The sequence below is a fragment of the Callospermophilus lateralis genome, chromosome 1 (assembly GCF_048772815.1).
Source record: "Callospermophilus lateralis isolate mCalLat2 chromosome 1, mCalLat2.hap1, whole genome shotgun sequence".
NCBI classification, from domain to species: Eukaryota; Metazoa; Chordata; class Mammalia; order Rodentia; family Sciuridae; genus Callospermophilus; species Callospermophilus lateralis.
In genome coordinates this window covers 127,096,786-127,237,887 of record NC_135305.1, presented here as the reverse complement: position 1 = coordinate 127,237,887, position 141,102 = coordinate 127,096,786, and the positions used below count along the sequence as shown (strand labels likewise).

General features: G+C 53.6%; 1 protein-coding gene across 4 annotated transcripts; it reads left to right on the top strand.

Moving 5' to 3' along the window:
- The first annotated feature begins 74,919 nt into the window (after positions 1–74,919).
- Sfswap (splicing factor SWAP) lies at positions 74,920–139,530 on the top strand. 4 transcript variants are annotated; one of them, XM_076838820.1, is made up of 19 exons: positions 74,920–75,261; positions 77,422–77,591; positions 78,170–78,301; positions 81,931–82,016; positions 87,731–87,956; positions 88,985–89,097; positions 90,280–90,412; positions 109,291–109,528; positions 110,462–110,593; positions 111,142–111,235; positions 111,901–112,069; positions 117,346–117,579; positions 118,591–118,781; positions 125,118–125,445; positions 129,723–129,810; positions 130,679–130,834; positions 137,640–137,813; positions 138,709–138,781; positions 139,167–139,530. In XM_076838820.1, the coding sequence occupies exons 1-19, from the start codon at positions 75,044–75,046 to the stop codon at positions 139,230–139,232; spliced, it is 3,021 nt and encodes a 1,006-aa protein (XP_076694935.1). In that variant the 5' UTR covers positions 74,920–75,043; the 3' UTR covers positions 139,233–139,530. The 4 variants fall into 4 exon arrangements, with proteins under 4 accessions (XP_076694935.1, XP_076694909.1, XP_076694919.1 ...); XM_076838794.1 differs by lacking the exon at positions 129,723–129,810 and having other exon boundaries at positions 125,118–125,383; positions 130,709–130,834; XM_076838804.1 differs by lacking the exons at positions 117,346–117,579; positions 129,723–129,810 and having other exon boundaries at positions 125,118–125,383; positions 130,709–130,834.
- Positions 139,531–141,102: the final 1,572 nt, after the last annotated feature.

Here is a 141,102-nt window from a genome sequence, read left to right as displayed (position 1 = left end):
ACGACGGGGTGGGCTTGGAGCAGGAAATGAATCTGAGGTGGAACGCGACGTCCTCGTGAGGCTCTACAAAGCCACCTGCTCCTGGGAACTTGGAACTGAGGGGCTCAGTGCAGGTGCTCAGGGAAGCCCCAAGGCTCCCCTCTGGCTGGCCTCGAGTCTGCAAGCATGGAGGGGCACAAAGGCCCGGTCTTAGCTGTCTGCCCATCACACAGCCCCTCAGCAAAGTCTGCAGAATTATGGTTTCAGGACACTTGAAGAAACCTCCATCCAGTCACTTACTGACCACCAACCTGACCAAGCAGAACTCAGGGTCTTTATTCAAAAAAAGAAAATGGACTGTCTAGAGTTAGTCCAGGAAAACAACAAAGCAAGGAAACAATGAGAACAAACAGCCCAAGCAGCAAACACTGAAGGGCAGAAACTACTTCAGACATAGTTCTTGGTCATTTAAATAAATTATATATGATTTAAAACGCCAGTTTTAAAGGAAAAAATAAGACATCCAAAGAGCCAGGGACAGTGGCCCATTTACTCATGCACACTCAGAGAGCAATCAGGGGACCTGTCCCTGCAAGAGCTCCGAGGAAGTTTCTGGACCATTTTAGTCAGCAATTATAGACATGTTCCAAGAACACAAAGAAGCCATGTCTACAGCATTCAACGAAGATGTCAAAGCACCGTCTCACCAAATATAAAATATTACAATTAGGGGAAATTTTTAAAGATCAAAACAAATTCTGAAGTTGAAAAGGACTGAATAAAACATTCGCTAGACAAGCTCAATAACAAACATGAGCAGGAAGAAGAAACGTTCTGTGGATGTGAAGGGAGTCCGAGTGCCATTGTGGAGTCCAGGGAACAGAGACCAAAGAGTGGGTGGAAGTGAGCCCAGCCCAGAGCCCCAGAGACGACGTGGAGACCAACACACACGCACTGGCAACCCCCGTCAAAGAGAGACGGGGCAAAACAAATGCTGGAAGAAACACTAAACATGGCCCCAATTTGATGAGAAGCACTAATCCATCCATCCACAAAGCTGCAAGTGTGCACAGCATCGTCATTGTCCAGGTGCCAAGAAGCAAAGAGAGAATCTCCCAGCAGCAGGGTGACTCGTCACACACAAGGGATGCCCAGTGACACTAATACTCGCTTTGTCACAGGAAACCAGAGGGGCCAGAGGCCGTGGGATAGCACAAAATGCCAAAGACACAGCAGTCACGTTCAGTAAAATATTCTTTATAAAACCAAGAGGAAGTGAAAACTGAGAGCGAGTTGCTAACAGGCAGTGTGATGCATAGCTCTCCTTCCTTCTCTTAGCTCATTTCAAAAGCAATTATGGGACTCAATAGATATGTAATTGCATTGTTGGGGCTATAATGTATCTAAATGTAACATCACAAAAGAAGCAGATGGGAACAAAGCAGCACTGGATTAAGAAAATGACAGCAGATGGCAATCTACTACACAGCAATAAAGTGCGCCAGGAAGAGGAGGCGGAAAGGTCCGTTTGACAGACCTGCAGACACACTTGCTCTTCTTCTTATCTTGACTTATTTAAAAACATAAAATTATATGAACTAAAAGCTGTACAAAGTGTCCCGAGGAATGCAGCCTGTCCAGGTGTGATATGTAAAACACCCACAGCACCAGGTGGGAGGAAGGGAAGACAGCCACAAAAGGGACATCTCAGCATCATCCTAAAGCTACACTGGTACCAGCTCCAGTAAATCCCAGGGAGTCAGCACAAGATAGATATCCCTGTCGAGGAAAATAGAAACTTCTCCACGATTGGCCATGATTCAATCAGTTTGAAAGTATTGAAATCAAACAGTGTGCTCCCCAATAAAAGTGGAATTAAATTAGACATTAACAGCAGAAGGAAACTTCCAAAACACAGAAATTCATAAATACAGTTCTAAATAACCAACAAAGCAATAAAAATTCACGAGGAAATTAGGAAGTACTTTGAACAGCAATGAAAGCACAACACAACAAAGCCTGGTGGCTCAGCAAACACACCGCCCGCAGAGCACAGAGGAAGCGCCTGGGTGGGAAAGGATCAACAGCCCCTCAGGACACCAGGAAACAGCAAGCTGAAGCCACACAGGCAGACTGAGGCGAACAGAGAAGTCAGACACAAACAAGCGGATCAGAGACTGAGAACACAGCGGGAAAGCCCATGGCACCAAAGTTGGTTCCTTGAAAAGACCAAAAACTATCACATTTAGCGAGCCTGAGAAAGGAAAAAGAGAAGGCTCCAGTTACCAAAGTCAGGAACAAAAGACCACTGCTGTCCTGCAAAAAATAACAGCAGAATTATAAGGCAATACAGTGAATGATTGTATGCTAATTAGACAACGTAGATAAAGTGGACAGATTCCTAGAAATACAACCTACTGGAACTGGCTCAAGAAGTAGAGGATATGAACAGACCTACAACAAATAAAGAGATTGGATCAGTAACTTAAAACTTCCCATGGGGGAAAAAAAAAACAGCCCAGCATCCTTTGCTAGGGAATGCTACCAAATATTTAAAGAAGAATTAACACAAATCCTTCACAAATGCTTTCAATAAACAGAAGAGAAAGGAACAGTCCCAACTCATTGCCTGAAGCCATGGTTACCTGATTATTAAAACCAAACAAAAAATCACAAGAAAACTACAAATTGATACCCTTTGTGAATGCAGATGCAAAACTCCTTCACACCAGCAAACCATCCAGCAACACAGAAAAGGGCCTCACACCCCTGACAAAGAGGGGCTTGTTCAGGAAGGAGGTCGGTTTAGCCTCTGAAAACCAATCAGCTCATTATGCTACATCCACGGAGTAAAGGACAAAAGAACAGTTCAATCCCAAAGATGCAGAGAAAACCTTTAACAAAAATCCACCACCTTTTGAGGAGTGGGGTGCGAGATGTAGGAAGATGGGGGCTGGTTCCAAAGGGAAGGAAATCGAATGTTGATACCTTCAGGACACTTCCCCTCCTCCAGCCTGTGGCCAGGGTTTCCTGCCTCCCGAGGATGGTTCCTGCTGTCCCCTGGGCGGCTTCTTTCCAGACACTGGATCTCTCCACTTTTTGGGTCAAGATGAGAGGAGGCAGGGGCATAAGAACAAAGGAAATCTAAAATGTATAAAAGGGGCAGGACATGCCCACTTCCTCAGGTGTCAGCCCGGACCCCTCCTCTGCAGCCCGGACCTCCCTCTCTTTCTCTCTCTCTCTCTCTCTCTCTCTCTCTCTCTGTGTGTGTGTGTGTGTGTGTGTGTGTGTTCTATCCTTTAAATAAAACTTTTTGTTCTTGCATCAGTACTTCTCAAGGGTTCAATCTTCAACACAGGGGAACAGGACTCAACCCTAATCCTCAACACTGGTATCACTCTTGACACAGTTTGGACAGAAAAGAATGTCCCCAGTGGATAAAGGGCATCTGTGCACAACTCAAAACTGGTGACACACTTGGTGGGGAAGACAGGAGCTCCCTCCGAGAGTCAGGGGGAAGCATTACCTGCTCTCACTGTCAGATCAGGCAAGAGGGGCAGCGACCAAAGGAGGCAGATTTAAAAGGGCTGCCAAACGAGGCTTTATTGAGATATCACTCCTGGGTGGAACTCGATCAGACCCCCAGAGTGGACAGAAGAAGGGTCTGAGGAGAAACCACGTGGAAGCTCGGCCAGACTGGACTTTTATGGGGCTTACAGCAGGAAGGGAAGGGATTGGGACAGGAAAAGGTGTTTTTAGGGTTCCCTTGTCCCTTTGGGGTTGGTCAGGGGAGTTGGCTGAACTCCAGGATTGGCCAGGGGGTCCTGCTGATTGACAGGCGTTAGTCAGGAGATCTCGCTGATTGACAGGTGTTTCCATCGGCACCTGATTGATGTTCCTTTCCCACGCGGGCTGATTTGTTTTAAGTCGCCACCAAGTCGCCACCACCCATCTAACACTCACCTCTGCCTTTGACACGGTACCAGGCCCAGCCAGGGACACAAGGCTCAGGAGAAAACTAAAACTCACCTGGACTACAAGGTAATAAGTAAATCCGCTTCTGTCTGCAGATGGATGATCTTGAATGTAGAAAATCCTAAGAAATACACTAAAAAACTATTATGATTGACAAATGAGAACATCAAGATTATAAGATACAGGCTCAACTTTTTAAAAAAATATTTTTTTAAATTTTAATGACAAATTAAGAACTGTAGTTATTTATCACGTACAGTATGATGCTTTGAAATGTGTGTTATATAATAGCTAATGAGAATTATATTTCTATACACTAGCAGTGAACAACCTCAAAATGAAATTAAGACAGCAATTAACTCCATTATGTAGCACTGACTACAGTAAAATGATTAGTAATGGACACTGAGGATGACTATTAAAGATGTTGAAAGAAATGAACGGACAGGTCAGTGCGATGGGGCAGTTCACAGGTTGGAAGACAGGGTACCTTCACAGTGGCCACGCTCTCTGAACTGATCTAGGGTTCAACTCAATCCCCATTAAGTTTCCACTTCCTTTTGTTTGGGTGGCTGTTCTTGGTTGTGCTTTTTGTTCTTGTTTGGCTGGTTGTTTTGCACAAATTAACAAGCTGATCCCCAGATGGAAGCAAAACATCGTTTCTTTGGGAAGAATGACTGACTATGGGGCTTAAAAGTGTCCCCAGGGCTCCCCTGTTAGAAACTTACTCCTAGAGGCAACAGTGTTGGGAGGGGGGCCTAGGGACGTGGCCCCTTCGTTGGCTGACCGACTGACCTTAATAGGGAGTGGTTCACAGTCACAGGGCAGCTTTGTACTAAAAGCCAGTCCAGCCCTGTCTTGCCCTTCTCAATCTGTGCCAGGCAGGACAGCAGGGCCCTCACCAGGGTGAAGACCCCTCAACCTTGGGCTCTAGCTGCCAGAACGGTAGGAAGCATACCTCCTTCCCTTGTAACCCCCGAGTCTGCAGCAGCCTGTTACGCAGCCCGACACGGCTAAGGCAGCCACGAAACTGACGATCTGTTTGTCTAGACTAAGAAGAAAGGGGAGAGAAAGCCCTCTTTCTAAAAAGTCTGAAACACAGGGGGAGTTGAAGAGGTTCCCACTGTCCTCCATGGAAGCCACCAAACCACTGCAGTGGTCAGGAGCCCGCTGCACAGGCACAGACACACAGACCTGGCGGAAACTGGGTCCCAAACAAGCCCCGGTGCGTGGTCAGCTGATTGTCAAGGGACGGTTATGTGCAGGAAGACTCGCCTGCTCAAAAGGTGGCACTGAGACAACTAGACACCCAAGTGGAAAGAAGGGACCCGAACGTGCCTCTGTGGCACCCAAAGTCCCTCGCCCTGCATGCAGCGGCCAAAACCACAGAATGGTGAAAAGGAGGCACAGGGGTCCTCCAAAGGCAGCTGTTTCATGTCCTGATTTTGGTCCCAGGAATCGACATGTGACGGAGACTGCGCAGCAACACACTGAGAAATCAGCGCAGGGGACGCCCAGGGTCTGGCGGCGGACCCACTCTGTGGGCATGGACGTCGCTCTGGCCACACTCCAGCATTTAAGATATTTCCCTGGGAGAAACCAGGGGTGTGGAAGGAGGAGTCTGCAGTGTTCCCAAGAACTGCGTGTGAACGTTCAATTGCCCGAAAAGACCTTCAGCCCAAGGCACAATATGACATCCCAGCAAGAGAACACGGCTCCTACGACCTTGCTTCAGCCTCACCACCGCTCCCGCTTCAATGCTCTCCCCTCATCCACCCAGTGCTCCACCTCTCCCCTGGACACACCAGAGCAGGGTATGCCTGGACCTATACCTCGCCAACCCCCAGGCAGGGCCGCAGAAGCCCCTAGGGAAGGCGACAGTCCACCTTCCGCACCCACTGGCTCTGTGCGGTTCTGCTCTGAGTGATTGAGGTGAATGAAGTCATTTAGTCCTGGCACCCTGTGAGATGTCTCTGCTGCCACATCATGGGCACAGGGACCCACCCCAAGCAACGCAACAGGCAAGTGGGAGATTGGCCTCCCCAGACTTCCTGGCCCTGGGGCCCACCAGGACCCCCATGTTCACACCAGAGGTGAGCTGGACTGCCCTTGCCTCCCCCCCACCTGCAGACTAGAGCTTCTTGGACAGGCCATAGGCTGTCAGCCAACATGCCATCCAGACCGTGACTTCAGAGCCACCCCTGGTCCTGCCAGCTCCAGGAGCCACAGGACAGGTGGGCTCCCAGGCTGGAAAACTCAGCTCCCAGATCACAGAAGTCATGGGGACCCCCCCCTCCCAATTGCAGGCAGAGCCATGTGTTTCAGGAGCAGACAGAGCAGCAGAAGAGAAGCCCCCACCCCCCCCCTCCCCAGGCGCTGGACCCACAGGAACAGAAGTGTCTGCAGAGAGCAGCTCCAGCCTCAGGCCGAGGTCAGCAGGGGAGCAAGGCCCTGGTGCCCCCAGGAGCTCTGCTTTTCAGTTGGCTGCTGGGCTACACCTGGCCCAGTCCTATCCGGGTCAGGGCCATGTCCCCCCTTGTTTTTCTTGTTAAATCCAAGTCTCCGGGACACACCCCATTTATGTTTATTTTCTTCCCCTGCCAAAAATGAACTCTGAGTGATTCACATTTACAGACAACACAAAGAGAGTAAGGCAGGAAAGAAGCCCTTGCCAACGGGAGAGTCTTACACAGAGAAGACAAGAAAGGCCCCTGCAGCTCTCGCCCGAGGCCAGCTTTAAGTGTCAGGTTTCAGACAGATGAAGACCCGCTCTCTCAGTCTCTAGAGCGGCAAGTGCTTGAGAAAGTCCTTAAGTAACTTGACCTAAAAATGGCAGGGTCAGACACCTCCTCGGCCACCAGGTGACCCGGCCCTCGCTCAGAGAGTCCCAGGACCCCAATGTCCTGGGGGCCGAGCCCCTCCCACCCGAGCCCCTCCCACCCCAAACCCTCCCCACACCCCTGTGAGGCAGGAGAAGCCAAACTCCCCTCATCTAATGCATCTTCGGAAGCCCTGCCTGACGTCAGGACACACAGACCCTCCACAGGCCCTGCTGCTCCGGCTTCCCCTGGGGTGTGTGGCCTCAGCTCCTAGCAAACAGCTCTCCTGGGGCAGAGCAGACTGCAGCGCATCCTGCGTCTCTGGGCCCCACTGGTACCGCCAGCCTCTCCCCTCCCTGGCTCAGTCTCTATGGGATTCTGCCACCTGCCCAGGCATGAGGGTGGCTGATCTGGTGGCTTTGGGAATGTGGTCACGGTATTTAGGGCCTGGTGGACCTCCCCAAACCTCCCCTAGTTGGATGGTGTGCACAGGGACCTGAAGCAGGATGGAGGCCAGTTTGGGTCTCCACCAGGAGGGCAGCCGCTGCTCAGAGGCTGGACTGAGGGACCCAGGAAATTCAGCAGGATTTCCCCTCCCTCTCCCTCCCTGGGGGTCCTGGGGTGTGGGCCTGTGCACATCCTCCTCCTGTATAGCTGATAAAAGGACTCCATTGCTCAGACTTGCAACCTGCCAGCTACACTTCCCAACCTCCCTTGCAGAGGCCATGGTCACCTGACAGAACTCTGGCCAGTGGAAAGGAGTGGCCAGGCAGGACCAGGGTCCTCGGTGCGGGGGCTTAGACCTCTCTTCTGTCTTCCAGGAATGCAGAGGGCAGGGAGGTGGCACAGCCTCTAACCACAGGTAGCTCACATGTGTGTGCAAGTTGCACGCTCACACACTGACACACCCACGTGTACACACACACTGACACGCCCACATGTGCGCACACATGATCACATAGCAGACACGGTCATATGCTTGTGCAGGTATGCACACACCCTCACACCAACAGTCACGTGTGCTCTTGCTCCTACACATTTATACACTCACCTATCATACACAACACACATGTATGCACACTGTCACACACGAAGACGTCCACACCAGCTCACACAAGCTAACACACTCAGTGCACACTATAGGAAGACAGCCCTTGCTCCTCTCATGATGGACAGGCCAGCCCTGGACCACAGTTGGACGGGTGGTCAAATTGGACAAGGAGGCCCAGGACTCTCCCTGCTGTGAGCAGCCATCCCTGCAAGACAGACATGGGACCATGGGACAGAATCCCTGGCAGGGGTGGGAACCTAGGTTGTGGCAGACTCTCCAGGTGATCCTGGGGCAGTCCAAGTCTGAGAAGCCGCTGAATACCAGCTGTGCACTGGGGTCACAGTCTGGGGCTGCGGTCTGGGACTCATCCCTCCGGGAAGTGGAGGGGTGATGCCAGCAGCTCAGGAAATGAGATGCTCCTCCGCCATAACTCAGAGGGATAGCACCTGAGGACCCAGCCTTGACAGCCAGGGAGTGTGGGCACAGCCTGCTGCCCAGCCATTGCACTGGGGACACCCAGGGGACAGGTGTGGCCCCAGTGTCTCTGCTGGCTGTTTTAGGTACACCACAAGTTCCTCTGCCCTAATTGTCCACGTTCCATCAGGCAAGGAGAGGCTTACACAAGCAGCTAGTGCTCCTCCTGCTCCCACTCTCTATTAAAGACCATGTGTGGCTTTTAACTTATTGGCCAGGTTTAGAAGTCCAAGTCAGGAACCACAAATCAGGCAAATATGGAAGCACCAAGGGCCCTTGTATGGCCTCCTTAACTGCCCTCCGTCCACCTATCCATCCATCTGCAGGCACACAACACCAGCCTGCCCACCAGCATTCCACCTGTCCATCTGTTCCTTCCTCACTGTCCATCCATCCTTCACCCACCCATTCCTTCCTTCATCCATCCACCTCTTCTTCCAGCCACACAGGAAAGGCACTGAGCAGTGCCAGGTCCCAGGCAGTGCTCTAGACACTGTCGTGCCCCAAGGATCAAAACAGCAATGTCCTGCCTGCTGATGCTTTCCTTATGGAAATGAGACTTTGAAAAGGACTGGGGCATGTTCAGGCTCAGCAGTGTTCACGCCTGTGACCTTGAACTTAAAGCTCAGCCTCTCAGAACCCACCTCTTGGGACTGTATCAAAAATCAAAAGTGCTGAATGGAACCTGGATCTGACCTCGGCTGACTGTGAGTGAGTGACTCCACCACATCCTGACCCTGCCACATGGCACCCTCCCCCGTCCTCCAAGCCAAGCTGAGCTTCCCCAGCTGAAGGAAAGCCATGCAGGCCATTGCCACACCTCTGCTCTTGTCCCTGGACTCCATTTTGGTCTCTTTCTGGTTAACTGGATTCTGTGGGACATGCCACCAGGTAAGGTGGCAGAGGGACAATAAGTGATAGTTTGTTACGGATTTTAAAATGGTCATGTCAAAAGTTCTCGAAGGTCAGGCTGGACTTGGAGACGTCCTTCTTTACCACCCTTCAGGTCACAACCCCAGCCCAGGCCACTGAAGGAGGGGCTTCTCAAGGCAGCTGCATCACAGAGAGGCTGGGGGCTTCCTGACAACAGTGCTGCTGTCCCGACCCCGGCTGAGGACAAGGGAGGAGACGGGATTCGTCAGACGGAGGGTCTGAGCTTGTTCACACAGGCGACTCCCAGGGGGACAGTCCAGGCCGTACCATGACGGCTCCATGAGAGGAGGTACTCCCTAAAGCCACCCCACCAGGAGAGGGCTTTTGGACCCCAGCCCACTCCATCCTCCCTCTGGGTGGATGCACCAGCCAGCACAGAGCCTCTGAGAAAGAGAATGAGGCTTCCTGTGAGCTCAGCCCAAGGGTCCAGTGGAGGAAGGACAGTCAGAAAGGACCCACGGCAGGGGCAGGCCAGGCAGCAAAGTTTCCAGGGGTGTACAGCCCACGTTCCAAGGGGAGGGCCACCAAGGCACCAGCATTGCTGACAGGGAGGCTGGTCTGACCTTCTCCACGTTCCAAGGTGTGGCTCAGGCTCCAGAGGGGAAGGGAGGAGCAGCCAGAAGCACCTGGCTTCTAAAACAGCCCCTCCACCTTTCCACACGGGTCTCCACCTCGCGCTGGCTCCTGAATTATTCAGAACGTCCGATTCTGGCAGGTCTGCTCCTTTTGGCCCCCTCCAAAAGGGGGGAGGGATGCGGAGGGGTGCAGGAACCACGCTGATCCTCCTAATTGGCTCCAGCTTCCAGGGCGCTTCTCAGGAGGCCCAGCTTTTCAACGCCAGGAAAACCTCTCCAGTTGATGAGACAGTTTTACAGGCTGTAACCTAAGTCTGATCCGTAGGAAGGAGATCCAGATTCGTGCGAATGAATTGTGGATCCCCTTTTCCCTATCCATCTTCCCTCTCTCTCTCTCAAATGGCTTTCAAACAGGAAAAATATTGTTTCAATAACACAAACTGCCCAGCAGCCTCCCTGACACGTCCGTCCATCTGTCTGGTGGGGAGCTGCAGTAATCAGGCTCCCAGCTAGAGGCCTAGCCCTAGGGCACTTCTGCTCCTCCCAGGGACTGGGGGTATACCCCCGCTCCCCATTCCTGTAACATTTCCCTTCCTGCCAGGAGCCAGTCAAGGAGCCAGTCAAGTTTAAAATGCAGCGAGGTGTTAGCTCCCACGCTGGTTCCCAGCTGTTGGGGTCACAGCCCGACTGGGGCCCTCAAGCTTCTAACTCATCTTACATGAAAGACAGTTGGTTCCTCTCAGGGTTCAGAGTAGGATTTCAGGAGCTATGCTCTGTCCTAGAGCCGCCTGGGGCCAGCCGGACCCAGAGTCAGGGCTCCTGGTGTGTCACGCCCTATTTGATACCTTGAGTCTCTCATTCCTGAGACTCAGTGCCTCTCCAGGGTGGTGAGAATGAGAACAGAGGCAACAGAGATGCTCTGTGACCCAGGCTGCCTGTACCTCCCTGCAGGTGCCCCTGGGTCACAGAGCCCAACCAAGGAGAAGACACCTCTGAGGCCCAAGACCTCGTCCATCACACAGAACAGCTGTTCTGCCGTCAGTCAGTACAAGGCCCGGTTTTGTCAGACCCAGCACCATGCAAATGGATGTGGGGACTCTGAAGACCATCTGTGGGCTGCACACATGTCAATGGTCTACCTGTGAGTTGTGCTTCGATGTAACATTTAGCAAAATGTTCTCTTGAGGGGAGCAAAGCATATATTGGGCATCTCCGTTTTCTGCCCCACAGTAGCATGGAACCCATAGCTTTGAGATGAGATTTTTTAAATGGGCCCTCTTCCCTGAATGATTCTGAAATGCACTAATTTCAGCTGCCAAGCTTTAATTACTTAGCAACAGTCCCCAGCAACACTGTTCAAGTTTAACGTTCTAGTCTCTTAATGTGATTGGGTGCACAAAGCACAAATGTCACTGCCAGGTTCGTCCAGATCCCTCCTTGAACAGACATGTAACAGGGTGGGGATGAAAGCTGTGCTTCCTTGAAGTGGGTCACTGTGAGCCACGAACCCTGGGCTTGACACCCTCACACAGGCAAGGGTGTGCTCCGGTTCACAAACCTCTTCACAAAAAAGTAGGAAAATAAGTGTTTTGATCAGCATTTGCTTTGCTGTGACAAATACCTGACAAGAACTACTTAGAGGAGGAAAAGCTCATTTGGGGCCCATAGTGTCAGGTGTCTCAGTCCACAGACGTCCCTCTCCAGTTCTCTGGTCCCAGGTGAGACTGAACATCTGGAGGGAAGCTGCTCAGCTCATGTTAGGGTCAGAAAGCAGAGAGAGGAAGGGGCTGCAGGGAGATGACCCCTCCAGCTGCACCCCATCCAGCCAGCATTCAAGCTGGATGGCCTGATGAGGATGCAGCTCTCACAGCACAATCATCTCCCCTCTGAATATTCCTTCACTAACAGGAGCTTTGGGGGACACCTCATCCAAACCATAACATTCTATCCCTGGCCCCCAAAAGCTCATGTCCACCTCACAATGCAAAATGCATTTAGTTCATCTCCAAGAGTCTCATGGTCTCAACAGTTCCCACACTGCCCCAAAGTCCAAGTCCAAAATCCCCCTGGAGACTTGAGGCAGACTGTTGGCCATGAGCACAGCGAGCTACATACATCCATGTGCAGTAGCACAGGTGAACCCCAATTCCATAAAGGAGGGAAAGGGGAGTAGAAAGGAGGGCAGGAGACACGGCAAAACTGAAGTCAGCCAGGCAAGCAGAACTCCACACACAGCTTCTAGGACACATGACCCAGCATGCTCTTTCCAAAGGGCTTGGGCAGTCCTGTCCCTTTGGCCTTGTCAGTGGCCACAGGGGCTCTCTTCTAACCTGGCTTCTCTCTATGCCAGCAGGTTTTTCTCAGCAGATGGTCTGTGTCACTGGCACCTCTTACTTCCTGAGGTCCTCCTTCCAGATTTAGCTTCACCTGCACAGGTTCCTACAGGTGTGGCCCTCTCAGGGTCAGCTTGGGGGATTCTGACCCTGCACGATTTGCCCGGCCTCCCAGGTCTTCCTTTGAAATCTCAGTGGAAACCTTTGTGGCCCCCTAACTTTAGCCTCCTGTGTTCCTGCAGAAGCAGCACCAGGAACAAGGAGACCTTCCACCAGCTGGCTCAGTACCTGGGCCCTGGGACCGTGACCACAGCAGTCTCTGGGTGCCTGCACAGTTCAGCATGATAAGACAACTTCCTAGGGGCCCCTGTGTGAGAAGGAACCCCCATAATCTCTTCTCAAAGGATTTTGCCCTTGTAGACCAGAACCTGCAATGGATATGGTCTTGAGAATTCCCAGGATGCCCTCAAAGCATCTTTCCTCCAGTCCCTGTGCAAAGTGCTTAGCTTCTCTTTAGGGATTATAATCTCTTCAACAAGGGCACTGTCCTTGGTCCCAGCTTTACATGCTTTTTTCTGACCAAACTGCAATTTTTTTAAATCCTTTCTCTCCGCTTTCTGCTCATGTCTCTCACAGTGAACCTGCTAAACTGCCAGCGACATCCATGCTTCTAAGCACCGTGTTGTCTTGAAACCCCTCTACCAGATTAACTAGTCCCTCACTTTTAAACTCAGCCTCACAGAAAGTCTCAGGACGTGGGAACATGTAGACAAGCTCTTTGCCAGCATATGACCCTAGTGGCCTCTGGTCCAATTTCCAGTGGAGTCTTCGTCTTCCTCTCATGCCTCATGAGCACAGTCCATGTCCATATCACCATTCCAGTCCTCTGAGCACCCCCCCAGGGTAGCCAGGAAGCTCCACTCAGTAGCTCTACAGTTTCCCAGCTTGCACCTCTAAACTCTCCAAAATGCCTCCCACAAGCCAGCTCCAAAGGCTTCTGAACCACAGGGTCAGGTTAGTGACAACAGCCCGGCTCCTCAGTACAAAATTCTGATGACAACAACGTGGAGGAGCAAAAGTTTATTTGGGACTCATGGTTTCTGAGGTCTCAGTCCATAGATGGGCAACTCCATCGCTCTGGGCCAAGGTAAGGCTGAACATCTTGGGGCAGGTCCCAGCAGAGGGAAACTGCTCAGCTCATGGTGGGGTCAGGCAGCAGAGAGACAGACGGGTACGAAGCCACAGGGAAGATGACCCCTCCAGGGCAGCCCCCCGTGATCCACCTCCTCCAGCCCCAGCCCACAGTCACTGCCCAGTCAGTCCATTCAAACCAGGATGTAAGGCGGCAGCTCTCGCAGTACAATCATCTCCCCTCAGAGCATTTCTGCACTAACAGGGACCCCTTATTCCAAATCATAACACAAACCCAAAGCAAAAAGAAGGAAGGAAATAAAAAGTAAGCACCAATGAAATAGTAAACAGAAAAAAAAAAAAATAGAAAAAAAGAATCAATGAACAGCTTTATTCAGATATTAGTAATAAATGAAAATTGTGTACATTTAATGTACAACAGGATTTCTTGTTTGTGAAAAGAGCCGTTGTTTCTTTGAAAAGATCAGTGAATTAGATAAATTTTAGCAAGATTGAAGAAACAGAGAAGAAACAATCTGCCACTATTAGGAATAAAACAGGATGCATATTACAGACACTGCAAGTGCCAAAAGAACAAAGAACACTTCTGAGCAGCTGGTGCAGATTTCACAGCTCACACACAACAGACCAATTTCCTGAAAAGCACAGATTACCTCAACTCACCCAATACGATCCAGGTAATGTGATTATCTCTGCAACTATTCAAAATTGAATTCATAATTAAATATAGCTGGAAAAGAAATTTGCAGGGAAGGCCACTGGAGGATTCAACTGAAGGTTTAAACAAGAATTAGTGTCAACTGCAACAAGGTTTCCAGGAAACGAAGGTAGGGAAGCAGCCCAGATCACCCCCAGACTCCAGAGCCACGGAGAAAGACAGACACACAAAACCAGAGGAGAGAGCAAAGCCACCCTGTGTGACCACAGAGGACGGATGAGCAACTCCACCCCAGGTCCGTTCAAGGGAAGCAGGACTCCAGGCACAAGAATCCACAGGGGACCCCGTCATGCGTCAGGCCTAAGAGGGAGAGTGTGACATGGCAGCTGACTCAGGTGGCACAAACCAGGCCTGGTGGACTGGACGGTGTGTGTCCCTGGGTGAAAGGAAAGTGACCACAACACTCGGAGCAACCAAAAGATCTTTATTGCAGCAGTGCAACAAAGAGAAAGGAAAGAAGGAAAGAGAGAGAGAGAGAGAGAAAGGAGAGAAGAGATGAACAGGTAGAGAGCAAGAGCAAGAGAGAGACAGAGAGCATACACAAGAAAGATAAAGAGCAAGAGAGAGAGAGAGAGCAAGAGAGAAAGCAAGAGAGAGGGGGGCCTGGCAGGAGGGAGTTTTTATAGCCCAAATCTAATGGGGCCTCTGGGTCTGCAAGCTGCCTTGTTGGCCCAAGGGGGGTTGAGTGCTCAGCCTTGAGCGGGACTTGACACAAACAGGTGATAAAGGACCAGATAGAGGGGGGTTTGAGTGCGTGGGCTATCTTGCAGAAAACATCTGTTCAGCTGCCCTGCAGACAACACAGTTCAGCCTGCTCTGCATCCAACACTGGGGTCCAGCGCTGAAACCCCACCTCATGGCGGCAGTGGGGGCAGTGGGGCCTAGGGAAGTGGTTAGGCTGTGAGGGAGGATCCCTCGTGAGTGGGAGCAGCAGCCCTGCCAGAGACCCCTAGGAGTCCCTCACCCTTCCACCCCATGAGGACACAGGGAGGACATTGGTCCTTGCCAGACTCCAGATCTATCCAGCCTGGATCTGGGACTTCCCCGCCTTAGGACTATGGGACGTAAATGTGGGGGCAGCCCAGTGGACCAAGGGAATTGCATTGGGCACAGCCGTGTGGGAGCTCTACTTAGCGTACCAGGCACTGCTCCCGGCAGGAGCCAACTCTCAGGAAGGAGAGTAGACTGTCCACCCACATTACCAGTGACTTGGCCATGGTCACCCATTGAAGAAAGAGCTAGAGTTCAAATGCATCAGGGAACCTTTCTGGTTCCCTCTGTGCTCACGGGCTCTCCGGACACAAGGAACTACCTGCCTGGCCATCAGTGATTGTCCCCTCCCCAGAATGCACACCCTCCATCCCTCAAGGGTGGAGACCCATTCCCAGATGCAGCATGCAGGACACCAGAGATCCTTCTGGTCTCAAACCCCCCTGCAACGCGTCCTCTGAGATGCTCCTCCTTGGCACTGGGGGGCTTCTCTACCCAGGACCAAGAGATAGGGGCTTCCTGGGGGAGAAACACGGGTTCAGACCACCCCTCTCCATCATCAAAGATGATTCACAAGATCACACAGAAAACTGGCTTGAGCAGAGAGCCACCCACCTGCGTGAGGCGCGTGCAGAAAAAGGAGACAAGACACATTCCAGGCAGGCGTTGGCAGAGTGGGATCCTCCAGGAATGGAGGGGGGGCCGGCAGGCGTGGGGGGGCCGGCAGGCGTGGGCGGTCTGCAATTCACTGTCTCAGCAATCTCCAGAAATAAAAGGGAAAGTCTCTCAAAGTGACAGAAGGTCACTCAGCTGGAAGCTGGGCTTGGATCTGATATTGCAGTTGAAATCATTGAGACTGATCCTTTTGGGGTAAAATTTTCAATTCCCTATTGAATACTAGTCCTGATTAAGCCTCAATTCTGGCATCTATAAGAAAGAAAGCTGAAACAAAATCCTCAGACATAAACAACAGGCCAACTAGTTGAGGCCAGTAGCTGTCAGATAACAAACAGAAAGACTCAGACAGCAGTTCCACTGCTGGGCTGGGTGTCCTTGGGCAGGTCACCTGCCCTGCCTGGGCTCTTTCTTGCTTGATTATGAAGCAGTGTGATACATGACCTGGGCCGAGCTCCGCCATCGGACATCCCTGGCCTGAGGCTGGATGCACCCTCCTCTCCCTCCACATGGCCATCTTTCCCCACAGCCCTGCCCTGCAGAGGTACAGAGTGGGATGAGCAGAAGCACTGGGAAGCAGAGGGGCACATGTGTCAGGGTGGGTGCCTTCTGACCCCTTGCCCAACCCCACCTGCACACTGTGCCTGCAGGATGCCAAGGTCGGCCCCTCCCTCCCAGAAGCAGAGGCCGTGACCTCAGGCTCAGTGCAGGACTGTCACTGTTTCAGAAAAGCCAGGCAGTCACTGCGCAAAAGAGCAAGTATCCACTGAGTGCCAGACATGCCCCCCCAACTCGGCCCCTCACTGCCGCTGGACAGCACACAACCCTCCCGAGTACACCAAGGAAGTGTGCTCTAGGTGCTCCTCACAAGCCAGACAGGGCCCTCACAGGGTCAGGTGAGGCAGTGTGTTGACACCCACGCCTCAGGAGGGTGGGACCACACAGGCGTCACCCCGCCCACTGGGGCTTCCCTGGAGACTTGGACATGGCTCAGCACTTTCCCCTGGGGATCCTCCTGGGCCTCCGTCCCCCAGACCTCCTGGAGCCCACCCTGGGCGCAGGAGGGCAGAGCAGGCTTGTCGGGCCCAAGACCCCAAGGCCTGGCCATGTGCACGGCCCTGCCCAGGTTCAGAGCCCGAATCTTCTTCCACCTCACCACCCGTACCTGCACCACCCAGCTCTGCAGACCCACTTCTTCTGAGTGGAACCCCAAGGACTCTCGAGGCCTTTGACCTGCCACTGTCACTCAGAGGGAAGCTAGCGGGACCCCCCTCCACGTCAGGACCTGTGGGACATGCGCTGCACAGAAGGGGAGGGAAAGTCCTCCAGTGCTTACCCATGTGGCCGCACCGGTCTACGCCCTTCACGCCCTGACACCCCTTGGGTCATGGTAATGTCCTCCTGAGGGTTGGGACCCCAAGGCTGGCTCCAGATGGTGCCGTGCGTGCTCCCAGGACTCAGACCTCTCAGCAGAGAAATTCCCTGCACCCTCGTCCTCGTCCAGAGGTCAACGGCAACCTACGTGGTATTGTGCGCAGAGCTTTCCGGAGGCTGCCCCACGAGGAGGCAACTGGTGCTTGTGTCCCCAAGGCCAGAGATGACCTGGAGCCCAGGGCTTGCTGCACAGGTAGGAGAACCAGTGGCTACTCTTCTTGAGGCCATGGGACGGCAAACCATCAGGGAGACAGATGGCTTGAGGCCATCTGTGAGGCAAGAGGCAACAGGCCCATGGTGTTTTCCTCTGCTGGGCGCTCCGCTGGGCCTCTCCTGTGCTGGTGAGCCTCTTTCCTCCGTGGAGGCAGGAAGGCAGACTGAGAGGCTGCCGTGGACACCCTTTAGTGCTGCATGGTGTCTGATCCCTCTTCCGAGACCAGCATCCCTGGGCCTTCTCTGGGGTCCCCTCTCCCCTCCCCTCTGCGGATGACCCTGGACCACGGACAGGCCAGGAGTGATCTTGACTGAGGCCAAGCCCGTGAATTCCACTCCCTGCCCAGCCTCCTGTTGTTCCTTAGGCAAGGTCAGAGTGGAAAGTAGAGGCTTTATTAAAGGACAGCAGAAAAGACTTCTCCCGAAGGAAGAAGGGGACCCAAGAGGTGGAATCTGTGGAAGGGTGGTTGTCTCCCCTTTTTATAGCTAAGGTCTTCTTTTAGCTTTCCTGCATTCCTGTCACATTCCTGTTCTTTGTTCTGTTAAGGATGGGGCACAGGTGGGCCAAAGGAGTAATCTGGGCAGGAAGGACTTTTGGGTGAGCATCTCAGGGTTTGCTGGGAGCTGTTTCATTAACATTTCTTTGGAATGGGCTCTAGGCCTTGGGGACATTAACATTCTAAGGCCTGCAGTGCACCCTCCCCTTGTATTTTCACAGACCCTGTGGGGTGGATAGTGAAGCCAGATTTAAAGTTAGGCAGTCAGTGTAGTTAGGTAAATCGGGTCTAATATCGAGTAAGATCCAAAATGGAGGCCATGTTGAGAATGAATTCCGGGAAAAGCAGAACAACTCTTGGAATGTTAATGAAGTCCGGGAAAAGCCGGACAACTCATGGAATGTTAATGTTCCCAAGGCCCAGAGCCCATCCCAAAGAAGTGTTAATGAAACAGCTCCCAGCAAACTTGAAGATGCTGACTCAAAAGTTCCTCCTGCCCAGATTACTCCTTTGGCCCACCTGTGCCCCACCCTTAACAGAACAAAGGACAGGAATGTGACAGGAATGCGGGAAAGACCTTAGCTATAAAAAGGGTCCCCTTCTTCCTCTGGGACAAGTCATTTCTGCTGTTCTTTAATAAACTTCTCTGGTGTTATACTTCAACATTGGGGAAGCAAGGACTTGTCACTGGTCAACAGCGGTAACAACAGCTGCCCTTATTGGTAGGGGACAGAAGCCTAGAGAAGTGACAGGTGACTTCCCAGGTCCTGCTGCGCGTCCTGCAGGAAGAAGATGTGAACCCAGGTCCACCTGCCTGCAGTCTCCTGCTCAGAGCAGGAAAAGACAGGCTTGGGCTCCCCAAGGCCCCTTAGCCTCGGCAATGGGATGCGCAAGGCAAATTGTTGTTGGTCAAATGCTTTGAATAACCTGGAATATTTGCGACCCAAAGCCATCTAGGGTCATGACCTTGAAACCTCACAGTCAATAGGAGAGTGTCCACCTAAGTCTGACTCTGGTAAGTTCCCAGGCCCTCCTCTTGGAGACAGGGGCTCATCAGGACCCTGTCACAGGGCAGCCCTGCGCTGCCCAGAGGCTGGGAGAGGAGGAAGCTGGGAGAAGAAAGTGGGAAAAGGCCCTGGAGCAGACACCAGACCTGCCCTGGGCCTTCCACACTCGCCAGCTGCAGCTGTAAGTTCATCCTGACCTACCCTGCCCCCAATCCCTTCAGGTCCTGGATAACGACCTGCTCTGTGACGCCTGGGCCTGCTCGGGCCTGCTCGGGCCTGCTCGGGCCTGCTCGGGCCTGCTCGGGCCCACTCGGGCCCACCACAAGGTCAACTTAGGCTCCCTGTCGGTGGAAGGAACCCTCTCCCTCAGGTTAGAGGTGCTCAAGTTCCCATGGACATGGACACCAGCCCTTCACAGATGTCCACAGGACCAAGATGTAAGTCCACGGACACCAGGGAGAGAGCAGAGGTCACCTATCTGAAGGACATGGGAATGAGCCCACAGACATCTGTGCTCTGAATTTTAAAAGCTCCCTTCCTGAAGAGGTAGCCCCTGTACCTTGGCAGGTCCCAGCACAGATGGTGATCCAGGCCTGACTGTGCTCTGCCCTTGGGGCACAGCAGAGAAAGAGCCCCTGACCCACAGCCACAGCCCCTCAGGCAGCTCAGAGTCCTGGCTATTTTAACAGAGGCAGAAGCTCAGACCAACCAGCCAAGGGAATGCTTGTGTTCTGGCCCAGGCTACATGGGCAACGACCAAACAGACTCCATCTTACCCTGAGATCTCCCGTGGGAAGCCCGCCTCTGTGCCTTAGCTCAGCAGGTTTGGCAACACAAAGTGGCAATTCTTATACAATGTAAAAGTGTTCTGTCGTTGGTTCCCGTTTTTCCTGGACAATGTACCCTGTCAGAGATTGATCGTCCAGACATTAGTAACCATTCTATAACTTGTCCTCAACTAGGACGTTTTGACCCACTCCCTTTTCTGCTTGTGATTTTAGATCTCATGACGTTTGTTTATGGTTTTGAATCATAGCAACAGCCACTTATGATTAATGTGGGTTTGGACTATAATTGGTGTACTGAAATCCCAGGAGAGGATTGAAGGGTGCAGACTTGCAGCCTGCTCCTTGGCCCACCAGCCGGTGGATCCAGACCACTGGCTGGTGGGTAAAGGTTCTGTCTCCTGCTCTAAGATTGGCTCCATGATTTACTGCATTCTCACCTTAACCCTTGGGACATTGGAGGACTCAGGGCACATGCCAGTCAGACAGAAATCTGAACATCTGTCCCCAGCGCCCCCAGCCAGCCTCAGAACACAGAACCGGCCTCAACACCTCCCAGGACCTCCAGGGTTTTCTGATGTTTCTCAACATCAGTCCCCAACCTAGTTACTGCTTGTCCTTATTCCTGCCCAAAGACTCCAGGGGATACTACATTACAGCCTTTTCAGAGGTCCACAGGGCCTGACATTTTTGTTTTATTACAAAATTCAGCGGTGGAAGTTACACATGGAGAACCCAATTATTAGGTATGCTCTGTAAAGATGGTTAAAACAAGCAAATAAAGCCCGACAGGCTCCAGTCCCAGCCTCCCTGCCTCCCAGCCTCCCAGCCTCCCAAAACAGGCACGGCTGCCTCCTAGGCTGCAGCAGGAGTCGGCTCTAGTTAGAGCCTCTGAGACCCCAGGCTTTCACTCGCTTCCGCTGCACTTGACTTGGGTTCCCATTATCAGTCCAATGCACAAATGAGACAGAAATAGAAACTCACCGCAGCACCCGTTAATGCCATGTGGCTGCTTTAAGCAACCTGGGAACAAGCCCTTTAAAATCCATTTATTATTGTTCAGAATTAAACAAACGCTCTGCACTCAGGGTTGCCGCCGTCTGACTTCATGCTGTTCTGAAGCTGCCTACCTCTCACAGGACGCGGCTGCCCCTGTTGTGCCCTTTGCAACCTGGTCTTGGGCGCTGCCTGGTACACCCACGGCTCCCTGCTGCTGGCTGAGGCAACCGCCTGTCCCACCTGCAGGCCCTTAGAATGGAGCAGGGTGCCCAGTCCCATCTCCCACGGCAGCTCTGGCCCAGACACCCTACCAACTCCTGGAATGACCCCCACAGTGGTGCCCACAGGGGCTCAGAGGCTTGGTGGAGCCCCACTTCCAGAAGGCAGCACGGTGGCCCCCATGGAAACTGGAGGGAAATTAAACATTAAAGAAGAAAAACACAAAGTCAAGTGTCTGCAAATGATCCTCAGGTCAAACACACAGTAAGTGACTATCAGTTCCAGAAAACCAGTGCACATGGGTGACAAAGGCAAGAGTCTGCAGAACCTGAATCCGTGGATGGAGCCTGGAGCACTGCCTCATCCAGCACACGCAGTGGGGCGAGGCCTCCTGGGCAGCGCCAGGGGTTCCTGGGTCCTCCCCACCCCTGCTTCCACTCACAGGGAGGGGGCTTCACACCAGGAGGGGCCACGAGGAGGCTGGGCTGGGCCCCTCCTGGGTGATGTGCGCACCTGCTGACAGCCATCACCCTCCTGGATCCGCCCAGTTTTAGGCCGCTGACCTGGGCTGCACCCCACCCCTCCTCCGCCCTGCCCTCGACACTGCGAAAAGGCTCTGGCCAGGCACCTGCCGGCAGTGGTCTCTGCTCAGGAAGCCCCTAGGCCTGCCATCTGCAGAGGGCGCTGAAGAGCACAGAGGCCCAAGCGTCTCCAGGCCTCTTGCCATCAGCCAGGAAGGAGCCTGACCTGCGCCCAGCACGTGGGGTCTGACTCTTCTCCCCTGAGCCCACCCTCCCCTGACTGCCAGGCTGCTTCATCTTTGTGTGTCCCACCAGCTGGCCACATGAAAGCAGCGAGCCAAGAGGGGCAGCTGCTCTCACTGGACAGGAACAAGTGCAGGTCCGCTGGGCCCCCTGTGTCTGCTAGCCCTCTGGGTCAGAGTCAGCTCTGCCCCAGAACACACACACACCCACCTGGACGCACGTGCACACGCTCAGTGCTGTGGACACACCCACTGTGCCCTCCGTTTACTCCAGCTTGGAAGGACCTTCCCTGGCGTTTTCTCTCCTGTACCTTCTGCAAACCTGGAGAAGCCGGCCCCGGTCACAGGCTCCGGCTCCTCCACAGGAAGCTGCTGTCACCGCTGTGGGGCTCGCCTTTGGGACCCTGGCTGCAGAGGAGGATGCATTGAGTGGGCCAGGGTCTGGGAGGTTGAGCCCCTCCACGGAGCCCCTGAGGTCCCAGCAGAGCCAGCGGCAGCTTCCTGGCTGGAGAGACTGGAGGGAAGGGCAGCTGCTCCCAGTCTCACTTTGGAAATGTGCCAGTCAGAATCCCTTGGTGGCAAGTGATGGAAAGGGGTACACCTGAGAGGCCATGGGAGAAGCAGTGTCAACCTGGACCCAGGCTTAGCCCCATCATCAGCAGGAAGCAGCCCAGCTTCCGGAGCTCACTCAGCACAAACTCAAGGTGTTCGATCCTGTCCCAGCCACTGACAGGCTGTGTGACTTGGACATTCTGCTGAGCCTCTCTGGACCCCGATTTCCCCATCTGTAAGACGGGAAGTTGATTAGATGCTGGGAGGATTCCACAAAGTGGTACAGGCCAGTGCACACACACCGCACTTTGTGGTCACCAGGCCCACTGCCAGCATGGCCCTGGCCTGGCCCTGGGCCATCCCCTGCCCTTGTTGCTGCTCCTCTTTCTGCCAGAGTGTAGCCAGATCCCCTCCCATGCAGGGAAAGGAAGCACAGCCCTGCCCTGCAGCTTCTCCTTCCTCTGAAAGGAGGGTCAGCTGCTGTCCCTGTGGCTGGTGTGAGATGACAGGTTGACAAAGAGCAACACACATCCTTCCGTCTCAGAGCTCATTTTTTCTTCCAATTTTAAAGAAGTTGAAACATTTCCAAGCCCCCAGTATTAGAGGGCTTTGCTCAGCACCCACGTCCTCAGGGGAAGTCACCTGAAAACCATGCTGGACTCCAGAAGGCCTCTCCTGGCTGGGCACCCCCAGCAGGGTCTCAGAACTCTCCAGAACTGATCCTGGCTGGAACAGCCTAGGGGGACGTGACGGCCAGAGCCCACCCCAGGTGCAGCCCGCCCCCCAGATCCGGGGCCCACCCCAGGTGCAGCCTGGCCCCCCAGAGCCAGGTCCCACCCCAGGCGTGGCCTGCTCCCCAGAGCTGGGGCTCTGATGCCTTCCTGGGTCCGGAGGACCAAGCCTGGACATGGTTGGGACAGACAGGTGAGCACCAGCAGGGACACATGGCATCCCATAGGGACCGTGTGGCGGGCATATCACAGTGATATCCACGGCCCAGAGAACTCCCAGGGTGATGGAACTGGCTGTCTGGGGAGGGGCAGCTGGTAGGAGGACGCCTACAATGCATGGGTGGGGCCAGAGCTGACCACTATGACCCAGCCCTGGCCAGGCTCCAGGGGCTCTGTCCTCAGGGCAGGTGGATACAAGGGCATGTCCTGGGCCAGTGGTGCAGGCACATGGTGGCTCTAGGCCAGACCCTCCTCCCCTGGTCAGTCCAGGATAGCCTGGCCTTTCTGCACCTGGACACTGCTTGTCAGCCCCTCCTGGGCAAGAGAGGCCAGGTCAGGGCTCCACCAGACAGAGCCCCAGGAGGCCCCTCCCTTCCATTGCCAGGCAGTGCCCCTCATGGGAATACGCACACTTACCCACCCACTGTTACCTAAGGACTCGCCAGTCTGGCCTTGTGAACAGAGCTGTGTGCACCAGGGACAGGTGAACAACATGTGTCTGTGTCCTGAGAAGGGGCCTCTACAACACCAGAGATGTGCTGGACCTTTCCCAAGGACCCAACATGTGGCCCTTCCAGATCAATGTAAGAAAGTCCCAGCCTGCTGTCCAGCTGACAGTCACAGCTCAGACACGCACAGGGAGCCATATGGACATACTGCACACACACTTCCTGAGCTCACACTCACGGCTGTGGGCCACGGCTATGCACAGGTCCCAAATGTGTGCACACAGCTGGCGTCACCCCATCCCTGGCCAAGGACCACCCAGCTACCTGGGGGCAGAATCTAGACTCTGCTTAGCCCGTCCTGTGCTGGCAGCCCAGGGGTTTCTGCATGGGGGAGAAGCAGTGGGTGGCAGGGGGGACTGGCAGGCAGCTGAGCTTCCTGCAGTGCTACCCGCCATGGCCCCTGCTCCCCAACCGCCTGGCCCAAGGTGAAGGGACCAGGGTCAGTGGTGAGCAGGGGGCTGCAGCTGGGCCATCCTGGGGGAGGGTGGGGCGACTATGAAAGGCCCTCAGAGATCCACACAAGGCAGCCTTGTGTGGGAACCAGCCTCCCTGGGGTAGGCGATCCTCCCACACACAGAGGAAGGGGTGGCCAGGCTGCAGTCAGATGGCTGCATTGTGTGGCTGGGTCACTGAACATCTATTTCTAGCTCTGGCCTCTGGCCTCACAGGCAGCTGGGGCCACTGAATGAAGCTGTTGGCAGCATGGTATGTCCACCCCCTGCAGCGGTGACCTCACTGAGGGCAAGATCACCCTTCTCAGGGTGGGAGGAAACTCAGCTGTGGGGGCACATGGTTGAGGCTTCAGTGCTAGCCAAGGGGCTCCCTGAGGGGCCCTGGGAATATAATGACCTTCCTTCACAACCTTCCATGGCTCCCCACTGCTGTACAGGCGTGACCACACCCCTCCTCACCCAGGACTCACCAGTCCCACCATCTTCCTCCTTTCCAGCCTTCAGCCTCCTGGAAGACCAGCAGCCCCCAGGGCAGAGTAGGATGCTGCCCTCTGAATGCTGGTGCCTGGAACACACGGGGCAGGGTTCACCCACAGCAGACAGACACGGCGAGTGCTCAGGGTGAGGATGACCAGGATACCTGCCTCAGCTTGCTGTGAGCAGCTGGCAGGAGGACGCCTACAATGCATGGGTGGGGCATTGTAGTGCTGCTCCAGGTTCCTGGAACCTGGGGACAAAGGGAACACCAGCTGGCCTGAGGGCAGCACAGCCAGGCAGGCAGCAGATTTGGCCCCAGTGGCCCAAGTGACATCTCCCTCCAAGTGCAGCCTCTCTGGCTTTGGTTTCCTCACCTGCCACATCTCTCTTCAGTGTGTCCAGTTAGCCATCAACGCCATAGTGACAACATTCCCACTGTCCCCGTTTAAAAGTACAGCAGGGAATTCACAGGACCCTCTCTCCCCCTGACCTCCCCAGCCTTCCCTTCTCCAAGACCACCCAGGTGCTGGAATCATGCGAGTGACCCTAACAGTTCACATCCTGCCTCAGGAAACCTCCCTCTGTCTCCTTCCATCTCTCTACACGTGTATGATTGAAATTCTAGCAACAAGGTAATTCTTGTGTCTAAAAAGCTCCTAATGTTAAAATATTCTTCTGAATTGAGTTATTGTTGCATTACTGGCAGCAGATACTTCATCAAGACAACATAAATATCCTAACTATAGGTGCCTGTGATTATGCAGGTCCTTTGATTGTGAATTATATGCTCTGCATTTCCTGTGATATGCGCTGGGGAACTCGAGCCCTGCAATCCTATATTCAGTATTACAGAGGACGAGTGTGTCCCTAAGGACATGGCCTGGGCACTTTCCCACCAGGAGCAGCTCCTGTCACCCAGGGACTTCTCACCCCCAACCCAGGACCACACACCTGGGGACTCAGCAGGCAGGAGCTCCTCTCCTGCCTAGGGCTGACCTGCAGGGCTGCTGGCCTTCCTCCATCCTCAGCTCTCCCTGGTGGGGCAGCTCCTGTCCTGTCCTGCTGCCCCTGCCCTGAGCAGGTGCTCGGCCTCCCCCTCTGCGTTACGCAGAAGAGCAGCCCCTCAGCTCACCTGCTCTGGTCACCTGAGTCTTCAGCATCAGGACCCCTTGGTGGGGGAGGGGACAGCAGGCAGCTTGAATCCCTTCCCTACTCATGCTGTTGGGAGCGACTGAGGGCCAGGCCATGCAGCACCAGAGCCTGGGCCCAGTGTGGTAAGAGAGACCCGGAAGGCTGGAGGGCAAGACTCCAGTCCTCAGGCCTCCCTTCTGTCCAGGAGGCTCTGTCCAGGTCCCTCAGGTCCTGACTTGTTCCTGCAGCCTGGTTCCTGCTAGTCGCTATTCTGGGGACTCTCACTCCCCACCCCGAAGGAACAGATGTTGTTGCCCCTACATCTTGCAGATGCGGGCACAAGGCCTGGGAGGCCATGGGTCTCTATGAACAAGGCAGGAGGCAGGAGGGCAGCCCAGAGCTCCAGCCCAGTGCCCTGCTCTGCCCACTGCCCCAGGGCAGAAGCGGCTGCCCACAGCCTGGGGGCCTCAGGCAGCAGGTAAGGGGAGAGGAGGGGCTGCAGAGGGCCTTCCTGGCCCACTGCTCTCACTGCTGTTAAAGGGAAGGAAGGGGAAGCCTGAGCTACAAGCATGAGCTGCTGCTCCAGGAAGGACAGTAAAACCATCTAGAAGCGGGTGGTTCTGGCACCTGTGCCCTGTGGAGCTGGGCTGCAGGCCTCAGGTGAGCTGAGCACAGCCCCGGCCTGCACAGCACTGGCCCCGGTCTAGGGAAGAGGAATGGCAGGGGCTTGCAGGGAAATGGGTTTCCTGGGACTAAAACTGGCCCCTACCTGCTGACCTGCCATTGCCTCCCTCACAGTGTCAGTGCCCCTGCCCACGCCATCCACCTCTGTCCAGCCCTCTGCCCACACTGGACCTGCTTACTCCTCCACAGGACCTGCACTTCGACACGGCTCCTGTAGCCACCCCGGGGACCACAACCCTCACAGGCTCCACTGAACCCAAAGCTTCCCTGGGCATCCCACAGGAGTGGCAGGAGTCCACTCTCAGCCCCAGAGCTCAGAGATGAAGAATGTCACTGTGAGGTCATTCTGCTGGGACAGACAGAGCAGGCGCCACCAGTACACAGGACACTGGCTGGAGAGCAGGTCCCTCTGCATGACCCTCGGCCCTGCTCCCCTCCCCAGCTTCCCAGGCCTCCTGTAGGGGGGGATACCCAGTCCCTCACCCACAGGCAGCTGCTCACCTGTCCACACCTTGCTCTCAGAAGACAGGGCATGTAGGCCAGCATCCCTTCTCATCACAGAGGGCTTACCCTAGCCTTCGCCCTGTCTATGGGGCTGGATATTCCAGTGTCACTCACCCTCCCTACTGGACCATACTTCACAGGTCTCAGATCCTTGGGGACACAGGTGGTGCCTCTGTGTGCCCCTGGAGCCCACTTGGTGGACAGCAAGCATGTTGTAGCCTCCTTCTGTAATACACCCTCTCAGGTGAGCTGCAGTGCTGTGGGCCTGGAGGAACCCAGAGACCCCTGCAGTACCGTCCCACCAGGTGCTGGCCCTGTGCTCACCTCCCTGGGCTGCGGGGAGTGTGGGCTGAACAGAGCCTCTGACCCTGATGGGGCAGCTGGGCTGCTCTGTGCAAGGGTCTGTGTGCCGCGCATCTCCTGCAGGGGGCAGCACTGGGGGGGCAGGTCCTTGCCACCCTGGACATGGCTGCACTGCTGAGGACTGCAAAGTTCCTGCTGTGAAGCCACAAGCGCCCTGCCGTCCCCCTGTCCCTACCATCCCCCTGTCCCTGCTGTCCCCCTGTCCCTACTGTTCCCCTGTCCCATCCTGTTTCCCCCTGCCCCTGCTCTTTCCCTTCTTTTACAAAGCTCTACCACTGCACTGACCTCTCTCGTTGAGCCCTTAGTGGCCATTTCCCTCATACTCAGGACCTAGGCATTTCCATGCTGCTTCACGTCTCTCACCTCCACTCTGAGAAGATGTGAAAGGCCTTCCCCAGTTGTTACAAATTGACTTCTTTACTTTGTTATTGAGCATTACGGTTGCTTATTTGTTCAGGCTACAAGCCCACCGGTGGTTGTCAGAGGCATGAATTGCAAACAGTTGCTTCCAGTCCATGGCTCGTCTTATCAATTTCTGAAGAGAGGCTTTTGCAGAGCAAGAGATTTTAATTTTGATGAAATGCATCAATTTTCTCTTTTGCAGATCTTGCTTTCAACATTTCCTACCCCAAGATCCCACAACCTTCTCTCATTTTCTTCTAAATCTTGTGATTTTACATTTTTCATAACGTCCTTAATGCATTTTGAGGCAGTTTTTGTACAAGTTCTGAGGTACAAATGGAGGGCACTTTGTATGTGGATGTCCAGTTGCTAAAAGGCTGTTTTGTGGAGACTCTTCTCTCTGAAGTGCTCCAGAGGCAAGTGTATTTTCAGTGTTAGCAGATACACAGACGGCCCTCCAGTGGGCACCAGGGGTTGAAGGCATGAAGCAACGGAGGCAGGCTGGGAAGGGGCTGGGCTGAGTGGCCACTCACAGCCAGGGACCACCCTGGCTGATATGGATGTCCACACCTGTGTGTCCAGAAGGTGGCCAGGAAAGGAAGGCCCAGGAAGGTGGTCCTCACCCTGCTGCACCTCGCTGTCACCTGACACCTGGCACAGTCCCCGAGGCCCTGCTCCTCAGGGCTGGCATTCAGCACAGCATTGTCCATACTCCTGGGGCTCCAGAGAGCTCTGGATGGAGAGCCATGGCCCCTCAGGCCACTTGCTCACCCAGGTCCTGGCCAGGCTGCTGGCTGGTCCAGGTGGGGTCTGGGGCCTCTGAGTTTGAGGAGCATCCCCTCCTTCCCCAGGCAGTGAGGCCCCATGGCTGTGCCCAGCTCTTTCTGCTCTGGAGCCCAAGCTCCAGCTGGTGGCCTGAGTCTCCCTAGGGCTCCCTGGGGAGCAGTAATTGGGTCCCACACAGGGAATTGATGAGAATGGCCTTTCACTGACTAATGAGCTGCTGCCTTCTCTGCAGAGCCACTTAGTTCATTTAAGATGCAAATGTGAAATCAATAGAAAGTGGCAGAGCAGGTCTGAGAGTTAGGAGAGTCAGGGGCTCCCGCCTGGGGCAGAGGCCTACTCAGACCTGCCCCAGGAGGGCCAGGCTCAGCAGCTCCCTCTGCAAGTGAAGGGCTACAGAGCCTGGAGCCAGTGCTCAGGCTGAGCCCTCTGGGCAGTTTCACCCAACTGTCCATGTGACCTTCTTGTCTCCTCCCCTCTTGGCCTGTGCAGCATGGAGGTCACCACCCGTGTGCCAGCTGCCTAGGGTACTCCTCCACTGGCCACCTGGCTGACTGGCATTGATTCCCAGCCCTGGGGCAGATCCACCTGAGCTCTGGAAAGCTATGAAGGACAAACCAATCCAGCAGACATCCAGGAAGGGCAGGGGGAGAGTGGACCAGGAAGACAGGGGGGCAAGAGGGGAGGCGAAAGGACAGGACACCATGTGGGTCGGCGGGCGGCAGGCAGGACAGTCGGGTAGAGGAGATGTGGAGGAGCTCCCCGGGGCTTCCTGACCCCCAAACTTTGAACTTGCAGGTGGACCTGTAGTGGAGCCCGAGGTGGCATGGACTGTGAAACTTTAGATGGGGGAATGAGAAAAGACCCCAGGAGTGTACAGAGGGAAGCTGTGCCCTCAAGAAAGAGACAGAGGACAGCATGAGACTCCCTTCAGCCACCCTGGAAACCAGAGGCAGGGACCACACCTTCAGACTCCGAAGAGAAATGAATTTACAACACTCCACACACCACTCAGCTACATGGAGAGACAGGTCAGCACTTCTGCTCTTGACCACGGCTGTTCCTGGCCAGGAACGTGACCAGGCAACATAGAGCCCAGGAAATTAGGATCCCACGTCAGGGAGCACAGTAGGGGTTCCTGTACTGGGGAGCAGGCTGGAGAGCAAGAGGGACCCGGGCTCCAGGGGAGGAGGATGGATGGCGTGGCCAAGGGAGCACCCCCTTCATGCACTATTGGGCTCAAATGTCTTCTCAGGAGGTTCTGAGAAAACTACAGAGGACAAAGCAGAAAACCCAGGAAAACAGCAACAAAAATAGCCAACACAACAAACAAGAAGGCAACTGTCCACCAGGAAAACACCAGGTCACACAGGAAGGGGACACACCACGGCCACAGCAGGGTTCAGTGGGGAGGGTAGTTCTAGCTGGTGGCCCTGCTGTCCCCTGTCCCTTCCCTGCATTCCCTCCTCCTGGGTGATGTTTGTCCTCTGTCTCTGAGGGTCTTTTTTTTTTTTTTTTGTACCAGAGATTGAACCCAGGGCTGCTTAACCACTGAGCCACATCTCCAGCCTTATTTTAATTTTTTGAGACTTGATCTTGCTGAGTTGCTCTCTAAGTTGCTAAGGAGGACCTCAAACTTGCAATGCTCCTGCCTCAGCCTCCCAAGCTGCTGGGACTATAGGTGGGCCATTGCACCTGGCTCTTTGAGGGTCTTGACCCTCACACGCCTGCTTGTGCCTGGCTGTGCAGAGGGAAGCTCCATGCACACACGGGGGCTCATGGCTGGGACTCACTGATGGGGACCCAGCGGGTAAGATGCGGTTCATAGGGCTGCCACATGCAGTGGTCAGGGTCTCACATGGGGGCTACTCAGTTTTGTCAAGTTCATGTCAAATGTCCTTCCAGGGACAGCGAGTGCCATGTGTCCCATCTGTTCCATGTGTCGCACTAGGAATGGAGCAACCACATGCGGGTCCTCCACCCTGCAGCCTTCACCACACTTTCCCGGACACCACTGCACAGAAGACATCAGTCAGGCCGCCCGTGTCTCCAGGGCTTGCCTCCTTTCCTTTGCCTGGACGCTTATGGCCATGTTGTTGACCTCCTGGTGCAGGGCAGGCTGGCATTTCCGAGACACTGACAGCTAAAAAAATAAAGATGCTCTCATCGTGCAGGTGAATAGTTCTGGAGATCTGCCCTGCAGCCCAGCACTGCAGCCTCAGACCTCACGCACACCCGGAAACGCACTGAGAGGCCACATCTCAGGGCCACTGTTCCTACTGTGAGAGAGGAGAGAGGGAAGCAGGAGGCGAGGGACCTGCCTGTACCTGGACGGGACGATGGCTTCACAGGTGTGTGCAATGTCCACATTCATCAGGTTACACGCGTTAAATGTGCAGTTCCTGTAAACAGATTTCCCCTCAATAAAGCTGCTCTAAAAAGCACCAACAATATAAAACATCCTCAGCATGATGGTTTCAGAACCTTTGTGAGACTATGCAGAGGAAAAATTAGATGAATTAAATTTGTGATGTTGAAGATTTTAAAGGTGATGAAATGTGAAATTATTTGCACAGCAGATATGACGAAACCCGACATTAAATCATGCATTTTGAAAGCCAAGTTCAGCCCACATTTAACAAATGTTGAAAATATGGGAAACAAATTCCACCCCAAAAGGGTTATTGAACATTCAGTAATTATACACTTCTTTACAGGATGTATGATAGGAGTGATGGATGGATGGGTGGATGGATAGATAGATCATCCAATGGGTGGATGGAAAAGTGGATAGATGGATGGGGGATGCATGGATGGATGAATGGATGGATAGATAGACAGCCCAATCACTCATCTGTCCAAATATACCTAATTCAGCAAACCCAGTCTTCTAACCACCTGCCATAGAGCTCCTCAGCTTCCATTCATTCAATACTGGTCCCTGTGATGGGGAATGAGACTTCTGGTGAGAGGGGTCCTGCTACATAGAGTATCCTGCAGGGAGCTGGCAGGACCCTGGTGCTGTCTGTTCTAGGAGGAGGTACGATATGATGTGAATCCCAGGGCAGTCAATCCTGAAGGAGGAGGTGGTTTGAACGGGAACCATGAATCTAAAGTGGGCAGAGGGATCTCCCTCTTGCAAAGTGGAGGAGGGATTTCAGGTCAGATGCACTGCATGTCTTTCAAGATACAGGTAGGCAATGTGGGAAGTGAGGGGGAGGGGTCAGGCAGGGAGGACCAGGAGGTCCTGAGGAGAGGTCAAGGTGGGTTGGGAGTGTGAGGAACAGATGAAGATGGCCCAGGACATGTCACAGAGCATGATGTACAGAGACTGTCCTCTGTGCTGTGTACCAGCCCACAGACCCAGGAAGGAGGCAGGTATTTGTCGGGTTCAGCCCAAGCATCACCCCTCCAGGAATACACCTGGATAAACACGGTGTGCTAAGAAACAGTCCACAACATGCGCTCTGGCCCTACAAGGGACAGGCTGACCAGCAGGTTGGGTGCATGATGCTCACCTCTGCCCCAGAAAGGGCCTGTGTTAAAACAGACCAGGGCTAAGGGGGCTGCGGCATCTGATGCTGAAGGAGCCGGGGTCTAGACCATCTGGGAGCTGGCCTGGGCCTGCGGGTGTCTAGCCCACAAGCCCTGCCCAGGCCATGTGCCCATTATTGCTGCTGCTGCATCGATCCCTGCCATTTGGGAAGGGTACAGACAGAACATACTTCTAAGTGAAAAACACTAAGTCCTGGGCTGGCTTGCCTTGAGGGGAGAGGGGAAGGGTCTCTCTGGGCTCAGGTGGCCCCACAGAGGAGTGCACAGTGGAAGCTCCGATGGAGGACACCACATATGTGCAGGCCTGGCCCTCCCTCCCTGCACGCCAACATCAGAGAGACCAGTCCTAAGCAGCAACCTGGCCTCACTGAACCAGAGCATGGGCCATTTGGGGGGTGGGGGATTCATCCCCAGGTCACACTACTCATGGGAGGCCAAGCATCTGTCATGTGGAGTATGTTGGTAGAGGGAAGCCTCACATTTGAGAGAAATGGGGACTTGTTCCCCCCTTCATGTTCCCCATCCTCTCCTTGTGGACCCTCCCCCTGGAGACCAGAGAGGGGTTAAGGATGCAGAGCCTTCTCCTGTATCTCCCCTCAGGAAGGAGCTGCAGAGAGAGGGGTGGGAAGATTCCAGCTCTTCCATGCCTCGTGACATATTCCAGTTGGAATAACTCTCAGCAGGACACTGAACCAGCTAATAGAACAGGGCATGGACCAATCGGGATGCAGCATGGGACATTAGGTTGGAGAGTGTGCCATTCAGGATGGAGAATGGGACAATCCAGATGGAGCATGGGCCAATCAGGATGGTGCGTGAGGCAATCAGGATGGACACCTGCCAAAGACCCAGTGTTGGTGGGCAGCACATTCAGCCCAGGCTCTGTGCTGGTGCCATACTCCCAAAGTCACCTTCTTGTCCCAGCATCTCTAAGCAAGGGGTCTTAAAATCTGGAGGTACCTGGAGGAGCCAACACTAAGCCTCATTTCTGCCTGCAGGAGGGACACCCACCCCAGGAGAGGCTGCTGTGTTGGGCAGAGGGGAAGGGGCTCTGGGCCACCCTCTGTCTGTCTGTCTGTCAGTGCCAGAACCCAGAGCCCTCAGGAAGCCTCAGGCAGCCACAGGCATCAATCCCATCCTCCAGGGATCTGGGGTGGACTCTTCCAACAGCTGTTTCTTACAGACACAGAGATGATTTAGACATGTCCCCAGGAGCTAACACTGTTACTTAGGGTGAATTAATTTTTAATAGTCAGTTGACACTTATTGTAAAAGATGAGTCCTCCCTGCTGGTCCTGATCTATCTCATCCTTGAGATGGACAGGAGGACAACACTTTAATTCAAGGCAATGTGTGTTTCCTGGAGGCTTTATGGCTCTGTTTTCCCGTTTATCATCTGGGGACACATTTACAGTGCTGTCCTCATCCACATGTCAGGCTCTGGTAAGAAGGGGAAGGCCCATGGGCAGCATCCTTCATGCTCCAGGAGTTTCCTAAGCCGACCTGAAGCTCAGGGAAGGATGGGGGGGTGGTGGTGCAGACAGGAACATTCCAGCTGGTGGTCAGATCATAGACCTAACAGGTGGGTCCAAATCCCAGTGCTGCCTCTGACAGTCGTGTAGCCCTGGGAGGTATCTTGGCTGCTCAGCTCTGTCCTTCCTCTGAATAGCAGGAGAACTGGCCATTTGGAAGGGCATCACTCAACAGCCCTTCATGCCAGTGCCCAGTAGCAGCCCCTGAGAATCCTCAGGGCTTGGGGACTCAGTCCAGGAGGTTTGGAGACCCACCCTAGGCCAGGGAAGGTCACATGACCATGCCACAGCCAATTAGCACACTTTCCCCTCCCCTGACACATGATTGGCTCAGACACAGGGGTAGGATTCCACCAGGGCCAATTAGATGCAGGGAGACCTTAGGAGAGACTCTAGCCTCACCTACTGGGTGTGACCTGAGAGGGCGTGGACACAGGACCACCACCTGGGATGGAGGAGGCCGGCCTGAGCCTGGAGTCCAGAGGAAGCCAGGGTACAGGGCACAACCAATGCCCTGGGGGTGAGTCCCAGCCCAAATGCACGGACCTGAAGTCCCTATCTGTGAGAGGAGCCTGTCCTTCCCCTATGGGGTCTAAGCCAGGGCAGGCTGGGCTTCTGTCACTAACACTCTGGGGATAAATGGTGCACATTTCAGAGGATGATGTGGGAGTGATGGGACAGGCCCACTGAGCACAAGAGGATGCTCAGCGCAGCTCTCGGTGACTGTTATGTGAAGGTTGCTGCTGGGGTCACGGTGCCACCTGCTTCTGTGGAGCAGGTAGACCCAGGGGCTTTGAGACGTGCAGCACTCATTAAAGGATATGTCCCTTTGTGATAGTGTCCTTGTCATGAGTGCTGCTGTGTCACTGCACTGCTGTTGTGACCGTACTGCTGTCATTCTCACTGCAGTGCTGTTACTGTCATCACATGGCTGTCACTGCATAGCTATCATCCCTGTGCCACTGTCATCACATGACTGTTACTGTCATCACATGACTGTCATTGTCACTGACTGCATGGCTGTCACTGCATAGCTATCATCACTGTGCCACTGTCATTGTCAAGATGCCACTGTCATCACAAAATGCCACTGTCATCACATGTCACTGCCTCACTCTCATTGTCAAGGGGTCAGTGTCACTGAAATGCATCACCATCACTGTCACTAACCATATCATTGTTACTGCATCACTGTCACTGTCACCTGATCATTGTCACTACACTGCACCACTGTCACTCACCGCATTGCTGTCATTGTCACTTCACCACTGTCACCACCTTGTTGTCACAGACACTGCATCACTGACACCATATCATGTGGTCACCGTGGCTTTGCCCCACACCGCAGCCTTGCCCTGGTCCCCAGCAAGGACACCCCTTCTCTGTTCGCTGCCCCACTTCTTCCCTATAGGTGGGGACCAGGCTCGTCCCTGGGCCACTTCTCCCATGGCTATCACTCCCTCAGGATCAGTTTCTCATCCAAGCACCTTCTAGACATCGCTGACCACATCCCAACACTCCAGCCAAACATCCCGTCACAGCATTGCCACCATTGCCTCTCTATTCCCTCATCACCATCTGCCAGTTCCACCTGGCTGTTTGGCTGCTCCATGCTGCAGCACAGGAAGCTCATGGAGGGAACTTCATCCTGTGCTCAGCAGTGCCTCTCCTGGAACGGCCACATGGAGGGCGCTGCCTATGACCTGCAGGGCTCATGTTCTCCCTCCGACGACTTTCTGAATCCTCCCCTCACCTGGCAGCCCTGGTCACCTGAAGCCCCACAGCTCAGGAGGACCCCAGGGCCTGCGCTGGTCAGGGAGGGCTTCCTGTTGGAGGGGAGAGCGTGGGTGGGACAGCCTGCACATCAGGGTGTGGAGGTTACTGTGCGTCCCTGGAAGGCGGGTGGGTCTCACAGCCTTGCTTCATTGGACCTGATACAGAGCTGGCAGTCCGTTTTCCCAGAGTCCTTTAATGAGAGCTGGGAATTAGGCTCTGGGCCCTGTGGGAGCCAGGCCAGGCGCAAACGACCATCAGACCCCACAGTGCTGCTCATCTGCATATCATTTGCATGGCCCTCCTGTGCTCCAGCCTCCCCAGCCCGCTTTCCCTGGGCCCCTGAAAGAGGGTCTGGTCCTCACATCATTCCCTGCCATGTGGCACAGGCATCATCACAAACACAAGTGGGTCCCCAAAAAGTGTGGCATCTGGGAGGGGCTGGTCACCCCCCTAGGGCCTGAGTCCACCCTCAGAATAACCACTGATGGGCTCAGGGGTCTGTGAGCTCCTCTGGGGTCCACCAGCAAGCCCTGTGTGGCCAGGGACCTGGCCCTGCTGGGCTTGATGGCTGAGTTTATTATTGGTATTGTCCTTGCTCTGTACAGATTGGACACTTTGGCATCCTCTGCGTGAGCTGAGGGACGCAGGAGATTCTCACCCCACCAGGAAGCCTGGGGACACCTGGGAGTACTGTGGACCCTCTGGAGCTTGGGACGCAGGAGAGTCTCGCCCCATCAGGAAGCCTGGGGACACCTGGGAGTGCTGTGGACCCTCCAGAGCTCAGGCTACACCCTGACAACTTGCAGCAGAGCCTCAGGGGCAGGCCCGGCTCCCTGAGCTCTGATGGCCCAGGGCGTCCACTGTGCAGCTGACCCTCACTGTGCTGTCTGGCCAGGGTCCAGAGCTTCACGGCATGTTGGGGCCAGATCTCACCCAGACTGCTGGACCAGCAGGATCTCAGGTCCCTGTGGACTCTGGGGGGGCTGTCCAGGAGGCGGCAGTGCCCCCACCTCCCTTTGACTCTTAGGGAGCTGCCAGCCCTCTCTAAAGTGCCCTCAGTCCTGGACAGGCTCCCTTCTCACCCACGGGGCAGGGCAAGGACCAGCCATGCCTGCCAGGCCCTTCCTCCTGGGGTTTGAGTCTGGGAGAAAGAGCCAGGGCAGAGGGAGAGGATACCAAGTCTTCCCATTGAACCCTCTGCCTGCCCCATCACTGGGCCCCCTCTTTCCTGTTTCTCACTGTGGTCATCGTGGCTCCTGCTCCAGGAAGCCTCTGCTCAGGAACCATCTATTAAGTGGAATTGACCAAGTCACATCCCACTGGCTGATGCTCGGATCAGGCTGTGCCCAGCTGTCAGACTCAGGTCCACAACCTGCAGTGGCCTCTGCCTTCACTCTAGCCACCAGCCCCCAGGCCTCCCAGATGCTGCCCGCTCTCCTCCCTCATCTCAGTGGCCACCATCCTCAGAGCCTGGGAGGAAGGGCTTTGGTCGTACCACTGCCTGGGCATCAATACCTCCCACCAGCCAGGAAAAAGGAAGCCCTGTGGACATGTTCTCTCCCTGGGCCTCTGATTGGGGACCCAGGGCCACCGTGGGCCTTGGCATGAGGCAAAGGCCTGAGTCAGCTGACTGCCAACAGCTAGAGGCATGGGCCCTGCTCAGCACCTTCCACTAAGCTGGGAGAAAGAAATGGGCTGCTGACCCTATCCCACAGGAGCTAGGAGACCACAGCGGGGCTCTGATACTATAGAACACATTGGGCACAGAGGACCTGCCCCAGCTTCGGGAGGGAGCATGGGAGCCCTGGGGCCTCGCCTGTCCCTGAGGCTCACAGCCCATTAGCCAGACAGGCCACCAGGCACCCTGCAAGGAATGCTGGGGACAGGGAGCCAGAGCGATACTGGGTCCATGACCTCTTCCTTGTGCCCAGGAGGGAAGAGCAGGGCCACCCGTCTTGACAAGGCCTGGGCTGAGGATGGAGCTGAGCCAGGACTCTGCTGGGCCTGTCCCCAGGGGAACCCCAGTCCCTCCCAGCCCTGGACTCAGGGCCATGACAGTGTATAAGTGAATGACAAGAAGTGATTTCTCCCTGGGTGCGGTTCAGAGGTCACTAGGGGGGACACATGGCCTCCATGGCATTGGACATGTGGCTGTTCTTGTGGAAGAAAGTGTCAACTTGAGCTTCAACCTCACAGCAACCCCCATACCCTCCCAGGGATTCAAGAGCTAAACACACGCAAAGCTGGAAACCCATTGGATGGACAGAAAAGAAGGTCCAGCCTGAGACACGCAGACCTGTGGACTAGGGGAAAGGCCCGGAAGGCAAAACACACCAGAGGCTCAGCTCAACAGTGTGCATGTGTAAATTTCTATAGGACCAAGGGTACCACGCATTCGTCAGAAGCTGGAGATACCCATGCACAATGTGCAGCTGGGGGTCCCTCACTGAGTGTGTGGCTCCAGCATCATCACGCAAGGGGTGACCGCTCCATGATGTTCGAGCAGCAGGGCAAACAAGCAGCTCACAGGACAGGGCTTGCAAACCCTGGCCAGCTCAAGAGCAGAGGTCAGCACAGAGGGACGGGGAGCACATGGAAAGGAGGGCACCTGGCCTGTGACACAGATGAGGAGGTGACAGCTTCGAGTGTTTGCAGAGTGCTGGGGGAACTCTGCCCCTGTGAGATGGGGGCTGCCCATGCTGCTGGAGAGTGATGGGTCAGACCTGTCAGAACAAACCAAACCCACCTCAGCTCCCGGGCTCCAGCTCTGGAGGCCCCAGGAGGAAAGCTCACTGGGCAACAGGAACCAGGGTTAGGATGCCCAGGGCAGCGTGGAATGCAGCGTCGACACTTGGCAGGATAAATGAAATAGATGTGGGCCAAGGAGCCTGGGTAACACCAGGAGGAGGCTAGGCAGAGACGGTCACCAGCGGGGCCCTGCTGACCCTTTGCCTGAGCTGGGGTGGGGGTCGCCAGGGCAGGTCAGGAGGGGGTTGCCCATGCTCCCCGTGCTGCCGTGGGCTCAGGAAGGCCATCCTGCTGCACAGTGCTGCCTGTAGTGTGGACAGGCCAGCCCAGGAGAGACTCCCTCCCCTCCTTGTTGCCATTCGAGGGTACAATGGGCAGAGACCTGCACCTCAGAGTGGGCAGAGCTCTCAGGGACCAGTGCAGTCAGGCTGTGGGCTCTTGCCCTTGGCACAGGACCTCGAGTCCACTCCACAAGGGCTGTGGCCCAGGTGTCCAGGGGTTGGGCCCCATCACCTCTCAGTGAAGACCTGTTCTGCCCTGCCCAGACGCCCCATGGGTCCACTGCCCTCATCTTGGACTTGGTGTCCTCCCGTGTCCTTCCTGGGACTCAGATTCCGCCCACAGGAAGTGGAGGCAGGGGACATGGGAGGCCAAGCTGCTCCGCTCCCCTGCCCTCACCTGTGGTTCTGATGAGCAGCTCTGTGGAGCTCCAGGGCTGCTTGGTGTCCGCAGGAACCGGCCTTCTCCCTGAGTCAGCGCAGCACTCGTCACACGCACCTCAGCAATGTGGGGACAGCGCACACAGGCGTGGGGTGGCCTGGCCATGTGCTCTGGGGCCCAGCCACCACAGGAAATGTTGCAGTGATCAGAAAGCACAGAGGCCTGTCCTCGGCGCTCAGCCATGGGGCTCTGCAGACAGGGACGCTGAGCCTTGGCGAGTAACGGGAACAAATGTGGACCTCCCGGCCATGGGGTGGCACCTCTCTCAGTGGGAGGAGCAGGGTCTTGGGGTCTGAAGCTTTGCTACTCACATGGGTCTGACCAGCAGTGCCAGGAGTCAGTCCTCCACCCCAGTTCCCCTGTGAGGAGGGCCTTGAGTGGGGTCAGACACACCGCTGCCCAGAGCAAGACTGCACTGGCCAACCCCCCTCATGGCCTCAGGTGACCAAGTGACCCAATTCTGACCAAGGTTCTATGAGCAGAGGCCACAGGTCTGACCAGGTGAGGCCCCTCCCTCCCCTGGCTGAATGAGGTCTGCTTGCTGGGGTCAGTGCTGCTCATCTCAAGGCCAGAGACCCAGGGATCAGAGGGATTGTGTGAGCCCTGGAGTCAGACCAGCAGGGTTGATCGGGTGACAAGGGGACTAAATCTCATCCTGTGGGCAAGAGATCCCTTAGCTTCAGAGGCTTGGCCTCCTCAGCTGTGACAGAGGAATAATAACAATGATTATGGTGGTGGTGGTGGTGATGATGGAGGTGATGGTGGAGATGATGATGGAGGTGACAGTGATGATGATAATGATGGAGGTGATGGTGAGGGTTATGGTGATGGTGATGATGGAGGTGACAGTGGTGATGGTGGTGAAGGTGATAGTGGTAATGGTGCTAATAGTGAATTTGGTGGTAATGGTGATGCTGATGCTGATGGTGATGGTGATGGTGATGGAGCCTCATCCCAGGGACAGGAGACATGAACCCATGGCCAGGCTCAGAGCAGGTCCAGCCAATGACAGATGCTGTATGAATGAACCTCTCGCTGTTCGCACCATCATCTCACATTCTTGGGTGGGCATTGCTAACCCCTCCCAGTGGACATCTCGCCTCCCCTGGGCTCCCTCTTTATTGGACAGGAGCCCAGTCCCCTTTACCAAACCTCCCTGCTGGGCTCTGCTCAGCAGCAGGCCCTGCACGAGTGACATGAACTTTCCCCATGGAAAGACAGGTGACAGTGGCCCTTGACCCTGCACCAGGCAACCTGGGAAGGATCATTGACGACATGAACCTGTTTTCCTGCCAGAGGTCCGTGATCAGTGGCCTTTGCGTTGTGCCAGGCTGAGGGAGGTGGGATGACTGTGGATGGCAAGTGCTGGGTTACCTTGTTCATGAGGTCGCTGTCCAGGGTCCCCACAGGAGGCTCCCAGAGCAGGGCTCAGAGCCGCGGCCATCAGGGAAGTGGCTGGTGTCCCAGGCTGGCATCTGCAGTCCTAGTACGTTGGCATGATGGTGTGCAGAAGTGTCACAGACTGTGCCCAGCGCCTGGCAGGAGTCCACGAGGGGTGATGTCCCCCTGGCTTCAGGCTCCTTTTTCCACACACGTCCTGCTCAGAATGTTGTCCACTTTCTGTATCGAGTCCTCTCTGCTTGTTGCTGATCGGGCAGCTCTGTAGACGTGGCCTTTGCCAAACCTGCACTCAAGGGAAAAGCTCCGGGGGCAGGCTGTGCCAACGACCTGGGCCACTGGGCACAAGCATCACTTTGAGATAAAGGCTTTTGAGCTCCTGAAATCCCTCATCTGCCTAAAGCAGGGCCTCCTGAAATAACTCCAGTGCCTCAACTCTCTGCACAGGAGCAGCTCCAGCCTCCCACTCTCACAAACCGCCTGCCATCTGCTGTGCTAAGGGCCCCCTGGTCTTTCAACACTGTCCATTATGATTCCACAAGTGCCCCCAGCCCTCCTGCCCCATTAAGATGGCATGAAGCTCTCAAGTCTCTCGGGCCTTCAGGCATTTACTATGTATGTGAGGCTCCCATGCATAGAGTTTTATGCTTTGTTTCGTGTTAATCTGTCTTTTGTCAGTTTAATTCACAGATCCCCAGCCACTGAATGCATGAGGGTGGAGGAAAAGCTGTTCTCCCCTAAGTGTCTTGAAATTGGTTTCCTCACCTAAATCTCCACACTGTCCTGCCCCGCAACCCTCGGAGATTCCTGCACTAAATGAGTTCAAGGCGTGAGTTTGTGAAAGCAGAACCCTGACAGAGGGTCTAAGTAAAAGGATTTTCCTGGGAGAGGCTCCACTGCACACATTCCTGTGGTTGATCTAGGCAGGCGTTTTAACCCTGCTGCTCTGTGCCCAGAGGTAAGAAGGAATGGTCCTGCCGGGCCCAGGAGCTCTGCTCAGTGTGGATCCACGCCAGGGAGGCAGGCACCTGGGGAACGCACTGAGGAGTCCAAGGGCCCACGAGGCTGCTCTGAGGAGCTAACATTAGGGAACCCCAGGAGCACAGCCACCTCCCTGCAGGGCTCACTGCTCAGAGCTGTCCCCCACGGAGCCCACGCGGCAGGGCAAGGGCTGGTGGATGCCTGCATCCATGGAGGTCTCCTTGGCTTGCTCTAGATTGAGGCAGCTCACCCTGAGTCCCCTCCTGGGCCACGTCTTCCTCAGATGAGTGAGACGTCCCTCTAGAGCCTGGGATGTAGGAAGGCAGTGTCCCGAGGAACCGCCCTGGGGTTTACCACCCACCTGCCCCTAGCAGCCCTGATACCTGTCCATGGGCTCCCTGTGTACCCAGGAGGTGGGCCAATGAGGGCCTCCAGGAGTTCAGGCAGAGGAGGCAGGAGGCTCATGGCCACCGAGGCCATGCAGCCCCCGCCCAGGGAGGCCGTGTTCACCCCACCAGCACACCATACCCAAGAGCTCCCACTGGGGGCCAGGGTCCCTCTGGGCCACCTCCATCCACGTCCAGCTGAACAAGGAAATGTGAGCTGGTCACTTTGGTGGTTTGCCCTGAAAGTTAAATGTGCTCATATTTCACTCAGATGTAAAAAGCACGATAATGCATGCTCATAGCATTAAGGTTTAATTTGTACTCCTTACAACAATATTAAATGGCAAAAAAGAAAATTAAAAACAAAACCAAAATATGCCTGAAGAGGAGAGATACCGCAGCAGACAGAAGCCGCTTCATGTTCCAGCAGCTCAAACTTCCCTTTCCTGATTGGGGACTGGGCTGGCACATCCATATTGGGCTGGGCCCTGTCCCCAGCCCCAGAGCCCCTGAGGGTGGCTTGTGCATGGCTGGGCACACCCTCAGCCAGGCCTGTCAGGACTCCCAGGGGCTCTGCAGGATGGTCCTTGAGCTCTGTCCGTGGGGTCCTGCTTCTCTGGGGCCTGCTCTGTGGACAGGGGCAGGGCCTCTTCCAGGTTGATGCAGGAAAGTTCTCTGTGTGGGGCTGGGAGTGACCCTCAGGGAGGCCAGAGTGTCTAGGAATTGGGGGTGACAGGGTATTGGAACCTGGGGCTGAGGTATCTCAGACCCTTCAGCCCCCAGCCCTGTGGAGGTCTCCAGGGGCCCAGGGCTGCAGGCCCAGGTCAGGGGGCTTCCATGAGAGGTGGCAGAGGCCCCAGGAGCCCCCAGAGGCTGTCCCTCCCCTGCCAAGCCCACCTGTTCCAGGGGGCCTTTGAGTCAGGGCAGCGCTGAGCTGGGTCTGGGGCCAGATGAGAGGGGAGCGGGCGCCTCCCTCTGGGCTGTCCTGTGCTGGGCAGGGTCTCCTGCCTGCAGGGTGCAGGCTTAGGACACAGTGGAACAGCAGCCATTATCTCAGCAGGGCCCCCTCCCCCCTTCCCTGCCCTGGGGTTTACCACCCACCTGCCCCTAGCAGCCCTGATAGCTGTCCATGGGCTCCCTGTGCACCCAGGAGGTGGGCCAAGGAGGCCCTCCAGGAGTTCAGGCAGAGTCACAGTGGCTGGGCCATGGCACCCAGATATCTGGGCGAATGTGATTCTGGATGTTTCTGTGAGGGTGGTTTACACTTTAATTCAGGACTGAGGCTGTTCTGCCCCTCCATGGCATGGGCCTCTCATGGCCAGAGCCTGGACAAAGTCAGGCAAGCTCCCGGGGTCCACGGGGGATTCTGTTGCAGACAGACTCCATCCCAGAGGCTCCCCTGGCCTCCAACCTCTGTCACTGCAGGAGCCAACATTCTGGGGAAAACACTGGTGCAGAGGACCCCTCCCTTGGATTCTCTTCCCAGAGGCCATGTGCTGCCTCCCTGGAGCTGCTGGTGTTTAGAGCTTCTGTCACTGTCACCACCCACCATCTTCCTGTGACTCCTCCCCTTGCTCCTCTGGAGGGGAGGAGTCAGGCCTGCTGTTCTTGGTGGGTTCCAGCACACCCCCTGGACCCCGCCAGGACCAGCACCCAGCACCCGTGCCCTGGTGGCCCTGGGGACCCTCCATCTTTAGATGAAGCTCCCTGGGTGTCCCCGGGGCAGGGCAGGCTTTCACTGAGTATGGGGACAGTGAAAGTGGTTTCACAGCTACAAGAACAGAGGGCATTTCTGAGCCTGTGTAGCCCCCTCCCAGGGAGGCCGTGCTCACCCCAGCAGCACCCCGTACCCGAGAGCTCCCATTGGGCCAGGGTCCCTCTAGGCTACCTCCAGCCACATCCAGCTGAACAAGGAAATGTGAGCTGGTCACTTTGGTGGTTTGCTCTGCAAGTTAAACGCGCTCATGTTTCACTCCGATATAAAAGAGCGCGATAAATGCATGCTCATAGTGTTAAGGTTTGATTTGTACTCCTTACAACAATATTAAATGGCAAAAAAGAAAATTAAAAACAAAACCAAAATATGCCTAAAGAGGAGAGATACCACAGCAGACAGAAGCCGCTTCATGTTCCAGCAGCTCAAACCTCCCTTTCCTGATTGGGGACAGGGCTGGCACTTCCATATTGGGCTGGGCCCTGTCCCCAGCCCCAGAGCTCCTGAGGGTGACTTGTGCATGGCTGGGCACACCCTCAGCCAGGCCTGTCAGGACTCCCGGGGGCTCTGCAGGATGGTCCTTGAGCTCTGTCCCTGGGGTCCTGCTTCTCTGGGGCCTGCTCTGTGGACAGGGGCAGGGCCTCTTCCAGGTTGCTGCAAGAAGGTTCTCTGTGTGGGGCTGGGAGTGACACTCAGGGAGGCCAGAGTGTCTAGGGATATGGGTGACAGAGTCTTGGCACCTGGGGATGGGGCATCTCAGACCCTTCAGCCCCCAGCCCTATGGAGGTCTCCAGGGGCCCAGGGCTGCAGGCCCAGGTCAGGGGGCTTCCATGAGAGGTTGCAGAGGCCCCCAGGGCCCCTGAGAGGCTGCCCCTCCCCTGCCAAGCCCACCTGTTCCAGGGGGCCTTTGAGTCAGGGCAGGGCTGAGCTGGGTCTGGGGCCAGATGAGAGGGGAGCTGGCGCCTCCCTCTGGGCTGTCCTGTGCTGGGCGGGGTCTCCTGCCTGCAGGGTGCAGGCTGAGGACACAGTGGAACAGTAGCCATTATCTCAGCAGGGCCCCCTCCCCCCTTTCCTGCCAATCACACTTGTTTTCAAAACAAATTCATGAATTGAAACATGTTGACAGGCCAGGGAGTGATGCCTGGGATGCCTGATGAATTCAAAAGGAACCTGAGAAATCCAGGCCTATTTCATCCTGCAGAAAATGGACATGTTGTCCAGGCTCATAAATTTTCATAATGGAATTTTTATTTAAAAAAAAAAAAATGGCAAGCTTCAGAAATGTCCTCTGCTCCAGTAGCTGTGAAACCAAACCACCTTGTCCCCATACTCAGCGAAAGCCAGCCCTGCCCCGGGGACACCCAGGGAACTTCATCTGAAGATGGAGGGTCCCCAGGGCCACCAGGGCACGGGTGCTGGGTGCTGGTCCTGGCGGGGTCCAGGGGGTGTGCTGGAACCCACCAAGAACAGCAGGCCTGACTCCTCCCCTCCAGAGGAGCAAGGGGAGGAGTCACAGGAAGATGGTGGGTGGTGACAGTGACAGAAGCTCTAAACACCAGCAGCTCCAGGGAGGCAGCACATGGCCTCTGGGAAGAGAATCCAAGGGAGGGGTCCTCTGCACCAGTGTTTTCCCCAGAATGTTGGCTCCTGCAGTGACAGAGGTTGGAGGCCAGGGGAGCCTCTGGGATAGAGTCTGTCTGCAACAGAATCCCCCGTGGACCCCGGGAGCTTGCCTGACTTTGTCCAGGCTCTGGCCATGAGAGGCCCATGCCATGGAGGGGTAGAACAGCCTCAGTCCTGAATTAAAGTGTAAACCACCCTCACAGAAACATCCAGAATCACATTCGCCCAGATATCTGGGTGCCATGGCCCAGCCACTGTGACTCTAAATCTGCCGCGCGAGTCCCCCTTAGGCCCTGTAGGAGCTGTCCCTACCCTGTCTCCTCTGGTGGATGAGCTACCCAGAAGTGACAGTCAGGACCCCGGTGAGGGACGAAGGCAAAGTGGGCACAGGACCTGCCCCGTCCTGGTGTAGCAACATCCTGCAGGGACACAGGTCAGGCAGAGATACAGGGGTGCCCGCCAGGACCGCTCACCTCAGGCTGCAGCAATGGTCCCCCTCCGGGCAGCTGTTCTCTGACCTGGAGTCCTCTCAGCCCGTGTGACCCAGGTCTGGCCCAGCAGAGGGTCTTATCGTCCTGCCCAAGCACAGTTGTGGGTGGCGTGCAGCAGTCTGAGCCCATCAGCTTCAGGCAAGTTGTGCTCTGGAGCCCCTGGAGCAGGTGACGCCCCAACACCTGCCCTGGGGGGCTGAGAGGGAAGCCCCAGCCCCAGCGGAGCTGAGATAGTAGGGAGATAGCAGGATCCGTGTCCTTGCGGCACCTGGGAGTCTTGCTACAGGGACGGGACAGGGAGCAGGAGGAGTGGAGGGGCCTTGCTGCTCCCCTGGCCATTGTCCTGGACCCAGCATGAAGACGTCTCTGCACATGGGTGGTGCATGGCATCTGGGCCCTGGTGGCCGTCGCCCAGCCTGTGCTGGCCGTTATGATAGTGGCTGCTGTTCCCCCGCCTCCTGTTCCCTGCTAGGCACACGTTGGGGTGAGCACAGCCCACCTCAACCACCAGCCCCTGGGCAGAGGGCCAGACAGACCCCCAGGGCCTCCTGCAAGGGCTCGAGAGAAAGACTGCCCACAGTGACCCACCATGGGCACCAACAGCCCCGTGGCCACACTGTAGGGGGACAGAGGAGTCTCACAGATGAGCTCCTGGGGATGAAGCACAGGGCATGGAGACACGGGCCAGGTGTGTATGCCACTGCCTAAGGTGCGATTCAGGCTTGACCTGCACCTAGCCTGCCTGTGCCTCCGTTTCCTCAACTGTCCAGTGGGAGAGACCACCCTGCTGGGGGCTGTCCTGGCTAAACCAGGTGGAATCAAAGGCTCAATGTGCCCCAGGTCTCTATTCCTGGTCCATCCAGGGGCTCTGCCTGCTGCCTTCAAACACGGACCTCAAATCGCATTTGCCCCGAGACCCCATAACCTGGGGTCCAAACGGCCACCAGCCCCAGGCAAACACCTCACAGCCCAGCAGCCCAGTGCAAACAAACCACCACATGACCTTGTCCTGAGTGTCTGAGCCACAGTCCTGAGGTTCCTGGGTTGGGCAACACATCCATCCCTGTGTGGTCACAGTGGGTAGAGTGAGCAGGGACCCTTGTGGCCAGTGTCGCATGCTGGACCCCATCTCCTCAGTCATGATGCCCAAGTGGCCCTCAGAGGTGATATGTCCCCCCTGGGTTCCTAACGATTTTATTGCCCCGAGGTGCAGCTGGGCCTATCTAAATTCCCACCCTCTTCCCCGCCCAAATCCCACTTCAGGCTTCTCAGGCCTTCCCCATTCATGCTGGACAAGTCAGTGGTGAGGAGACTTATTTTGTTTGACATTTATTTTATTGACATTTACTTTTTTGATGAGGAGAGAGTGTGCAGTTTGAAGCCCATTAGGGATATGGGAAGACAGCCAGCACCCACCGTGGGGGAGACGAGAGCTTAGGGGCCCTGCGGTTACCCAGGCACACACAGGGACTCTCATGTTTGTAATTACAATACCGTGACACCCTTATTGGGTGTTCCTGGTGGCCCCCAGGCTCCTCAAAAAATGCCTGTCTCAGGGCTGTGAAGCAGCCCATGGGAGGCCGTCGCGCTGTGTGACCATCATTTTCTTTCCCTGATTGATTGAGGCTCTGTTGGTCACTTCCCGTGATCTGGCTATATCAAAGTGGCCCTAGATGGCTGCCCCGATCCCAGAAGTCACAAAGTGTCACAAAATGTGTCTTCATGCAGCCACATGGATCGAGCTACACTCACCTGTTCCTTCATGATATTACCTCTTTGCCCTGTTTGGGATAGAATGTTCCATGGAAACGCCCTCTGTGTGTCCCCTTCTCTTGCTTTGCTTTGGGTGTGGCCTTCCTAGATGTCAGTCAACCTGCTGACAGCAGACTTCATGAAGCTAGATGCAAACCCCTGAAACCTGACCCCTTGCCTCATTTGAATGGCTTCTTCTCAATGAAAGGGGTCAGCACGTGGGCTCTCACTCTCTTTCTGTAGACCCTTAAGGTCAGAGGAGCCATCACAGGACCCCCAAAGGAAAAGGTGTCTCTGTCTCTGTGCGGTTATTTCATGCAGCCTAGTTCCCCTGGAGTGACCCCTGATTGTTTTTGTCACCAGGAACACAACAGCAGCCCCTGCAGAACTTCTGGGCCTGAGGATTCATGTCATGTCCCCACTGACAGTCCTCAGCGGGGACATGTGAGGCTCAAGCATCTAGGCAGCTCTTGGAGCAAAGTGTGGGATCTCCATCAGGTGTGACCGGCCAGGCCTGGGGCAGTTTTACTATCAGTTTTACTGTACAGTGGAAATACCAACCTTCCCGCCCCGTCTACCGCACCCCCAGCAGCCACCTGTCCTCACCCTGGGTCCAGAGCTCCCGAGTACGTCAGGCCTCCTGGGATGAAGTTGGGGCCCCTCCCTACCAACTCTCCTCTGCAGCCACCCCCCCGCCACAGCCTCCCCTGCTCCTGCAGGCCCTGTGTCCCCTGCTCCTCCCTTCTGGCTCTTGCCGCCCCTGCAGGGCCATAGCCAGCACTCTGTGGCCTGACCTCCCTTCTCTATTTCCACTTATTAACTCCCCCTCCACCCTCCCAGGAAGGAGCTCCAGGAGGGCGGGCTCTGTTCTGGTTGCTGATGGAACCACAGAGCCTGGGAAGCACCCAGCAGGTAGGAGCTTCATGGGTGTCCCCTGTTGGTGAATGAGTTGATGGATGGAGGAGTGAATGGACGGATGGAGGGAAGGATGAATGGGGAATAGATAGATGAATGGTTGAAAGGATGAATGGGTGTGTAACTAGAAGAATGGATGGATGGATGAATAGATGGATGACTGAGCAAATGAATGAATGAATGAGTGGAGGGATGGATGGAAGGACAGATGAGGGAATTGATGGATGAATGAAGGGGGAGATGGAAGGGTACATGAATGAATGGTAGATGAATGAATGGATGGATGAGGATGGGTGAATGGTGGGTCCACACACTGAAAGCTGTCTTGCTATGTGGGGAGGACTGAGCTCAGGAAGATAGCACTTAACTCAGAACCAGCAAGAGGAGAGCAGAGGGAGGCTGGGCCATCCATTTGCCCAGTGAATTCAGGGAAATGATTCCAATGGACTTTATGCTGCAGAAGAGCAGGGAGAATAATTTCAAGGTGTGTCCAGCTGATTTATCTTCAGGCAAAGCGAGGAACCTCTCCCGGTCACTTGGCCACACAACCTGCCTTTTCAAGCTGTTCAGAGGGGTCAACTGTGAGCCCTTGTCTGGGTCCAGGGCAGCGCTGCCTCCTCCCCTGCGTCCTGGGTTCTAATTCTGCGGACTCCTGGGCAGAGCTCCCAGGTTCCCAGGAGAGTGGCCAGCTTGCTGAGACATCAGCCCCATTTCTGGGCCCCTTGTGAGCACTGTTCCATGTCATTGTCTCCACCATCTGTCTCCTCTGGGGGACCCCTATGTCACCTAGGACCACCTCAATCCATTCTCCTTTGAACTGCCCCTCTTGTCACAAACGCTTGTCACCTCTGACTCACCCCACAACTGCCCTGGAGAGCCCTCCCTGGTGAGGGGCAGGGCTGAGGAGTGGACGGCCACTGTCCCTCCTGCGTCCCCTCTGTGCTCCCCACATCACCAGGAGAGCCCTGGGGCAGTGGTCACTGATTCATGTTCTGCCCCATGACATGACATGCCTCGGGCGGGTCCATATGGAGGCCGCAGGCCAGGCCCCAGGCAGACGCCTGCCCATGTGGGAAGCTGCCTCTGGGTGTAGCAGCCAGTGCACAATCACACTGCCAAGTGCAGCCCAGAGCCTGGAGTAAATTTGTCACGTAAATATTTGAAGAGCACACAGGTGCCACCAGCCGTGAGTTTCAATTCAAGCTCTGAAAACAGCTTTCAACTTCTGTAAAATTAAACATCTCAGTTGAATATTAGATTTGGGAGCAGGTGGGGCGGTCAGGAGCACGAGGCTGTCTCTCAATTAGGAGGAGTTCACTCCAGATTTCACCTCCCGGAACTGAGCTTGATGGCTCCATTTCTCCCCCAGTGGCCTGTCCCTCTCCAGGCAGCAGCAGGGGATCTTTCCAGATGTACAGATCATAAGGTTGAGGTCACCAGGTGCACTTCCCAGGAGATACCCCACGGCAGCATGGCCACCTAGTGCCGTCACAGGGGTGGGGAACCCCTGGGGACCAGCTGCTCCTGAGCCTCCCTGCATCCAGTCAGACCTGGGCCCAGCACCTACCAGGAGGAGGCAGGTGCCTAGTGCCCACCAGGAGGAGGCAGGTGCCCAGCGCCAGGCTCTTGGCTCTCACCAGCAGCCCAGGCACAGCAGCGCCCCTGACCAGGGAGGGGAAGCACCTGTCCCTGCAGGGAGCTGTGCGGGCACTGCCCAGGCTCCAGCCAAGGGCATCTGGCCGCTGGCCGCTGGCCTCTGGCCTCGCTGAGGATGGCAGTGTCAGGCCTCCCAGTGGCTCTGCTCCGGGACCTCCTCTTGGGCTTGACCAGGTGCAGGATGGGAGTCCAGGGCGCTCACGGATGTCACCTGAGGAGACCCCGGCTGAGAAGAGCAAGAAGGTGGAACCGGAGCCCACCCACTCCCCAGACACTACACTGACCAGCATCCCCCAAAGGCCTTTGGTGGCACCTGGGCCACTGTGTCACTGGACACAAAACAGAAAAGAATCCATCACTTGTGACAAAGCACCTGGGATGTACGGGGTCGGTTCTCACGGAGATTGGAGTTTGGTTGTTACCGTTTAGCAGAGACTGTCACAGCTGCGATGTTCTAACTATGTGGTCTCCATAGCAACCAGGAGACAACGGCTGCAGAGGACACACAGAGGAAAATGGAAGACCTCAGAGCTAGTGACTGCAAAATCACAAAACACCAAGGAGGGCAGCAGGAGGGACAGAGGGAGGGATGGACAAGACTGTCAGAGAGCACTGGACAGAATGGCCACAGCACACCCTTGCTGCCAGCAATCACATGGGTATGACAGCCACCCTCCCCATCTAAAGCAGAGCGGCTCCATGGAAGACAGAACAGACCCACTGCACACTGTCTACAAGACCCTCCCTTGGGGACAAGGACACAGGAGGTTCACAGTGAAAGGGAGGAACGTCCTCCATGCAGAGGTGGCCCAGCGTAATCAAACAGACATGAAACCAGGGCCATCAGGAGGGGCTGATGCACATTACACCACAGTGACGCATTCTCCAGGAAGGCACACAGTGTGACTGCATCTGCCCCCGAGCAAGGCTGCAAGATGCACAGGCTGGGGGAACCCTGGGGAGAAACGCAGTGACACAGTGACATGGGGATTGCTGTACCTCTACTGCACTGTGACCTCAGGCAGAAAACCCACAAGGAAGCAGGACCTGAGCTTTCCCTGGGCAGTGGACCTCACAGACAACCAGAACCTGCGCCAGGCCAACAGAATGGCCACGTGGCCCAAGAGCACTGAAGACTCCCCAGAGGAACATTCAGAAGCTCAGAGGGAATCGCAGTCACCTGGGAAGCAGCCAAGCTGTGCCCAGTGTGTTGTCCACCACAGCAAGACAAACCAGGGCAGTGACGCATTTGCAGGGGATCATCTCCTGCAGTGAAAACCCAGCTCTCCACCGCAGCCCTGTTAGAGCTAACCAGCAAATGCAGCAGTCCCAAGACGCCAGAATCAGTTGTGTTTCAATCCACTAAGAAGAACAATCCCAAAAGGAAATTAGGAAAAAATTCCATTTACAACAGCATCAAAAGGAGATGCATGCAGGAGTGGACACCAGCTATCCCTGCCAGCGTCCCAGGAGGCTGAGGCAGGAGCACCACAAGTTCAAGGCGCAGCTAGGAATCTCAGCAAGACTCTGTCTCAAAATGAGAAATAAGGAGGGCTGGTTTTGCGGCTTACAGGAGGTGTCCTGCTGGGTTCAACCCCAGCACCATTCACTAATGAAGGAGGAGAAGAACACACAGAGGAATGAAATTAACCAAGAAGACAAGATCCTTCTACACCCATAATTACAAAATGTCACTGAAGGAAAGCACACATGACTAGAAGGACCCCTGGGAGCCCTGTTGCCACCAGCCCTGACCTCTCAGGACCCAAGGTCTACATATATGTGTTGCTGAAACGCCCACTCCACCCCAAGTGGTCGCCATGCCATGCCCAGTGCGACCCCCACCAACCACCCTGTGGCATGTTTTATGGAAATAAAAAAAAATCCTAAAATTCATCTGGAATCTCAAAGGACCCCCAAGAGCCAAACTGGCCTTGAGAAAGAAAACAAGAGCCAGGACCTCACGGTCCTGACTGGAACCCATTACAAAGCAGCAGTGGTCAACAGAGTGGTGTTGACAGATGGCAGTGTGGGTCAGCTTGGTGTCACTGAGATCATGAGACCAACAGGAGCAGCTGAGAGGAGGAAACGTTTATTTGGCTCGTGGTGTCAAAGGTTCCGTCCATGAAGTCGACTCCGTAGCTCTGGACCCCAGGTGAGGCGGAACATCGTGGTGGGAGGTGTGGTGGAGGGAAGCAGCTCAGGCCCAGCAGCTCTGCTAACCAGGGAGAAAACAAACACCAGAGCATGCCCCCTGTGGCTCACCTGCTTCAGGCGCTCCCTACCTGCCCGCAGTTCTGCCCCTTAACCCACATCACTGATCCATCCACCGATTACATCCACCACTCATAACCTGGTTATTCCACCCATGAGCAGTCCTGCATTGTGTCACACACAAGCTTTGGGGGACACTTCCTATCCAAACCACAACACAGACCAGGGGGATAGAACAGAGCCCAGACTGACCTTCAGGTTGACCTTTGGAGAGGTGCTACGGCCACCTGGGTAAGGACAGACGCTTCAGCAAGGGGTGCTGGGAAAACTCACATGCAAAAAGAGGAAAGTGTGTGGTGGCCTCGTCCCACATGCAGAATGAACTCAGCCACTGCACCCAAGGCCTCGCCCTGCAGAACTCCTGGAGGAAAATGGGAAATGCCGTGACATTGGCAATGATTTCTTGCATGTGACACCTGAAGCACAGAAGCAAAAGCAAAAATAGATAAACAGGACTGTGTCAAGTTTACAACTTTTGTGCAGAAAGGGGGCCAATCGAGGGAGTGGAAAGGCACCCATAACGGTGGAAAGCGTCTGAAGCCAACCTGCAAGATGGGGAAATGACATCCAAGGCGTAAAGAAGTCCTCAGCTGAGCAGCCAAAGGAGAAGCCACAGGTGAGTGACAGACCCAAGGCTTGAATGGACCTGCTTCTGGAGAAGTTAGAGAGATGGCCACCAAGTGTGTCAACAGGCATCAATGTCCTCCATCCACAGGAAAATACAGATGAAGACCTCAGGGAGATGGGCACTGCCCTGAGCTTAGCCCCAGCAGCACAGCCCAGCAAACAAATCCAGAGAGCTATCACCTCACACCCAATGACAGCCGTCTTGGAGACAGAGCCAGCAACGCAGTGCGACCTGGAGCAAAGGGAACCCTCAGTGTGATGGGAAATAGTGCACCTGCTATGAAAGCATCAGGAGGCTCCTCTAAACACCAGGACGGAATCACTACAGGACCCAGCAAAGAGGGTCGAACACGAGATCCCGAGGCGGGATCTGTGCACGTGAGCGAGCTCACTGCAGCACTATTCACCAGCGACAATAGGTGGCAGCCACCTCCGAGTCCTGTGATGGATAGACTGACAAGGAGAGCAGGGTTATATAAGAGCAGGACATTATTCAGCCCTAAAAAGAAAGCACTGCAGATTCCTCTCGCAGGGTGCATGTAAAGTAGTGAAACCTCAACACAGAAGGAAGTGGCTGCCAGGGCAGGCCCACATGGGCTGGGTGGACGCAGAGATCCCGTTCTGTAAGATGCACAGTTCTAGAGACTTCTTGACCTCAGTGTGTGTGCAGCTAACACAGCTCTACTTTAAAAGGCTAAGATGATCAACCTGATGAGCCTATTAAGAGAAAAGCCAGCCCAGGGCACCGAGGGGAGGCCGCATGCGCTGGCCTCAGAAGGTCTCCTGGGTCAAGCAGTCTTGCTCCTCCTGGAGGCTCAACTCTGAGCCATGTGTCCCTTGCTCCCACTGAACCCCCTTTCACATGATCAGCCATGGTCTGCAGATGGGCTGGGCCCTGCAGACCCCTCAGGGGACCTCCAGGGGAGCCCTGGGAGCCCTGTTGCCACCAGCCCTGACCTCTCAGGACCCTAGGCTGGTGTCTGGAAGTCTGAGGCTGGACACGCTGCTGCCAGGACTGCAGAGCTGATGAGGGGCAGAGGGTACCACTTGGCTGCCCATGAGCAGGCCCAACACCTTTAACTCACCAGAGCCGAACCTCACGTCAGAGCTTTGGTGACCAATCAAGGGGAAGCGTTGCCAAGAGCAGCCTAGACCCAGGCTGGAGCGAGGGGCACAGCTAGGGGGGACGTCTATGGTGTGACTGGATCTACACTCTGGGGATGGGAGGAGACAACCCCTCTCCCCGTCCAGTCGGCCAGAGCAGGGTGAGATCAGAGAGGCAGCAGCTGAGGCAGCCCAGCCACCCTCTGCCAGGGCGAGGGCAGCAGAGCCATTGTCTCCAAGACCAGACGGACTTGTCCCTCTGCTCAGAGGGCTTCCCAACACCTGAGATTAATGCAGCCTGGAGCAGCGAGGTCTACCACGGCCCCCTGGGACTGACCATGTCCCTGGATTGACTCCCACACCTCCAGCCTGTCCAGGCTCCTCCTGGACAGCTCACCTTGCCCTCCCTCATCCGCACACACTGCCTCACTTCACTGGGACACCTCATTAATCCTCACTAAGTCCCTGCTGCCAGGCCCCGGGGACTCCACAGAGGAGCCCTGGGGAGGAGGAGGGCAGATGCTAGTTTCTTCCCTCAGCCTCTGGTCCTTCTTGGATCTCAGGCCCCAGTCAAGGCCCAGGTTTCCCTGTCTCCCCTGACCTCGTGCTGGTCCACAGAAGGTCATTTCTGACTGCAGATGACATCCTGACCACCCTCAGGGGTCATGGTGGGTCAGGGGCTCACTGGTCAGGGCTGGGCCCAGAGCTCTGGAGAGAGCATGTGTGCCAATTGTAAAGCCAGGAATCTTCCCTGGCTACAATCATAAAGTAAATCAAGAAAACTTACAGTTAAATAAATTACTTTGAAACCAAAGGCAGTGAACACTCAGGAGTGTCAATCATAGCTCTGCTGCATCACATGACAGTGTCAATCAGCCCTGGGGATGCCCTTCCACCACGGAAATCACCAGCGGCATAAACGAGGGTCTGGTGTGTTCTGTTGCAGACTTTCTAGAAAGTGAAGAAGAAGGAACGGTAGCAAGGCCCGTATTAAGGCCAAGCACACGGTGGGTGGGTAGCTCAGCAGGAGGACATGCTTCCCATGTCTGAGAGCTGCTTTCCCCTGAGAGGAGGCTCTGTCACTGATCCAGGCAAGAGTCCCCTGTGCGACTCCTTCCAGTGTCTGCTGAAGCCATCTCACCTGGGCTAGTGAGAGAAGGCCATCAGCACTCCCACTGGCTCAGCACTCACCTGCCAGGTTGGTGCCTCTTCTGCTGAACAGATAGCGGTCAGCATGTGATCACCACGGGCTCACCACGGGCTCACATGCCCAGACATGCTTGACCAGCAGCCACGGCTACCAGTCTGGGTCCTCAGGAGAGAGAGAGACCCAGTGACTACAAAAGGCTACCTCTATCAGAGGCTTGTTCATCTCCCCAGGGGACTAGAGTGACCAGCACTGACCAGAAGAGAGAAGAATCTGCAGACAGCAGCCAAGGCTAGAGTGGGGCCAGCCCTAGGGAAGCCACTCGAGGCAGGCGCTGTGGGCAGCCGCTCCCAGGGACCAGCCCCTCGCCCTCCTGCCAGGGCTCCTCGTGCCCTCTGCCACGGGGGTTGGCAAAGGAGAAGCTCTGCAGGGCCAGAACCCAGAGCAAGCAACTGATGACCAGCACACATGGACCAATGATGGATCTAGTACTTCAGAAAGAATCGGTGGAGACACCCCATGAGCAAAATGGAATCGCCCCACAGGGACTGTCTATTGTATGATTTTGAAATTCAAGGCCACGGGATTTTCATACTAGTAAAATAAAAGGTGGTCTCTGCACATGCCTGGTGGCCTCTCAGAGCCCGCTGCCCGCTCCACCAGTACAGCCCTGGGTGGGGCAGGAAGTGAGACACCCACACCTTTAATGTCTTTCTCCTCTCCCAGTAATTCACTGCAAATGTCCTTGCTCCATGGTGCTGGTCACATCCCTGAGTGTCCTAATGCCACTAGTGGTTACCAGTGAACACTGGTGCCTTCCCCCACTGGAATGGCTGGAGGAGGTCTAAGTAGGCCAGAAGAAGAGGTGGTGGTCCTTTTCCCTCCCCACCCCTGCCTCCCTGGGGAGGAGGAGGCAGGGTAGAGGGTCCCTAGGACTGGCTTGCCCCTGCAGGAACTTGGGAAGGAGTGGGCCCATCCCTGAAGGATCTCCACCCCTGCCCGTCCTGCTGTGGCCAGCTTGGATTCTGCACACCTCTGAGGGCGCCATCCACTGGAGCATCTGACCCTTGACTCCAGATAGCCGAGGCTCTGAGACCTCACCTCTGGAAGGGAAGCCATGCTGCAAGCTGGTTCCCACCTGCAGTCGCAGGTTTGCCTGCCTCCCTGGCAGAAACCCAATTCATACCCCGCTCCTGATATCTTGAGGTGCCAGGTGGCTCTGCAGGGACTCTGGGTCCTGGGGGTTCTCTGCCCTGCCTTTCTCTGCTGATGGTCACCGACAATCATGGTGCTGGGTGGACCAAATCCTGAACAGCTGAGCACGTCATGAATGGGTCCTGGATGTGCCATTCAATTAATTGACGGGGCTGCTGCAGTGCAGGACACTGGGGACCAGGCCTCTCTCCTGGGGGGACCAGGACTCTCTCCTTGGGGGATTAGGCCTCTCTCCTGCGGGGACCAGGTGTCTCTCCTGGGGGGACCAGGCGTCTGTCCTTGTGTATTCCAAGCTCCACCAGGTTGCTAGATGCACCATTTCTGAACTTAAAATTCCCATGAGCGTCTCCAGGGGCCTCTGCAAGGATTGTTCCAGAAGCCAGGGTCTCCTGGGTCTCTGCTCAGCTGTCTCCCTCCTTCCAGGAGTCCTGTGAGCTCTGCGGGGTCCAGGACAGCTCTGTGGGTGGCCCTGCAGCTCTAAGCCCTTGGCCAGGCTCACGGAGGCTGCTGCTGGCTTGGAGAGGGTCTTGGGCTCCAAGGCCACCCCTGGCTGCCGTGGGTGCCCCAGCCTAGAGCTCCTGACCTCTCCCCAACCTCTTGGCCGTCCTGCCCCCCACACCCTTCCAGGCTGGGCTCCAGTCTCAGGGAACATATGTCCCATGCCCTGCCCAGCGCCCCTGCCCTGGTATTCTGGAAGAACACTCCTGCCTCCCTCTGGCTCACAGGGCTCAAGGGTCCAACCCCACCTGTGGTCAGGGCGGGGTAGCGGGGTGCAGGAGACACTTGGCCACAGTCTCTGGCTGAGGTCTGGACACATGGCCCTGTGGGAGGAATCACACTGTCCTGGGATGTCTGCGGGAACTCATGTCACAGGACGCTCTGTGTCCAGCAGGAGGGACAGCCCTTAGGATGCAGCCCAGCTGCAGTGGCCAGCCCACCTCCCGTTGTGGGAAGGCCCCAGGGCGCGACTGCCGCCCACACCCAGGCCAGCTGCCCCTGGGGCTCAGTGACCCACACAGGACACCCTCTCTCTGAGGAGGACGTTGAGGGGCTTCTGCCCTGTCCGTTGTGCCCTGACTGGTGCCTGTGGCATTGAGGATGGTGACTGAGCAGAGCCTGGAGGGAAGTGCCCAGGAAGCATGGAGGAGGCAGCCCCGAGGGCCCTCGAGCTGGCCAAGGAACAGAGCCTTAGTGTCCCCTCCTCACCCCCAGCCCTTCCATCCCGAGTCTGTGTCTGGGGGAACCTGGAGTGGGGTCCACCGCGGGGACAGGGATTCCCAGGCAACCTCCAGTGAACCCCAGCAAGGTCATCAGCATAAGCAGCCTGACTGTCCAGGGCAAGGTTGTCCCTGCGCCCACCTGCAGAGTCCTTCCTCACACCTTGAGCTGCGCTGGGGAAACCTGGCCACTGTGGGCCTTTCATGGTCAGCTGAGTCTGGACCGCATAGCTGCAGCCTGGGCACCTCTGAGCCGTGCCCTACCCAGCTGCCCCAGAGACACCCCCTCCAGCCCTCTCCTGTGCACTCCAGCCTGCGGAGGATGTGGCCCGAAGCCCCCAGGCCCTGCGAGGTCCCCAGGCCCCGCCCTGGGCCCTTCCTTCCAATTCCCAAACCCAGACCCAGACCCCATGGATTAGCCATGGTGCTGGGAGCAAAGCCATAGGAATGAGCCCCACGTGCCTCCCTCCCCCTGTCTCGATGTGCTCTGAATCACAGGAGGGACAGCAGCATCACTCCTGGTGACAGACGGCAGCAAGCACCAGAGAAATGGGGGCCTGCCATGCCTGACTCTGGGGGCCTCCTGAGCAAGGAGCCCATGCCGCAGCTTTATCAGATCCAGCCGCTTCCTGAGTCATTACTCCACAGCCCTGGATCCGGGGACAAGGCTTCATCTGTCACTCAGGTGGAAACAGACTCGGGCTCCCAGCCTCCTTTCCACAGCTTGTGTGTGATGGATGGTGTCCAGATGTGCGGTGGACACACCCCTGGGACATGTTTGAATCTACAGACCCAGAGAGGCTCTGCAGGGAGTGAATGGCCACAGGAGTTCCTGAACGCAGGGCGTGAAGGACACTCACCACAGCCAGGCCTGCTCTCCCACCACATGCCCCTCCCCTGGTGCCCTCTACCTCCATGTGTGGTGACCCCTCCCCACTCTCAGCCCCTGCCCTGCCTGGGCCTCGTGTTCTCCTGCCAGAGGATCCTGAGACCAGGGCCCACCTCCAGCCACAGCACACTGGGGTAAGGCACAGACCTCATCTGGACTGTCCAAGCAGTATCAGGCAGGGGCAGTGGCCATTGGAGAAGTCCTGTGCTCTTTCTGGAGAGCAGGGGAGGGGAGCTGCTGCCGCTGAGGAGTCTCAGCCAGAGTGGCCTGGAGCTGCCTGGGCCCTGTGTGGGGCGCAGACTGAGCCACTCACAGGAGGTCAGAGTCAAGAACAGAGCATCCTGTCCACCTCCCAGTGACCACCTTCCTGGCAATCGACGTGGCTAGATACAAGTCCTAGGGGTGAGCTGGGCTGGGAAGCAACTTGATGAGAGAGGAGTTCTCGGGAAGTGTCCCTAAGGGAGGACCCTTAGCTGCCTCATCTGACCTGCAGGCTTCAACACAAACACCTGGAGACCCCTCGGAACTCTGCGGGTGGTGAGGGGCCACCATGGCCTGGGTGGGGACGGCCACAGGAAGTGTCTGGATCCTGGACGACGTGCCTTCGACCTCCTGCCTTTTGGAACCTCTGCTTCCATCAGCCATGTCAGTGACTAGTGCATCCCCAGGACCCTGGCCTGCATGCCTGGGCCATCACTTGCAGGGGAGGCACAGGTGTCCATGGGCCACCAGGCTGAGGCACCTGCAGTGGCAGCAGGTATGTTGTGGACAATCTGAGGCTATGCTGGGCAGAAGTGGTCAATCACTGCTGCAGCAAACCCGAGAGACACCATTTAACAAAGGTCCCATAGCGGGGGCTTATCCTCCCTGGAAGGAGCCTGCGATCCCTCAGGGCAGTTGCCCCTCGGTTGCTCTGTACCCAGGAGCAGGGAGGCTGCGCTGCCCTGGCTGCGTTTCGCATAGAGCTTGCCTGTGCCAGGTATGGGAGGTGCTAACTCCTGACCAGGGAAATGCCCCATGAGCCTCCTCAATGTTGACCTAATGGCTCTGTCCTGGGAATTGGCCCAGACGGGAGCCCACTCCTAGACTGCAGTTTACACCCTGCCTGAGGCAGACAGCACCTCCCCCTCGGCCATAACACCATCAGGGGAAACGTTGTCACTTCTGGTACTCACCTGGAGGGACCACCGCAAAGCCCTCCCGGGAGCGTCTGTTCCTAGACGGCCGACTGCACCCAGCCTCCTATATCACCGAAGGCACAGGGAGATGGACAGGAGGAGGGGATGGTGGGGGACCACTCCCAGCTGGTCAGTGGAGCAGGAAGGATGAACAGTGCCATCGGGGATGATGGCTAGTGTATCATTGCGGGATTCTTCCTGCCGAGGAGGGTGTAAGCCACCCGAAAACACAAAGTCTCAAATAATTAGTGAGGAACACAGAGTCAGGAATGTGTTTACATAAAGTGGAACCCCTGATAGACCCAGTCCACACAAGAGCTGCGACCAGACACAGCAAAGGTGGCTCAGGGGCTTATTGAAGGGGGACATCAAAGGCAGGGTTGAGGTCTCAAGGACAGAGTCTTGCTTTGTGTATCTTGCAGTCAGCAGATTGATTGACATCCTGACATGTCACACCCATCTCAGGTGCCATGTGGGCCACGGCAGAGCGGGATAGAAATTCACCCTGTCCCTGGGAAATTGACCAGAGAAAATGTCCACTGGTCATTTCAGATACCAGAGTTTCTACCCACTAGGCTTTGATGCTCAGTGACCCACATTCAGCCCGTGGATGGCTCGTGACAGGCACCTTCTGAGGGTCCTCGGCTCCGTGAGGCCAGCTGGGCATGAGAACTGTGCGGCTCTGCAGAGCAAGGAGTCGAGCTCCCCCAGGGACTTGCTGGGCTTGAGGGACAGAGACCACAGCAGGTAGGAGACGGAAACCCCCAGGATCCCTGGTGGCCCCAGAAGGAAGTCACTAGTCACATTCAGAGTCTCCTAGGACCCTTGGCAGCCTCCAAACACAGTAACCCCGAGACGGGCAGAGGGAGCAGGGGGGGCTGGCCTGCTCCAGGGCTACAGGCCAGGAGCTCAGCGCAGAGGTAGGAGCCTTTCCTTCCTGCCCGCTGGCCCTCGCTCACCGCTCTCCTCCATTCCCAGGCCAGTGTAAGCCTGGCCACACTCGACTGTGACCACCAGAGAGGGCCTGGTGTTTGTGTGTGGTTTCCTAGTGCTGGGTATGCTGGGTGTGGGTGGGATGGTGCCTTCTACTGTGGTGCTCTGCAGCGGCGTGTTGTGGTTGTGAGGTCACGGTGCTCTGCAGTGGCGTGGTGTGCTGTGTGCGGTTGTGGTGCTCTGTGGCGGCGTGGTGTGCTGTGTGCGTTTGTGGTGCTCTGTGGTGGTGGGGTGTGTGGGGTCATAGTGCTCTGTGGTGGCGTGGTGTGCTGTGTGAGGTTGTGGTGCTCTGTGGTGGTGTGGTGTGGTTGTGAGGTTGTGGTGCTCTGTGGTGGTGTGGTGTGTAGGGTTGTGGTGCTCTGTGGAGGCGTGGTGTGGTATGTGAGGTTGTGGTGCTCTGTGGTGGTGTGATGTGCTGTGTGGGGTCATAGTGCTCTGTGGTGGCGTGGTGTGCTGTGTGAGGTTGTGGTGCTCTGTGGTGGTGTGGTGTGGTTGTGAGGTTGTGGTGCTCTGTGGTGGTGTGGTGTGTGGGGTTGTGGTGCTCTGTGGAAGCGTGGTGTGGTGTGTGAGGTTGTGGTGCTCTGTGGTGGTGTGGTGTATGAGGTAGTGGTGCTCTGTGGTGGCATGGTGTGGTGTGTGAGGTAGTGGTGCTCTGTGGTGGTGTGATGTGCTATGTGAGGTTGTGGTGCTCTGTGGTGGTGTGATGTGCTGTGTAAGGTTGTGGTGCTCTGTGGTGGTGTGGTGTGGTTGTGAGGTTGTGGTGCTCTGTGGTGGTGTGCTGTGTGAGGTTGTGGTGCTCTGTGGTGGTGTGGTGTAGTTGTGAGGTTGTGGTGCAACACGCTGTCTCCCACCAGCCCCCTCCTGCCAGGCTGCAGGTGCCACCCCGGGGTGTCCCTGGCTCAGCAGCACCTCGGGGTCTTGCTTGGCACCAGCTACTGGGGAGGGTGTCTTCCGGTTATCAGCCATCTGTCCACAGCTCTCCCTGGCCCTTGGGAACTGTGCGTGGCCCTGGTTTCTGATGTACTCATGGCCTCTCTGCCCTGTGGACAATCCAGGGTCAGCTGAGACAGGGACAGAGTATGCACTTGTGTCCAGTCCTCGGCAGGAGCCACCTGCAGGGGTACCCTACACTCCCTGATGGAGACCCCTGCCCCTGTGGGTTCCTGGACAGACACATGTCCATTGCCAGCACATGAGCAAGGTGGGGACCCACAGGGAGGTGCTGACCCCCTCCCTCTCTGGACAGGTGGGCACCTCCTGGACTCCTGCACTGTATTCCAGAATGCAGGCCTTCCACCCTGGGCAGAAAAATCAATGCCCGCCTGTTGGACACATGGGAGAGAAAGCCATTGGTGTCAGATCTCGTTAAGCTTGTCTCCAAATAGAGCTGAAACCAGGTCGGCCGGCCGCCTGGTGTGTGCCCTTCCACCATGGGGTGTTGCCTGATTCCAGCACTCACCAGGGCAGTCACCTCAGAGCTGGGAAGGCACAGCAGGGCCTGGACCGACCCTCAGCACCCCAAGGACATCTGGGCCTCCCAAAGGAGCTGGCCAAGCCCGTCACACCCAGTTCTGCCTGCAGCCTGGGCAGCTCTTGCCTGGCGGTCCTCAGCCACAGGATGGCCCTAGAAACACAGGTGCTGGGTGCCAAGGAGCCTGCTCTTGTGCCGCACTGATCTGTAAGCAATGACAACAGCAGTGACTGCTGCCCACACTGCAGACGCCCCGAGAGCAGCTGTCCGATTGCTCCCCAGGGAGGAGAGGCGGGGGCTGCAGATGGCAACCTGTCCACACACATCTCTCCCAGAGCAGGTGTGGAGTGGCTCAAGGTTATTGGGTGATGTCCAAAGGGATGACGATGACATCCACAGTCATGCCAAGTGGCTGAGTGAGCTCAGCAGAGCAGGGCCACCGGTGTGAGCCCCACTGTCCATCCACCTCCTGGAGCCCTGAGGATGTTTCCACCTGCTGTGCTTCAGTGTCCCTTCTGTAACATGGGAGCAGCTGTCCTGTCCCAGTTAGGATGATGGTGCTGAGCGCTACAATCCCAGGGTTGGCAGGGTCCCTGGGGAGTCCAGGGCCCTTGTCTGATCAGCCAGTGGCTCCCCTGCGTCTGGATGTCGTGATCTGTGGTTGACTTCTTGAAATCCTCAACAATTTCACCTTTAAATCTATTTTGCAAGTTAAGTTGATGTAGGTTTTGCCCCCCACCCACTGACCTTCCCCTGAAGGCTCCCTGTCCCCACCCCTGGACACTGGGCCCTAGGGCTGACCCTGCCAGGCTTCTAGAAGGTAGATTTGAGCAGTCCGCAGAGGAAGCAGTGGGAAAACCTAGGGGTGACCAGCTGATCCATCCAGCAAGGCTGATCCACCAGAGCCCTGTCACGGGAGTAGCCGTGACATCAGGCCAGGCCTTAGACCAGAATGACAAGATGCATCAAGCTGGGGTTTCTGTTTTGTTTCATTCTTAGGTTTTTTGTTGTTGTTGTTGTTGTGTGTGTGTGTGTGTTTGTGTTTTGTTTTGGGTACTGGGATTGAACCCAGGGATGCTCTACTACTGAGCTGCATCCCTGTTAAGAGCCACAGCCAAAGGGGCCCCAGCAAACTTCCAGCTGCCAGCTGATGATTGGCTCACAGTGGCCCCAGCAACTTCTAGCTGCCAACTAATTGGCTCCTCTGCGGTGATGCTCATTGGGCTGTTTCCCCGCCCTTTCAGACCACGGAGCTGCTCATTGGGGGACTTTTTTGGCTCCGCCCACACGACCCAGCCAATTGGCCTCAAGAGCAGGAGGAGTGGGGGAGGTTGAGAGGCTTGTGGAAAGCCGGTGGTGGCAGTGGGCTCTGAAGGTTTTTCCTGAGGAGCTGTGTGGTTTGGTGTGTGGTTCTAAAAATAAAGTTCGTTTCTTTTGACAAGTGGCTCCTGAATTGTGCCCAGCCAGACTGCGGCACTTCCCCAGTCCTTTTTATTTTTTTATTTGGAGATAGGGTCTTGCCAAATTGCTGAGGCTAGCCTTGAACCTGGATCCTCAACTCCAGCCTCTTGGGATCCCAGGCTTGGCCACCGCACCCAGCCAGGAAGCTGTTTTCAAAGGGGTTTCATCCTGATATTCACAGCTTCACTTCACAGCCCAGATCCCAAAGCAGCCTGGGCGAGGGGGAGGTTGTGTAGCTACTCTGTCACTGTGGCTCTGCTGCCTCTCAACCTGGAGAACAGTGCTGGTGCAGGGGGAAGAACACTGAGGGCCTTTGTTTGCACTGCAGGGTTTTGTTATTCTTTTGGCTGAAAGGGGTCTTTCTCTCCCTGAGGCTCCAAAGCTCTTAGAAATACAGAAAAGGAGGGGGATGGAAGGAGCGGATGAGCTAACAGTGAAGGTCTGAGATGCAGTCCTGAGATGTGAGCCTCCTCTACCAACGCACATTGTGTTTGAACAATTCTGCTTCCCGGCCTCTGAGTCAGCCTGTTTGAATGAAGCCGAGCAGCCCAGCCGTCACGCAGCAGCCAAGATGCTTCTGGGTCAAGAATAGAATGGAAAAGGCGGCAAAAAGCTGGCATCTCCCAGTGCAGGATGGGGGCTCCTTTAAAGAAATGCCGCATTAGGGCTGGAGGTGTGGTCAGTGGCAGAGCCCTTGTCCTAATGCGGCATTTCTTTAAAGGAGCCCCCATCCTGCACTGGGAGATGCCAGCTTTTTGCCGCCTTTTCCATTCTGTTCTTGACCACAGAGCACCGTGACCTCAAACCACAAGGTGTGCAAGGCCCTGGGTTCCAACCCCAGCACCACAAAAAAAGAAAAGAAAGAAAAACAGAGATAAATGCATCTCTGGTGCTTGTGTTGAGCACAGCCATGAAGCCCCGCAGCCATGGTAGGATGACTCAGGGCCCGTGGCCCCCACTGTGGAGTCAGCTGGCCAGGGATCTGCGACCTCCAACAAGCTACTTGGCATCTCCATGATGTAGCCTCAGGCAGGATCCTCTCCACCCCTCTGCAGGTTGGGTCTCCAGGCCCCCTTGCTATGGCTTGTGCTTAGGTCCCGCTAGGGGCGGCTCTGCCTAGGTATGGGGAGGGAGTCTGTCCTCTGTGCTCTGTCCTCTGTCCTCTGTGCCCTGCATCCTCCAGGTCGCCTCCTTGGTTCCAGCTCCTTCAGGAGAACCTCTCCTCCACTGTCCCAGCTCTGGAGAAAGCAGGGTTCCCCAAGATACCCACTCCAGCAAGTGCCAGTCCAGCTTCTGACTCAGCCTCCCATCTTTCCTCGGCCCTAAGGGTGGCCAGGCTCCTGCAGGGCAGGTCTCGGGCTACCGCACCTGCTCTGCAGCCAGTTCCTTCTGTTGACTTCCCTCAGTGAAGGTGCTGGCGGTCTCCCGGTTGGTAAACCACTTTATAAGATGAGCTATCATTTTTTAATTAAGTGTGTTCAGATCCATAATCTGCCTTAACTCAGCAACATAGTGATTACGGGCTTCCACATGCCCCCGCCATTTGATTATGGTTTAGGAGCAGGAATGACGTGGAGCACAGCAGGCCCTGCTAGCTGCCCACCAACACCCATTCCTCTCTTCTTGGTTACTAAGAGATGTTTTACTCACAGAGTCAAATTCATTAGTTAAAAACACATTTCCTGCCATCTATCTTGCTGCTAGGGGTGGGCATATTATTTGCCACTGAACAAATTCCCTGTCAACAGAAATGGCATTGTTTGGGGCTGGTGTTGAGGTAGAGTGCTCATCTAGCACGTGAGAGCCCTGGGTTCAATCCTCAGCACCACATAAAAATAAATAAATAAAATAAAGGTATTGTGTCCAACTACAACCAAAAAATAAATATTAAAAAAAAAAGAAATGGCATTGTTAATTTTTGTCAACCTGATCCTGTTCAATCACCCTATTTCCAGAGGCTCCGGTGTCTCCTGGGGACAGGATGACTACATCTGCTTCTGTTCAACCCCCACCCAAGCCCAAAACCCTATGAGACGCACTCGGGTGCCCTATGTGGTCCGGGTGCCCTCACAGGCTCTTCACAGTTGGTGGCCCCACAGCCAAATTAGGACAAGATACAATGCAGGCTTATTTTCCTGATTCCTTTCATTATTCATAGCATCTCTTGAAAATATGTAAAAATTGAACCAATTGGGTTGAAAAGGACAACATTGCAAGAATTTGGCTGGCCTGGAGATCAGACCTTGAGGACCTATCTGCTGTGACCACTTCACTTGGCTTTATTCCATGTGTAACGCAGACATGTGAGCTGATACCAACTGCTCTGCGTGTTCCCAGACCAAAGCCACTACTGACACTGGTGAACAGATTTTCCTGGCTGGAGGTCCACTGAGACTCGGGAAAGTGGCAGCTTTGGACACTGCCCATGTTGCATGGGTTGCTTTACTGAGAACCTGAGGGTCGTGCAAGTGTCTGATTCAGACCACATGCAAAACACTTCCTTGACATTCTTCACATATTCCAAGTTGAGGGAATTCCCCAGACTCTTTACATTCTCAATGCAAATAGGATGTCCTGCACTCACCCATCTTCTAGTTATCAACTTTGTCTTTTTTTAAGCATACAAAATCCCATTGTTAGGAAACATGCGATCAGCAAGCTGTCACTGTGTGGTTGCATTGGAGATAAATTAGAGATCCCGTAAATCTCGGTGAAGTGAGACAATGTTCAGAAAGCCTTTACCTTTCAAGGGCTTTATCGTCCCTCTGTAGCCTTTGCTACATGTGGAGAGAGACGTGGGGACAGAGCACTGCCACTATGCCTCCTCCTGGGGCCCTCGCAGGCATTGTCAGCTGCTTAGTCCACCGAGGAGGAAGCGGCTGGACATCCAGGCTGCACATCCACCCTGCGTGCCTAAGCCGAAGACACCACAGTGGAAGGGGCTGGCCTCCCTCCAAGCTGGCCTCAGTTCCACCCACCGGAAGACTCCAGTTGCTGTCAAAGAGCACGTGCTCCTGGGAAGGACGCTCCTGGACGGTGTCCAATTGCAGAGTAGGAGAGGAGCTTCCCCAGAAGCGGTTTTCAGACTTTTTTTTTTTAACCTTTCTAAAAAACATTGAGGAAAACCGTGCTCAATAGTAACAACAGCAGGTAACAACCCAGCCAGCAGAGAAGGTCAGCAGTCTCCTGGGCGTCACCCCCACCCCAGGTGACAGCTTCTCAAACCAGCACTGTTTCCTTTGCCTGGGTTCACGCCTTGCCCGGCCCCCAGGCCTCCCCAGAAAGATGGCGGCTCTGTGCCTCCTTGGACTTCGGGGTGGGAAGTGCACCTTCTGCACTCTTCCGTCTGGCTTCTTCGGCTCCATGTTGGCTGCAAGAGTCATCCATGCCCCAGCTCATGACTGCAGTCCACTAATTTCCATTATTACATCCCATGGTATGAATATGTGCCGTCCACTTTTATTTATTTATTTAGGTCCTGGGGCATGAACCCAGAAGTGCTACCACTGAATTACACCCTTTTTTTTTTTTTTTTTTAAAGGGGAAGGAGGATTTTGTGATGAGACTTGATACAAGGATTCTTTAGCTGTAGAGGAGTGAATGTTATTTTTTTTTTTTTAAAGAGAGAGTGAGAGAGGGAGAGAGAGAGAAAATTTTTAATATTTATTTTTTAGTTCTCGGCGGACACAACATCTTTGTTTGTATGTGGTGCTGAGGATCGAACCCGGGCCGCACGCATGCCAGGCGAGCGCGCTACCACTTGAGCCACATCCCCAGCCCCGAATTACACCCTTTTTGAGACAGGGTCTTACTACTTGCAAAGGCTGGCCTCAACCTTGACATCCTCCTGCCTCAGCCCCCCAGGTTGGTAGGTTACAGGTGTGCACCCCACACCCAGCATATATGCTGTGATTTAAATGTTGAGTGTCCTGCAAGGACTAAATTGTTGAAGGCATGGTCCCTGGGGTGGAGCCTTCAGGAGGCTCCTTAGTCATGGTGGGGTCCTCTGAAGGGGGCTGTGGGACTCAACTTTCCCTTTGTCTCCTGAACATGAGGTGAACAGTTTTGCCACCCCACCACGGGCTCCCACCATGGTGCCCAAAGCAGTGGAACCTACTGATCCTGGACTGGCATCTCTGAAGCTGTGAGCCGATCAGCCTTTCCCTTAAGTCAATTATCCCATTTCCACAATTATCTCAGATATGTCTTCATGGCTACAAGAAGCTGACCAGTGCGTCTGCCCGTCTCGCTTTGGTTAACCCTGGGGGTGCATCCAGGTTGGTGCTGTTCAAGCAAAGATGCTACAGATGTTGGCGCGTGGGTCTCTCACTCATGGGCAGGGGACCCGTGGGAGAACAGAGCGCCAGGGTTGGGTGTGTGTGGTGAGCTTCATGAGGTGCCGACAAGCAGATTCCCAGTGAAGTTCACCCACAAGGTCACCAAGACTAAACAAACACATAAATGGAGTAAGAATCAGGGGCCGGGGGCACCGCTCCGTGATAGAGCACTTGCCCCTGTTCTACAGTCCATCCCCAGCACCACAAATAGAGAGAGAGAAGGAAGAAGAGGGAGGAGGAGGAAGAGGATGAGGAGAGCGGGAGGAGGAGGAGACCAAAACTGAGAGAGCAGCGGTGTCAATTATAGCTGACAAGTCGCTACCCATTCTTGCTAATAATGCCAGGCTTAAGATCCCGACCATCTTGGTGTCGAGGTGGCGTCCCGCAGAAATGTGATTTCCAGTTCCCTGATAACCAGTAAGATGAGCCCCTCTTCACCTGTTGGCTGGCACCTGTCTCCTCTCTTGTAAAGATCCGTTTACCTTTCACCTGGCTTCTTCATCACTTCTCCTCGTAGCTCTGCAAGAATTCCCTGTATATCTGGACAGTTGGCTTTTGGACACTTTGTGTCATAATTACCTTTCCCAGTCTGTAACATTGTCACTCTTTTCTATGGAGTCACTCTAGGTGGAAGAGCACTTGCCTGGCATGAGTGAGGCACCACATATAAATAAATAAATAAAATAAAGATACATTGACAACTAAAAAAAAAAAAAAGAAAGAAAAAGAAATTGGCTATTAAAAAAATCGAATACCAGAAGCAAGCTGTGATTGTGAAATTCAAGGTCACTTTAACATCAGAAAAGTAATGTAATTCACTGAACAGGTTACAAGAAAAACATCATATAAGTATCTCAATAAATGTCAAAGGGCAATTGATAGAATTCAACTTCCTTTCAAAACTAAAAGAAGAAAAGTTAGGAAACAAATACACATTTCCTTAATCTGAGAAAAGGACCCTGTCCCAGAGGCCATGCTTAATAGTGGAGCTGAGAAAACGTAGGCTCTGGAGGCGGGTGCTGAATTGATAGATGGGAGGGAGTCACAGTGCATGCTCAGCGCCCACAAGACCCCGGTTCAGGGGCCAGCACTGGCAGATAAGTGGGTGCTCTCACGTTAATGCTCCCTCTTGCTGCCTGGAACTCCCCCCACTGCCTTTTTGTCATCCTCTCTGTTTTGAATAATTGACCAAAACTTTGGGCATTAACACCACTCTGTTGTCACTGTTCTAATTGGAAAGAAGCCACCTGAGGTGGACAGCTGCATGCACAGGCCGCATGAGGACAGTGGGAGGACAATGCCAGAGACTGGAGAGAGCATGAGGAAGGCCCGCAAGCCAGATCAAGCGAGGTAAGCAACAGGAACTCGCAGGGTGGGCCTGGGGCAAAGCTAAGCTCAGTCTGGGCACAGAGGACTGCTAGTTGAGACTTCAAGATTCGAACTCAGAGCACACTTTCCTGGCTCCAGCTGGGAAGTCCAGGTTACATGCTGGGCATCTCATGAGCTCCCTGAGTGGCCCACAGCTTGGCAGGCATAAGGGTTGTCCTCTGAAATTTTAGTACCCCATGTGAGGTCTTGGGAACAGAGCAGTTTATAGAAGGCAGGATATCAAGGACAATGAACAGATGAGGCTCTGGTCATGGGTGCTCCTTAGTTTCCTTCTGAAACATAATTTTAATCTCAACAGTTGTCCCCACGTCCACCTAAGACAATCAGGATAGCCAACTGCTTCACTGAGAAGGCTATACCTCATTAAACCCGGCCTCATTACTTACACAAGTATGGCAACAGGTCAAGGGTCACGTAGGCTCTTTTCAGTTCTGGGGTATGTGTATGGTGCTGGGATCAAACCCAGGGCCTCCTCAGCACACACTCTGGTGTCGCAGCCTGGCTGGCTGGGCAAAATAACCGGGGTGGGGGGGGGGGTGACGAATAACTTGTATATGTTGATGCAGCAGGAGTAGGAGCCGTTTATTCTACGTTTATTCTAGGATAACAGAGGTATTTATACATTTTGCACAGCTTATCTTAATTAGCATAAACTAGATACAGCAGTTAACCAATCAGGAATCTCCACACTTAATGGCTCGCTTTTGTTACTTCACAAACCACTCCCTCTGGCATTTTGCCAGGCGCCATGCAGACTTGTTTACAGACTCTAACAATTCTCTGTCAATATACCAGGTGCCATCCTGACTTGTTTACAGACCTTAGCACTCTGGGCCACATCCCTGCCCTACCGAGTGTTTAATAAGCCATCTGATTGGACTTCACTGCCTCTCTGTTAGGACGTCAGGCCAAGAACCTGCTGGCAGACGTCACCTGTGAGGCCCATGGACCTGGGCAAACTCCTCTTTAAGGTCCTTACAATGCTTTTAAGCTGCTTGGCTTCCTTTCGTAAGGCCAGGGACCCCTGAGACCTGGATGCTAGGCAGGTTTTCTGAGTAGTTTCTGAGTTTTCTAGTCACGCTTGAAGCTATGCACATCTTCCGAAGTGACAGTCCAGTCAGGCCCTTGGTGAAGTCAGTTGTGTCTCCACCGTGTCCTGTCACAAGGAGGAAAGACTCTTGCTCAACTTATTCAAATGACTATGTTGCCTGAAAAATAAAAATACTAACCGTTTCCATATTCTGTAGGAATCCAATAGGGAGGGAAATTGTTTCATCTCCATTCACAAACATATACCTAACCCAACTGTCGTGAGCTACAGATAATTTAGGAGGAAATAAAAAATGTTAGTTAAATATGGGAAACATTAAAGGAAAAGCGATGTTTCTTACAACAAAGCCATAAAGAAACAATAACTATTCAGTGTATTCAGCTGCTTTTAACTATTTCTTGTTCTGTAGTAGTATGGGGGTTAGAGTTTAGGGGACCAACTGTTTCTTCCCTAGAAGAACTAGAACTAGAAGAACTCTCCCTAGAGTTCTAGAAACTTCTAACAGGTTGGTTGGTATGATCTTGTCACAGAAAAATGGGGGTTGAAGCTCCAAATCTCAGTTCTTGTGTCCCAGTGAAAGAAAATTCAGACCAATGTGAAAAGTCAAGCAAGAGAATTTTATTAGGAGTGGAGTCAGGTTCAAGCAGAGAACACTTGAGAGCTTTCATTACCATATACTAACTAGAATTCTCAACGCTTAGTAGCTAATTTTTAGAAGCCTGGGTTTCCTTGCAGTTGAATTTTCAATGTGGCCCAAGATATGTTTGCTGACAGATCCAGTAACCGGAAACCAAAAGTGGGTAACTCATGTTCAACAATTAAAGCTTTAGTATTGGATATAGACATGACCTAGATACCCAATGACTACCCGTCAATCAATTTAATGAAGCAAAACTCTTAGGGTTCAATTTACCAAACAAGCAAACAAAGATAGCCATAATCAAGCTTTCTGTCGGATATGTTCACGGCATGTCAATAAAACCATGTATCTGCGGTTATATTTAATGTCGACACTCTGAAGTAATACCTGTTTTCTTTTCTTTTTTTTTTAAAGAGAGAGTGAGGGAGAGAGAGAGAATTTTTTAATATTTATTTTTTAGTTTTCGGCGGACACAACATCTTTGTTCGCATATGGCGCTGAGGATCAAACCCAGCTGCACGCATGCCAGGCCAGGGCGCTACCGCCTGAGCCACATCCCCAGCCCAATACCTGTTTTCATTAAGCCAACAAATCTAGCTTTTATTTACTGAAGATTATTTGAGATCATGAGATCTTGAAATACATTTTGGGTTAACTCCCATTTTTCTAAGAATTTAAGGAGTACAGTTGTTTCTCAACCTATGATGGGGTTCCAAATAAACCCATCCTAAGTCGAAAACTCCATAAGTTGAAATGTACTCAGGACACATACTTACTGAGTATCGTAATTTAGCAAAATGACTGACTGAAAATTGTCCTTACGCCAAAGACGCAAGCCCTGGAGACCAGCCCAGCTAGATGGGCTGTTTTCCAACCCAGCTTGTTCTTTCTAACTAGGCTATGGAGTTGGGGTGCTGCCCATTAAGGCTATCCTACCAGGACTCAGCACGAAGAGGCCAGACTGGCTTGCCACGTTTATAATATCGAGTGACAGGCCTGTCAGGATGCTGTGATCATCTTTCTCTGGCCAACCTGTTCTACCACTAGGAGTTTATTCATGAGGTGGTCAATGATGTGGACACAGAAGATCAAGCCTCAGGTTGTGTTTGCAGGGACAGGCTTAGGGATACCTAAGGGACAAAGAAACCTGGGGGCCTAAGGCATGGGGAAAGGTGATTGGCAGCCTGGGCGTAATAATCAAGCTTCATAGGACCCACGCTCAGCAAGTGGCTCAGCAAATGGCAGCGTTTGCAAGCTCTGAGGATGGAGTTCAGTCCCTATGACACCAAAAGGTCATGCATGAGATTCAAGCAGAGGCCCAAGTGAAGGATGGGTGGGTCCAACAGGTTTGTACCATCAAGTTGCTGAAAAGCATCTTAGGCAAACTTTACCATCATGATCCATACATATGCCAGAGTGTCATCCACAGCAAAGCTATTGGGAGAGTTCTACAGCTAAGTGGCCTCTGGAGTTGGTGACAGGGCAAGCAACTGAAAGCAAGTGACCTGCAGGTTCATTGGGTTCGGAAATCTACACACCTACTGACTAGAGCCCCAGAAGCAGGGGTTCCAGGTTCCCTGGCTCTAGAGGAACCCAGCACTGCTGTCCTCTGTCACCATCCCTACAAGAGGGTTCCCACAGGACCCAGCCTAGCTCCCATAGCAGCAGTACAATACAGCACTGCTTTTGTTGAGATTTGCAACCCCAGTTCAGATAAAAACTGCTCAAATAAACTCCGAGAACTCACCACAAGTTATAGAACTTGTTCCAGCCAATGGCAAGTTCCAAATGCTTAGGAAGAAACAGTGACCACAGCTCAGCACATGAAGTAGGTTTAGTATGCACCAATCACAAATGTGTGTGAATCCAGAGACAGAAACACTCATGTAATGAGTTACATAAAGTGGCTTATTACCAATAGACAGGCAGCCCTGGACAAAAGCAGACTAGGATTCATTGTGGGCCGGTCCCCAAAGCTCAGAAAGCTGCCTGGCAAGAGGATCTTGAGTTCAAAGCCATCCTCAGCAATTTACTGAGGCCCTAAGCAATTTAACGAGATCCTGGCTTTAAACATAAAAAAGGGTCAGGGATGTGGCTCAGGTGTTAAGTTCCCCTAGGTTCAATGCCTGGTCTTAAAAAAAAAAAAAAAAAAAAAAAAAAAACCTGCCTGAGGCATAAGAAATTTCAATTATACACACAGATGAGGGTCCCAAAGGCAGCCTGCTGCCCATCTCAGGGTCACACCAGTCAGGGAGCTCAAGCACTGAAGGACAGCCCACTTCTAAGGGAGGACAGAACTGTGAGTCCCTCCCTACCTCAAGATATTACATTCCCAGGGAGTTCTGCAGTTAATCTTGAGCATTATAAGCAAGAAAGGGTCAAGAAATGGGTCAGTCCAAGGCCACCCAGAGAACAGTCATGCAGAGAAACACGGAGGCCTATTTACTCATTTCTCCCAGGGGCTGTGCATGGTGAGGGGTGGGGACAGACTCACATCCTACTTCTGACACTAGAACTGTTTAAAAAAAAAAGAAATCAAAGTTTATCAGAATTTATGTGAGTAAAAAACAATTCACGAATGCAGCAGCATGTGGAACTGGAAGAGCTCTGAGGAGCTCATTTCTGCAGCATGAGGTAAGATTCTACAGGCCACGAAGACAAAGCCCAGGAATCAAAAAATCAGACAAAGCCCTGGCAATAGCTAGGCGTGGGCCATATTTGGGTGCCATCCAGTAAAAAGTCCCCAGTGGGGAGCTGGCTGGCACTCTCTGACTCCACGACTTTTGTTTTATTGTTTACATTGAATTGGGTTTTGATTTGCTTAAATTGGAGCTCCAGTTATAGACAGGCTAATGATCTCCTTCCTTTAACACACAGCTCTCTGAATTTGAGAGGAAGCTGAAGGGGTCCAGCACCCCAACAACAGGTACATGCCTAGAAGCCACCAACATAGGACTGACCAAGTAACCAAGACATGGTCCGTCCTCCTGGGGCAGCAGGGCCAGCTGCAGTCAGACAGGAAAATGATGGCCTGGCCACCGCAGCAGCTCTTCATTCGTCCTGTGCTGACCAGCATGTGGCCCACTCGGTGCCAGGCACTGTTCTAGGCACCTCAGACAAGGTGGGCCAGCGAAGTCCCTGCTGTCCGAAGCCAATTCTAGTTGATGCTGAACATATAGGAAGTGGTGTGAGTTTTACAAAAAAACAGGCCGGACACCCTGTTAGGGGACTGCTAGATCAAGTGGGCAGAGGAAGCCACGCTGAAGAGGGAGTGCCTGGGTTAGACTAGTGATAAGGAGCCTATGAAATAAAACACAAAGATGTGGCCCGGTCGGGGGAACCGGAAGCGCCAAGTGCTTCTGGTGCGAGCTGCTCATTTCTCAATTTTCAAGAAACGGGTACTGCGGGTCGGCATGTTTTCGGTTGGTGCCCAGCACCTGAGGCTGCGCGGAGCGTGGGTGGCGCACCTCCAGCCCCCGGGCCGCACCTGACGAGGCCTTGCACCAGGGAGGGGCCGGCAGGCCGAGCAGCCCCCGAGCGCGGGCGGCAACGATACCCTTGCACTCCCCAGGGTGCTACCTCCAAGCACCACCGACGTGAGCCGAAGGGCGACACGGGAAACCGCAGGGCCGGCCCACCCCGGCGAGGGCCCGGCCTCGCTGCCACGTTCCTGGCAGGAAGACGTCCCCGGCCCCCGCGGGGGGCTCCAGGCACACAAAGGGGAATGTTCGCCTCCCGTCCCGGCGTAAACGGGCTGTCTACCCGCAGGACCCGTGGCCCTCCAGCTCCTGACCCTCCGACCCAAAAGCGCTGGGCCAGAGCCCCACGTGGGGAGGCCGCAGGCCAGACGGAGACGCGCCGCCCAGCACGAGGCCCCGGGGTCTGGGACACTCACGAGCCTCGGGCACCTTCCAAGGCGGGTGCCTGGGACCCAGACCCCTAAGCGACCCCAAACCCGGTGGCACCGCGGTCACGCGCGGCATCTTGGGAGGGCCCCCGCCCAGACACCATCGCGGCCCCACTGGCTGCAGCGGAAGCGGGAGCGCGGTGCCCCGCCGCGCTTTCGTTATGTTGCCGAGCACCTCCGGAGAACACGAAAACAATATGGGTCCCCTGAGCACGGCCGCTCCGACGGCGGCAGCGCGTCGGAAAGCGAAAAGAAAGGCCTACGTATTTTCCAGCGGCTGAAACGGCTCCTGGCCCTGGCGAATCTGCCACTACCCTCGCCGGAAGTGCGGCCCTCCTGCCGGAAGTCGAGCTTCCTCCATTTTGTGGCCCGCCATGGCGGCGGTGTTAAGGTTGCGGCCGGGATGCGGCGCCTTTGACTGAGGGGGTAGGCCAGGCGAGCCATCGGGGACGTCGCGCGGAGCAGCAAAGGACCGGCCCGGACGCCGGGGACGCTGTCATGTACGGCGCGGGCGGGGGCCGCGCCAAGCCCGAGAGGAAAGGCGGCGCGAAGGAGGAGGCCGGGCCCGGTGGCGGCGGCGGCGGGGGCAGTCGAGTGGAGCTGCTGGTGTTCGGCTATGCCTGCAAGCTGTTCCGGGACGACGAGCGGGCCCTGGCCCAGGAGCAGGGACAGCACCTCATCCCCTGGATGGGGGACCACAAGCTCCTGATCGACAGGTCGGTCGCAACCCCCACCCGCCGCCCCTGCCGCCCTCCCCTCCCCCGCCGCGGGTCCGCCTGGCGCCGACGTGGGGTCCTGGCGTCCGGGGGGCGGGATCGCGTCGCCCGCCCCAGGGCTCCGGCTGCAGCCGGCGTCACGCCAGTCGCCGAAGGGATCGTCTCTGCCGCGCCGCGCCGCGCGCCCCGGGCGGCCGCCGGCCACGACGCGCGGTGGAGCCGCGGGGTCGGCGCCACTCCGCGCCGTGCGGCGGCCGCCGGGAGCGCGCTTTTGTTCTCCGCGACGCCGCCCTCGGACCCCGCGAGTTAGCCTGCGGCCGCCCCGGCCAGCAGGACCCGGGCGCCGCGAGCCCTCCCGGGCGGTGGGCGAGGCCCCGCGCGGCCGACAGCCTGCCGCAGCGGCGTCCCTGGGGCTGGGCCGCCGCGGGTTCTCTTCCAGTGTCACCGCCCGGGCCGGCGGAGGGCCGGCTGGCGGCTGAGTGTGTGGTTGGAAAGGGCGACGTACGTGCTGTAGGGTGTTTGCTCCCCGCTCGCTTCCCTCCCTCTCCCCGGGGTGCTGGGATGTCCCTGCCGCTCGGGCAACACTACTTCTGGGGCCCGGACTGAAAGGCTAACCGTGGAATAGTCTCTCCGAGTGAAGGAAGCCGTCGTTTGAGACGATTAGAACTGGATTCTGCAAAGCCCTGGAACCTGACTGTAGGGATGACCTCTGAGCTGCCCAGAATGGACACAGTAATGACCAAATAGGCCTTTTTCCGTCCCTGACATTTCCATTTGGAGGTAGAGCTAGGAAACAAGGACTCCGAGAAGGGAGGGTTGCAGATCAGATTGGCTCTGGATCTGATGCTCCACGCTCTGCTCAGACGTGCTGTGCCTTTGAACTGCCATTTCTATGGAACGATGTTGCCTGAGCTCTCGGGCTTGCTTTCCAAAGTGTGACTTGTAATGTGCATTATTAAAGTTCGGTGAGCGCTGGTGTCTCAGCTCTTCATGCAGTTTCCATGTCATTCTGTACATGATTTGACTTAGATCTCTCAAGACTGGTGGGGAGCAAACACTACACATGTAAATGTGTAATATTTTTAAATAATAATTTACATTTGTAAGTTAAGGAGGTTTATATTAAAATAAATCTAATTTTAAATTTTAATAAAATGCAATAATTTGGGTTCCCTGGTATTTTTGCCACCCCCCCCCCCCAATTAACTTGGTCACCATTACAAAAGTCAGCATTAAAAAATCAGGCCGACTTTTGTCGCTCAATATTTGCTTCTGTGACCCAAAATCTGAGTATTTTAAGTAAAATTAACCGACTCACTCGTTTTCTGACAGTTGTACGTTGACAGCATTTTCATTGAATCTTTTCATGTTAAAAGTATAATAGAAAGTGCTTTTCTTGTCCTTGGGTTGATGAGGGACCTATTGGTCCATGCCAGAGAAGCATGGGTGTGTCCTCATCTGTGTTATTTCCTGGGGTATCAAGTTTAAAAGGAAGTACTGACACGCGTCTTCTAATGGTTTTTGCCTGTTCCAGTGAACCTCCCTACACTGCATGTATATGTCGCTGTTCCTATGTATGTGTGTCTCTCTACCACGTAACCCAGCACTTATTTCCTCAGCCAAGTGGCTAGGGGCGAGAGCCTAGCCAAGATTTTACCTTCCATGGACGCAAGTTTCTTTGATGAAGATCTCTCCTGAGAGTTCGGGACTAGCAGAAAGAAGCGAGGAAATTTCGACCGTTTGGTTCTTACGGATAGGTATTTATGTATTCGGTTTGTGTGAATGTAAGCTATGATATTTAACTTTTCAGAAAAAAAGTTTTTTGTTTTTTTGTTTTTTTACAAGTGGCATTGAATGGTTAATCAAACCATGCACGGTAAGAACTGCTAGTGAGGCAGATGCCATTTACGCTTTAAAGGATTGTCTGCCTTTAATTATGAGTTTTATCGTGCTATACAGTGGAGTTACACTTTTTTAAGATAACTTGAGTTAAACAGTAGGAGAGATGACTAGCCACATGAAGTGTAAGTCTGAGCAGTTTTGCATTTCCCTTAATACTTTTACTTTATTATTTTAAACGGTAAGTACACACATCGAGTGCCACACGCCACCAGCCTAGGCGGTGACTTCTGTGTGCTGACCAGCGTATTCGCATTACAGATACGATGGGCGTGGTCACCTGCATGACCTCTCTGCGTATGATGCTGAGTATGCCACTTGGAACCGAGACTACCAGCTATCTGAAGAGGAGGCGCGGGTAGAGGCGCTGTGTGATGAAGAGAGGTATTTAGCCTTGCATACGGACTTGCTTGAGGAGGAGGCAAGGCAAGGTACTGCTCAAGAAAGACTTATTTCAGCCACAACTTTAAAAATTTTTAAGTATTTAAAAGTTTACTCCCATTCATTTTTTTATACTCACTCTTTCTGATATTATCTTGACAGTACCCAGTGGATTGGAAAAACAGGAGTCTTTGCGTTCTGAGAGGACCTCAGGATAGTTTATATATAGAGCCACAAAGAATTTTCCCAGCTTTTGAGGGCAGACTGGGATTTGAAAAAACAAAAACCAAACTCTTTAACTGTTCTTCTTTAACAGTATCGTATGAATTAAAATTGATGTTCTTGTCTTTGCCTTAACGATCTTTAATACAATTTTTAATCCCAAAATTTTCTCAGCAGGAAGAAATTTTCCACAAAAGATGTGTATTCTGCTTTCTGTGGGTAAACACTTACTGGCAAAAGTATATATTGATAGACATAAAGTGTGCGTTTCTAGAAACACTTTTGCCTCAAGAGAAGGTTGAAAAAATGTGTTGTTTGCTTTATCGATAGCTACAACTTTAGAAATATATGAAATTTTTTCAGTAAGCTTCCATTTTTGTTAACAAAGTTCTTGTTTTTATTCAAGAGGAAGAATACAAGCGGCTGAGTGAGGCGCTGGCAGAGGATGGGAGCTACAGTGCCGTGGGTTTCACTTACGGCAGTGACTATTACGACCCATCCGAGCCAACGGAGGAGGAGGAGCCTTCAAAACAGAGAGGTGAGCAGGCCCCAACTAGAGCACCCCGAGCTTTCGTGGGGCTCCTTCTGGTGGGTGGATCAGCACTAGAACATGAACTGCCAACAGGCAGGTTGTGAACTCAGACTCGTTTTCTGCACTGGATCCAAGTTGCCTGCCCAGGCGGGGGCGACAGCAGACTTCCTCTGGATCCTGTTTCTGGATTGGTAGTACTTGTGGATGTTCTTGCCTTTGTCTGGCAGCAGCAGCAGAGGGTGGGCAGCAGCCTTTCCTTCACGTGGCCTGCTTCTGATTACTCCTCATAGCTGACCTGATGACCAGTGTCCAGTGGAAAGACATCCCTGGAGTTTGTTCACGTAGCACAAGAATTTTAGCATAAGATTAAAGATTTCATATGTGCCTTCCTGGATTAACTCTGGGAACTATGAATATACAAAACCATGCTACAAAGAAATCCAGGCTCCTCTAATACAGCAGGAAATGTCCTTGTCACTTTGTAAGCCCTGGGAGCACCATTACCAATTTGTCACTGCCATCCGCAGTTGTGTGAACCAGAGGCATTAAGGACAGGTTGCTTACATGTAGTGTATTCTGTTGCAAAGGAGAACTTTGGAAACCCATTTAGATGTTGAACAAACTGGATCACATCCTACAGAGACTTAATGTCAGAGCTAACTGAGTCTGTTATTTGGGACTTGATTGGTTTCTGCTTAAGTAATACTCATGAGGCGTTGGAGCAGCCGTGTGGGGGGCCTCCCCAGCCATCCATTGAGGAGTGGTGGCCATGGAGGAGCAGGCACTCGGGCTTTCCTTCCACCTCATACTCATCATCTGGGCAAAAGCATCACACGCACAGCTCTGTTTGGGAACATGGAGAGAGATCCTCCAAGTGAGATCATGACGTGCTGAGCTCAAGACTGGTGGAGGAACTTAGCAGTTTGCATTGGCTTTGAAACCTGATAGTCCCTTTAGTGATCATCGTGATGTGCTAGAAATGTTGCAGATCTAAGAAGTAAATGTGCATTTATCCAGATTAAGCTATTCTTGGAAGTTCTAGATAGTTCCAATGCAGTTGTCTCTTCTCTGGACCACATCCATTATTTCAGTTTGAAACGCATAAGGTTTTTACCAGAAGGCAAGAATACCAACATTTCACAACTGAAGAGTTAAAATGTGTAAAGGCCTCATGTCTTTTATGGCAATAATCTTTAGAAGAGTCCTTTGCATTAACTTCCTAATATTCTAGATCAGGCACAGGCAGCCATGACTGCAGGCCCAGTTCCCGGGTTTGTGTCTGTAGGATTTCATCAGAAGAGCTGAGCTCTTTTGTTCTGTCTGCTGCCAGTTGGGGCTTTGGCAGGCATGAGGCTGAGATAGACCCTGGGCCCACAGAGCCATTTCACAGTTGTCCTCCTGTTCTAGATGTTGTTTCAATGTAATTATTGGGCTGAGAGATAATAGACTTTGTTATATTTTCTAAATTTTGCAAACAGTATATTTCTTCACTTTGCCTTCTGTTAATATAAAATACTCTTTATAAATGGTTATTGGGCTCCTAGGAAACTTAGAACTTGGCATTTTATGTGTAATTTGCACTAATATAAATAAAACACCACCCCCAACACACACAAACACCCTCAAATGGGATTCATTTTGGTACCCAGTACCACTAGCAACCAAGTTGAATGTTGTTTCTTTTTCCAGTATGGGGGACTGAACTTAGGTGCATTCACCACTAAGCTGCATTCCCATCCCTTTTTTTTTTTTTTTTTTTTTTTTTTTTGAGGCAGGCCTTACTAAGCTTCCTAGGGTGGCCTTACACTTGTAATCTGGTTTGCCTCCTGAGTGGCTGGGGATCATAGACAGGGGCCACTGCACCTAAAGTAGAAGATAAAATCAGATTTTTCCATGTCAGCAGAATCTCTAAATATTCCTTGGTTTTTAAAATAACTTACTTTAACACCTTTTAGTATCTGTAACCTTGTGGTGTCAGCCAAAGGCACTTTGACACCTCTGTTTCTGCCTGACCTCACCTCTCCTCTCTCTCATTAGCACAGTATTTTTCATCCTGGTCACAGTTTATTGTCATTAAAGATCCTTTGTTTTAAGTATTTTTTCCAGTGCTGGGGCTTGAACCCAGGACCGTGCACATGCTAGGTGTGTGCTCCAGCCCTCTGCCACATCCCAGTTCTGCATGTGCATGTTCTGATAAGAAACGGCTATTGGAATATGTGAGTCTGTGTTGCAATGGTAGATTTTTACTTTGTGCCACTGAAAATAAAGGCCTGTATGAGAACAGAATGACCCATTTGACCTGTCTATCCCAGGGAAGGCCTTCAACTAGAAGGCCTTGACTTTTCCACATGTCTTAAGGTTACAAAAAAGCTATTTGAAAAGAGAATTTTAATTGCTTTTTTTACTTTTGAAAAATGCAGTAAGAATTGTTTTAAACACATACCCCTGGCCTCCTTCTCAGAAAGGTTCTGAGGAAGCTTAGCTCAGTTGTCACTTGGCTTTTTCTTCCCAGTGGAAGATCTCACAGACCTTGGTTTCTGCTGCCTGCAACTCCACTCTGTTGTTTGGCTGCTGGAGCTAGACAGTGGCCTTGCCAGACATGGGGGGTTTAGGCAGTAGTAGCTCTGCCCTCCACTTACCCTGTCTTTAGTGTGTATAGAAACAGGTGGGGCACAGTTCATCCTCTGTTACAGTTGACTTGCATCTCAGGTGAGAACCCCAAGTGTTCACCTACAGGGACACCTGCTCACAGCTCCCCTAGGTTCATTGAGGAATTAGACTTGAAGAGATATTGGCAGATTGTTGACTTAAGAGGCTGCGCTGTGTGTCATGAGAACGTTTATTTAGATGAGGATTTAGTGTTTGGTTCTTTTATCACTTTTTTGGGAATAAAAACCTAAGTAAAAATTGAAATTCATTAAAATGTTTTTTTTTCTAATTTTGTGCTGATTTTTGTGCATTTCACTATGTCCCTTAGATTGTTAGTCATCTGAATTGTTGATAAATTGGAATATCTTAGAATTCAAGAAGTTTTAATTGTAAGGCACCTTATCTAACACATAGTAGGCAGATAAGGATATTAATAATGAGTAGAATTGAAGTGATATATCTGTCTGTGGGAAAGCAGTAGTTTGCTTGGGTGGAGAAGTCATGATGTTGTTGTTTAGGTTTTTGCAATCGGATGGTCAAGGTTGGGTTGTCCAGGGGGTGGTCACCTTGTCTTGTACCTAGTGCCCCAGAGTCTGCAGGAACAGTGCCAGTTCAGTGCAAATGTGTGTGGCAGGGAGGCTGGGCAGCACAGAGCAAGGATTTTGGCTGAGAGCCTGCTCGGAGTCCAGTGTTCTGCTCTGGCTGAGGTCATATTGGTTGGCTCACACTTCACATGGCCCTTGGAAACCAGAGCCAGGAAATGGCAGGGTTGGGACTGAGGCTGGCAGGATCATCTGCACCACCCGCCTCTTGGGAACTCATTATGTGAGTCTGCTTCAACATGGTGGGATCCTCTCCACAGTGTTTCAGAAGGAGCCACAGAAAGGAAGAGCCCATCACTGCTCTTCCCTGGGTGCTGCATGCAGTTGGCAGGAGGCTTCTTCCCGGTTATTGTTCTGAAGGTCTCAATTTTCTTTTTTTAATAGAAAAAAGTGAGTCTGAAAATTTGGAGGAAAATGAAGAGCCTTTCGTCGCCCCTCTAGGACTGAACGTCCCATCTGACGTGGAGTTGGTACGTATGCTTCTGCAAGCCCGCTGCAGTGGGTGGCCACTTGTTGTTCTTCAGTGCTGTGTGTGAGGGCACAGTGACGGTGCAGCTGCCATTCAGGTGAACCAGGTTGCAGTCATTTGTGAGTTATTGGGGGAAAAGGCCACTTCCTGCTTGCTTTCATTTGAAAGAACGATGAAGGGATTGTAGCAAAATAACTAGGGTAGCTTGTCAGCACGTTGCGTGGACCCCAGGGGCTGTGTGGTTGAGTCCCATGATCTGGACAGCATGGACAGCATGTCAGAGTTGGCGCAGAGTGTGACGAGCACACACTGGTGGAGGCTGCATGCTCAGGGCAGCGTTGCTCAGTGCTGTGCACCCTTCCAACTTTTCCTGGTGTGGTTTTTGTGGGCTCCTGGCCTTGACTCTACATGTTCTGGGTACTCACTTCGTCATGAGTAGCCCTGCACTGCAAGTCCTCTGTAGCTGGTTGTTGGTTGGGTGGAGTCCCCAGGATGGCCCTTGACTCAGCCCAAGGCTTCAGTTGCACCTTGTTGAACTCAGGTCCAGTTATAGTGGCCTTAAAGCCAAGCCAAGGATACTACTTGAGGGATCTCTGTATTCCAGCGCTGTGCCAAGCTGCTGCTTGTGGATTTTCTCATTTGATGCTGATAGCCCTCTGAGATAGCGTTGTTACTCTCCTCCTTGCAGATGAGAAACAGACTTAGGAAAGTCAAGAACTCTGGCTCATGCAGCAGGCAGGAGCCTGCAAGTCTCCTTATTGTATTAGGGGGGTTTGAATGTGGAAAGTTTCCTAAGTGCTCATGCACAACCAAGAGCTTTCCCTTCCCTTGCCTTGCCCTTGCCCTCCACAGCTGGGCTGCAGGTGCTGCACTGCGGGCCCTCCAGGCCTTATCTGTGTCTGGTAGAAGATGATGTCTCTTAATTTCTGCAGTCTGTTGATCTCTGCATGTGTTGCTGTACTGCCTCTGTAGTTCACAGCAATGTGACAGTTCTTGTGTTTTTTCCTGTGACCAAAGGAGATGATCGCCCTCAGTTCCTGCTCAGGCCCAGTGCCTCTCAGGGATTTGTTCATGTCTCCAGCTCTTCCCAACATGGGCTGTGTCTCTGGGTTTTGCCTCGGGTCAGTGCCACTCAGGTTTGCTCCTGTTTCCAGCTTGTGCTGTGGTCAGAGCTGAAATATCACGTGCAGACTGATGACTAATGTCCCCAGACTCCCATCAGCAGGCACTGGCCGTGTTGGCATATCCTGGGTTCCTGAGTGATCACTCTGCAGGAGAGACCCACCAGAATTAACCCTTGAATATCACATTTGTTGTGTTAGCTACAATTCATACTAAAACCATTTGCTTGAGGCTGACTCTAGGGAATATCACTTATTTTTATATGATTTTTAAAGTTTCTACGTAAATATAAACTTAGAAGTATGACAGAAATTTCTTGCTTTAATTCCTATTAAAATATTTAATGGCTGTTGGAATCCTCCAGAACCAAAACACCTGCCACCCAGAGGAAAGCAGGAGTGGCCTCCGTGAGAAGCACAGGCTCTCGAGGGTTAGTTTCCTCCAGCGTCCTCTTGGAGGCCTCTGGAGTGCAGGGTTTTGCCGTGTGGGTGCTTGGTTGAGCCTCAGCTTGGTGTCTTCTGTTTCCTCTGTGGCAGTGCCTTGTTCTTCAGTCATTGTGGTTTCTGACATAGACTTGTTGTATAAACTGCACCCGGGTGTCCATGTTGGTAGGAAACATGGCATGGAAGGCCATGCTGGCCTGTGGTGGCCGTGTCGTGGAGGCCATACGGGGCATGGTGGCCGCATCGAGGACCCGTGCGGGGCTGTGCTGGCCTGTGATGACCCTGTCATGGAGGGTGTGAGAGCCTGTGGTGGCCGTGTCATGGAGGCCGTGTGGGAGGCCGTGGTGGCCGTGTCGTGGAGGGTGTGCGGGGCTGAGCTGGCAGGGTGTTGGCTGTCTGTGAGTGGAAAGGCTGGCCTGGATTCAGGGGGCCACTGGTTGGGTGTGACTTGTTGCAGTGAGGTCAGGCAGTTGGCAGAGAAAGCAAGCACTTTAGGGGGTTCTAGCTCTTAAAAACTTGATGATGTCACAGCACCTGGTGGCTCTGCTTGCCTCCTGCTTAATGCTCCTGTGCCACCAGGAGGGGTCCCACATAGCCCTTGGCCCCTGACAGCTGAGCCTGTAGACTGCAGTCCCCTCAAGTGATCTGATGCCTTTATTTTAGCCTTTTACAATAACTCCGTGTATGTGTGTGTTTTGTGGGAAGTGGGACTTACATTTCCTCCAGATGTGTAACTAGGCAATGGTGTCTTGACATGGCATAGTCAGTCATGTCTTTTCCCAGGGACCTAGACACCCATCTGTCCCAAGTTCCCTGCATTCAGGCCAGCCCTCTGGACCTGCTCTGCAGGGCTGTGTGTGCTGTGCAGCTGGCTGGGGGGAGAGCCTGTCACTTGGCCCATCCCTGCCCACCTATCTCCTCACTCTTCTGAGACACTGCAGATGGCACAGAGCCGGAGCTCCTAAGCCACTGTTCAGTCATGGGACCCAGAGATCTTTGTGATCAACAGTGTGTTCAAGTTTGCTTCTAGGGGACTGGGTCTCAAGAGCAGGGCAGGGGTGGGGGACTTGATTTAGATGGCTACATTCGAGGCAGCTCAGGGAAATGTAGCTCGCAGCAAGCCTCATTGTGCATGCTTCATACCAGGCCCTGTGCAGAGTGCTTCTGAGTTGCTGCTCGCAGTCTTGGTCCACAGTAGATACAGCTGTTGCCCATTTTCCAGATGAGGAGCATAGAGGTGTAACACGAGGCGGGTAGAAACTGCCCTCAGCCGTGCCAGTCAGGCCTGGGGTTCCAGCAGGCAGAGCTCTGCTTCCCTGTTTGGCTGCGGTGTGGAAAGGGGTAGGTGGGCGGGGGCAGAGGCTGGTATGCTCCTGTGGAGCTAGGTCCTTCTCTTTTGGTGTGTGATGGCTGCTGTGTGGGTCGACGGGGCTCTTGTTCCACTGCCTCGCGGGTCTCTCCCCAGTGCCTTGTCTTGGACACTGTGTGGCTCTTTCCTCTCAGTCTGTGCTACTGATGGCGTGGTCCCTCTTTATGGCTGCAGGGTTTTGAGGCTTGCTTTGAATGCTTTCCCACTGAAAATATTTGCCTGTATTTCCTGCTGTTTTGTAGTTTTGTTTTACATTTGAATTGTGACTGAATCTGGGATTTATTTGGGCCTGAAGACAAAGAAAGTATTTTGGGGTTTTTTTCCCATCCCCAATGGAGAAGGCAGCCTGGCAGCTGCCCCTGAGGTTCTTCGCTTGATCCCCACCTAGCTCCCCATCCCTTCTCTTCTCCTGCCACGAAGTCCATAGTTGCCCATGAATGAGGGTTTCCTGACCTTAAATGCCCCCATCCTGCTCCCAGGACTGGCTCTGCCTCTGAATTCTTGCCAATGTGTCAGAGGAGAGAGCAGGCGACCACAGCCTTCCTCTCAGCTCCAGGCTCTCCCAACAGAGGGCTCCCCTGGGGTTCAGAAGGGAAGGACACCCCTTTTATCAGGTCATCTCTGGGACACACATTTACACATGAGCTGTTAGGTTTTGTGGGTTTTGTCCTGAGGAATCAAACCCAGGCACTAGGCATGCTAAGCACATACTCTGCCATTGATCTGCATTCCCAGCCTCTGTCAGCTGTGTTTAAGGTACCATTGGACAGTAAGAGTGATCACCATCTGAAATGGAAAAGGAGTTATCTAAAATCTGCATGATAACGATGGCAAAGAATGACTCTTTTTATCCCCTGTCTACTTTCTCTGGGAACATAGCTTAACCTGTGCTCAATAGATGCTCTGCTCTTAGGGTCATTGTTGCTGTCATATCACCTACCCTTTGCATTTTGACCAATGTGGACATGTTACTGTGTCATTAACAGGCCTACCTTTACAACAGTTTAGACTAGCACATCTGTTTGGTCAGTAGAGCCTGCTCTAGATGGCATCATATTTTTCTTTAAAGGTCATTGTTTGAAGTGATCAATAATTGACTAGTTTATAGATTGTACCATTTTAAAAATTAATTGTAGACCAGGCTCAATAGCTCATGGCACACCTGTAATTCCAGCAGCTCAGGAGGCTGAGGCAGGAGGATCGAAAGTTCAAAGCCAGCCTCAGCATCTTAGGCCCTAAGCAACTCAGTGAGACCCTGTCTCCAAATAAAATTCAAAATCGGGCTGGTGATGTGGCTTGGTGGTTGAGCCCTGAGTTAAATCTCTGGTACCAAAAAAAAAAAAAAAAATTGTATTTAACCAAAGCCAATGAAAAACCTGCATCAGGGTTCATATTTCAGCTCACAGTGGGCCTTTAACATGGAATCTAATTTATTGGGGAATCTAAATACAACTTTAATCATGGGGCATTTATCCTGAAGTGTGAAGGACATTATTAATTCAGAAAAGTAAATTTGAGAATTAAGCCCTTTAAATTTTATGAAGGATGAAGCCCCTAAACTACAATAAGCTTGTTGGATTCTTGAGCACTCTTTCTTTTATTGTTGTTTGTTTATTTATTAATCCTTTGTTGTTATTTTTTATGTGATGATGGGGATTGAACGCAGGGAGGGCCTCATGCATACTGGGCAAGTGCTTTATCACAACTATCTCCCCAGCCCATTAACCACTCATTCTTTTCTTTTTTAAAGAGAGAAAGAAAAAATTTTAATATTTATTTTTTAGTTTTCAGTGGAAACAACTTCTTTATTTTATTTTTATGTGGTGCTGAGGATCGAACCCAGTGCCCTGCGCATGCCAGGCTAGCGCGCTACCGCTTGAGCCACATCCGAAGCCCAACCACTCATTCTTAATGAGAAAAATTTCCAGTTTTATATGCATGGGATTTCCATGCACCTTCCCAGTGCTGATCTCTCTTGAGATACTGAAGGGATTTTGGGTGTGTGGCTCCCAGCTCTCAGCCTGACAGGTTGTGTGTGGGCCAGAGTGGCAAGTGCACGGTGTGGTGGAGTGACTCAGTGGCCCTGGGGAGGGAGGAGGTGGGCTGTGAGTGCCAGTCGTGAACTGATAGCAAACCATCAAGGACTCTCCTGCAGGGTGACCTGGCTGCCTTAAGGATAGGACGCCGTGCTTCAGGTGGGAGTGGCATCCTGCTGGAGCCTTTGCCAGGACCCGAGAAGAGCAGAGGTGGTGGGGCACAGAAGAGACTTGGCGGGAGCTCTTCGTATGAGCCTGCACCTGCGTGTTCAGGTGTTGGAGGACTATTTGGCAGCAGGGAGCCTCCAGGCTCTAAAGCCTAGTCCTAGCAAGATAGGAAGCGGAGGGATTCTTAGGTCCTTGGGAAACATGGAAGTACATGCTTCTCCCCTAGAAGAATGCATGTGTGCAAAATTTGCATACCCTTTCAGAAGATTCACCAGTCCCTGGAGCCCACCATGGAACCCTGGTTGTATGGAAAGGTATTAGTTTGGTGCATAAGAAGATTCGCTTCCATGGGTTCTGTCCAAAGGCAAAAAAACGGTGTGCCTCGGCAGGTTGTGTTCTCTTCCCACCAACACCAGTGAGATCCAGAGATAGGGTATCATGTCCCTGGGACAGCACCAGCCTGGGCTCCCAATTGAAGGGTTTCTTGAGATAAACAGTGAAACCAGTGTGCAGCCAACTGTGTGGTTAGGGGAAATGACGACAGATGAATGACTTGAACGTGTGTGTTTTCTCTTAGCCACCAACAGCCAAGATGCATGCCATCATCGAGCGTACAGCCAACTTTGTGTGCAAGCAGGGAGCACAGTTTGAAATAATGCTGAAAGCCAAGCAGGCACGGAACTCGCAGTTTGATTTCCTGCGCTTTGATCACTACCTCAACCCCTACTACAAATTCATCCAGAAAGCTATGAAGGAGGGGCGGTATACAGTGCTGGCAGAGAACAAGTGTGAAGAGAAAAAGAGTACGTGACCCTGGCTGTGTCCTGTTGGACCTGGGTGTGGGGTGCCAGTGGAGGGCCAGGCTTTGGGGTCCCTGTGTTTTTCATGAACTCCTGCTGGCATACGACATGAAGCTCCCAGCTGCTGTCCTACACATGGTGACATGCAATTAAATGCTGGTAGGATCTGAAGGTGGCCACCTGGGCTGGAGCCTTCCCTCTCCTTTTGCTCAGCATTCTGTAGAGAGAAGGGTGGTTCCGTGCTTCCATCAAATCATTTTCCTGGTATGAGTCTACACCTCTGTTCAGAGAGTGAAGTTAAGTTGTGTACTACAAAAAATGAACTGTTCTTACTTGAAATGTATGTCTGAAGCTTTTATATTTGTAGGTGTCTTTGTTTTGAATTCTTACAAGGCCACTTGCCTCTATTTGGAGTAAAATCCAGGGGTCAGTCTGCGTCTTCCATTGAATCTTGTAATCAGTTGTTTCACATCAGTTAGCACAAGTCTTCTTCCCCCCAACCCCCAGTGCTGGGAGGACTGAGCCCAGGCCTTGTGCGTGCTAGGCAGGTGCTCCACCCCGAGCCATGCCCACACCATTGTGTAAATCTTAATACAGATTTCACCTCCAATTTTGTTGTCTTTTTTTTTTTTTTAATTGGTGTTATTTTACTTCCCCTTTACAGTAAGATTTTGCCCCCTTTTTTCCCTCAACGATAAAAGCTCTTTCGTTGCTCCCAGACTAGTAAATGCTAGAGGGAGACAAGAAGTGGCCAAGGGTCCTACTTTCTACTTCCTGTCTGGCTTCCTCTGACCAACTTGGGTGTCCATAGGGAGTATTTTCCACAGGTATTGGTAGACCGATAACCCAAAAAATGGCCAAATGTAGCTATGCCCTTGTCTGCTGCTGAGTTGTTGGATGATTTTTTGGTACATTTTTCCTACCACACGCCAGAGTCTTTGTTGTCATTCTAGTTGTACTAATTTGTGCAGTGAACTATGATAACGTGATGCATGTAGACAGTTACACCAGAATCTTGATTTTGATTTCAGAGTCAGGCACAAACTCTGACAATGAAGATGAGGATGATGAGGAAGATGGGAGCTACCTACACCCGTCTCTCTTTGCCTCCAAGAAGAGCAGCCGCCTGGAAGAGCTGATGAAGGTCTCTCTCTTGTTATTGAGCTATAAAATTGATGCTGGTTTAGTTTGGAAAGTATCAAGTGTGTCACTTCTAGTGTGTTGCATTTGTGTCTTCCTTGGTTGCCCCTGAGTGATGTTGTATTCAGTTGGGTGACAAAGCTTTCTGCATATCTATTTCATAAATTTCACAAGCAAATTATTTTTGGTTTTTTGTATTTTTGTCCCCTGGGATAAGAAGAATGTTGAAAAAGACTAAGCAGTAGTGTAGGTTCCATTACAGGATTGGATTTTATGGGTGTTCTGCAGATCTGCTTCTTGAAGTCCTTAGTTACCTTCATAGACGGTTTCTCAGTAAATGTTTCTGCAGCTAATCTTCCTTCATCCTTACAAAGAAGCCACCAGCACTGTCTTAGGGTTCATTCATGCACCTGTCTCCCATCTGAGGTGTAAGGACACAGAAGTCTGAGATTAGGAATATGATTTTCAGCAATTGTATTGTGTGGTCAATCCCTGGAGGGAATCATTCTTGATTGGATGACTAAAAACCGTTGGTTTAAAATCAGAAATTTATCTGAGGAAGGACAGTTTCAAGTTTTTTATGAGCTTCTCACACTTCCAGGAGTAGCAGTCCAGTCCTGACACACCCTCCTTTGCTTAGTGGGCATTATGGAGAGAGGCCTCGTGCTCTCTCAGTTCCTCTGGGACTCACAACCAGCTGGAGCACAAGGCCACAATTCACCAGGACCTCCTGTATGTGTGCCCAGGGAGGGGTTCAGGACCCAGCAGAAGATTGCCTGGAGTCTGTGGGCTCTGACAGGTGGCTGCACATTCAGGAGGTCAAAGGAAGACAGTTTTCAGAGCCATATAGCACCTGGTTGCAAGGATCACGAAGAGGGTGCCAGCACCGGAGAGACAGGCAGCTGCCAGGCCCACCTCCCACAGAAGCTTCTACAGAGCTGTGGTTCTGGAGGCCTGTGCCACCACTTCTGTCCTTCATGCTCCCGGTTTTGTATCACTTGGGGCCTGGTATGACCTCCTGGGCATTGTTAGCATTCTCTGTGTGGGTGCCTATCCAGATGCATGCACGTGCATTGAGGTTGCTCTAAGGTGTACACAAAAGTGGAGCTGAACCTTTTTATAATGGGATAGTTTGTTGTGGCTCAGAACACAGAAAATGCTAAAACCGTGTCTTCTCTGTCCCTAGCCCTTGAAGGTGGTGGACCCGGATCACCCCCTGGCAGCCCTGGTCCGTAAAGCACAGGCTGACAGCTCTGCCCCAACCCCAGCTGCAGACGGGGCACCTGTGCAGCCCTCCCAGGTGGAGTACACGGCAGATTGTGAGTACTCACTGTGCGTTCTGACCTGCATCCAGCTGCAAGGCCCAGCCCCCAACCACTGTCCTTATGTCCAACCCAGGGTGTGTTGCCCTGAGAGAGGTACCCTGACAAGGGGCAAGACGGCTACTGTGCCCTGTACCAGCTCAGCATTCCAGCAGGGACAGAAAACAGCAACTTGTCCTACCCCTCTGAAGTCCCTCCCAGAAGCCACACTGTGACTTCTGTGCCCCTTAATTGACTAGAGCAGTGTTCCATGGTCTCCCATCTAGAGCACAAGCCCGAAAATGGCGCCTGCAGTCGGGCACAGCGCTGCCCCAGTCAGAGCTCTGCTAAGAGAAGCAGATGCAGGTGCTGGGTGGACATAGTGTTACCTGCCCTGTGGATGGTGTCGTGAGACTGTTGGCACTGACAGCCAGGATTGGGTGGACATACAGTTCTGTTAAGAGTGGGAGGCAGTTGTCTGCCATGGTTGCTTTCTTTAACAAGACATGGATGGTCATCCTGCAGCATACCTGCAGAGTATGGGGCTCAGGATCCTGGCAGTCACCAGAACCCAAGCATGCTCAAGTCCCTCCTGCAGACTTTATGACCATCTGCAGAGGACTTAGGAAACCTAACAACACAGGTGCTGTGTTAGCAGTTGTTACACTGTATTGTACAGGAAGTAATGAGGAGAAAAATGTTTGCGGTTTTCAGTGCAGACACAACGTTGTTTTCCCTTGAATATTTTCAAACTGAAGTTGGTTGAGCCTGTGCACCAGAAGCCTGATGACACAGGGAGCCAGCTGCGTCATCGCACAGCACAGCACAGCACAGCACAGAAGAGCCAGGCGGTCTTCTTCCTCTCTTTTCTTTTTCCTTTCCTTATTTCCTGGTGCTGGGGATGGAACCCAGGACCGTATGCATTCGAGGCCAGTGCCTTACCACTGGGCTGTACTCCAGCCCTACATTGCTTTCTTCTGGTTCTTGCTGATTGCCTTCGTCTTTTTAATTATTTGGAGATTATTGATTCAGGGGTCATTTGAGTGTTTGGGCCCTGGTCTCTGTGCCAAGTAGTTAATCCGTTCCAAGGCTGAGGGGGGTCTGAGGACGTGCAGCAGAGAGGAGTTGGCCTGCCCAGTGCCTCCTGCAGGCCCGTGTGCTGAGTACACCTGGCCGGGTTCTGAAACACACACTGCTGTTTATCTGAGCCAGCTCTGGCCGTGCGCTGGCACCACCCTCTGGCACCTTCCTCTCAGCTCTGGACTTCTGATGTGCCATTTCACTGTGCTAACTCCACATTCGCAGGCTATAAAAATCAGTCACTTCCCTGAACTTTGTGCACATGTCCCCAGAAAACCTCTGAGATTCAAGAATCAAGTAATTTCCTTAAGTGATCAAATCAAGATTTGTGAGTGCTGCAGTCAGATCTCGCATGGCAGAGCTGCATTTTGCTTTAGGTCCTGCATCAGCTCCTGGTGTCAGCATCAGAAGGCAGCTGTCCCCGGTCCTCATGATGCAGTGTCTCTGACAGGCACCCTGTGTGTGGCCTGCCCATAAGCCCTGAGCTCCATGTGGCCTCACGTAAAGTCTGCACAACTGGAAGCAGCAGAGGCTCTGTACAGTCCCTGTGCATGCCACAAGGGCACCCTCACCCTCTCCCTTTCAGGCCTGCCTTGAGTCTGCCCACGTGGAGGACAGCGTCCAGGCATGTCCACGGCACCCCTGCACGTCACTGCACTGCTCTGCAGGACAGCAGTAGGAATTGGGGGTTTGGGATGCTGCCCACCACTAGTAGACAGACAGTCGGGGTGCAATATGTGCACAGCCCTGTAGCACGGGGCAGGATGGTAGAGCAGGCTTGAGAGTGGCTGCGGTGTGACACAGCAGCCCACACGTGGTGGAGGTGGTGGCCCAAGCCCAGCCATGGCAGTATGGGACATTAGCCAGTTGGGCAGACTTCAGGCAATGCCTGGCAGGGCTCCCAGGGCTGGCCTGCAGGAGTTGACTCCTGCCTCCTGGTCCTGCAGTGTGCACAGTCCTTGCTTCAAAGTCCTCCCTTTTTTTACACAGTGAGAGTGATGAACACCTGGAAGAATAGGGCAGGGGGTTGTCTGGAGTTTTATGAGGGCATGCAGCTCTGACCTAGGTTTATAGTTGCAGACACTCTCCTGCTTCCGCTCCACTATCAGCCTGGCACTGAGAGTCCCTTCAGAGAGTGGCAGCCTTCCAGACCACCACCACACCTGCCTATCCAGGATCCAAGGAGGTCATAACCTGGGAGAGGTGGCCTGGTTCCAGTTTCCTAGGAGAACTTGGAGCTGGAATTTGGGATCTGAATCCCAATGGAACCTGCCAGAATTCCCAAAACTCCTGATTTGGGGTTGCCAGCATCAGGAGTCCCTGTGGGTCAAGGGCTCTGCCTTATGCTGACCTGGAGGCCATAGCACCCTGGCATGAGGCCACTGCAGGTAAATGCGGCCCACACAACACCTACCTTCCCTCCCTGTCTGGCTTCGATGGGTGCCTGCTCACCTCTGCCAGCTTGGTGCTGTTTCTCACTGTCCTCTGAAATGTCTCATCTCTGAATCGTTGAAGTCCCTGCATCTCTGGTGACTGTTGTCGCCCTTGCAGTTTTTGCGTCAAGTAGCTCAGGGACCTGAAGCTCTCTTGGTGGCGTGTTGTTGACGGGGCAGCTTTGTCTGCCGATTCAGTCAGGCTTGAGTGCCTGCAATCCGATTGACAGCTGTGTGTGAGGCTGCTGTCTTGTGACCAGCCACTGAGAAGGCCTGACTTGTCATAGTTGTTCCAGGGGAAGAACACCAATCCTGGTTTTCAGTTTTAGTCTCTTGCACTAAGGAGTCTCCCATCGCGGTGTTTAGGATGCGTGAGTGCTGACAGTGGCGACCCACAATGTTGGAGATGGTGGACAGGAGAGAAGCATGCGGAAATGCCAACTGGCTCACAGCTGCCCCTGAGAGATGGCACCCAGCTTGAATTTCTTCCTTGCACACTTTTATTCTCCAAATCGTCAGGAATGTGCATTGCTGTTGTGCTTTCAGAGATTCGTGGGCTGATCAGTGTCTGGAAGGCTCTGCAGCTCCTCCTCCCTGGCCAGGATAGCATTGTGCTGCCTCAGGAAGGCCCTGAGCTGAGCCTGGTGGGCCTCGAGGCAGAGCGTGCTGGGTGTGGCTGTCAGGTGTGGCTGTCAGCAGTGACTGCTCTGGCTATGCTGGGTCAGCTTCCAGAAGGATCCTCCTGCTAGGGACACACTTTGCTTTTCCCCTTCTTCCTCTACCTCAGCCTGTCCCTGGTTGTGTTCCCATGGGTTTTCACACAAGGTCTGTCACTCTGGGGTCTCCAGCATATTGTCTTGCTGTCCCTTGTACAGCTGGCTTTGTACAGGTGTGGGATAACATTCACAGGCATTAGGTGTCTTTTTGAAGAAGCTTCGTTTGTAGACTTTTCACTTGAGAAATTATTAGAAAAGCTATCATGAAAATTACTGAAGTTTCACTTTTTGAGGGGCCCTTACCTGGGCCAGAGCTGCGGACATGTGGAGTCTGGAGAGAGGGCCGTTGGCTCTGGCTGGCGGGAAAGGGCTGAATCTGCACCCAGCACCTGACCACCTGTCCGAGTAACAGAGAAGCCGTGTGCTGGTGGGAGTGTGACTTGCGGAAGGCACGGCCTGTAGTGGAAGTGGGGCTCTGTGGCCTGTCCTGCAGCCACAGCTATGGGAAATCCTCCTTGGGCTGGAGAGGTGACGTTTGTCGTCAGGTTCCTACAGGTATACCTGCTGTACATCTCGTTCTTTTTACTTCTGACTTTGGAGGAGAGTAGACTGAGAAATGTTGCTGGTCTCAGCCTTGCTTCCAGGTTCAAGGCAGTGGTGGCTTTGTGGGCATAGGAGTGGTTCATTGTGCTAGAGCCACTCTGACAGGCCCAGGCCAGGGAGGGTGGCGCTTGAACCTTCAGACATTTCTATGAGCACTGCCCCCATGGTGCCCATGGGAAGCCAGCCTCACCAGCTGTGGCTGTGGGGAAACCTGTCACAATGTGTGCAGCAGAGCCATGAGGAGACAGGCTGCCCATGGCACGGTGGTCTCAGTCTTGACAGGCGGCAGAACAGGCAGGGCTGGTCCTGAGTCATACCTTCCCCCAGGCGTGGCTTCAGGCCCTAGGTGTGGAGTTTGGCAGATTGCAAGACACTAGTGCGCACACCTAGTTTTTGCTGTGATCTATAGCATTACTAACTTTGGGTAACTGGTGTGGGGAGCCATAGTGAATGACCTCACCTTCCAGTCCTGGCGCCTCAGATTCTGACCAACCACTGCATTCACTGTGGCTTAGGTGGGGTCTAGCTTGGATAGCAAGGGTCTTCTTTGTGGGGCATGCCCCTAGGGCTGAGTTACACTCACCTGTCCCTTATAGTCCTGCCCCTTCTGCCCTTTTTGAGTAGAACTTTCTAAGAACAGGAGATCCCCAATAAAAAAGCACTTCCCAACGTGCTCTCTCACCAGCCTCTCATGACTTTCTCTCGTTCTCCCTTTTGGGGATCCTGAGGCTGAGAGCGGGGAAGCCATCCTGAAGCTTGTGTAAAGGTAAATTGTGTCTGTGTTTTATTTGGTTTCCCTGCAGATTCACATGAACAATCTTAAGTTCAGCTGCCCACTGGTCAGGGTGCCATTTTGGTAAGAGAACAATGAATTTGATTGTCTAACAGACCAAGACCTAACCCAAGGGCGCTCTAGAATGAAAGGGACTAGGATCAGAGAGGCTGTGGGGGGGTCAGAATGATGGTCACCACCTCAGCTTTTTCCTTACTAAGCTGGTTCAGTGTATGTTACATGGGTGCATTGAGCAGTTGTGTGTCAGTCTTTCTGTGCATATGTGGATCCCCCCCACAGACACTAAGCTTTTCAAGGATGAAGACCACATCTGAACTGCTGGCCAGGGTGTCCCCTCGCCTCCTTCCACAGGGACACGGGTTCTCAGGAGTGTTTACTAATGAGTGTATTTAGGAAAAAGAGGGATAAAAGCTCCAAAGCACCTCTGGTTTGTAGGAGTAGATGGCTGTGTGAGTACTGGGGTGGACCTCTGTGCTCAGACAGTTGTCACACACACCCACGAGCAGGCCTGTGAGCACAGGCAGAGCCACTGAGAGCATCTCACTGTGACTGATGATGGTGGGAGTGAGGGTCTGAACCCACAAGTAGGCATGTCAGGAGTAGGACAGGTGAGCGTGCCTTCTGGAAGGGCCACACCTTGAGCAGCAGGTTGACCCCACTGAAGACGAGGGTTTCCTGGCTGGACATAGTAACAGTTCACTAAGTATTTGGGTTTAGGGAGAAGAGAAACTGCAAAGCTATGGAAAATCTTGAAAATGAGCCCACAGCCACTGCAAGCAAGCACAGGCTAGAGCCACGGGGCATGTGCCGGCCCAGCCCAGCCCAGGAGCAGCGGGCACCCAGGTGTGCGCTTGCTTTAGTTCTGTGGGCCTCCATATACAGGAGGTATGAGAGTTCACTGTGTTCTCGAAATACTGACAGTCTAAAGACCCCAGGTTGGTAAGCTCTGGTCAACCTGGGTGGGTTTATGGGGGAATTTGATGTTATTCTCATAAAGTGATTCCCTGGCTGTCCAAAAAAGTGATGAGCCAGAATAGAAAACATTTGGGGGAAAAAAAAAGCATAATAAAGGGAGATAGGCCGTGTCGGGTCATAAACCTCTACTATTACCATAGAAGTCTTTAAATAGTTCTTTAAATAAACCCAGGTGCCGGCAGCTGTTGATAGCATACTATTTCAGGACATGGACGGTTATTTCTCTTTCCTCTAGTGCATTTTTTAAAGCAATTGGCTTTTTAACCTATTTTTCCAAAGCATTCAGCTTCATAGTCACAGAAACAATAATTTTCTTTTCTCAAATTGCATGTTTGCACAAATTTTAATCAATTAAATGCATAATTATAGTAAGTTTAACTGGAAAAAAATAGCATAAGAAAAAGCTTATCCTGAAAGCAGAAGTCCCAGCCTTCTGAGAGGAGGCCACACACTCAGTGTTCACCCTGGCACCTACCTGCTCCCCTACAGGGGGAGCCGCTCCCACCGGGAGCTCCTCGGGGGCCAGAAAGATGGTGCCCAGCACATCAGGAACTGCAGCGGGAAGGACTGGGAGCACCCAGAGGCAGCTCCAGGGAGAGGCCCTGGAGAAGGAACCAGCTCAAGAAAGCAGACCCCATTCGTCTGGCGGGGGTCTGCCAGAACAGTCACTAACAGCTGTAAGAGCCCACACTAGGACATTTTCGGCAAGTAGGGACACAGATCATCTGTTTAGCAGTGGTCAGCACTGTATCAGCCAGTGGGGATGGGAAACTGGTGGGGGGTGGGGCACACACATCCTCACAGACAACAGCATGCCTGACACCTGCCCTACAGCTCTTCTGCTGGCCCGAGCCCAGCCCCTGCTTCAGTGCCAGGTGTCGGGGAAAGTCGGTTTCTAGGCTGTTAAATGAGTTCAGCCATCTTCAGAGATTAAACAAAAATGCAGAGGGGCTTGCAGGGACATCATTTTCCAGCTGTCAGGGAAGCTAGGAAGGAAGAGGTTGACAGATTTCCTGTGGTGGCAGAGGCCACGGCCATGTGCAAGCAATGTGCAGGTGTGTCGGAACCCAGGACGCATGTGCCTCCGACCTGCGATCTCTGCTGTAGTCTACAGATAACACAGATAAAGGCACAGCTACGAAGGGGCGTGTGGTGAGCAGTGCACCCGGCGCACCCCTGCAACCCCAGCGACTCAGGAGGCTGAAGCAGGAGGATTGCAAGTTCCAGACCAGCCTTGGCAACTTTGTAAGACCCTGTCTCAACATTTTAAAAAGTTTCAGAGGGCTAGGGATGTAGTTCAGCAGTCAAGTATTCCTGTGTTCAGTCCTCAGTGCGCCCCCCCCCAAAAAAAAAGCCACCATTGTGGGATTTTCAGTGGCCTCAAAAGCCTGAGGCTGCTTGTGCGCCCTGTTGCTCTCCCTGGGCACAGCCTGTCGCAGCCGGCCAGAGCCACCAGCACTGCAGACTCCAGAGGAGAGGGCAGGGTGCAGCAGGAGAGGGGTCGACCATATCCACCTGTGGTCAGGACAGGATCAGCTGGAGAAGAGCGGGGAGAGTCAAAGTGGGCCTCCAGCAGGGCTGCTGACTTGTCAGTTTTTGCTGTTTAGATTTTTTAGTATCTTATTTGCAGATTCATGTGATGCTTATGTGGAGCCCTGTCTAGTATCCTGGGTTAATTCTTTACAGTTCCGTTTTAATGTGAATTTCAGGCGGGTTGTGCCTGTAGTTGTGAGTGGAAGGGCTTGGGCACCACCTAGTTAGTCTGCTGTTACCCTGTGTGGTGTTTTAGGATCCCCGCGGGTTATACTCAGGTGTTACACAGGTAGAGACTTTCCTGTATTTCAGAAAGAAAGGCATTTGTTTTTACTTTAAAATAATTTTTCTATAAGCCCTTTAAATACAAATATGTGGAACTAAAATCTTTTGTGAAGCCTGACAGTGAACTATTTTTCAAGCTTTTTATTTTTTGTTGTGACTTAGTTGTTTTCTGTTATTCAGTTATACATCCTTGCAGAAGATTATAGTGGATTTAATTAATTATACAGGAGGCAATAATACAGAAATACGGTCCACTATTTTTTACACATTGTAATAAGTTAAAAAGTCATAAACTTAAGTCCATTTCATGTGACTAGGCTCGATTTTTTTTTTTCTCTACCCCCTTTTTTTTTTTTTTAAGTCAAGAGGGCTGGGGCAGGGGCTCAGTGGTAGAGAACTTGTCTTGCATGCTTGAGGCCCTGGGTTTGATCCTCATTACCACATGAAAATAAACAAATAAAAATAAAGATATTATGGGGCTGGGATTGTGGCTCAGTGGTAGAGTGCATGGGTGCAACCCGGGTTCGATTCTCAGTGCCACATAAAAAAAATAAAGGCATTGTGTTGTGTTCATCTACACCTAAAACAAAAATAAATACCTAAAAAAAAAAATAAGGATATTGTATCCATCTACAGCAACAACAAAAAAAGTATATAAAAAAAAGAGAAGTATAAGAAAGGAAGAGCACCTTCAGCACTCACTGGGCATGGGAGCAGCATTAGCAGTGTTAGTGAGGGAGGCTTAACATCCAAGGGAGGGGGCACTTGACCTGGGGAGTAGACAGGCCTCAGAGACACGTTGTTAAAGGGGAAGTAAACTTAGGTTTACTTGAGTTCTACCAGAAAGTAGAGTACAACAGTAAGTATTTCGTTCTGACTGTAATCCCAGCAGCTCAGGAGGCCAAGGCAGGAGGATGACAAGTTCAAAACAAAGCCAGCCTCAGCAACTTAGTGAGACCCCATCTCAAAATAAAAAAAATATAGTAGGCTGGGGCTGGAGCTGAATGATTAGCACTATTGGGTTCAACCCCTGGTGCAAAAAAAAAAAAGAGTTCTGAAAGACCCTTCATGATCAAGAGGAAAGATTCAGAGAATATTAGGGGGTTGTCATTGTGGCTTTTGTTTTTTGTTTTGTTTTGTTTTGTTTTTAAGTCAAGTGTTTTTATCGTCAACACTAGTAACTATGAAACTAGAGGAAATTACTTCTTAAAAAATACCTTCCCTCTGTCCTTCCCCTGTCTGTGGCGTTTCTCACGACTGAAACACTCAGGATCACCTCAGGGGAACTGGGATGCAGGAAATAACCGACAAGAGACTGAGATACCTTTTTCTTTGCGTCCTGTGACGACTCCTCCTACCTTAGGGGTCCATGCAAAGAGCAAGAGAGCACTGCTGACCCCTTTTATTGGGGAGAAGCCATTCATTGAGGCCAGGGGTCAGGTTTCAGGGGTCTGAGTCTAGCCTCGTGATGTCTGCTGTCGGCAGGTTGACTGACATCTAGGAAGGCCACTCCCAAGGGCAGAGCAAGAGAGGGGACACACAGAAGGCATTTCCATGGAACATTCTGTCCTAAACAGGGCAAAGGAACAGGTGGGCATAGCTCAGCCCCATGGGTGACATGCCTACCTCTGAAGACACGCCCTCAACTTCCCAGGCTGGGACAATGCCCAAGTCACCACAAAATGTAGTGATTGGTCAGAGCCCCTTGCTTCAGGACTAGAAGTTGTGGTCATTGAGAGCAGCCCCCCACAGCTGACTCCAGGTTCTGTTAAGAAATCTTACTGTCACCTCAGGGGATTGAGGAAAAGGTGCCTCTGTCGTGCTGGGTGCCTGGTGGCCTGGTCTTGGTTCCTGGCGGGTGGACTTGCCTTTTCCCTGCAGCTTCTCTGTTGACTGATGTGTCTTGGGTGTGCAACCCGTGGACAGGTGTGTTCGATTCTTGCATCCTGGACCAAGTGCTGCCTTTGACCACACGGGAAGAGGACAGCTGGTCCGGGTGTAGAATTCCCGGTTCCGCCGTTTCCCGGGCTTCCTAAGCAAGAAACCCAGAGAGGCCTGGGCCCCTGGCCTGGCTGCCCTGACTGCATGTCTGCCGCTGCACCCGGGGCTGCGCTCTCGAGTTCTTCTCTGCCTTTTGATTTTCCCAGCCTTTTAAATAGCAGCTGTGGGGTGGGCTGCAGGTGGCCCCGAACCTACGTGGAGGAGGGCGAGCTCCCTGCCTTCTGCCTCCCAGCTGTCCTGCTCCAGGCCTGTGCTGTGCAGGCACAGGCCGGGCCCTCGTGCAGGGGAGGGCTTCTCTCGGGTCCTCTGAAGACCTTCCCCCGGAGTCTTTTTCCTCTGCGTTTCCTCGTTTTCCTTCGTTTTAGCCTGTGTTTCTCCCTGACATCAACGTGGATTATTTTCATCTTTCGATTTTTTTTTTTTTTAATCCATGTCTGTTTTACCCTTTGCAATTCTCATTCTGTTGGTTCTGTGATGGTCCTGTCTTGGTCGTGTCGTGGTCCTGTCTTGGTGCTATCTTGGTGTTGTCTTAGTCCTGTCGTGGTGCTGTCTTGGGCTTGTCATGGGCCTGTCATGGTGCTGGCATGAGCCTGGCAAGCCTTCTCCACTGGTTTCCGGGTGGCCTCTCAGGCCTGTGTTCTGCCGCAGTTGCCTACCTCTCTGGCTGAAGGCAGCCACTGGCTGTCACAAGTGAGGGTGCTTGGGTGCCAGTGGAGATTTTTTTTATGGACACTCAAATTTGAATTTCACATCATTTTTACATTTCAACATATTATTTTATTTGATTTCCCAACCATTTAAAAAAAAATAAGACCACCCAGTAGAGCGCTCGCCTAGCAAGTGCGAGACCCTGGGTTTAATCCTCAGCACATTAAAAAAAAAATAAATAAGTAAATAAATAAGTAAATAGAAGTATCGTGTCCAACTACAACTAAAAAATAAGTATTAAAAACCATTCACCTATACTTGTGGGCTGTAGACAGCAGTGAGGAGCCCCGCTGGCCCCAGCTTGGTATCATCACAGACCCATCTGCAGCTCAGAGCTGGTCCTGGTGGTTTCCCCTGGCTGCCTTCTCTGCTCTCAGTGTGGCGTGCAGAGCTGCCCCTGCAGGCCTTGTGCTCTGACAGGGAGGGGCTCTTCTCCTGGTCCCTGCCTTGCCTCAGAAGAGTGCCTCTGCTCTCTCGTCCTCGGGCAAGATTCCTCCCAGGCAGGGCCCAGTTCCAGGCACCTGTGCACTGCTGCCCCCAAGGCTGCCACTTACACCCTACCCTGGTGTGGAGCAAGATTTGCCAATAAAAATGCAAGCTTTTAAGCATGGATTCCACATCTGTTCATCCCTGCTGGATGCAGCAGCAAGTGCTGTGCCCTGGCTTCTCTTAGTGGCCAAGGCAGGAGGATGACTTGAGCCCAGGAGTTCAAGGCCAGCGTGGGCAGCACAGTGAGACCCTGCCCCAGAAGGAGGTGGGGCATGTATTAAGATTCACAGCTTTATAAGGGCGCCGTTCTCACAGCCTGCAGAAGTCCTTCAGGCTTTCTGCTCAGCCTCGAGTGTCAAAGCAAGCCTCCCTTCGTGTGGGACGTTTTTAAAGACACTGGCTTGTCTGGAAGCTACAACAAAGCAGAAAAGGTTGGTTGCCAGTTAGCTCTCATCTTCTTGGGTGCCCTGTGGCATGGGAGAGCATTGGCAGGCCATCGGTGACCATCCTGTCATGATGGGGACAGGCTCCTACTATTAAAAGGTGGCATTGTCCCGGGCACAGTGGCGCACGCCTGTAATCCCAGTGGCTCTGGAGGCTGATACAGGAGGATTATGAGTTCAAAATCATCCTCCGCAACGGCAAGGTGCTAAGCAATGCAATGATACCCCCGTCTCTAAATAAGATACAAAATAGAGCTGGGGATGTGGTCAAGTGCCCTTCAGTTCAGTCCCTGGTACCAAAAACAAAAAAGGTGGCATTGTAGAGTTCTACCTATGTATGATAGGGACACAGCTGCGGGGCGAGAGCTCTACCCAGGGCCCAGCACGCTTGCTTGGGTTGCAACCACGCGTGGCCAGAGAACAGAAGGGAATGGGGAATCAAGGTCATTGTGGGATCCAGGAGAGATTTTTAACTCCCTGACTTTCTCTATACTTTCAGAAATACTTTTAAAATTTCCGAGACCCAGTTGAAAAGCATTTCAGCCAGCTTTTTCGAAAAACTTGCTTTTAAAAACAAACTGCAAAGGGCTGGGAATGTGGCTCAAGCAGTAATGTGCTCGCCTAGCATGCGCGGGGCGCTGGGTTCCATCCTCAGCACCACATAAAAATAAAATAAAAAGATGTGTCCACCGAAAACTGAAAAATAAATATTAAAAAATTCTCTCTCTCTCTTTAAAAAAAAAACTGCAGAGCTGAGGTTGTGACTCAGTGGTAGAGCGCTTGTCTAGCATGTGTGAGGCACCACGTATAAATAAATGAATAAAGATTCATCAACATCTGAAATATTATTTTTTAAAAAAAAATGCAGTGAGGCCAGGCATGGTGGCACACTCATCCTGGCCACTTGGGAGGCTGATGTAGGAAGATCATGAGTTTGAGGCTAGCCTAGCAAGACCTGGTGTCAGGAAACCTGCAGTGTGTGGGAGGAAGGAAGGTTCTGGCTTCAGGTTCAGTAGAAGCACAGTGTGCAGTTCAGCGTCCAGGATGGATGGCTACAGCCGCACGTCCGCTCCGTCCACCCTCTACCTGCCGCTTTGTTGGGCTCCTGGGAATCAGCAAGTTCCACAGCTCACTCTGCTTCATTCGGATGAGAAGGACACTGGCTCTGACCCCAGTAAAGTAAGCTGTCATCTCAGAAGTCATTCTTCTCGCCAGTAACCCGTGTTAACCAGAAACCCTGTAATCAGTGACTTTTTTTATTGTATTTTCTGTTCCATCAAAAAATGGATATGTGTTTTTTCTTGTTATTTAAGTTCCTATATAACATCCTCTGTTTTACCTCTTGGTACACAAAGACAAAAGGATTTGCTCTATGTCTGCCAGCCCCTACTCTGTCCTCCACACTGATGCAGATGCAGATAGCCAAGCGCCACTCGGCCCCAGGGGCCTCCTGAGGGCGAGGCCCAGTGCCTGCCACCAGCTCGGGCAGCTGACCTGAAGGCCTTGTGCAGGGCCGTTGTCACTTATTTACTTTTTTTTACACAATGGCCCAACAGACTTTAAAGTTTTATCTGAAATCTGTTTTGGTAAGAATCTGTCTTTTGTAGTAATGGTTTCTCATCAATACCAGTCTCCATCCCCAGTCCTGACCACCCCCTCCTTCCTGCCATTGCTCTTTGGACATGTTATGGGCATCTTAAAGTTGGGGTGCTCAAGGCAGGATCCCAAACTCCCCACTCTTTCCCATTTTAGGAAACAGCTGTCCAGGCCAAAGTGCAGGTGGCCCAGAGTCTTCCTGCCTCGCCACTCCATATGGTCCAGCTGCATATCTTTGGACCCATGCTCAGGGCCTCAGCTGCTGTCTGCCTGGCCTGCTGTAGCTCTCTCCTGGTGCTGCCCTCCTATGACAGCCAGCACACTGTGCTCTTGAGAGTAAATGCCGTCTCGTCAGTACTCCTGGAAGCCCTCTGTGCATTCCATCCGTTAAACCAGAGGCCCTCCTGTGGCCAGCTGGCCCTCCACAGCTGTTGAAACTCCCCTCCCACTCTACCTCACTGCCCCTGTGTCCCTTTCCCTTTCGATGCTTAATAGTGTGCTAAGGGAGCCCTGACCTCAGGGCCTTTATACTGGCCCCTCATCTGCCTGCAGCTCTCACCCCCAGCCCTGGCATGTTTTTAGGTGGCCCCTTTGTGGCCATGACACCTTGAGTCCTTCTGCCAACTCTTCCTCTAATCACACATCTGAGTTTTCTGTGTTGACTCAACCTTGTCAGCTGTGTACATTGAGTCCAGGGTCCCAGGCAGCTGACAAGTTCTTGCTTGATGGATACTTGCTGGCCAGAGGGAGAGAGGGACAAATAGGCCCAAAGTCACCCCCTAAAAAGGAACATGAGTAAATGTTTTCTCTGGCTCTCCGTCCTGAACCCAAAGATGTGATAAATAGGATAAGATGCTCATCATCCTTGGATTATAAGGATACCACACTACTGCGTGTCTGTACTTTGGAAGTCAGAGAGCAGGTGCTTGTTAAGAGTGTCTGGCACACACCACCCACTGACCGCCCACTGACGGTCTCTCCACGCAGTTCCCACTGTGTGTCTCTGAGCTTCTGTTGGGAGGCTCCCTGCTGCCTCCCTCACCCTTGTGAGGCTCCCTGTCTTCCTCTGGGTCCACAGGGACAGGTGGGGTGCATGCTGCCCCCAGGCCGCCCACACCCAGAATTCACATGCCTTCTGTCTGTTTTCTCTTTTGGTTATTGTGTGACTTCGGTATATTTGTGATCTGAATTCAGAAGAGAAAAATGTGGGAGTAGCCCGTCCATCTTGCTCCTCACTGGTTTATGTGAGGCCGTGGCCCTGTCTTCACTGCTGGGTCAGCAGCCCCTCTGTAGGTGCTGTGGGCTCTGATGTCCCTAAGCATGCCCAGATTGCTGGCCACCTGCAAGTGTTTAGGTCTCGCTGAGTTTCTGAGGCTGGCTTTGAACTTGTGCTCCTCCTGCCCCAGCCCCGTGTTGCTCTGTGTCTGTGTTGGTGTCTTTGTTTCCTTCTTGTTGTTTGCTCCTGTGCTTTGCCAGAGTGTGTCCTCAGTAACTGCCAGCAAAAGGTACGTGGAAGACACATTATCCTCAGGTAGCCTAGATGCCTTAATCCTGTCTTCACTGGACAGATGTGAGATGGCCCTAGAATTGTGGGATGGAAATTATGTGCCCTCAGATTCTGGACTGTTCTGTGCACTGCCTCTGCTGAGAAGCCTGCCATTCTGATTCTCTCCCGTGCTGCTTGTGATCTGCTGAACAAGTTTGCACTGTGGGTACCGTGCCAGGAGTGCACGGGCACAACTCCTCCCATCATGGAGCTGACGCCACAGAGAACACAGACAGATGACACAGACGAACATGGAGTGGTCCCCACTTTTTTCTCATTTTTACTTTCTCTGGGACACCTGGTCCAAAAACCTTTCATGGAAAGTTCCAGAAATAATCCCTGTGTTTTAAGTAGCACACCATTCTGCATTGCAAGATGAAACCATGGCCCTTCCTCTGCTTCCCACCAAGGATGTGAGCCCCCTTTGCCCATTGTGTCCAGTGCTACCCTCCCGACAGTGACTTGACAGCCGCCTCAATTACCAGATCTCTGTCATGGTGTCACAGATCCTGTGTGCAGACAACTCTTAGGAGGTGGTCTAATGCTGCGTCCTGATGCCAGGGTCCTGGCCTCGCTTACCTCTCCTCACAGGCTGCATCCTCTCACACCCCAAGAAGGCTGAGCACGAGCAGCGCGGTGCAGTGAGTGAGTGGGCCGGTCAGAGCCTCCCCTGTAGTGCAGTGTTGGGGTCTCTGTCTCACTGTGGATTTCTGCGTAAATCTCCCGCTGCGCCTGCTTTACAAGTCGAGCTCTGTCGCGGGTGTGCATGTACAGGAATGAAGAGTCCATATAGGGTTTGGCACTGTCTGTAGTGTCAGGCATCCCTGGGGTCCTGGCACGTGTCCCTGCAGAAAAGGGACTGCTGTGAGACTGAGCACAGTAGAGTGGGTGGTTACAGCAGTTCAGGCAGTCCCTCTGTGATCAGAGGCGGCCTAAAGAAGTCCAGAGCATGGGGCTGGGGCTGGGGCTGGAGCTCAGAGGCAGGGTGCTCGCCTGGCATTCCTGAGGTACTGGGTTTGAGCTTCAGCACCACGTAAAATAAAGTTATTGTGACCACCTATAATTAAAAAATAAATATTAAAAAAAAAAAAAGTCCAGAGCAAGCTGGCAAGGTGGTTCTCAGGGAAGCCTGAGAGGAGTTGGGGATCAGGGGACAGAGAAGGAAGATAGGACTGCATGAGAGGGCCACCCAGACGAGGAACAGGCTTGCTGTGGTTGAAAGGAAACCGTGGCCGAGGAGTGACCCGCCTCCGTCAGCTCTGGGCTGTACAGTAGGATGGCAGAGCTGCAGGTGGGGGCATCAGCCTTGGGTCTGTGAAATCATGGAGCCCAGGCTAAGTGGACGCATGGCATTTCTGGGCAGGAGCTGCGGGAGAGGGTGTGGAGACAAACCCGAGACAGGTAGGAGTGCCAAGTGGGCGGCCACACACCAAGGCCCTCCAGCTGGAGATGGATTTCGCAGTCACAGAGAGTGTGGCATTTAAAGCCATTGAACTCAAGATGCTCGGGACGTGTATGAATAGATTGATTCAGATCCGGGAAAGGAGGCTGAGATGCAGGAGACAGGGACAGGCTTCGGGTGGGTCAGAGCACCGTGCACAGCTGTGGGTTCCTGGGGGTGGGCAGTGAGCTGCCACATGTCTGCTGCCTCCAAGGAGAGATGTTCAGTGGTGCCACGTAAGCAGCTATGCAGTGCTGCCTTCCTGGTGCCTGTTCACTAATGAAAGGTGTTTTCCTCCGTAGAACTCAGGCTGAGCTCAAAGTTTTTGCAAAAAGCCCACCAAGGGGCATTGGGAGGTCATGGGGCAGGCTTCTCTGGCCTCGCCTAGGGAAGACATGCAACGAGCACTCCTGTGTGCACTGCGCCTTGAGCAGCTTGTTCCTCTCACTGTGCTTCCTTTAGGAAATACGGCACTTGCTGGAATTTCTCCCTTGGGTCCATTGGAGTAGGTTTTTGCAGTTCTCATAAAGCAGCCTAGTCTGGCGCTTACCTGTGGTCCCAGCACTTGGGGGACTGTAGAGGGAGAGCCCTGCAGTTCCAGGCCTGGGTAACAGTGTGAGGCCACAGACCTCAGTTGTGGATCCGAGTTTTGTTCTTTCCATGGTCTGGCCCAGCACCTCTCAAGTTGTAGGGTCACTCAGGAGACTGGCTATGGGGGACCCTGGGCCCTAGCTCAGCTGGTGGCTAAGGAGGGGCTTATGAGCAGCCCTGCTGCTGCAGGCCATGGCCAGGAAGCCTCTGGAACGAGGGACACACCTCACTCGTTGCTGGTCTGCAGGGAACATCATTCCAGTGTGCCTGGAGCAGCACTTTGAGCCAGCCAGGCTGTGTACAGAGCATGCGCGCTGCTGAGGTCTCATCGTCTCCACTCCGGGCAGGACGTGCCCAGCCACCACAGGGTGTGTACAGAGGTTTCTGGAAAGAATACCTGTTGGCCCTGCGCCTGTGCCAAGGACGGAGGAAACAGGGCAACCTGGGGCTGGGCACCAGGGCAGGGCCAGGCCTCTAGGGAGGGCGCTAGGGGCTCCAACCGTCCCACCTCCCTAAAACCTTCCTGTTGCTCACAGTCTGTGAATTGAGAACCAGGGAGCAGCACCCAGGGTGGTGTGAAGAAAGTGTCACATTACAGTGGCCTGTGCCCTGCTGCCTCCCCCACTTGCCACCCTCTCCCCACGCACGTCCTGCCCACCTTCACAGCAGGTGGTTATAGTGCTGCTGGGGAGAGCTGAAGGGTGTGGGTGAGAAGTTGCGGGTGGCGTAGACTGCCCCTCCTCTGTGTGAGTCTCTCTCCGGGTTGCAGGTGTCCTAGTTAGGCTTTAGCGTGGGGATCAGGCCTGGGGTTTCTCTTAGAAGTACGCAGCTTGGGGTCCATCCCAACTGCTCCCCTAAACAGCCCTCACCCTTCTGCAGGCCTGCTGCACTGTCTAAGCTGTGAGCAGTCTTCACTGTACCTTCGGAAGTCTGAGGTGGGTGGGTCTCTGAGTCACACAAGCCTGCCTTGTCATGAGCACTGCTGTGTTTAATGCCTTGTTCGGTTGGCACACTGCGAGGTTCCGAAACCTCACGCAGACTGATGGCGTGGTGGTTCTCAAGGCGTGGTGCTTGGTTTGAAGCACAGTACTCACTTTGCCATGGAGGAGTGCAGCAGGCTAGAGCTCGTGACTCTGTCTCCTGGGAGCTAAGTCCCAGCCACTGTTTGCCCTTGGGCTTCAGGGGTCTTACTTGTGGCTACAGTTGAAAACTGGGCTTTAGCTGGAGACTGGCCAGGACAGAACCGCGCGTTTCATCCTTCCCCCGAGCTGAGCAAGGCCTGGGATCTAGCAGGAGCATCTGACTCGCCCTCCTTGCTCAGGGCGCCTATGCTGGAGGACTCCCTGCTTCCCCTACGGTGGCTCTGCCCAGCAGGTTCTCACGCCTGCTTAGCTTTGACAGTGTTTGAACCATGTATCACCGACACATGCTGTGTGCTTAGAGCTAGAGTTTCAGAGATGGTAGAAACAAGGTCTCTGCCCTCACAAGTGCCCACAGAACAGTGCCTAGGCACCACCAGCCCCTCCTTGTTCATGTGGTCTTGTCTGTTCTGCTGTCTCCAGAGATGACGCAAATGCTGCTATATGGCATTGGTGTGACGTGCTCGTTGAGACCACACACCCTATTCTGAAATTTTAGATAGTGCCTTTCTTATGTACAGTGGTTGGTGTGTAGCACTGAGCCAGAGAGGGACATTTTGGAGTTTGTTTGTGTCTACTTAATAAAAAGTGAGTCCTTCGTGGTTGAGAGCTGTTGGTAGTACCAGTGCTTCAGAGCAGACAGGCACTGTGCCTGTGCCAAGGTGGAGGGAAGAGCAGAGCCTGGGTGCTGGCGGGGCCAGGCCTGTAGGGGAGAGAGTGCCCTGGGGGTGTCGTCTTGCCAGCCTGGGGTGGAAAGGCTTTGCTTGTGACTGGGAACTTGAATGCCCCTCTGCAGTGTGGCAGCCGCGGTCATACTGAAGCTCTGCGAACTTGTCTTACCATGTTGCTATTTAAAGTGAAAATCAAAATCACTTCATTGGAAGAAATCTGTATCCCATCTTCTAATGAAGGAGAAATTAAACCTGTATGTAGAGAACCTTTTTTTTATCTGCTATAGGATTAGGACTAAATTCTCAGCTATATCATTGAATCTTCTGTGGTTTGTGCTGGTTTTGAATATTTTCTAAAATTAGGTGGTTTAGCCTGTAGGGCTCTACATGGCTAGCACAATGGCCTACAGTCCCATGGGTGTGAGCCTTTGTGCAGAGGAAGCTGTTGTGCATCTGTGGATGATAGGGAGGCCCAGGAGCAGTTCCAGGGCTGTTGGACCTGAATGAATGGCAGTGCCCCATCATGGGGTGCAGGGGTGATGGAGGTGTCAGCTTGCAGCCAGGACTGTTTCCAGTGTGAACAGTTAAGTGGAAAAGAGACGCTCCTGAGAATGTGGAGTTGGCGTCAGAGCAGGGCAGGCCAGCTGGGCAGGCCCCTAGGAAAGGCCACCAGTTGCTGTCAGCGGGAACTTTTCCTGGGTTGCACAGTGCGCAGCTGGGGTGTCCTCATTCTTGCTCACCTTCCCCTGGTGGTGGGGGTCTGTAGTCACCTGGCCAGTGCCGTGAGAGGAGGGGCAGAGGGTGCTCCTGGCTCCTGGCCCCCCTCCCGGCCTCACTCCACGCGTCTTTGCAGCACCTGTGGCGGCCATGTACTACAGCTACTACATGTTACCCGATGGAACCTACTGCCTGGCACCACCCCCTCCAGGGATCGACGTGGCCACTTACTATAGCACCCTTCCTGCTGGGGTGACCGTGTCCAGCTCTCCCAGTGTGACGACAGCTGCCCCGCCACCTCCTGGGACCACACCACCACCTCCCCCAACCACAACCGAAGCGAGCAGCGGCACCTCCTCCTCCACCACCACAAGGTAAATGCACCTCCCACCCCGTTCTCAGTTTGGGCCCTGGTCTGGATTGAGCCTTTGGATTCGAATAGTCATTACTCAGACCCCAAAGTTGCAAAGTTGAAGATGCCGTGACGTAAAAGTTCTTAAAATGCTGAGTGTGGTGCTGCTTGCCTGTCATCTCAGTGGTTTAGAAGCTGAGGTGAGAGGATCCAAGTTCCAGGCTAGCCCTGTCTCAAGTTTAAGAAGGTGCCTCGTGGTGAAGGCTGATCACAGGCACTCGTGGCTTGTGCAGCATCCCACCCACCTCTTACCCAGAGTCTGCCCTGTGCCTGGTGCTACATCCCATCAGGCAGTACCAAGCAGGTCCCTCTGGGAGCGGCAACTATTTGCAGACTGTGCAGGTTCAAGAGGTTGGTGATGCGGCCCTGGGGCACACCCTGAGGCCCTCACAAGCCATGGTACTGTGGCTTTCTAGGGAGGCCCCCTAGTAGCTTGTAAGGGTGCGTGGGCTCCAGGCAGCACCTACATATTTCTGCAGAGTGGCCCTGTTCCTGTCCTCTTGAGGAGGTCGAGTGGGAGGTGAAAGGTCAGTCGTGCTAGCAACAAAAAGGCAGCATGTGATGTGCTCTTGGTTGTTGCTAGAGTTAGCTCCTCGTCAAAGGGAAGCTTTAATTAAGAAGAAAATGAAACCTGTTTCTGTCGCTCTGTGTCTGGCTCCCCATTGGGGCTCCTTGTTGCCATAGACCATGGTACCTTGGTCGCGGTGTGAGAGCACTGGCTTTGTTGGTTGGAGAACACAGCATCTTCAAAGCAAGGGCCCCCGGCATGTATTCTCTGTAACACCTGTATTTATTGCGCCCCTTGCGAGACCCAGACCAAGAGGACCTTCAGCCACCAGTGCTGGCCCAGTGCAGCCTCTGGGGAGTGTGTGACTTACCAGGCCTTTCTCCACAGTGCACTTGCTCCCGTGGCCGCCATCATCCCCCCACCCCCCGACATTCAGCCTGTGATTGACAAGTTGGCGGAGTACGTCGCTAGGAATGGCCTTAAATTTGAGACCAGCGTTCGTGCCAAGAATGACCAGAGGTGAGAGGTACAGTTTTAAGCATCGGGCTGCAGCTCATTGACGGAACTCTGGCCTAGCATGCCCGAGACCTGACTTCCATCCTCGGCATCAGAAAAGAAAGGAATTCTAAGCAAATTCGGTGCATGGGAGTTGGGGTTTTCATTTAGGTCTTTTAAAAATCTAGCCATGTAGTTTCCCGTTTTCTTAGCTCAGTGTCTTTGGATAGACTTTTTTTCTTGGCTTGTCCAATTACTGAGAGTTACTTACAGTGAGTGAAATGTCTGTGCCACTTGAGGTGAAAGGCTGGGTTCCCTCTGCTGGGGGGCCTGCCCTGGGGTCTAGACAGGAGCCTTTCCATAAAATCCAGTCTCGTCCCTTGGCCCCCTGTGGTGGAACCTGAGCGATGCGCCCGCGTGGCAGTGCCTATGCTGCAGGCTCCTTTGCGTGCGGCATGGGTGGGATGCCCGCAGGAGTTGGTTGCGTCCAGCAGCAGGAGGCCGCAGCTCACACAGGTTCTCAGAGAGGCTGCTGCGGTGTATTGAGTGGCCTGTGTTTGTTCTCTTCACAGATTCGAGTTCCTGCAGCCATGGCACCAGTACAATGCCTACTATGAGTTTAAGAAGCAGTTCTTCCTCCAGAAAGAAGGCGGTGAAGGCACACAGGTGCGTGTCCCGAGTGGCAAGGGCGTGAAGCCCGTGTGGGGCTGCAGAAGTCGCTCCCTACGTGCTCGCTGTCCAGTGTGGCAGCCCGTGCTGGTCAGCTGTGTGTCTCCTGTGCAGCCACCACTCAGCTCTCCGTGGGCCTGTGTCCAACACGTGCCAGACAAAAGCCCCTGCTTCCTCGGCCTGTGGCCTTGGGTGGTGCTACTCCTGTCTGCTCAGGTGGAAGTGTGCACGGGCGCTTGAGCTGCGTGGCTTGCACGTGAGCCTGTGAAACAGAACCGCCTGCCCAGGGCAAGCACAGGGCCCACGCGGCCTGCCCTCCTCACAGAGCCCCCTGCTGTCATCCTCACTGCCTTGCTGTCCTCCCACCTTCTGCAGATTCCTCTCAACCTTTATCTCAGGTTGCTCACAGGAAAGAACGCTGGCTTCTCAGCAGGCCCTGGGGAAAGTGGGGTTCTGACAAGACAGGTGCCACGGCCCAGTCCACGAGACAGAGCAGCACCCTGCCACGTGCACTGGGGGAGCTCCTTCCACTCCTCTTCAGCCTACTGTGCCAGAAAGTACAAATTTGAAATCTAAAAATGTGACTGTATGATGTCCCTCACGTTCTGACCGATGTCATGTGGTTTCCGTGTAATGGTGTGTGGTGATGTCACTCTCCCCAGGCTGTGGCAGCCCCAGAAGAGGCCCCTGCAGAATCCGCTCCTGAAAAGCCAGGCGAAACCGGGGAGGTTGGCGTGCCCGAGGACACAGGCGAGGCAGGGGGACGAAGCTCAGGCGGGAAGAAGGAAGCTTCGTCCAGTAAGAGCGCTGCAGACGGGAAGCTGGTAAAAGGTGCGCTGCTGCGGCTGCTCGCAGGCCCCGCTGAGCTGCAGGAGAGCCTCTTGGCCTGGAGCGCAGTCCGGGGTGGGGCTTGCTGGGTTGTGTTCTCCTGGCTGGGCGTTTGGAGTCCTGTGAACCATGAGTTAGTCCTGGGCATTCATTTGCTTAACAGCCTGTTTGGAGCAATTCAGAGGAAATGTTTATGAATTATTAAATAATGTGTCATCTCCCTCAGACTTCTGAAATTATATTTGCTTGCAAACCATTGCACCGAGAAACCCCTTTTCTTTCCTGGTCAAAGCAGCCCTCTGAGTACCTCTGCCAGGCAGCACGATGAGTTCTTGCTTTAGTCACCTTGCTCTCTCCCTGGAGCCTTTGGTCCAACATGCATGTGAGTGGCTGGTGCTGTGGAGACCAGGAGAGAGCCAGAGCAGGCTGCCTAGAGCCCCGCATAGCAGAAGTGGAGAGGCAGCTGTTCCCCTGATGAGTATCAAGAGGATCCGTTCACAGTGGTGCTGCTGTGGGATGTGCTGGCCGCCTGCTGTCCCAATGAAGAGTGTCTGAGTGACTCCATCCAGGGACAAAGACAGGGTCTGGAGTGGGACAGCCAGCTCGTTGCTTTGCCCTCCCATGAGGCCCCGGGCCTGCTGGGGGATGGCCTCATCCTTCAGTGGCTTCCCAAGGAGATGCAGGCAGAGGCATCCTTGGAGGCTGTGAGAGACCGTGGCCTGGAGCACAGCTGTGCAGAGGCAGGCGCAGTGACAGCAGCTCCTAGTGGGGAGGAGGGTGGGCAGTGCAGTGGGGAGCAGGTGGTGGTCATTCAGAGTAACCCAGTTGTCCCAAGGAAGCTCACGCGTGTTTAGCCCCTCGCCCGAAGTGGCCACCTTCAACTCTCCTTGGAATAACCAAACATGTAGACTGCTGGATAGTGGCAGCCACTGCGCCAGAAACCAGGGTAGAATGCTGTCCCCGGATCAGAAGCCACCTTCCTGGGGTGTGGTTTATAGGGAAGGAAAGGACACGCTGGGACTTTAGCAGTGGTTTTGGGGAAGCCGTTGTCAGTAAAGAGGGGTAGGCGGGAGGCTTGGACAAGTTGGGGACACCCGAGACCTGGCCTGCCCACCCCAGTGCAGCTCCCACACTTGCCGCCCACCTGCAGGCATCCTTTCTACCCCCAGCTCAGTCCTGGACAACACAGGCCACCCTGTGAGGCTGGGGACGGAAAGCTGCAGCTTGCTGAGGCGCTGGTGGGTCTCTGAAACGGACCCCCACCCCTGTGATAGGAGAGATGTCAACGTCTCTGCTTTGTACTCCATGGAGGTGAAAATATCAAGCTAGTGCACCTGATGATCTCACGTCTGTAAGATGGCTTGGAAATAAACTGCCACGTATTAATGTGAAGAAGTCATCAAGGACCAGGCTGGGTGAGAAGACACCTTTAGGTTTTCTGAGAAATCTCAAAGGAAAGAGACAGAAGAGGCATCCAGGTAGAAGAGCAGGTGGGCTGTTCTCCAAGGGGGGGACAGGTCAGCGCGTCACACTTGGTACCATTGCATGCGGGCAGTTGAAGCAGATCTGAAGAGCCCATAAAGCGGTCCGAGTGCTAGAGCAGAATGATGGGGGCGCTGAGCACTTGGCGTCATAGGACTACGAAAGTAAGGACAAGAAGAACATTGCTCTGTTCACAGCCTGCTCTGTCTGTGCTGGCAAACCAAAAATAAAAACAAAGCAAGCACCGAACTCAAGGGCCTTGGAAGCAGGCTGGGGCTCAGGAGGGGGGAGTGCTGCGCCTGCAGGGCCCTGGGTGGTCCCAGCACCAGGACGGAGGAAGCGCCGGCACGGCAGTGGGCACAAGTTAGAGAGCAGTGAAAAAAGCCCGTGGGAGACACCAGCAGCACATAGTCACTGCTCTCAGTGGAGGGAGGAGCAGATGCACCCGGACGTGAGGAAGACGTCGATGTCTTTGAGGACACAGCATAGTGTATGCGACCTAGGATTTGAGTAAATTTGAAATCACTGAGAACCATTTTCAATAAAAGCATAAATTGCTAAAATCATGTCAAGAAATGAAGGAAACTGACATAGATGTGTCTGCCTAAAAGAATAGTTGAACTAGTGGTGGGTGAGCTGCCCCTAGAAGTAGGCAGCAGGCCAGGACAAGTTAAAAGCCCGTATGATTCCCCTCAGGAAGCAGATGCCTGCATCAGGAGAGCTGCTCCCGAGCACCCAGGAAGACGGGTACCGCAGGCGCTCGGGCGCAATAGTTATCCTCCACAGCCACCGAAAGCATAGGTGCTGCCATGGTGCAGTGGGCTTGTCCCAGGAGCCCAAGGTGGTGCCGCATCTGCCCCCTGCTATGGGTGTCCTGTCGATAGGGCAGGCTTCCCAGTCGTATCTCATGATACTGACAGCATGCTCTGGAAACATGGTTAAGCAGTAATCCAGCTGGGAAAGCAGGCTGTACCCCCACAAAGAAGTCAAATCAGATCACGGTGCCTCCAACAGTTGTCGTTCCATTTCAGTCCAGCAGTTAGGGGTAGGAGGTAAAACTGAGGAAAGTACAGGTGATGCTTTAGTAATCTTGGGGTGGGAAAGGGTTTCTAAGATTGAAGCCATGAACCACAAGGGGGGGTCAGTGGGTCTCATGGGGGCTGGGCCTGAGGAGAGTCAAGACCGTGTCAAAATGGTGGTGGTTGGGCACTGGGCTGGGCTCAGCGGTAGAGCGCTTGCCTTGCACGTGGGAGGCACTGGGTTCAATCCTCAGCGCCACATAAGATAGATAAACAAAGTAAAGGTGTTGTGTCCAACTATAACTAAATATATATATATAAATTTTTAAATGGTGGTCATTGTTAATTAAAGGATCAATGTCTTTACCGTGGAAAGAGCTCTTACAAATCAATAAGGAAGGTATCAGTGCAGTAGACAAATGGACAAAGGATATTTTTAAGAAAAGATAGTTCAGAAAAGAAGAAAGCGAGGTAGCTAACAGATTTTTTTAATTCTCTTAAAAATAAGACACTGGCTTTGGCCTCTCAAAGTGGTAGTTACAAAGTATTCCCAACGCGTGGTGGTGAGCCTGGACACTCCGGGGGCTGAGGCAGAGGACTGTTTGGGACCAGCCTGGGCAGCAAAATTTAAAAAATAAAATCTCAAAAGCAGTTGGAGATCATTAAGTCAGCTGGTGCATCCACACCACAAAGCTCTAGCCTGTTGAGGTGGGAGCTCACGCGTGTGTGCAGGGATGTTGCTGGGGCACTAGAGCCCACCAGGTGTGTGGGCAGGGATGGCACCCGGTGCGTGTCCTATTGTTTCCCACACCTGCCTGAGCTGCACTTGGACTTGCCTCTGTTCACTCGCCTCTCCCCACGCCTCAGAGAACCCCGGCTTAGGCCGCAGTTTGGCATGACAGCTGATGCCTGGAGCAGAAGCCCTGTGGTACAGGAAGTGGAGGCTTCCTGGGGCCCGCTCTGCCTGCTGCCTTGGCCTGCCCCGGGGCTCGCTCCACTTCAGCTGGGGCAGCAGAGCCTGCCTGGGAAGCACTGTGGCGGGCCCACTTGCACAGGTCCTGACACTGTGGAGGAGCGGGTTTGGTGTGTGATGTGGTGCCCCGCTATTCCTTGGGACTGTCAGTAGTGCCCCCATCTGCTATGATCTGTAGAGTCCTAGGCAGAAGCAGCCTCCCTGTGACTGAGCGAGCCCATGGCTGATTCTCTCATGTGGGAACTGGGAGCCCCGTCCTCCCCCAGGGTGTCAGCCTTGGTGAGGGAGGCAAGGATGGAGGCTGCGGGGGTGGAAGGAAGTCTCTTGCCCCACTGTGCCTGGCTGTGGCCCTGCCTGTGAACCGTGCTGAAAGGCAGCTCCAGGGCTTTCGTCCTAATGGTCTCTTTGCTGATTGCTTCCTCTTCTAGCTTGAGGGAAGAGGTGGCAGGACAGAATTGTCTTAAAATCCTTTTGTATGTATCCTAGTCTGCTTGAGTGATTTCATTAATTAATGCTTAATGTGCATGCTTTTTTTCCCCTCCCCTTTTAAAATACCCCTGGATTCTTTGTCCTTAGAGAGGTTGTGTTCCCACAGGCAATAAAGGGTGTGCTTTGTTAACTTTGTTTCAAGTGCACTGGAGAGAGGGGCCAAGAGGGGTGAGACCTTGCATTGGGCCCCAGGCCGCATCTTAGATTCCACTCCAGAGCACTTTCCCAGCAGATGATGCACACATCTCAAGAGGAGGGCTGTTTTAAACATAGCCACACCACAGTAAGATGGTGGCATTGCCCATCCCCACAGAGCCTGGGTTCAGTGCCCTGTGGTGCCCCAGTTGCCAGGCGTCAGGAATGGAGACAGACACCACGTGGCACAGGAGGCAGCTTCCCTCCTAAGGCTTTTCCAGTGTGGCATGGGAAACCCGGTCCCTCAGCATTGGGCCAGGATGACTGCTGCAGTGGCTGTGTGTCGCAGAGCCGGGCAGCACAGCTCAGTGTTCATCGTCCTCACACCACACATGAGTGTGGGCCATGTGAGGCTCACGGAAGCCCCTTGCTGTGGCTTACCTTGACCCTCATAGGCAGTAGCTCACCATGGTTAGAAACCAGGCTCTTACTGCAGCTTGAGCTATTGGTGAGCTGTTTGTAACCCACTCTGGCCTTGTCTCAAGGAGGCAGAGCTCACTGCTCCCCTGGCGGGTGGGGACTGGGACCACGCTCTCTTTTTGCCTGGCTTGAACTTCCTTGTAGGGGCAGAGCCTGGGCTGACGTGGTACCCATTTACCCAGCAAAACAGTGGCTGAGTAAATGGATGAGTTCTATGATTGTTGCTCTGTGGGAACAGTGTTTTACAGCTGGGATTTTTTGAAAGTTGATCCTTGCCTAGTGGAGTCGCATCCTATGCCTGCTTGTGCAGATTGTTACATGCTGAGCCAGGAAAAAAATTTTAAAGAAAAATGATTTGATCATTTAAAATGGCAAGTGACCCTGAACTGGTGCTAAGCAGGAGCGTCCCTGCTGTGGCCCTAGCTGACCTCTGTGCAACGTAGGCCCCATCAGTCCTGACTTACCTGTGAGTCCAGTGTGAGCTGCCCCTATTGAACATGGCTTGGGAGCGCAGAGGTGTCAAACAGCACCCTTGGGCCCTGAGACGGCCCTTGCGCCCATAGAGCCCTGCATACGATGTGGCTCCACTGCAGATGCTACCTCCCACCCACCGACGCCTAAGTAAGTGTTAGGGCCGGGATGGTTCAGCTCTGCGCACTCGCTCCCTAAAAATGTGTCCATTTCTCACCTTCTCTCAATAGCTTCATTTGCTCCAATAAGCTTTGCAATCAAGGCCAAAGAAAATGATCTACTTCCCTTGGAAAAAAACCGAGTTAAGCTAGATGATGACAGTGACGATGATGATGAAGAAAGCAAAGAAGGCCAAGAAAGTGCTAGTAGTGCCGCCAACGCTAGCCCGGCCGCAGCCCCGCCTTGTGTAGTTGTCGAGGAAAAGAAGCCCCCGCTTACCCAGGAGGAGCTAGAAGCAAAGCAAGGTTTGTCGATAGCTTTAAAGTTCTCAAAAGAAAGAAAAGACATAAGTATAAGATTTGCCTGCCACCTGGACCCCCAGCCACGGGGTTGGCGTAGCACATCTGAGTGTTTGAACACCCTCTGGAGCAGGCGCTCTGCTCCTCCGTAGCTTTGGATACAGTGCCCTTGGCGGTGTGCTCAGAGCAGTCTGGTGCACCAAGTAGATGGCGCTAATGGAGGCCCACTTTGTGCATTGACAGCAGCCCCGGGGTGATGTGCTTGGCCTGGACTCCCAGCTCGAATTAACACACCAAGCTGGGAGCTGCCTTTTGTGAGGCTGTCTCAGCAGAACCATCACCCTTGAAGATGATGCACTTCGGAGCCGATTTCTCAGCTCCGGCTCATCTTCATGGGTTACAGCGTGGCCCCTGCATATCTGACACGTGACCAGCAGCATTTAGGGGATCTCCTATAAATCTTCCTGCCCCTACTCCCAAATAAATGACGTTCTGCATAAAAGTAGTTAAATAGCGTCTATATTTGTGGTCTCTGTCTGTTCTGACTGGCTCTCTTGAGTTGCCTTTTCTGTGAACACAAACAGGTCAGGCCACCCACGACAGGTAGCTCTTTGGCCACAGCAGGCCTCCTGTCAGGAGCTGGCACCATACTGCAGCTGCCAACCCCAGCAGCTGTGCTTGGTCTGTACATCCAAACCTGCACCTCCTGCACATGAGCTCAACAGGTGTTGGGTCACGTGGAGCAAGGCTTTTCAGAGAGTGTCCCATCTGCATGGGTTGTTATGGTTGCACTGAGCCATAGCCATCTTGGAGCTCCTGCTGGTTTGGAACCCACCAGCCTGCCAACTTTGAAAGCAGAGTGCCCCTCCTCAAAACAAGCCACTGTGATTTGCCCACCCTGTCTGCCGATTCTGAAATCGGTGTCATGATCATAGCTTCATTGTGTGGGAGTTAAGACAGTAAGATAGAATACTGCTTGTTCTAGACTCCTTTTTTTTTTCTCTGCCATTCCTTTAGCAAAGCAGAAGCTGGAGGACCGCCTTGCTGCTGCTGCCCGGGAGAAACTGGCCCAGGCATCCAAGGAGTCGAAGGAGAAGCAGCTTCAGGCAGAACGTAAAAGGAAAGCAGCCTTATTTTTGCAAACTTTAAAAAATCCTCTGCCAGAAGCAGAAGTTGGAAAGATTGAGGAGAGTCCTTTCAGTGTAGAGGTATGTTGAAGAAAGTCTGCGTTGGTGTTCTTGGGGAGTTTGGTAGGTGAAATCATATGAGCACGAGCTCTCCCAACTCTGCAGTGTCCTACCAGAAGGAGGTGCTGGCAGCCCAGCTCCTGCCTCCTATGAGGCTGGGCCTCAGTCATGAGCCTACTGACAGCCGTGAGTGCACATGTGCCGTCCATCCCAGGTGCCGTCTGATGTTCTGCTCTTGACCACCTCTCGGGCTGGCCAACAGGAGGGCTTTGTGGGGGCTACACGGGTTCTGTGGTAGGAGGTGGTCAGACTCGTAACTGAAGCAGAGTCTTAGCCGCATCAGGCACCTTGTGAGCTTGTGCTGGGGCAGGGAGTCCACACCAGGGCATGCGCTGGGGTAAAGCCCAGAGGTGGATGTGCTCCCGACCCAGGTTCCATAGCCAGCACCACAGGGGGAAAGTTGTGTGAGCACGGACAGCTGCTTTTCAAGTAGTGTGGCCAGGGACTCGGCCCCAGCGAGAATGTGACATGGTGCTTAGGAGCCTTCCCTGCAGAAGGAGCTTGGAGCAGCACTGGGACCAGGGACCTCCATACCCTGACGACTTCAGCAGCGGCCATAGCATTCAGCGAGAGATCTACTCTTTTCCTAGATGCATTGATTTAGGATCATTTAAATTGTGATTTTTCAGTCAGTCGCTTGGTGATTGGGGAGCCTTTTTGTGGTGTGAGGGGTCAAGTCAGGGCAAATGCTTTACCACTGAGCCATACCCAGCTCCAAGTCTTGTCTTTCAGATGCTTTTTAGCAGTCCCACCTGAGTCTTGTTTGGTATTTACATCATATTTCAAGGGTGTCTGAGAATAGGACAGGGGTGCAGCTCAGTGGCAGAGCCCCTGGGTTCGGTCCTTAGCACCATTTTGGCATGAGCTCCTTGAGGGGTGTTGTCCCTTGCCTTCCTCAGAGTTCTCCATAGACTGGCCTGTACCCGCGGGTCCCTAGCTCTGGTGAGGGAACAGTAGGCACCACCTGAAGGCTGTCAGGCAGCAACTGACCCTGAGGTACTTCTGGTGCTCTCCGAGGAGAAGCAGGAGGTGCAGGCAGCAGGAGGGAGAAGCCCAAGAGAACCAGGAGCTGCTCCCATGGCAGGGCTGCAGGGGACTGGTTTAAAATGGGGCCTGTGTTCCCGTCGGTGTGCTAGAGGGAAGGGTTCCCGAGGGACATTGCAGGCAGAGACTCAGGTCAATTGTGTTGTACTCAAGCCCCAGAATGTTCCAGGGCATGGTGTCCTAGTAGGAACGCAGTCACAGCTGCCAGAAGTGTCCCTTCCCCGCAGCGTGTCCTGTACGGGTCCTTTTGTCTTCCTGTGTTCATCTTGGTTTGGGCTGTGCTTAATGGAAGTGATTTGAGTGTCCAGATCTTTGGGTGGCTCTTCCTGGACAGGCGTCCTTCAGCTCACAGCCACTGAACTTTTTCAGCATAGATGCAGTAGTAGCTGCAGATGGTGATGGCTGTCTCAGTATCCCTGAAGCAGAGGTACTTGTAATTAAATTGGCAGTTGTCATGAGCAAGAGTCAAGCTCAAAGATACTTTTAGCCTGGGGCTGGGGATGGAGCTAAGTTGGTAGAGCGCTTGCCTCGAATGCCCAAGGCCCTGGGTTCAAGCCCTAGCACCACAAAGGAAAAAAAAAATTGTGTTTGTGTATTTAGCCCAAGCTGAGCATTGTGGCACACACCTATAATCCAAGTGACTCAGGAGGCCAAGGCAGGAGCATCACAACTTCAAGTCCAGCCTCGGCAACTTAGCCAGACCTTGTCTCAAAAAAATATGAAGAGTTGGTTGCGTAGCTCCGTGGCTAAGCACTCCCTCTTCCATCCCCAGAACCACAAAAGGGGGAACCAGGAACGTGGCTGGTGTGAGCACTTGTTGGCTCCATCCCCACAGTTGCAAATAGTAAATGTATGTGTTTAGAGCCCAGGGGACTTGAGACAGGACCAGGTGTGGCCACTGGTACCCCTAGGTGAGGCAGTGTGAGGCACCAAAGGCCGGGCACACGGCCTGGCTACAGCGCTCCTGCCTTGTCTTCAGGCTCCCTGGAGCAGCCCTGGTGCTGCTCACGTGTTTTAAGGACAAGAACTCTCCTGTGTTTAGTGTGTTGTAGGCTGGGTTGGGCTGGGCTCTGTGGTTGAGCACCCCCTGGGACAGTCCCTGGTACCAAAAAAAATTTTTAAAAGAAAGTGCCCTTATTGAATATCGTTTGGGATGCTGTCTTGCAGTGTGCACGTTGGCCTAGACTGTCGACAGGAAACTGGTACCCACAAGCCTGTGTGGACTGCCTTTGTTCTTGGTGTGTGCCTGTGTTCTTGAAACAAAGACAGGGGTCGTGGATGCCCACCCTTCTGGATTACTACTAGTCAGTCACTAGTTGTAAACATTTTAGGGCGTTTTGAATTCTAGTAATTCTTTTTAAGCTGTTAGTCCTGTTGAATAGAACTTGGAAAGGAAATGGTGATAGAAGTCAACCTGTTTGCGAGCCTGTGGGCTCCAGGGTCTGAGGCTGTGGGCATGTGAACCAGGACTGTCTGTGGACCAGCCGCCGTGCTGTCCCATGTACACAGCCAGCAGTCGGGGGGTGGGGGCTGGTGATGGTGAGCCTGGGCCTCTGGCCAGCTGCCCAGGGGTGAAGTACTTGGGCAAAGCTGGAAGGGGTGGCAGTGGCCAGCAGTTTGTGGGGCACCCAGCATGCTGAGCACACATGGCAGCCAAGAGCAGCCTGGCCACGCCTGCCCGTGGAGTGGGTAGGGTGGTGGAAGGTGCAGGAGGCGGGCAGTGCGGGTCCAGGAGCACCCAGTGTGGTTTGTCAGCCTGTGGGGCGTGGGCAGTGGGTGTTCCGTGTTCATAAGTGATTTATGCAGGAGTCCTCCATGATTCCTCCAGGTCTTGCTTAACACCTGCCCCATCCTGTGCCCGGTCATAATTTGGGCTTTGGTCTTTTTTTTTTGAGAGAGAGAGAGAGAGATTTTTTTTTAATATTTATTTTTTAGTTTTCGGTGGACACATTTTTATTTTTATATGGTGCTGAGGATTGAGCCCAGTGCCCCATGCATGCCAGGCAAGCACGCTACCACTTGAGCCACATCCCCAGCCCAACTTTGGTCATTTTTGCTGGAGTGTTAAAATCCTTTCTGAAAGGGCAGCTTTAGTTCCTGGGAGACCCATGAAGAGTCAGTGCAGCAGCTGCTAACCTTGCCTCTGTGGCCTTGGGCAGCTTCTGCCTGCCACTCTCCATAGGCTGGGCCAGGCACCCTCATACCCCAAGCAGCAGCAGTGCTGGCACTGGGTTGGGGTGTGGTACACACTTATATAGTGACCACTTAATTTTCCTCCAGTTACTCATATGTGTAGTTGGCAGGGGAGCGGGGATGGGGGTTGTCTGTTGTTTTTCCATACTGTGGTTGAACCCTGGGTGCTCTTCCATGGAGCTAAGTCCCCAGCCCTTTTTTTCACCTTTTACTGTGAGACAGGGTCTTATTAAGTTGCTAAGAACTGTCTTGGAACTTGTGGTCCTCCCAACTCAGCCTCTCCAGTCACTGGGATTACAGTTGTGTACTACCACCCAGTTAAGAGTAGTTTCGGTTAAGACAACTGGGAATCCGGAATCCTTAAACAAGTCAGTGTAAATGTTAAATGGTGTAATTTGTCATTGACATTGACAGTTATTTTGGGGTGTATACTACAGTATGGGGTTCCTAGCCACGCTGACTGATTTGATTAACATCAAGTAGAGTAAGGATTCCATCCTTTGTGTTGGCTAGCCACGTCAGGTACGCGGTGGCCTCGTGTGTGTGGAATGCAGTGCCTGTGGTTGCGCTCACCAAGGACAGACCAGCTTTTGCAGCAAAGCCTAGAAGGAGTAGCTAACTAGGTGTTGATTCGGCCTTGACGTGTCTCTACAGTTTTCGAGCCCACCAGTGTCTATGGTCCCAGCTACTTGGGAGGCTGAGGCTAGAGGATCATTTGAGCCCAGAACTTGGAAATCAGCCTGGACAACACAGAATGACTTGTCTCAAAAAAAAAAAAAAAAAAAAAGAATCCCAACAGTTGTGAAGTCTTGATCGTAGAGTTGGACCTGGCTATGATAGCTCGTCAGCGCCTGTCCGCATCCCCCAGCCCTTACGCAGACACAGCTCTGCTCCCCTGCCGGTGGCGAGGGCTGCCGAGAGGCCACCATGGCTACCTGTTTCCACCTTAACAGGGAAGGACAACCATCTCTTTAGAATAAGTAGACCCTCAGCTGGGCCGCAGCTCAAATCGTGAAGGTCTCGTTTCAGACCAACCCCTCCCTTCAGTGGAGCCGCAGCCTCAGTGGGACAGAGGTTGGCAGGCTGCGGTTAAGCAGCTCGTGCCCCTGCCCTGCCCACCTGGTGTGAGGGCAGAGGGTGAGGAGTGACGTGCTCCACTCTGGGAAGCCCCATCCCTCCTTTCAGAATGGCCTTTGGCACATGTTAGTAGGCTCTAGGAAGCCTCGGGTGCCGTCAGGGTTAGTGGGGGCTCGCACATCTCATGCAGGGTGCACTCCTTGCACTCTGAGACTGCTGGCCTTTCTGAAGGGCACAGAGTTGGTTTTTCTGGCAGTCCAGCATTCGCGAGCTGTGCCACACCCAGCCTGCCTCCCCACTTGCTCACCTTGAAAGGTACTGTGCTCTGCCTGTTCACCATGCTGTGCCTCTGCACACGGGGACACAGGTGAAGCTGCAAAGCGGCTGCCTGTGATTTAAAACATCATTTATTAGTGTGTGTGCGGTGGAATGTTTACATATTAAACTCTTATAACAGTGAGATAGTTTTATACTAAACCTGAAAAAAAATATTATTCTAATAGAATTTGAGTGAGAGACCATTTTGACAAGAACTGGCCCACGTTGAAATGGGTTCCCTTGAGAAATGGTCCCTGGAGATATTAGGAAATTCCTTAATATCTGGGCATGGTGGCCACTCCATGATCCCAGAGACTCAGGAGGCTGAGGCAAGAAGCTTACAGGTTCCCAAGCCAGCCTCAGAGACTTAGAGTCTGTCTCAAAATGAAAGACTGGGGATGTAGCCAAGTGGTGGGGCACCCTGGGTCCATCCCCAGTACCAAAAAAAAAAATAGCAAACCTGGTAAAGGTAGGAGAGGGAATATACTGGGGAATGAGATTGATCAGATTATCGTGTTCATGTGCCTGTCTGAATGTGGCATGATGAACCCCACTAATGTGCTCCAACGACAAACAAATCTAAGAGAAATGAGCCTGCACATAAACATAGACGCGGAAGCCACCTCGCAGATGGGGGTGCGGGGCCATCTGAAGCCTGCGCTCCACAGCCCCAGTGACTGAGTTCCTTTAATGAGAATGGACTGCAGGTGACAGCCCGCTGGGACTCCAGCCCATGTGCCTCCACTGCTGCCTTGGGAGCCTCTGCTTAGTGTGCAGGCGTGTAGAGATGCACACCGGGTGTAGGCAGCAGGTAGGCTGGAGGGTCTCACATCTTGAAGCAGCCAGCTCCAGTGGCCTTTGGATCCTAGACAGCTGCCTGCCCCACAGAGCACCCCTGACTGGCTCCTCCTCTCGGAGCTGCAATGAGAAGCAGCTCTGGAAGTGGCCTGTGAGAGGCCCACCCAACTGCCCCTGTCAGGTGGTCTCCAGGGAGGACAGCCACTCACCAGGCAGATTCCCAAATGCCAAGCCAGCTGCTGACAGTGCCTCTTTTGAGGGCCCCTGTGGTGTCCGGGGACACATTCCACAAGCCTCACAGTAGAATTCCAAGTGAGAAGTTTTTAGAGGCTTCAACATTTGGTCAGAATCTGCTTCCAGCTGAGCTGTGGCCTGAAAGTGCAGCTGCCCCTCTGGGGAGGCAGCTGCCCTACATCTGGGTGCCGTGCTCCTGCTGTGAGGCTCCCTGCAGTGCAGTGAGACTTGTGCACCCTGGAGCATGCCTCTGTCACCCAGAGTTTTCCTGCAGTCCAAGAGGTACCTCCTCCTCTGGTTAAGACTTGCAAAAAGTTGCATTCGGATTTATGAAAACCCTCATATTGGAGATTTACAGAATCTGTTTCAGTGGAAAGTCAGTGAATAGCAAATACAGAATTTTTAACATAGTGACTTCAATACTGTGGTGGGGAGTTACTGTGCAGGAAGAGCCTCTGGGGTCCGTGTGCCCTTTCGGTATAAGGTGTGTGCTGTGGTCCTCCTGAGGGCAGGGCTCTCAGAGAGGCAGTACTTCCTGAGAGTACAAGGCATCTGTGTGTGAGGGACCCAAAGCTGCTCTCGTGTGGTCTGTGTTCTAAAACATCCTGTTGTCCCGTTTGCTTCTGTTCCTAGGAAGCCAGTGCTGTGCCCTGTCCTGTACTGACTGGAAGCAGACCTCTGCCTACTTTAGAAGTGAAGCTACCAGAAAGGCCTTCAAGCAAAAGCAGAGATCCACCAAGAGAAGAAGAAAGAGAAAAGAAAAAGAAAAAGCACAAAAAACGGTCTCGAACTAGGTCACGCTCTCCCAAGTACCATGCATCTTCCAAGTCCAGGTCTAGGTCACACTCAAAAGCCAAGCACGCTCTTCCCAGTGCCTACCGGACAGTGCGGCGGTCGAGGTGGGTGTGCAGGGCAGTGCCCAAAGCCCTCCTGTCTGTGGATCCTCCTCCTGCTGGTGCCAGTAGAGCTGGGCAAAAAGCTTAGCTGCAGCCCCACGTGCCTGGGCAGATGTGCATGTGGGTATCTGTGTCCTGCAGATAAGTCCTTCAACCAGGCGTGGTGGCTACACCTGGGATCCCAGTGGCTCAGGAGGCTAAGGCCGGAGGACAGCAGGTTCTATCCAGCCTCAGCAACCTTAGCAGGATCCTGTCTAAAAAAATTAAAAAAGTTGGGGGTGTGGCTCAGTGGTTAAGCGACCCCAAGTTCAATTCTCAGTATAAAAATTAAATAAAGACTAAAATAAGTAAATAAGACAGGCCAAGACGTGGCTTCGTGGTGGAGCACTTGCCAAGCATGCATGAGGCCCTGGGTTGAGTGCCCAGCACCAAAAAAGATCACCAACTACTACCAAGCAAAAAAAATAAAAGACAAAGAAAGGGAAAAGTGAAAGCTTTATTTAAATTGTAACAGGTCAGGAAAGCAGGCCTGGCATGGTGCTGAGTGTGAGAAGGTTCACAGGGTGGCGTGGGTCTCCTGTTGGTATGAAAGTCCCCTCCTGGTTTCTTTTGAGCATACAAATTTCAGAACAGAAGAAATCTCTGCTGCTTGGTTCATGCTTGGACGAGGCAGAAGTCTTCTCATTTAATCCCTCTGCTGTCCCAGCATCCCACTGTTGAACAGAGCCTTCTTCAGGATCCGATTCTGAGAAGGCAGTAAACACTGGGGCCAGCGCCTTCCAGGGCCTCAGAGCTTACTGCCTGGTAAAACCTCTTAAAATGAGGTACAGCTGTGGCTAGCTTGACAGAGGCTCGGGCATGGCCCATCCCTGGGGCTCATGCCTTTGGATCTGTCACATTTTTTCTCACACAGCTCTCACATTGCGGGTGCCTGGTGTTTCTTTTTGGAATCGCTGTCACCTCTCCCGTAGGAAAAATGGAGATGCCCTGCACTCTTAATTGTTGAAAACCATATGCCCATTTGCCTCTGTGCTGTGTCCCTGCCCAGGACAGTCCCGGAGGCCTGGCAGCCTATGTGTGCCTGACAGGTGGACCTGATCATCTACTTCCTGTCATTACACCCGGCAAAAAAAACAAAACATAAGAATCTTGTTATTTTTTAATTAAATTAACAGCCCTGCTAACATGCTTTTGATATTTTTTTTTTAAGCCCCAGGAATTCTGAAATTTAAAAAATTGAAAAAGTTCCTTTGCCATTACAGAACTGAAAATATACGCCAGAGTTGACCAGGCCCCACTGCAGGACATGCAGGGATTTCTTTCCAGTTTCCTTCCCCTCTGGCTCGGACAAGCAAAAACAATTCATTGTGATCCCTGCTTGGGGGTCAGTGATGAAGGTCCCATGCCCATCTGAGCTACGGGCTCTCCTCTGGCTCCACAAGTGGTGTGGGTGAAGCACCTGGTACCCGGGGCTGCACATGCCCTGCCTGCCTAGCTTGGTGGGATTCCTTGGCCTCAGGCTGTACCCAGGTGGGTGCTCATGACCTAGAGCGCCACCCAGCACAGGCACTGTAGGGCTGTGGGTCTGTGTCCTTATCATGGACTGAGTGCTAACAAGGTAACTTGGGGATTACTTGATCTTTCTTAATGTGTTTACATCTTAGATAAGAGGTGGGCAAGTGGCCGTTTCCTCATTATGCTTTCTGTCCAATGGTAAGCTGCCAGTTTCAGTCAAGGAAAAGAACAGCTTTATCATATCATAAAGTACATGTGATAATATCGTGAAACAAAGCCTTCCAATGAGCTCTGTGCCCAGAGCTGGCACCTGCCAAGTGCCTCTCGGTAACTGCCTCTTCTGCCTGGCAGTCCAGGCGCCCCCCTGGACCCTCAAACTGGACCCTGCCTGGTCTGTTCCTTCAGAAGAAAGTGGCATGTTCCAGGGGCAAATCTGCTGGCTCCACCTGAGCCCTGCCAGCACTCGCTATTCCTGGAGCCCGAGGGGAGTTAACACACTGCAGTCCTTGGGCTGGGTGTGGCTCAGTGGTGGAGAGCTCACCGAGTGTGTGCGTAACCCTGGGTCCAACCCCAGCACCACCAAAAGCCACAGTTGTAAATAAGATAGGAAAGGATGGTGTTCTCTCCCATAATATGTATTATTGATGTGTTAAAAGACAACTAAATTTTAACCAAAATATTGAAAGTGCTAACTGCTGCCAGCTCCAAGTGCAATACCACACCAGGCACAGTGGCCCTGGCCTGTGATCCCAGCAACTCGCAAGGCTGGGGCAGGAGGATTGCAAGTTTGAGGCCAGCCTTAATAGCTTAGTAGACCCTTCTCAAAATTTTTTAAAAGTTGGAGATGGGGCTGAGGTATCAAAAATTTAAAAATTCAACACCACAGTTCTTAGCATTTCTGATTGTGGTAGGGTGCTTCAGCTGAGGTTCACACTATGGAGTCAGGTAGCCCCTGTAAGGTGCAGTGGTGTGAGACTGGGAAGCTCTTTCTGTGCCAGCAGGTCTGTTTGTGGGCTGGTTATCTAGCTGAAGCCCCTGTCACTCAAGACGTCCCAGCCATAGGTGGCTTCGGACCTCCAGAGGCAAGTTATGGCAAAAATCTTTAGTTTCACAAAACCCATGTGTTATTTCTCAAGAAGCTCGCTGGTTTGGTTTTTGTTCATTTATTTTAATTTTTTTCATAGTTGTAGATGCACACAATACCTTTATTTTTTATTTACTTATCTTCATGTGGTGCTGAGAATGGAACTCAGTGCCTCCATGTGCTAGGCAAGCGCTCTACTGCTGAGCCCAGCCCAGCCCGATCTCTGGTTTTGACGAGGTGATACTCAGCATCTTAACCACCACTGACTGACTGACGTGTAAGACTTCCTCACCTGTGCTGCAGCTGGTTTTATCTGTGTTTTCGTAAGGTCCGTTGTTTTAATGGAAGGAAGAAGTACTGATGTAGTTCACTCGTGTAAAATTCAGTATGGATTCAGTGTTAAGTGTCACTACACTGAATTAGCAAGGCTGGTGCTTGATCCTCCACTAGCCTATAATATAAGCCTTGGTGAGTTCCCTTGGTGTTCCTCTGGTGTCTGGGGCTCAGCCGTGGGTTCTGAACAGGTCTTCAGGACTTCCCCGTGCAGAGGATCTGTGCAGTAAAGATGTGTTTTTTTCCCAAAAGTTAGCTCCCAATGTACCTTAAGGGGGTTAATACGACTTTTTTGAAAATGACTGTATTTAACGTTCAGAAATAACTCAGGTAGGCAAAGTTGAATCAGATGTGAATTTTTTTATATATATTTATTTTTTAGTTGTAGCTGTTGACAGGACACAATATCTCTCTTTCTTTCCTTTATTTATGTATGTATTTATTTTATGTGCTGCTGAGGATTGAACCCAGGGCCTTGCACATGCTAGGTGAGGGCTCTACCGCTGAGCCACAACCCAGCCCTAGATGTGATCTTTACTGTCCTTACTCCCCATGATAAAGTGCACAGAAAAACAGTAAAAGATAATTCTGTGTCTCAGTCCTGTTTTTTAAAGAAGAAACCGGGTGCTTAAAGTGCCCCGCACAGCGCTGGTTAGCATGCCGGCCTGGGTGGTCGCTAATATCGGGTGAACTGTGAGCGCACACAGGTGCCAGGCATCTGCACCTCAGCCTCAAGAGAGACCAGCCACGTGAGCATGGGAACTGCCAGGCCAGGAGTCTCCTGGTGGTTAGGTTGAGATGGGCTGGCCGACCCCAGCTCCCAAGTCCCCGAGTCACCTGTTGCCGAGACCTGTGAGCAGTGAGACGAACAAAGCAAGCACCCCACACAGGTGGTCTGGGGTGAAAAGAGGCCACTTACAAGTGTGGCCACTGCATCCAGATAAAACTTCTGGAATTTCATCCTTGGAGAAAGTCTCCCAATGCCCTTATTTTTTGAGCAGACCATTGAGATTGTGCAAGAATGTTAAGGTCATCTGCCTTCGTTGAAGACTCTGGATACATGGGACAATTGGCTGACAAGTGGAGTGCCTTTCCTGGCACTGAGTCATGTCACTGTGAAGAGCCCACTCAATAGAATGGAAAGCATCAAGTGTCCTTCCTTAAAGTGAGACCTGGAGAGCTCTGAGCTCTAAGGGGCTCCTTCCCGAGGTCGTGGGAGCTGCCCCTTCCCTCTGAAGAGTGTGGCTGCAGGCACTGGGCTCATCGTCTTTCCTGATCTTCGAGTGTGTGGTAGAGCTCTGTCCAGCATCCTGCAGGTGTGAAGGCTCTGCTCAACCGAATGCTTTCCCCATTCTGTAGTGCCCGTCCCAGCTTTATACACTCTGAACGAGAAGTGTGTGTCCTGAGGAGATGCACCAGCAGCCCAGCAGGAGCCCTCAAGCAGCCTGGCCTCCAGCAGACCTGACCATTGGAGCTCTCGTGGAGCACCTGGCAAGACGTCATGGGCTCTGACTGGCCTGGCCCTGGCATCTGTTGGCCGGAGCCCAGGGACATTTCCGACACACAACACCTTCCAGAGGTCCAGCAGAGAAGACCCTGCAGCCTCCTTATGTTGGAGCAGGCTTATCAGGGCCAGGGTGCTTCCTGTGACACCAGAGGGTAGATACCATAGTGAGCTGGTCTTCTGAACCACGGTGTGTGTTGCTTTGGGTTTTTACCATAATTAAAATGATTCAGTGAAAAACTTTTTTAAGTGGCGAAATCCAGCTGCTCTGAGTTAACAGAGTGAAAAATCCCAAAGGTGTCGTTTTTAACTTTGACTGTCCCAAGTGGGAAAGGGTCTGGAGGGTCTTTCTGGCTGTGTGGATCATGTCATGACGTGGATAGAAGGAACCTTGTTTTAGACACAAGGGAAGGGCCAGTAAATATTCGGGGGTGAATTCATCCATGAATCCCATGAACTTGCATTACTTAGCCCAGACTGTCAGGACGGCATGCTCTGGGCCAGGCGAAGGTGGGGCTCTGAGCCAGCAGACCTGACATGTCCCTGCCTGCTCCTGCACAGGCCATGAGGTCTGGGATGCCGGGCACCCAGTGCCTTTCCTCTGCAGAGGTGAGGGCCATGCCTGTGAGCACCAGTCCTCAAGCAGGAGGAAGGAGGCCCAGCATTTTGGGCTGGCTGGGTGGCCTCCTCGGGTGTTTGGCAATGGTAGCCTCCAAGACTGGCACCTGGGTACAGCGCTGTGGAATGGGCAGAGGCATCTGCCTCCCGGGGTGAGGCTGAAGCTGGTTGGCCGGAGTGGGCATCTGCTGTGGGCACCCTGCAGGCTAAGGCAAGAGAGAGTGCACACCAGGGGACCAGACAGCGGAACTGAATGCCACGTTACTCTGTCCAGGTCACGCTCCCGGTCCCCTCGGAGGAGAGCTCACTCCCCAGAGAGACGGCGGGAAGACAGGAGCGTCCCCACTGCCTACCGCATGAGCAGCAGCCCCGGAGCCAGCAGGAAGCGGACTCGCTCCAGGTAGGCCGCTTGGGTGTCCTGGGTAGAGGGGTCTGAAGCTGTGTCCACCTCTGTCACTAGCTGCCCAGGATGACAGCCATAGTCTCCGCAGCAGCACTGTCACTGGGAGCACTGGGGCCTCCATGGAGCTCTCGCACAACCTAACTTGGGAGCTGGTTTCCCTCAGCATAGCCCTGAAGCAGGACCCACAGACAACGTCTGCCCCCTTGCCAGAGGCAGGAACAGAGAAGGAGGGGCAGACCTCCCAACATGGTGGCCTCGGGTCTCACGGGAGTTGGTGCCTGGGCAGTATGTGACGGTGCCAGGGCTGAGGCTGCCGCTCCCAAAGGGGTAGTGTCCTGTGGGTGCCTCCTGAGCACTGATTCAGCTGTTCCTGGAGAGCCAGGCCGGCGTCCACGTTTAGTACGGCAGTGTGCTGAGCCCTGGCAAGATGGAGTCCCGGGTTCACCCCCAATGCCAAAAGATATAAAAACAGACGTGGAAGCCACCCTTCCAGACTGCCTCAGCTCGTTTCAGGCAGAGTTCTGCTCTCCAGTCAAGGACCCGAGGTAACAGCTTTAAAGAAAAGGTTGGGGCTGGAGATGTGGTTCAAGCGGTAGCACGCTTGCCTGGCATGCGCAGGGCGCTGGGTTCGATCCTCAGCATCACATAAAAAATAAAAAAATAAAGATGTTGTGTTCACCAAAAACTAAAACAATAAATATTTAAAAGAAAAGGTTTACTTTGGCTCAGTTTGGGAGGTTTTAGCCCAGGCTCTGGTGAGGCAGCACACGGTGGGAGTGCAGAGTGGAAACTGGGCCTCATGCCCCAAAGCAGAGGGTCCTCCCGTCCCTTCCAGGGGTGCCCCCCACCCCCCATAGGTCCACCCTGGTAAGCAAACCTTTAGCTGTGGGCCTCTGGCGGGTTTTCCAGCACTGAATGCTAGTGGCCCCCAGCAGTGGCCAGCAGTCTCCTCCTGGCCACGGGGAGTGCTATCTGGGAACAGCCCCCTCCAGGGCTCAAGCTCATGCCACCTAGCTGATTGGCATTGTCCCAGGGCACATCTGGAGCCCAGTTGCTGGCCACCACCAGGGACAGCAGCTAGGAATCTCCTAATAGAACCTGAGCCCCTTTTCCTGAAGTGGAGCACAGGCAGAGGAGCTGGCAGCTGGCGGGGTCAGAGCCCTCTGACACACATGCTCTGGTTACGTTTTGTGCTGTGGTGATCTTGCCAGGTGTCCCGGCTGCCTGGCATGTGGAACTCATTCCTGAAGCCAGCAGTGAGCCTTGAAATTTATTACCACCTCAAACACGTGAGGAGAGGATCTAAAATCTATTCCTGTAGCAAAAGATCTCTGAACACAAAAGTTCTCACTTTGTCCTCAGCTTGATTTTTGCATTAAGAGGAGTGATGGACAGCGGTGGTTAAGGATCTGCCTGCACAGGTGGGAGGCCCAGGGCCTGCGTGGTCTCATAAGCTCCGCGGACCCCAGGACAGGGTTCTGATGGCAGCCCTGCAGAGGGACGGCCCTCTGGACGCCTCTGCATTGCTGAGAGCTGGCATCAGAGCTCAGCAGTATCTCTCCATGTGCCCCCACGTGGCCTGAGCTGTTCCTGTCTGAGCATGGTCAGCCTGGGGGCTGGTTTTTCAAGTGGCTTGCGAGCACCCCTGTGCCCACCTTCTGCAGCTCAGGCCCACACGCACCCCTTGCTCCCCCACACACCAGGATGTGTGTTGTGGCTCTGACGTGTTTGGAGAAGCCAGACCACAGCCTTGTCAGAGGTGCTCCTCCCGTGCTGTCTCTGGCAGGGTGCTGCCCAGGGTCTCCGCAGCAACCCGGCATGGGTGCGGCTGTGCAGACTCCCTTGTGTCATCCCCAAGACACATGTCCGTCTGTCCCTGTCAGTGATGTAGAGTCAGGCCACTCTGATGAGGTCACTCCCGCCTGCTTCTGGATCAGGGAGAGGTCTTTGGGGTGTCCTGTGTCCGACGGCACCCTTTGCCAGCAGCTCTGCTAGGGTTGCACTTGGATGGCGCCTGCGCAGGCAGGTGGCTGGGCGAGAGCAACTCCCGTTGCTGCTCGCCCTTCTTCCTTAACCAGCGTGATGTCACCGCAGGTCCTAAACCTGGGATCTGTCGTCCTCACCGGCCGAGTGGGTGCCCCAGCCTTGTACTCTTAGATGGTGCATTGTTTCAGACTGGGCCGGGGGGCCCTGGACCCGTCCCTGCCTCCTTGGACACGTCCTCCCACTGCTCTCCAGGCACTCTCCTGCTTTTTGGCCTGAGCTGTTCCTGGTGCTTCCTGCCTGCACCCTGGGTCAGCCATCCCAAGGAGAGACTCCTTGTAGTGATGAGTGGAAGTTCACACTTGGGCCAGGTGGACCAGTATTCATAGGAAGTGTTTTGAGCACACTGTTTACGCCTCTGTCACAGGGATGTTGGTGAAGTCACTTCAGCAGGGAGTCGCGGCTGCCTTATTAAAGCAGGTAACAGATGACAGTGATGGTGCTTTGCCATTGAACCTGAGGGAGGCTCTGTGCTCAGCCCACAGAGGAGTGCTTGGCCAGCAAGTGCAGGATGTGGCAGCTGCCAAGGGGCCTCAGGTCATGAGGCCCTCCTCCCTCGAGGCAGCTTGATAATGGGAGGAAGTGTCGTCCCCAGAGCAGCAACCAGGAAGTAGCCAGGAAGCCAAGGGGGAGCGAGAAGCAGGGCCACAGCCCTGGGAGCCACAGCACTGTGGCAGCCGCCCTGGGCCCAGTGGTCTCGGCAGGTCCAGGAGGTGCGGGCAGGTTCCTTCACCATGCACCACGCTACAGACCCTTAAAGAACCTGGAGAATCCCAAGCACTTGGAAATTCAGCAATATAACTCTACGGTCACTTTTGATGGAAGAAAAAATTACAAGAGCAGTTAAATAATTACTTTTTCTAGTACTGGGGATTGAACCCAGGAGTATCCCCAGTCCTTTTAATTATGAGATACCAGAATCTCACTAAGCTGCCCAGACTGGCTTCAGGACTGGATCCTCCTGCCTCAGCCTCCCACACCCGGTTGGAAGTCATTTATGTTACAAGAAAATAAAAGTGTAGAAGCAGTGATCCAGTTGAGCTTAAGAAGCCTAAAGAGGAGCTGGGCGCAGTGGCCATGCCGGTTTTCCCCGTGCTCAGGAGGCTGAGGCAGGAGGATTGAGAGCTCAAAGCCAGCCTCAGCAACAGCGAGGCACTAAGCAACTCAGACACAATAGGGCTGGGAAGGTGGTTTGGTGGTCGAGTGCCCCTGAGTTCATTCCCTGGTACCAAAAACAGGAGCTGAAAAAGGAACAAATCAAACTCCAATAGAAACAAGAAGGGATGCAAGAAAGACCAGAACCAGAGATGGACAGAGCCCTGGAAGAGTCCGGAATGAGAGACCCTGTGGGACAAGGAAATGAAACTCACTGAGTTAATTCAGCAGCTTAGATAAAGTAAGTTCCTTAAAGGAACAGATGACCAAACTGACACCAGCAGAAGCAAGTACCCTGGAAGTGTCACATCTGCCGAGCTTTCCACCAGGCCCCAGCCAGGTAGCCTCCCCAGCAAGACAGTCAGGAAAGGAGGGGACAGTTGCCACTCGCCTCATGAGTTCACCACAGCTGACCCCTGAAGCAGGCAGGGACTCTGAGTGCCTTCTCAGGAGCCCGGGTGCACTTGCAAGGGCTTTGCGCTGGGCTGGCTCAGGCTGAGCAGGTGCCTGGCCTGCACAAGGACCAGGTTCCATCCTCAGCGACCAACAGCAGGAGGGGGGGAGGGGAGGAGGCAGGGCCTTCCCAGCATACTGGCAGACACTGACAGAGCTCTCCTCCCCAGAGTGACCCACAGACCCAGTCCAGCTTGAGCAAATACCCTGAGCTTTTTGTGGAAATTGGCACAGAAACCCTAAAACTTGTATGGAAACACAAAGGACCAGGAAAAGCCAAAACAATCTGGGAAAAGAATAAAAGTGAAGGACTTTGACCTCAGATTTCAGAAACTACCAGAAAGTACAGCAGTGTGGCCAGTGTGGTATCAGTATGAAGGTGTGCAGAGGGAGGAGGTCTAGGAGACTACCTGTATGGCCACGATTGTTGCCCAAAGTGCCAAAACTGTTCAGGGAGGACAGGAAAGGCCTTCCCACAAAATTTGCTTGGACAACTGCATGTCAGAATGGGGGAAAAAAAAAAAACACCCTGCCCAAAAGTCACTTCAAGGGGGATCACCACACTGGACGTAGAAACCAGTACATCGAGCTTCTGAAAGAAAACAACATATGTGACTAAGGCTCCTTAGGATATAGAGAATGCTGTCATTATGAGGAAAACCTGTGAAACTTCCCCTAGGAGGCACAGTTGGGGCGGGTGGGCACAGTGGCCATGCCTGCATGCCCAGTGACTCAAGGGCTAAGGCAAGAGGATGGCAAGTTCCAGGCCAGCCTGGGTCACCTAGCAAGATCTTGTCTCCAAGTGTTAGGAAGGGGCTAGGTTTGCAGCTTGGGGAACTGGGTTCAATCCCAGGGCTGCAGATGTAAAGCGGAAAGGAGGAGGGAGGGAGGGCAGGCTCCAGACTGGGAGGAGAGCAGAGGCCTCACTGATGCTTCACAGGACAGCATGTATGGAGCCCATGAATGCAGGGGAGGTGCTCGGCCTCTTTGGTCACCCAGAAAGTGCCCTGGAGACCAGGGCAGTGTCCGCTCTGTTGGTGGACTAGACTGGCTTGGTGATGTGGCCGGGATGTGCTCAGTGGTGCTGCCAGGCACAGCTGGCAGGCAAAGAGTGCACTCACACACACACCCCATAGCCTCGCTGTCCATTCAAGGCACTGACCACACAGCAGCTCACAGACAGCTCCTCCGGCTGTCACAGGAAGGAGAAGGAACACATGGCCCTGTGGCACTGCTCCCTCAGGCTGGGCCTCAAAATGCTGCCCAGCAGACCTGCAGGAGTCCATGCTCGTGGCTTCAGGCCATGGTGCGCAGCAGAGGCCAGTTTGGGGGTGGAGTGGGCACAGACTGGCTCCCCGGGACAGTGGGGTCTGGTCCATGGCTTGGGCTCTCCACACAGCACATGGAAGACCCTGCCCATGGCCATGAGCGTCCTGGTGGTGTCAGAAGTGAACCATCAGCTTTCCTCCTGTTGGAGACTTGCTGTGCTCACGGCCCCTTTTTCTTTCTGGTGCGGTGCTGGGGCTTGAGCCCAGGGTGCGTGCCCAGCAGGTACTCTGCCACTGAGCCAGAGCCAGCCCAGAAGCCGCCTGTCAGTCAGTCATTCTGCAGCCACAGAGAGCAGCCTGAGTTGGGGCTCAGTCATCTGGCCCTTGGTCACATGCTCCCACGTGCTGCAGTGTTAAGTGGCTGTCAGTAGAGAGCCCCGGCCCACAGCATCCGGCACCAGCATCGGCTCTTCCTTCCTTTTGGCTCCAGGCACTGTGCCACCCAGCCTCAGCCCCTGCCCTCTTTATTTTTTGTTTTTTGAGACAGGGTCTTGCTGGTTGCTGAGGCTGGCCCAGAGCTCGCTGTCCTGCACCTGCCTCCTGCGTTGCTGGGAGGGCAGATGTGCACGCCGTGCCTGGCCACCATGTCTCTGCAGCTGTGCCACCCCCGTGCTGACTGCACTGCAGGCTCTTGCTGCAGCGTGGTGGCCCCAGGCCTGGCCATCACTCTGCTCCACCCCGGACACTGCCAGGGAGCCCAGGCTGGCACGCGGGGGGCCCTGTGCTGCCAGAGCTCTAGAAGCACTGCTGGTGCTCGTGGCTTCCAAGTGCTTTAGGCTGGTGGCCCTACTGGACCACCTCAGTGGAGTCGCATGCTACAGACTGTGAACTCTGCTTGTTGTTGAGCAGAAATGGCCCGAATGAGGGGTGTGACTTGGAATGAAGTGAGGTCTGGACGACCCCTGGGGTCCTTCCCTGCAGGGTGGGGTGGCCACATTGGGAAGGGCCCCATGCCATGCTGAGTCCCCAGGGAGCCAGGCAGCCACACTGTGCCAGCAGTGGCCCCAGGAGGGACAAAGCCAGACAGCGAGGTGCTGCTGCCCCTAAACCCTGTGGAGACCCTGTGGGCCACCAGGAGGCAGCCTAGGAGGGACGATGAGAGGGATGAGCCAGCCTGGCAATGAGTGATGTCCCTGCAGAGACTCCAGGGTGCTGAGAGGGCGCTGTCCACGCCGCACACTGCCTTTACCAAAAATGTGACCTCCCTGTCTTTTTCAGTGTGTCTCAAGTCATAGAAAGGGTCCCAGGACACAGGTGTGGGAGGGACTGAGTCCAACCCAAGCTGCGGGAGGAATGCAGGCAGGGGGTCTGGAAAGCCTCGCTGCTGGCATGGAATTGTGGGGGTTTGGGGACCTATCTTCTGTGGGAAGCAGGAGCAGCGCTCAGAGCCGAGCTGGGCACTGGATGTGGCTGGGGCCCCCCAGGGAGTGGGCCCAGCAGCCTGCGCCTACCTTTCTCCAGGGACATGCCCCAAAACTGCCATCCAAAAGAAATGCCAGGCCTTTGTGTCTGCAATACTTGACTTTAATGACTTTCCATATATTTTTGGAAATTCTCATTAAATTGGCAAAAGTGAGAGAACAGCATAGATGGAGGGGTGGCTGTCAAGGGCCTCTCAGTGCAGGTCAGATGCTTGCTACACCTCAGATGCCAGCTTCGTGCCCGATGCCAGGCTGCCTGCTGGAGCAACTGCTTTGCACATCTCCCTAAAGCCTCGCAAGCCAGGGGTCCATCCCTCTGCCTGGTTGCAGGGTACAGTGCCCCACAGATATGTGTCGGGCCACATGCAACATGGGTCTCTCACCAGGGCACTTTCCTTTCAGAAGTCCCCATGAGAAGAAGAAGAAGAGGCGGTCGCAGTCACGGACCAAGGCTAAGGCGCGGTCACAGTCAGCGTCCCCGAGTAAGCAGGCAGCACTACGGCCTGCAGCCCACTCAGCACACTCGGCCAGCATCTCTCCTGTGGAGAGCCGGGGCTCCAGCCAGGAGCGCTCCAGGTGATCTGCCTCCGGGCAGTGCTCAGTGGGAGAGGGTGGGTGGCAGGCGGGCCTAACCCCAGGGTGCATCTGCTGATCCCAGCCCCTGCTCCCCGGGCAGAGGAGGTCCCCAGGTGGCCCCAGCTTAGTACCAGCAGGGCAAGTGACCTCTCAGTACCTGTGCAGGCTCCTGAATGCTAACTGGCCAATCCTGCACTTGCCCTTGGGAGCAGGTCCCAGCATGGTCCTAGGGATGGGAAGAACCAGCACTGGGGGTCTGTAGCATCCAGGGAACTCAGGACTCCTTTTGCCACAGCACCAGTCACAGGGGTGAGGGCTACTAGCCTCCCCACCAGTCAGCAATCCAAACTGGTTGTCAGGGTACGAAACCCTGGCAAGACCCAGTGTCCCTGTCCTGGACGTAGTGATCCTCAGATGAAGGCAGACCACACATGAGGCAGCTGCTCTTGTTCAGGTAGCAGCAGTCAAGACCCCTGCCACACCCTACACCCAACGGGCTGGGAAGGGATGTGTGGCACTGCGGCTGACGCCTGGCGTAGAAGGCACAGGCAGCTTTCCCATGTAGGGAGCAGCAGCCATAGGCCAAGTGCAGGAGCCTGGGCCAGGGCAGGTCCAGGAATCCCCGAGATTCCCCGTGGAGGCTCGGCCTGTCTGCTGGCTCCCATGTTCCTCTGGTCCCATGTGTTTACGTAGCGTCTCCTGAGAATGAATTCCAAACTACTTTCCTTTTACAAACGCTGTATAAATGCTTGACTGCGTGGCCCGCGCGGCCCTGGTGTTCAGGAGAGCGACCCTGCTTACCCTGGGAAGCCGGCCTGTGAGGGCGCCCACCCACAGTGTCCTGGCCCCCACACTACAGGGTAGGTTCAAGCTCTGGTCCTTCTCTTTGCTTTAGGGGCGTTTCTCAGGAAAAGGACGGTCAGATCTCTTCGGCAATCGTTTCTTCTGTGCAGAGCAAAATAACTCAGGTAAGTCGGGCCCTCGGGCCTCTGTCCTCCTGGTCTCTGGAAAGGGGCCTCGTTTTCTCTCCCCTGACTCCCACTCCCACTTCACTCGCGCTGACCCAGGAGGGAGTCCTGGGCTGGTTGGTGTCTGGCTATGCAGCATGCAGAGGCCAGGGCTGCCACACCGTAGGACCCTCCCCCGATGGACCTGCATGAGGTCATGGCAAAGGAGACTTGGACGGAGGTCAAGGTTGAGAGGGGGCTTTGGCCTCAGTGCAGCCTGAACATGCCCACAGCCCACACCCATCCTCCCAGGCCGCCTCCGGCCAGTGTACACGCTCTGCTCCCCATCCCCACAGGTCCATGAACTCCCTGCCCAGTGGTCAGGTCCCTGTCTCACCCTGTGCAGGATCTCATGGCCAAAGTCAGAGCAATGCTCGCAGCTTCCAAAAACCTGCAAACCAGCGCCTCCTGAGGCAGCGGCCGTGGAGCCAGCCTGCTGCACCACCCGGAGCCCTGTGTGGCCCGCAGCTCGGAGCCACCACCGTGGAAGTCGGAGTGGAAGAGCTTGTTGCTGGCAGGCCCGGGGCAGAACCGTCCAGGCTCACCGCCCAGGACTCTGGGGACAGTTGGTGGCTTTTGTAAATTAATTTTTGATGACATTTTCAGTTTAAGATTTTTGACCAGCAGTCTCTTACTTGTATATTTGTAAATAATATCATGTTTCTGTGAAAATGTATTATCAAATAAAATGGAAGAAACACCTTTTCTAGCTGGCAGCCTGGAGCTGTGTCTGCCTTCTTGGGCTCACGGTGCCCCTTCATGAGCTCTGCCTCCTGGCGGACGCTGTGTAGGTAGGACAGCTGGGCTCACCTGTCCTGCCTGCTGCCCTCCTGCAGCAGCCGCTCATGACCTGCACAGCCCCAGTGAGGCACCCGGACTCCACCTGGACGCAGTCAGCCTCTGGGGTGGCTGTGTGTCCCCATGCAACAGGCTCGGCAGTGCTATTGGAGAGCCTGGGTGGTAGTGATGTCACACGGTACAGCCCTCAAAGACACCAGATGCCCAGAGGCACCCTGTACTGGGCTTCGGAAGCCCCACAGGTTTGAGTATGCGGATGAAGGTGCAGGTTTGTGTGTCCCTCGCTGGCCAGGACCCACGTGTCCCCCGTGTGCTTCGTAGGGCACGCTGCATGCGTCCCCACATAAGCCATCTCTGCCACCAGGACGACTGAGCGCAGGGCAGGCCCTGAGGTGCCCACACAGGAATCCCTGCCTCCCACACAGGGCACAAGCCTGGCCTCCCCTGCATCAGGAGGGAAAGGTCTCCTACTGAGGGTGCAGCTGCAGGTGCTGTGTGTAGAAGCTCTTCTGCATCCTGCCCCGCCGGCCAGCCTTGCCCTGTGGGGGGGCTCATCTGGGGTGGTGCGCACCCTGTGCCCCTCGGCACCATCTTCTGCAGAGGGCACCCAGTGTGGGCCAGCGCCGGCGCTCCTGCTAGGGAAACGCTGCTCAGGAGCCATGTCGGCAGGACCCTGCTTCTCACAGGCACTGCTGGCCGGTCTTTGGCGGGAGCAGCACGGAGTGGTGGGAACAGTGGTAGTCACATGGGACCCTTGGGACGCACCAGTTCCCACCTGTCCTGCTGGGCATCCTCACTGGGGTCGAGCCTGCCAGGTGGCGCTCACTGTGCCTTATGGTGTGCCCATTGCAAGGTGTCCAGGATGCTGGGGGAGGCCACAGGGCAGAGGAGGCCTTAGATGGGCTCTGGGGTCAGGTCTTTGTGAGCAGCATCACTTCAGGAGAGGAAGGGTGAGGCCCTGGGTGGTGGCCTTCGAGTCCTGGGCCCTCCTGGACACGTCTTTGCTTGTCCACGGCTGCCTTTTGCCCTGAGTTTTTAAGTCAGCGGCCCTGGGGGTATGAGGGTTGGCCCTGGACAGCATGGGGTGGGGGGCAGCCATGGGGTGGCATGAGTTCCAGCCCTCATCCACCTGGGGTGGCAGCATCTGCCATGCGCTTCCCGGCCTATGTCACTTGGGTCACCAGGGAGGCCCTCCTGCCCCCTCCCCTGGCAAGTCACTGCCATTTTGGGTGGCCCACCGAGCCCATGCAGAAGGCGAGTCCCTGCCCTTCTCCGCTGGACTCCATTCGGGACTCGGGTCCTGGAGATTGGCTTTCAGCTGGCACGGCATGGTCCCTGGCTAGCAGTGGCGACGGAGACAAGCCCAGAAGAAACTGGTGCTGTTACCGCACAGGGGCCACCCAGGAGCCCACAGCTTTCCCAGGCTCCATGGCACAGGGTTGGTGGCCGTCACATGCCCCTAGGCTGGGAACACCAGGGGTGCC

Excerpts from the sequence above, each read along its gene's own strand:
- Sfswap (XM_076838820.1), top strand. The coding sequence starts at position 75,044 with ATGTACGGCGCGGGCGGGGGCCGCGCCAAGCCCGAGAGGAAAGGCGGC. Across the intron at positions 78,302-81,930 it reads GGAGCCTTCAAAACAGAGAG|AAAAAAGTGAGTCTGAAAAT; the intron begins GTGAGCAGGCCC and ends TTTTTTTAATAG. Across the intron at positions 137,814-138,708 it reads TCCAGCCAGGAGCGCTCCAG|GGGCGTTTCTCAGGAAAAGG; the intron begins GTGATCTGCCTC and ends TCTTTGCTTTAG.